Source organism: Xyrauchen texanus, chromosome 40 (genome assembly GCF_025860055.1).
Source record: "Xyrauchen texanus isolate HMW12.3.18 chromosome 40, RBS_HiC_50CHRs, whole genome shotgun sequence".
Classification (NCBI taxonomy): domain Eukaryota; kingdom Metazoa; phylum Chordata; class Actinopteri; order Cypriniformes; family Catostomidae; genus Xyrauchen; species Xyrauchen texanus.
Genome location: NC_068315.1, coordinates 26,320,316 through 26,464,494, shown reverse-complemented (window position 1 = coordinate 26,464,494; position 144,179 = coordinate 26,320,316). Strand labels below are relative to the sequence as shown.

General features: G+C 41.8%; 1 protein-coding gene and 1 pseudogene across 2 annotated transcripts; one reads left to right on the top strand and one right to left on the bottom strand.

Moving 5' to 3' along the window:
• Window positions 1-50,219: 50,219 nt before the first annotated feature.
• Window positions 50,220-97,529, bottom strand: LOC127633251 (integrin alpha-M-like). 2 transcript variants are annotated; one of them, XM_052112203.1, is made up of 31 exons: window positions 97,120-97,529; window positions 96,820-96,913; window positions 91,641-91,758; window positions 79,575-79,678; window positions 79,390-79,466; window positions 78,739-78,847; window positions 78,515-78,642; window positions 78,192-78,334; window positions 77,887-78,037; window positions 77,345-77,495; window positions 77,115-77,188; window positions 73,571-73,679; window positions 73,311-73,447; window positions 65,338-65,487; window positions 65,018-65,221; window positions 64,371-64,504; window positions 61,006-61,148; window positions 60,666-60,814; window positions 60,221-60,349; window positions 58,034-58,107; window positions 57,793-57,934; window positions 55,892-55,990; window positions 55,616-55,695; window positions 55,407-55,490; window positions 55,234-55,312; window positions 55,026-55,121; window positions 54,698-54,778; window positions 54,137-54,247; window positions 53,926-54,039; window positions 51,589-51,699; window positions 50,220-51,449 (listed from the first exon to the last, which is right to left on the bottom strand). In XM_052112203.1, the coding sequence occupies exons 3-31, from the start codon at window positions 91,742-91,744 to the stop codon at window positions 51,381-51,383; spliced, it is 3,336 nt and encodes a 1,111-aa protein (XP_051968163.1). In that variant the 5' UTR covers window positions 91,745-91,758; window positions 96,820-96,913; window positions 97,120-97,529; the 3' UTR covers window positions 50,220-51,380. The 2 variants fall into 2 exon arrangements, with proteins under 2 accessions (XP_051968163.1, XP_051968162.1); XM_052112202.1 differs by lacking the exons at window positions 96,820-96,913; window positions 97,120-97,529 and adding an exon at window positions 94,061-94,201.
• Window positions 97,530-131,734: 34,205 nt separating this feature from the next.
• Window positions 131,735-134,783, top strand: LOC127633252 (fructose-bisphosphate aldolase A-like; annotated as a pseudogene).
• Window positions 134,784-144,179: the final 9,396 nt, after the last annotated feature.

Sequence of the window (144,179 nt, the reverse complement as noted above, 5' to 3'; positions counted from 1 at the left end):
GCCCTGCTTCAGATGATCTGATTTTATGTGTTGATGAGTGTATTTCTTCCTTCAAATTTTACACAGACATTTTGTGGGGGAAATTTGCATGGGAAGTTGAATATTTACAAATGAATTTGTATTAACACATTTGCCCATGGCATGTATAATCTCCAACTATTCTCAAAAATAAAAATGGTGGTGATAGAGATGTTTGGTTTATTTTTAATGTTGAATAACTTTTAGACAATGTTCTAAGCAATCTTATTACTTGTCTGAAAAATACCACTAAAATACCATACTAAAAAAAAAAATTCACTTTATTTGAAGGATCAGAAATTAGACAGTAAAAAATGACTAATAACTGCATCTATAAGTGACTAGTTATGGACTTGTATGCCATTATAAGACATTTGTTTTTGTCCTAACAATGAACTTATCATGTAAAAACAAAAGATACCAATAGCTAGTTTTGTGCAAATTACACACTTTATAGGTTGCACTGTGTGAATGTGCAGCTTATAAGTGTGACATAAATATAGAATTGGTATTTCAACACAGGCATTTAAATGAATTGAAAATCACAGTGGTGTTACACAAAAGCAGTTTTCTAGTAGTTGTTCTATAATAACAAATTATTTATAACTGAAATGTTCCCTAGTTACGGGTAACAAACATATTTCTCACTAATAAATGCATTATAAGCCGATATTACCTCATTAGCATGTTCCCTGTTCTAAAGTAAACATTTGTTGTCTTTTTCAATAAGAAATGAAGACATTCAATTTAGCAGTTGAAGAAATTCAATGTTCATTATTTTCTGTAAAGCTGCTTTGAGGCAATGTACATTTTGAAATGCGCTACACAAAATAAAATGACTTGACGTCTTAAATCTTATTCTTATTCTATGGAATACTCTATGCATTCTGCAGTCTAATGTGTATGTAGATTGAATGATACACATGTGTGGTTTCTCATCTCTTATATCAGTCTACTGTCTTTCTACATGCATCATTTTAACTCAAATAAATATTTCAAGTATTTGATCATGTACAGTCAGATTAATTCACGTCTGGGTTCTAATCACCTGCTAATCTTGTGATGACTGGCTGACAGAATATTACCAAATACGTAGCAACTTTCTTAATAAAACTACAGGGCCAGAAATGTTTATGCCTATATATTTAAAATAAATATGTCTATTTATCTAAACAAGTGATTCCCCTTTTTTTTTTTGCACTCTGTTTTGGTATAAAGATTCGATCTTAGCAAGCTAGCGTTAGTTAATGACACGAATACTATCAATATAAAAGAAACAGTTGAAATTCAACCATGAAAAAAGTACACCATTTTGATTGTTTGGGCTGTGCTGAGAGTTTCTTGTTACGTCTGATCTTGATGAAATCCTCCTGAGCTTACAGATTGGTTGTCACGTTTGATTGGACAGGAAGTGCACGGTTGAAGATCACCTGTGAAATTTGAGTGCGCTTCAAATCGTATAACCGGTTTGCTTACTTCTGCGTCATGGCTTCAAATTGTGATTTTCTAGAATATTTTTTAGACCACCAGCAAATACGAACAAAAAATTGGTTGATGCAAGAAGGATTACTGAGGAAATACATGTACTGCCCATCATGCCATCACATAATGAAATTCAAATACTTCTACAATGAAAATTCTCTCTCTCTCTCTCTCTCTCTCTCTCTCTCTCTCTCTCTCTCTCTCTCTCTCTCTCTCACTCTCTTTCTCTCTCTCCCTCTCGCTCACTCTTTTTCTTTCTCACACACACTCAATTTACAATTTAAAAGTAATTTATTGGCTTGATTGTGTTTAATTTATTATATAATATGTATAAAAATCATTTTAAATACAATATTATATTACATTTTATGTGAATTTTCAGTGTAATTTGTTTTATTTAGTTCAGTTTAATGTCGCCAGTGCCACCCTATTTTTTTAATGCCACCCTAAATTAGATTGTCATTGTTTTAGGCCTAAATTCTGTAAGATCTATTAGATTAGAATTATAATTAGATCCTAATAGTTGGCCAAATAGTTGCTATTTGTTTTTTGTTTTGGTTTTTTAAACTCTCCTAGACATGACTTATAGTAATAATATCACCAACGCATGTTAATAAAGACATGCAGTTCAGAAATGTTCAATGACTGATTCTTTGAGTTTTCATTCAGATGTTAGAATATTTAAAACTCATTGATTCAAACATGTTGCTTCAGTCTCGTGAGTAATTCTGCAGGAAACACTGTTATTAAATGTTATTTGCCTACTTATTTCTTATAGCAAGAAAAGTCTTATAGCAAGAGCATCCGAAGTGGCTCAATCTTTTCCAAATCTCATGTCAGCCTCCAGACATGGATGCATTTCATTTACAGGTAAGAATAGAACTGTGTTTGTTACTTACTGAGGATTCAATTAGTCACTAAATTAGTGATTTGCTTAATATTATAATAACTAATTGAGATTCTGTAATAATAATTGTGTTTGTGTAATGAGAGGAAACATTTTTATTATTATTTATAAGATAGGGTATTATTTTTTAACTTGTGTATTACCCAAACAGATAATATCCTAACATCATTGTTAGTGAATTAAGTATTGAGAAAGATGTTATGATCCTGATACTCTGTTTGCTAAAGGAAGGCATGGAAGGTCTTCAACACTGATTAAACTTGCTTTTCATTTTCAGAGACCGCAACTCTGCACTTAAAAGAATGAGGAGAAGAAGAGACCTGAAAATTGGGGCAAAGACACAAAATTGTTTTGACTGATGAGAAAGGTAATATATTTTCAATTAAATCTGGTCACAGTTTATAGTAAAGATTAAATATCCAAAATATACTTGTCCTAACAGTTGGAATTCTGTTGTACTCATGTGGTCATTTTTAGTAAAACTGGGGGCAGACAGAGCAATAGGAGGTCATGGGTGTTTGGAATACTTGGTGTAAAAGAGGAGAGCAGAAGACCCATTCTGAGAGTCATCAGTCAAACATTTTAATATTATTATTATTAATGTTAAAAAAGCTAATTTGTTAATAAATCGTTTGAAAGTTGACTGTAATTATTCAAGATGTCTCTCACTTCTGCCCCCATTGAATTCCTTCAACTGCAAAATTGAATGTCTTCTTTTCTTATTGAAAAAGACAACAAATGTTTACTCTAGAACAGGGAACATACTAATGTTAGGTAATATTGGCTTATAATGCATTTATTAGTGAGAAATATGTTTGTTACCTTTAAGGAAACGTTTCAGTTATAAATCATTTGCTATTATAGAACAACTACTAGAAAACTGTCCCGTTGTTTACTTGTATAATTTTGGCATTGCATGGTCAATATAAAATGTGAGTTGTACTGGATCAATGGCATTAAATGTAAATATTTTCCACACTGTTTATTTCATAGAGTTTATTCACTGTTTTTCATATAGGTGAACAAACCGGTTCTTTCAACTGTTCCATGATGTCAACCTACAGTACATTTAGCATTTGCATATAATAAATAAGTGGTGTCACATAGTGTTTACCACATCTCTCAGCCCACTGGAGATTCAGGTGAGTTTGTATATTTCATTTAACTTCTTATGGTACAGAAGAAATAGCACTTTTTTTTAATCGGACCTGGCTTTCATTGTTTATTTATTACTTTGTATGAATAATTACTTTTTATGAATGAATATTAATATATTTACCTTTTATTTTCTCCTCAGCTGCTAAGCTTGCCTAAGAGAGGCAACTTTAACTGCCTTCACACACAGAAATGGAATACCTCAAATATCTGGCGCTAATATTTCTTATCGGTAAGTGATTGTTTGTTTTACAATTTCAAATCCTGAGTGAAAGTATATATCTAGGGTGCATACATTTCTTTCAATAAAAATAAAAGTGAAAATTTTCAATACAAAAAAAAGGAAAGAAAAAGACAATCAGAAACTGACTATGCCAATATCCACCAAATATTTTCCACTGGAAATGAGTATAAAAAGGTCTGCTTATAAATATTCAAAGAATTACTAGTTAGAATTCAACGCAAATTTAAATCAATGTATAAAATGGGTGTTAATACAGCGAGTTTAATAAGAACTTCAACTGCATAAAGAAACATTGAACAATTATAGGCAATAATAATAATAATAATAATAATACAAATTATTTTATATTAATATAATCATATAATATGTTTTATATAATTTTATATTTAATTTTTTTTATAGGATATTTATATTTATTATAATAATTTTGATCAAATGTCCTCAGAATCAAAAGCTGTAATGTCATTTTAACGTTTTCAATAATGCCAAAGCATTTAAAGCAACTTTAGTATCACAATTGGAAAAAAGGGAAGACAAATAAGTAGAAAGAAAAAAAGCTGAATACAAAGAAACCACAAATTATATATAAAATAGCAAGATACTGTATACATAACAAATTACTTATAAGAGTAATAAGTCTCCTTATTAAAGTCTAAATGACAGCTTCCTCCCCCAAGCAATCAGACTGTTGAACACTTGATCTATCAGGATCAATAATTAGCACTGCACTTTATTCATCTATAATCTCACACTGGACTGTCAACATATTCTCCTCAATACAACTACTTATATATAGATATTTAATATACTCTTACTTAACTGTATATTGAGTATTCTATATTGTGTGTATTGTTTACTGTACATTGTATATAATTATTGTGTTGTGTAAGTTTGTGTACATTTGATATGTAAATTGTGTTGTGTAAGTATGTTGTTTACTGTAATTATGACTGCTATGTTGCTCGGAACTGCACACAAGAATTTCACCTACTGTTGCACTTGTGTACATGGTAGTGTGACAATAAAGTGATTTTTATTATTTTTTTTATTTTGAATGTGCATCACTGGGGGTGCCTACTGACATGTTGGTGTTGCTAATCCCTCATTTTATGGATCTTTGATACATACATAGCTCCTAAGGAACTGTTGAGCAGTAGCGGCTCAGATTCTTATTCTCTGCGCTATTGATTATTTATAACAGTATGGAAGTTTAAAGCTACACTATGTAACATTTGGCATTCTAGTGGTTGAAGCATAGAACTGTAAGTTACTTGTGGAGGAAATTTGTTTGGGTAATTACATGAGCTGGGCATTGGCTCTACTCTTCTGCATGGATGAATCTGATGGTTTGAAGAGTATCATGTAACCATGTTTACAGGTAATCAATTTATCAGAGTGGATGTCACTAACAACAACAAGAATCACCCCCTCCCCTCAAAAAATGAAATTAAATAAATAACAAAAGGAAGTAAAAGACGTATATCCAAAAAATATCTAATTAGCAGGTGAGTAGCACATCTTCTGTTGTTTTGCCTTATTGAAAACAATTGTTTCAAAATAAATAATATTACAAAAGTTAGGCAACACTGACATTAGACATACGACATAGAATGATTGCTAGTCATTTCAGATAAAAGCAAAAGGTGGAAACTATTATAACTAAGCTAGTAGGCAAATATACTAAGGTAGTAACTGGTACAGAGATTGGCGTTGTTACCATAAAGTATTTTTTTTCCCATCATCCTTCCTCACATGAAATCAAGCACTGCAGTACCACAATCCATAATAAAATGCCCCACTACCGCGCTAAGAGAGCTACCTGGCTACCTATCGGTCAAATAACATATCGGTTTTACATCCTTTCAGATCTTTGAATTTTCATCACCTCTGAAAATCCAAGCTGATGTTGTTTCATGTTTTATTATTATGGGCTCTGTGGCTTTCCCTTTTTGCTTGCAGTCTCTTTCCGGTTTGAGGTTTCTTTATTTTGAAAACGGATGATTCCACAAAGAGGGATAAGTTGCCTTTTTGAATAATCCATTGACAGGGTTGGGGAGTAATGGAATACAAGTAATGGGATTGCATATTTAAAATACATAATATAAGTAACTTATTCCACTACAGTTACAATTTAAATAATTGGTAATTAGAATACAGTTACATTCAAAAAGTATTTTGATTACTGAAGAGATTACTTTGCATTCTATGGTCTTTTGTTTCATTCATTATTTAGTCCTTTCAGATGGAAAACATTTATAAATATAAATGATGTGATCCAAACAGCAGTGAAACACTTTTTCATGATGGGTTCCATTCATACGAGCGGACAATATATGATAGGGGCTAACGTAAGAAGCTAAAATGCTATTTCTAGCCATTTTACATGCATGTTACCATGCACCATCATATTGTTTTATCAAGAAAATTCACATTGGATAATATTTTCTTTTTTTCTAGTAAGTCCTTTGATATTAGGGTATAAATCGTATTCTTGATAATAATTTTTTTTATTGTTTTCCTGTAAAAAATATTTAAAAATCTTTAAAACAAGATCAATTTGATTGATCTTGTTATAGAAACAACACTGCATAAGATATTTATGTTTTTCAGAGAATGTATTTTTAACATATTTTGTCTTACTGTACTGGCAAGTGAAAAAATCTACCAGTTCTGAAGAAGTAATCCAAAGTATTTAGAATATGTTACTGACCTTGAGTAATCTAATGTAATAAGCTACATATTACATTTTACAGCATGTATTCTGTAATCTGTAGTGGAATACATTTCAAAAGTAACCTTCCCAACCCTGTCCATTATCAATGTTGCTCATCTGTTGTGGCTACAAGCTTTCAGCTTCAAACTACTACCACACCAATCAACACACATATACACATGCTGTAGTAGCTCCAGACCTTCTTTTCTTTATTTTTGGACATGACGTAAACACGCACGGATGACTGATGGAAGTATGCAATTTCCTACCAAATCCGTCTCGACATCTCTAAAATATAAATCATTATTATAGGCTTAATATATAGAATCAGAGTAAGGCAAATACATGGTTTGGAATGACGGATTGTTGGTGTATTTGCTCATTAATGAAATGTAGTAATTTTATAAAAAATAAAAATAAATCTTACATAGTGTATCTTTAACATTGTTCAACTCAATGAACACAAACACACTACCTAAAAAAAGTGTCCATTAAGAGTTCCAGGGACAGAAAACATTGCTTAATCCAAATAATAACCAGCAACTACCCATATGATCATGCATAATTATAATAGCAAAATAAGGCTTATTATCTTTTAAATGTAGAAGAAAATGACTCCTATAACTTTTGTTGTTGAAGTCAGTGTCTTCAATTAAACTCTCTTGTATTTTGGCACAAATTCTTCCGTCACAAAGACCCTGTCATACGATCGAGTGTGATGTCATTTTGAACAAAATCTGTCTAGACACAATATATACAGTATTTGTATTATATATTACATTTTCAGTTCCAAATGTTGCTGATTTACTTACTTTTAAGCAATCTCTCTCTCTCTCTTTAGGTGGCATGAAAAAAGAAATTAAAGGTAATGATGAATTTAGGAACCAAAATTGTCTCAAAATTGTTAATCCAGATTAAATTGTGGTCTGCTTATCATAATCAACTCTTTCAGTTCTTTGAAAACTTTTTTCTTCAACATTCTCTTCAGCACAACGCTGTGGGGGGGCCCTGTTAAACACTCGTATTGTGGGGGGTGAGAATGCACCTGTAGGGAACTGGCCTTGGCAGGTCAGTCTACGCATTTATGATTATCATATCTGTGGAGGATCCCTCATCAACAGTGAATGGGTGCTCACTGCAGCTCACTGTGTTTACCACATGTAAGACCACAAAATAGATTTATATATTAAATAATATATGATTTCATGTCAAAATTAACTTGGTGTTTCAGTTCCCACAAGATGTTCTGAACCATCTTACCGAGCAGATTTTATTTTCTTCTTCAGACCCTCAGTCAGTTTCTTGACTGTTTATCTGGGCCAACAGAACCAGAGCATTTCTGTCTCCAATCAATACGAGGAGAATCGAAGCGTCCAATTCATCATTCTCCATCCAGACTATAACTCCTCACAATTCACCAATGATGTTGCCTTGCTGAGACTGGGTGAACCAGTTACCTTTACCAATTACATCAGCCCAATCTGCCTAGCTGCTAATGACAGTGTCTTTCACAGTGGCATCACCTGCTGGTCGACTGGATGGGGTTACATTACTGCAGGTAATGTGTTGTCAAGTCAGGATATGTAGTTGACACGTTTGAGATTTTTAAAACTGCTCCAAGTAGTTTTTCCTCTTTTTTTAACATTTTTACTCTGAAATGAAAAGTACTTTTGAAAAATAAGTTTTGCTATGTGGAGGTGGGCTGCTACATTGTGTCCAACATAATGAGATCACATGACCAGCTAAATAATAAAGTTATTTCTTTCACATGATGCTGTGTACATAGGTGTCAGTATGAGTCATAAAAATGACTGCGAAATACTAAATATGAAATTAATTTAGGTGTGAATGGAAAGTTAAGAAACAGACTGAATTACATCATAAGAAACACAATGCATGGATCTCAGGGGAAATACCATTAATGCACTGTTAAACCGGTCAAGGGTTTCCAACAATGCCATTTTGGGCATTCAAGTGAAGATAACATCTATGATGGGGAAGAAACCCATTTTACCTTATTTAAAGGAATAGTTCACCCAAAAATGAAAATGTTCTCATCATTTGCTCACCCCTATCCCATTCCAGATGTGTATGACTTTCTTTCATCTGCTGAACTCAAATGAAGATTTTTAGAAACATTTCTCAGATCTTCTGGTCCATACAATGCAAGTGAATGGGTGACCAAATTTTGAAGCTCCAAAATCACATAAGGCAGCATAAAAGTAATCCATATGACTCCAGTGGTTTAATCAATATCTTGCAGAAACAGAGTCAAACAAAATAACAAAATGTAATATTTGTACATAATATTAGTACATTTTACATAATACAAGTAAAAGAATACATTTATTTTTACTTGTACTTTGTTTCATTTAATGTAACAGTACATTAATATCTTTTTTTATTAGTATTATTATTTTGAATCAACTATTCAAAATGGATCTCTTTTCCTCTGGTCACATTTGTTGCCCTTGACATGTTCACATGTTCTGTGAGGGATTTTTATGAGCCAGCAGGTTTCACTTGATTCCATTATAGAGCTTTGCCAACAAAGTTTTTGAAACAAACAGTAAATGGTCTTTCTAATGTGACTATTTATTCACTATAAATGTAACATTGTTACAATTTCATTAATTGATCACAAAGTGTAAAAGTACATCAATTTAGCTTTGAGAAATGACTGCAGTTTACAATTTTCTGATTTAGATTTTTGAAAGTTCAAAAGTGACCTGTAACTTAAGATCATCACAATGAAACATTTATTTCATCGGAATGTCTCAAAGATTACTTATCTTTATAAACACTTAGATTTTTGGGGACGTCCAGCTCTACAGGAGGTAGAGGTAACAGTGGTGGGGAACAAGGAGTGTGACTGCATGTTTCAAGACTTCCCATTTTGGGATATGCCAAGAGTGACTCCTACAATGATCTGTGCTGGAGGAAAGGCAGGCAAAGGGGTCTGTTATGTAAGTTACAGAAGTTTATACCACAATATTCTTGAATTCTGATTCTGGTTTACACACGTTCCAACATTGTCCTGGGCCCTGTGAAGGGGGAAGGTTGGGGTCCCCCTTATAACTCCCAAATTATTACATTTACATTTATGCATTTGGCAGATGCTTTTATCCAAAGCGTCTTACAGTGCACTTATTGCAGGGACAATCCCCCCCAGAACAACCTGGAGTTAAGTGCCTTGCTCAAGGACACAATAGTGGTGGCTGTGGGGATCGAACCAATGACCTTCTGATTAACAGTTGTGTGCATTAGCCCACTACACCACCACCACTTATTATAATGATGTATATTATAATATTATGATTTCTCGTTTTATTTATTCATTTCTCAATTTCTCTCTTTAGGGAGATTCTGGTGGCCCATTACAATGTAAGCAGGGCTCTGTATGGATCTTGGCTGGTGTCACCAATTTTGGGATTCCTTGTGGTACTGGAATTGCACCTGATGCCTATGCTAGAGTTTCTAAGTTCCAAAACTGGATCTTGGAGAATGTTAACGGAACAGACATTGGATTTGTGACATTTACATCTGATGGTGAAGATAAGGACAGCAGGTTTCTGTGTGATGGAGAAGAGATATTAGGTAAGAGTTAAAGCAGGACACTCACTCATGCTTGCTTGTTACAAAACGATTAATAAGAAATCCCAGAATTTCAAGAAATGTATATACTTACAGCCAAAACTTGCAACAAATACTGTATATTCTGGTGGACTCATTTATTTATTTGATTGTTTATTTATTGAATATTCTGCTTTATTCTTTCTTTTATTTGAAAGAAACTACATTAGTTGTTTAATCAACTAAAATAAAATGATATTATTTACTAATATCATATGTGAATTTGATTGCTATGAATTTTGTTCAATATTAAAGTATTTTCCAGCCTAAAAAAGCAGCACAAGGAGCAGCATTATTTCAGGGGGCAACATTTTCTGTCTTCACTTCACAATAATTTTGAAAAGCCTTGGACTAAAAGTGCTGCTTTGACTAGTTAACACAATTTATATGTCTTCTAAAAACAGAAAGCGACACAAGAGATCCATTACATTTACTACATCCATGAATACATTATAGATATTGTAGATCAGCTGTTTTCAACATATTATAGGTCCAGACCTTTTCTACCCATTTGGAAATGGAGGCATTGTGAATCCCTCTCAAGATGATGGAAGCTCTTCAATGGTATCATTGGAAAATTCATTTGTATATTTTGGACGTGTTTATCAACAGATTTATGTAAGAGCATTTTTTATACACTCATTCTTCTATTTTTGTTTCCGTTTAAAAGTTCTAAAAGCTGTAATATAGCATTGTATTTCTTCTGCTATAGATAAATAACAATGGACACTTGACATTTGATGGGCCTCTATCCCAACGCAATTCTTCTTCATTATCACAACTCAACAGAGACATCATTGCTCCCCTTTGGACAGACATGGACAACAGTGTTAATGGAACCATCTCTTATCGCCAGGTCACCCGTGGTGGACTCTTAATAGGAGCCTCAAGCAACATAAACCAGTATTTCCCCAATCTGAACTTTACTGCCTCATTTCTCCTCATTGCCACTTGGGATAAAGTCCCATACTTCAGAAACCCGTGGTCGGTAAGCTCTCTTCTTCCCCATGTCTGGTCTCCCCATGGTAGGCCTACATAGCTATTCCAAAACCAAAATGTTTTCAAAAATTATTATTAAAAAACATTTAATTTAATAATGCAAATAATTTGGGTAAAAGAAAAAGAAAAGTTTGATTTTATTCTTAAAGCATGTAGATTGTATACAATGGGAGTACGGGCACATTGTTTTTAGTTCAAGCTGTTTGACCACTGGATAAAATGTGTAATTTCTGTGCCAAAATGTTTATTTATTTTCTCATCTTTTCATTAAATTGGGATTGGATAAAATATTTAAATATATTTAAAAAATGCACACGTCAGCTTTAAGGCATTGTAGTTAATCATAAAATATTGATCTCTGTCTATTTTATCAATTAAGATAATTTTCTGTTTCTGTAACAGAGTTCATCTTTTCAAGTTGTTTTGGTGTCTGGTGGTTCTTTGTCTTTTGTCTTGATGAACTATGGAAATATTTCATCAACAGACCAACATTTTCAGGTTAGAAGGAATTAGAACCATATCACTGAACTTTGGGACTTAATATTATATATTTTATTTTACTGAACAGAGGAAAAATGCTCCAGAAGCTAATGGTTTTGTTTATTTTTGTTAACTCAGGCTGGCTATGGCACAATATACTCAACAAATACTTTTTCAATTCCTGTGCATGAGGAAAATATGCTCTTCAACTCCAGCAATGTCAATGTGCTGGGACGCTGGGCGTTCCGTGTTGATGGTGGACCTGAGGAGGGTAATTCTTTGACTGTTTAATACAGTGCAGTGACTCACAGTCTTGTTAGACCAAGTACCACTACTAATCCAAATAGACTCTCTAATTGTAAAAAGTCTCCACCTTACAAAAGCAATGAACAATGTACTGTATATAGTATGAACTTAAAGTGACTGTAATTTAATTTGGAGTACAACCCAAATGTCCCAAATGCATTTGAAGTATAAACTTCAGTTATCAACTATTATATCAATAAACTACTCATTACATATGACAATATATTTTATAAGGTTACATTTTATATTTACAGGATTATTCTACCCATATGGAGATGAGGATATAAAGAGCCCTCAGCAGTTTTATGGAAGATCTGTTATGATCCCCCTTCTGAAGCCATTTGTCTACTTCGGTCTTATTTATAATCAACTCTATGTAAACAGTATATTCACATTCATGACATTCAATGATTTGCATCTCCAGTGGTTTCCTAATTATTTTCCTGCATCGATCGGAGACATAATTTCTCCCCTGTGGACAACCATTGATATTACACGTAAGGGAACCATCTCTTACCGACAAGTAACAGATGGTCATCTCTTGAAACGGGTCTCAAAAGACATAAACCAATATTTCCCTAACTTGAACTTCTCTGCCTCATGGGTATTCATTGTTACATGGGATAAAGTACCGTACTATCGAGACAGACGATCAGTAAGTTAGAATGCACTTTATGAATTTGTTTTTGATTGCATATTATTGAAACTGAATATTTTTGATATTCATTGTATCTTCCAGGAGTCAACATTCCAAGTGGCTTTAGTGTCTGGAAACAACTTATCATTTTCACTTATGCATTATGGTCACATTGCCCCCTGTAATCTTTACCCTGCAAAGGTAAATTTGTGAGGAAAATATATTAATATATTATATTCTCTCACCTCAGCTTAAAAACTGTAGCAGTGTGATTTGTGTTTGGAATAATTGTCTTTCCCTTGTGCTTTTTTTTCCTTTGGCAGTCTGGATATTATGACACCACTGATTCTACTGATTACTTTTCTATCCCTGTCTCTCCCATCACAAACCTGCCATACACAAGCAACGTCAATGTTTTGGGTAGATGGGTATTTCGCATTGACAATGAATCAGAAAACAATGGTAATAGTTTAAATAAAGCGGCCTTTGCTTCAAATATTTAATTTAATATATTGTTATCTCTAAAACAAGTATAACAAAATGAGTGATGATCCATTTAAAAAAAGAGTATAATGCCTTTACAGTATAACATTACAAATCATTTACAGCTTATAAGTACACTGAAAATAATCATGTATTTTCTTAGGACTGTTCTATCCATTCAGAGGTGGAGGAATTTCAAATCGTCCATATGGTTATGAATTTTCTGCTGTATATTTGCAGAAGCCATTTCCTTACTTTGGGCGCACATACAGCTATATTTATGTGAGGACACTCATGGATGCAAACGTTATTTTTTGACTTCATAATAATCACTTATTAGACTCTTATTAGTATCTTACCAGTATCTGTTAACATTTTATCTGTTATTTTACACCCCCTTTAGGTTTACAAAAAGGGATTTCTTACTTTTAGGTGGCAATTGTTTCAGTTGAATCCCCAAAGTTTTCCTGCATATACAAATGCAGACATCATTGCTCCATTATGGGCAGATATTGAAAACAGTGACTGTTCATTCCAACAACACAATGGTCCACGAGTACTACAGAGAGCTACACGGGATATACAGCAGTATTTTCCTCATGTAAATTTCAGTGCAGACTCTGTCATTGTGGCTACCTGTGATAATGTGGTATTTTCCAATTCTTCAGGACAGGTAGGCTTTTGCTAGATTTTTTACATTATTTGTTTTCTATTGTCAAAGTGACTGTGAGATAATAAACAGCTACAGGTCTATTTATGAATTTGATTTGTTTTTCAGAATTCCTCTTTTCAATTAGTGCTGATATCAGGTGCTGGTTTGTCATTTATTTTATTTAACTATGGCAACATTGCACCAACTAAACATGCTGCACTGGTGAGAATGCTTTTAAAATTCCCAAATTTGTTTCATGATTGTTCATGTCTTTAATGTTTGTCTTATAGAAATATATTTACTATCATATACATCTATTTATCTCTTATTAATAAACCTGTAACAAACATGTTTGTTATTTTTATAGGCTGGATATGACACTATTGATTCAATCATTTATTTTACAATTCCCGTATCAAACATCACTAACCTCAGCCACTCCACAAATGTCAATGTTACGGGACGTTGGGTTTTTCGTGTTGACACTTTGCCAAAACAAAATGGTAATAAGTTTCCTTCCTTCCTTCCTTCCTTCCTTCCTTCCTTCCTTCCTTTTCTTTCTTTCCATTCTTCCTTTCTTTTATTCTTTCATTCATTCATTCTTCCTTCCTCTTTCATTCTTTCTCCCTTCCTTCCTCTTTCTTTCTTTTCTTTCTTTCTTTCTTTCTTTCTTTCTTTCTTTCTGTTAGAGTTTATACCCAATATCTAACATTTCTAATCCCAAGCCACAAACAATGAATTTTGTTTCTCAGGTTTATTCTATCCATCTGGTCAAAGTAGCAGAAGCTCACCAGCTCTACTTTTGGATTATCCATTCATATACTTTGGACGCAAATACCACAAAATATATGTGAGAGATTATATTATATAAATTACATTTGAAGAACACGTTGGATACAAGCCATAGCTAAATATGTTGCCTTATCTACCGTAAATGTTCATGCCTTTATTGTAGGTCAACAATGATGGATATTTGACTTTTGATGCACCATTGAATGAAGGTGTCCCCAAGGCTTTCCCTGCTTACTCTGCTAGAGATATTATAGCTCCATTTTGGACAGATCGTGACAATAGTGTCAATGGAACCATCTCCTACCATTCGGTATATCAAAGCCGTATTCTGGAGCGGGCGAGAGATGATATCAGACAGTATTTCCCTCAGCTTCATATCTCTGTATCTACAGTCCTTATTGCTACTTGGAATAAGGTGTCCAACCTTAACAGCTCCAGGATGGTATGTTGATCATGTATGGTTAATTTTCTGAATAAATGCTTCTAAACTTTAATGTAGTGTCATTGTAGCATTGTGATTGTTAACAGAAGATATAATAATAGAATGGAGTTTTAAATGATTGCATGATTGCATATTAAAAGTACTTGCCTTGCAATTGCATAGGCAAGTACTTTTAATATTTACAAAACATGCTTAAGTTCATGCTAGTTTACGTAAACACAAGGCTATATGGATTGCAAATTTAATCAGTGTTTTTTATATTCAAATAGAGCAGGTCGGCCACTAATTGCAGGGTTGGTGGTTCGATTCCCGGCACACATGACTCAACATGCCGAAGTGTCTTTGGTCAAGACACTGAACCCCATATTTCTCCCAATGACAGACTAGCGCTTTGCATGGCAGCTCTGCCGTCATTGGTGTATGAGTGTGTGTGTGAATGGGTGAATGGACCACAGTGTAAAGCACTTTGGTAACCGCTTAGGTTAAAAAAGGTGCTATATAAGTGCAGACTAGGCCAAAGTCATCATCTATACATTTTCATGTGTTTTAGGCAGTGGCAGAGCACAATGTGTGGGCCCATCCACACGGTGGAGGATTAGACCTACTTACAATCCTATATGTTGCATATAGAACAGATAAACAAAACAGGATTGTAAATATTCAAATATAGTTATTTTTGAGTTTAATGTATTTGACAGGGCTTATTCTAATTCTGTTCATCTTATATTCAGGTTCACATGTCAGCTTGAGTTGAAAGGTTTTCTGACATGATAGCAATCTATGCTTCTGTCTTATCATTGGATGTCTTGTTATTTTGTTACCTTTTGGTTTTTATTTATAGCCCTCATGTTTTCTAGTCCTGGGTCCAGTATTCTGTAATACTGAGGCAGGCTGAAGACAGGATGAGATGAAGATGTAGTGAGAACCCAAGTGCAGTTTTATTTACCAGACAAAGTATTACACAAACAATAGGGCGATAAAGACAAACCAAAAGGTAACAACATACAACATCCAATGACAAAACAGAACTAATAACAAGGTGACAAGTCTAAAATAAGCCAAGACAACACGTTCTTACTCCCAAGGTGTCAAAAACTGATGCGTGTGCAAGAGTCCAGCACGTTAATCTACAGATGCCAAAAACGTTTCAATGAAAAACCTTTCTTGAAAAACACCTTCCTGACTGAAGTGATGGGCATTACACTTTTAGCATCTTTTAAAGGGCACCTATTACGGCATTTAAAATGTTCCTAATATTGTTTTGGGAGTCCCCAACAACAGTTTTACATGCATGCAATGACAAAAAACACTTTTGTTGTCTTATAATATGCATTTATGTTTACCTGATTTGCTCACCAACTCCCAAATGATTCGTTCAACGACTCATTTTTCCAAACCCCTCATTTGCGTGACGCTAATCTGCGGTGATTGGTCAGATGACCCAGTCAGTTGTGATTGGTATACTCTGTGCAGAGATTGTCGGAAACGGAACGCCCATCACCGCTTTGTAGTAAAAAAATCTAAATCAGAGAAGGAATTTGAGTTGATTTATGTTAGCGATCATAGCCCAAAGTTCGGTGGTAAACACCCAATCAGTTATTGTTTGCGTTAGCCCAACGCATAAACATATTGGTAAAGCACTGCATTACTACAAGTTATTGCTCTATTCTTTATGACAACTCCAATAACATCGACAAACATTTCACATATTTCAAAAAAATTGACATTGGAGACCTAGAAGCTGCGCTGAGCGTAACTTACACAACACACACAAATACTTATTAAGCATGCTAAAAATCACATAAAAGCAACAATTATTAATAATACTTACAGGTTGTGATTCGGAGGAGGAAGCTGATCCAAATAAACTTGGTACTGAACCTTCCTTCAGTATCAACCGGCTCGAGAATCCACACTTGAAAGCATTCATGTTCTTAAAGCAATCGTCATTAAAATGACGCGAACACAGCACAAGGTTCGGGCTATACTTGTGTGGTAAAGTTGTAAATATAAACTCTAGCCACTGATTCTTCACATGCTCGTCCCTGGGCAGTGAAAAAAAGGTCGCTTTTGATATGCACTTCAGAACACAGCGTCTTGTTGTCGACATGATGTTTTCCGAGTTTTCCCAGGTGTCTGCGCGGACAATGAGTGGGTGCGGCCAATTTGATAATTTTTCGTCTTGACGTCACAACGAAAAGGAAAATGACTAGTTGGAAAAACGATTCATTACATTGACTCAGAGTCGACTCCTACTTTTGAGAGACAATAACTTTTTTTATGGTGAACTTTCATATATAAAACTTTGCAGGATGTTTTTGTTCACTTCAATCTATGTTACACACTACATGAAAGGTAATTTTCAAAATTCCATAATAGGTCCCTTTAATTATACATTGGGGTAAAAATGTTGTCGTCGTGGCATATGTTGGGGGTATGATTTTCTTTTAGTTTGAAATCAGCAACATATATTCACAGTGGTTAATATTTAATATGTTGTTTATCTGTCTGAAGTTACCCGTTTATTTCTGGGTGTACTTCGATAATTTTTTTACAATCTTACAATCATTTTATGTGAAGAACCAACCAAAATGTTAATTTTTTGTCACTGAACACAGTCACCTGGTGTCCACCGTAACACATCCTGCACAAGTTTTGTTATAACACATTCAAAAATTACCAGCTCAAGCAGCAATGTCACTGGTATGATGTCAGAGACCCAGCGATTATGCCATTGGCTCTCACGTGTCTTGTGACCGATTATGGTAAATGGTAAATGGTCTGCACTTATATAGCACTTTTTTCTAACCTCAGAGGTTACCAAAGCGCTTTACACTGTGTCCCAGTCACCCATTCACACACACATACACTCATACACCAATGGCGGCAGAGCTGCCATGCAAGGCGCTAGCCTACCATTGGGAGCAACTTGGGGTTCAGTGTCTTGCCCAAGGACACTTCGGCATGTGGAGTCATGTGGGCTGGGATTTGAACCACCAACCCTGTGATTAGCAGCCAACCCACTCTACCACCTGATCCACAGCCGCCCCAATTATAATTATAATTATTTTACATGCCAGTTTCATGATAAATTGAGTCTGCCCAGTAAATCGAGTCCCCATATAACATCACACTGATTCCATTGGTTAAAAGAGCTAGTACTCTATTCAGTGCCTGATTAAAATCTTACAAATTCACTTTATGGTACATATAAATACGATATTTAATGTCTTTTAAATCATATGTTACACATAATAATATATAACAGAAGTTATAGATTGTGAAATTAAAGATGTTGTTTGTGTTTTTCAGTTAGCCTAGACTTCAATGACATGCTATCACGATAACATGATAGGTTTTTGCTCAGGCATTACAAACAGTTAGCCCCATGGGGACTTGATATACCAGGCGGACTCAATTTATCATGACACCGGTAGAATAAGGATAACACAGGATCAGGATGCCTTCCCGGAGGGCATCTGCTTGTTACATTTTTCTTTAAGAACTAGGTTTATGCATAAATGTGCAGTTGGGTGCTTCAAAATATCAATGGTGCCAGGTGGCACCTTTGCAATCATCATGCAGACGTGGACGGCTTCTGCACAAGCTTCAAAATCGGATGTTTAGGGAATGAGAACTGGTTGACCAAGAACCAATGACAAATTTAACTGATAACAAGCTAACAAGACAATGAACCTAACCAATAAACACACAAACAAGAGGGTCACATGACATAAACAGGAAACGTGGCAATTAAATATCAAAATAAAAGACATGAAAATCAAAACATGACCAAAAACACACAAACACATGATATAAATAAAATACAAGGAACAAGAACAAAACCACAGAAACGCTTGACAATAATATGCATGTTTGGAGGTCTTTGGAGTTGAATGCTCATCCCCAACCCCCTCAGTTTGTGCCCTGCATGCCTTCTACCTATGCCGTTGGGTTTAGGGCACAAATACAGATTGAAGTACAAAGTTGCACTCTGTTCTTTTTTTTTTCTCAGGTCTTGTGGTTTTCTCATTGAAACCTAATGTTTTTCTGTACCTTTCCCAGGAATCCTCTGTCCAAGTGGTTCTAGTCTTTGGTAGAACTCTCTCCTTCGTCATTATGAACTATGGAAATATCTCCTCAACAGATCAAAGTTTTCAGGTCAGAAAGAATTAGAATCTTGTTACAGACTCAGGCAAGGTAAATGTCTTTCAGTAGAAAAAGTGAAGAAAAAAAATGGTCCAAAACTTATCAAATGAACTTATATTTAAGATTGATTGATTGATTGATTGATTGATTGATTGATTGATTGATTTTGTCTTTGTTTTGTTTACTTAGGCTGGCTATGACACAGTAAACTCAACAAATTATTTTTCAATCCCTGTGCATGACGAGAATATGCTCTCCAACTCCAGCAATGTCAATGTGCAGGGACGCTGGGCATTCCGTGTTGATGGTGGACCTGAGGAGGGTAAAGTCACTGTATAATATGGTGGATATCAGAACACATTTCTAACAAATAGACATGATGATGTAATGCGTAATACAATTGGGATTATTAGGAATATTCTACCCGTATGGAGATGAAGATGCAAAGAGCCCTCAGTCAGATGATGGAAGTTCTCCAACAATCCTCCTAAAGGAGCCATTTGTCTACTTTGGTCGTATTTACAACACAATATATGTAAGATGCTGTGTGATGTACATGACATTCATTTACTTATTGAAACAGCATAAGTTTACAGTATTTTCCACATAGGATGCATTATTTTAGGATGTTACTTGAAAATCCAGATGAAAAACAGAACCAAACAGATTTTCTTCCCCCACCTATTTGGTTCCCATATAATAATGTCTAATTTTGTCCTGTAGGTGAATAATAATGGAGATCTGACATTTGATAAGCCACTTTACCAGTGGTATCCTTATTATGATTCTACATTCTCGCCAGGAGACATCATTGCTCCACTGTGGACAGACATTGATAATAGATGGGGTGGAACCATCTCTTACAGAGAAGTAACAGATTCTCGTCTATTTGAGAGGGCCTCAAGAGACATAAACCAATATTTCCCAAACTTGAACTTCTCTGCCTCTTGGGTTTTCATTGCTACATGGGACAAAGTACCATACTATATGCAGAGAGAAGCAGTAAGTATTTATTTTAGTTTGATTGCACTTGAATTGCATTTTCTTTGAACTGAATTGTGCTAAATAAAAAGTTCAGTAAAAAGAGTTTTCATGATGAATTCTGTGTATCTTCCAGGAGTCAACCTTCCAAGTGGTTTTGGTGTCTGGCAAAAACCTATCATTTACACTGATGCATTATGATTATATTGCCAACAACTTGTATGTAGAGGTAAAGTAGTATGGGATATATAAGACGAATTATGTTGTCTCACCTACATTATCTGTAGAGGTGTGTATTTGGGTTTAATGAAACTTTTATTTCATTTTGTGCTTTTTCATTAACAGTCTGGCTATGACACAATTAATTCTACTGAATACTTTTCAATCCCTGTCTCTGACATCACAACCCTGGCATACACAAGCAATGTCAACATTTTGGGTAGATGGGTATTTCGCACTGACAAAGAATCAGAAAACAATGGTAACATACTATATAACATTTTCTTCAATTTATTTTAATTGTTTATTTAAATATTACTGTATATTTGTATGTGTACAGTTAAGAAATGTACATGTACTGTATACAGCATGTATCTAACAGCTCCCTCTGTTTTGTTTTCAGGATTTTGTGATACAACTGAACTCCAAGGTACATTTATAAGAGGTTGACAATGTGGTTTCTACTTTCTACTTAAGTCAAATATATTTGATGCCTCGATTTGTTTGTATTGGAGTATGATTGCAGTTCATTTAGCTCCCCTGGTCATTCATGTACACAATTGGCATTCAAATATAATATATTATAGCTGCACCACTTGAAAAGCCTTTGGGAAAACACACATTGTATGATATATTTCCTGGTAACACTTTATAACTTTACAGTTGCATGCTGTCACATGAGTCCACCACTGCTGCAGCAGCAGCAAGCACTCAAAACAATCAAACAGGACGTAAAAAGAATGTAAAGTAATTTAACCTTGAATTAAACGTTCATAATTTACACTGATGGACCAAAACATTATGACCACCGGCCTAATATACTGTTGGTCCTCTGCGTGCCGCCAAAACAGCACCAACCTGCCAAGGTATGGACTCTACAAGAGCCCTGAATGTGTCCTGTGGTATCTGGTACCAAGACATTAGCAGCAGATCCTTCAAGTCCTTGTAGTTACGAGGTGGCACCACTGTGGATTGAACTTGTTGGTCCAGGACATCCCAGAGATGATCAATCAGATTGAGATTTGGGGAATTTGGAGGCCAGGGCAACACCTTGATCTCTTCATCGTGTGCCTCAAACCATTGCCGAACAATGTGTGCAGTGTAGGTGGGTGCATTATCCTGCTGAGAGAGGCAACTGCCACCAGGGAATACCATTGTCATGAAGAAGTGTACCTGGTTTGCAATAATGTTTAGGTAGGTGGCAGGTGTCAAATTGACATCCACAAGAATGACCGGACCATGGTTTCCCAGCAGAACATTGCCCAGAGCATCACACTCCCTCCATGGGCTTGTCGTCTTCCCATAGTACATCCTGGTGCCATTTCTTCCCCAGCTAAACGGTGCACACGTACAAGGCTGTCCACGTTATGTAAAAGAAAATGTAGTGACACTAGGAGTCGCACTTGAGAGACCAGAACACCTCTCATCTTTTGAGAAATGGCCAATGAGAATTGGTGAGTGGAATTTTCATGTCACTCCCCTGGACATACGGGAATAAAAGGGAGCTGGAATGCGGGATTCATAAAAAAATTTCTTCGGAGCCTACTACTGCTGTTCCATTCACCTCATAGAAGCATATGCTGTTGGATATAAGGCGCATTCCAGCGGCTTTTCTCTCCTTCTGCACTCCAGTGCAGATTATGCCCCTAGGCGCTTCGACAGAACTAAAAGATGTGTATATTCCTACTAAAGAGTATATTTTCTCTATTAGAGCACACACATTGACGTTGAACGTCTTTTTAAAGACGCGTCTTTATAAAGATGCCTTTCCGTCTCTGTGTGATTCCTGGATGTGGTCATTATTTCTCCACTTCCTACGGCCACAGGTGCTGCTTCACGTGTCTGGGCAGCGATCACGCTGAGGCAGCGCTTGTGGATGGCGCATGTTCTCGTTGCGAGAACATGACCATGGCATGACATCCACGCGTCTTTCTTCAAACGGGGGAAAGCCACTCCAGCCGCCCCCAAACCAACCCCCCCCTCCCCCCCCACCATTGCCTTCTTCCCATGGGTATGAGGCCGGCCCAGCTGGCACAGGAGGCGATTTGGGGAGTTCAATGGGCACGATTCCCTGCGGAAGCATCAAGATTGGTTCGCGACGGTAAACCTGAAGGACACATTCTTTCACGTCTCAGTTCTACCTCGACACAAATCCTTCCTTCCTACGATTTGCTTTCAATGTCCAGGCATATCAGTACAAGGTCCTCCCCTTCGGCTTGTCCCTGTCCCCTCACATCTTCGCAAAGGTTGCAGAGGCAGCTCTTGAGCAATACTCAACTAGCTTGCGACTGGCTGATTCTAGCATACTCTCGAGAGTTGCTGTGCGTGCACAGGGATTTGGTGCTCAGGCACCTCAGCCGTCTAGGGCTTCGGATCAACTGGGAAAAGAGCAATTTCTCCCCGGTTCAGAGCATCTCTTTTTTTTGTGCACCTACTTGGATCTCACACAGAGCTTTAGATGCTCTGAGCAGCTCTTTGTCTGCTTTGGTGGACAGTGGAAAGGGGATGCCATCTCCAAACAGAGGCTTGCTCACTGGATCATGGACGCCATTGTATTGGCCTACCAGACCAAGGCCGTGCCCAACCCCTTGCTGGTTCGAGCACACTCTACAAGGAGTGTGGCATCCTCGTGGGCACCCTGTCGCTGTGTTTGTAGAGTTTTTGTGGCAGGACCTACCACCATGCCTCCTCCGCGGCTGCTGAGGCCATGTGTCATATTGCCCCGTGTTGACCTCCCCTTTTGGGCAGAATGTGGTCTCCACGAGGTCTTTTCCCCCTGAAAGAATAGGAAAGGAAAAAAACACCTTCCCCGATGCATATGATAGCGTTAGATGGTCCCAGCCGAATCTAATACTCTGAAGAGAGAAAACATAGAGAAATGGCCGCAGCTGGTGCGGCCTGCTCACATGCTATTTATGTCACTTCCCCCCTCAGGAATGTGAGGAACTACATGATGTTTTTTGGGGCATTGGGGGAGGTATTGTGCAGTCTGATCCACTTGCTATTATGCATGCAGCAGCTTTCTTGCACCTGCATCGGCAGTTCACGTAACACAGTTCAGCTGTTGTGCCGTTTTTCCATAGGGACCACTATTGTCACTACATTGACACACCGTCAAGTGAGTGACAGAAGGGGATCGTCTCTGTTACTGTCGTAATCGCCGTTCCCTGATGGAGGGAACGAGACATTGTGCCCTCTTGCCAAAACACTGTACTAGCTGCTGAAATGGCTGGGACCGTGTCTCAGCTCCTCAGCACAAAACCTGAATGAATCCCACATTCCAGCTCCCTTTTATACCCATATGTCAATGGCATGCACATTCCACTCACCAATTCTCATTGGTCTTTTCTCAAAAGATGAGAGGTGTCCGGGCTCTCAAGAGCGACTCCTAGTGTCATTACATCGACTCATTTCCTCCATCAGGGAACAGAGGTTACGACAGTAACCGAGACGTTCGCTTACGTCTACAAGCTGCTCAGACCTTGACAGGTGCCTTTGACAGAGGTGTGGTTCAATTTACTTAAGTACATTTTTGGAGAAAATGTACTTTTAAGAGTAGGTTTAATAGCAGTCTTAGTCACCATTCCCTTTTAAAATATGGAGGGAAAAACATTCAGTGAATCAGATACGACCATCGCTATTTTTATGTTATTTGTATTAATTATGCAGACCTGAAGGATCGTGAAATCATCTGACATCTCCTTAATTGTGTTGCATTGATGTAAAAAAATCATAAAGGGTTGGAACAGTTTAATATGTTTTGTGTAATGGAATATTGGGGAGTAAATTTCCATTATATTACTTATGAAAGAAACTAGTTACTCGCCACTTTAGTATTCTTTTAATTGGATACTTCTTTACTCTTAATCAAGTAATTATTAATATCATTACTTTTACTTCTACTTGAGTAATTATTTTTCAAGTAATTGTACTTTTACTTGAGTACAGTTTTTGGCTTCTCTACCCACCTCTGGCCCTTGTTAGGATATGATCAATTTTATTCACTTCACCTGTGACCGGTCATAATGTTTTGGCTCATCAGTGTATATATAATATAAATATGTATTATAATAATTGAATATGATCATAATTAAGAAATGTAATGACTTTTGCTGTCTTCCAATTACACAGGATCATTTTGCATAATTTACATGGATCGTCCTTATCAAACATTTAATCTCAACCTGTTTTGCGTGATTCTCCATCACTTTCTTTTTTTAATACTCACCCAACCACATCCAGACTCAGACCATGTCCACATCTCTTCTCTTTTAATTCACAACAAACCACCAAATGATGCTAAATGATATATGATTTAACTGGGATGATTATTAATTGTAGCACATGTGTAGTTGACAGTAAGTTTATAATGATGTGCTGCCACAAGTAAAGTCATGGCAAAATCTTGCATCATTAGTTGATGACAGTTTAAGAGTAGTTAACAACGAGTTAATAATGATGTGCCCCTCTAAGTAAAGTCACGACATGAAGCTACATTAACAAATAATTGAATACACACGCACTAAGCAGGTGATCTTAATCCTTGTGCACCAGTAAAAGAACCAATTATACAAGATTATTTTCAGGTCTGTTGATTTTAAAATACAAATCCACCAGCATTACATTCAAACAATACAAAATTCAAAGGGGAAAACACCTCTAATATGACAAAACAATAGTGAAAGACCTCTTCAATTAAGACCCTCTTTTTAAGAAAATATGAAATGCAAGTAAGCTGTATTGAAGGAAATCTCTTGCGACACGTATACAGACAAATTAAAACCCAAACATACATTTAAGTAGGCCTACATAGACACTTTAAATTATTTCTATGGTGCATTTAATATATTTGTATCACTCTTAATGTCTAATCGGAAATGCTAATAGGCTAATGTTAGCAAAAAATAAGTTCAAATAACAAAATAAATTTTAATAATGCAAATATCAATGCCAAAAAAATTATATTATGAACACTCTGACTTCTACCCTTGATTCCATCCAACAGAACAACCAATATTTTTAGATTAAAATGCCATCGTTACCACAGGAAAGAGTGGCAAGCAACCAACCAGGGATTAAAACCGAAATATTTTTCATTTCGGTTAATTTTCAGAAACAGTATTTTTTTTGTTCCGGTTTCAATGTTCCGCAACCTCCATTCCAAATGCTATCAACATAGAACTAAATAAAATAACTGTGAAAAGGGGTTTGTTGGGTGGAAAAGGAGGAAACAGGAAACTTGGGTCATTAACTCAAACGGTAGGTCTTTGTATTTTAGACAAACTCAAAAATAACTTTTCAGCCAACTTGTAATATTTTGCTTTTCAGCTGTCACTTTATACACACTCATCTACTTGAGTCTCTCTCTCTGCCTCTCGCTGGCATGGTTCCTCCTTATATCGCTCTCCTCAGCACTACTGTAACAGAAACAGAAGTTAGACATTATATCGCTCAGGTGTGTGCACCTTTACTGCTATCTCAACTCTCCGGACAAACACTAGACCAGGGGTTCTCAACCTTTTGCAAGCTGGGCCACCCCAAAGCTGGTTCATTGCAGTTGGGGCCCCAGTGCCCCCCGGCCCGCCCCGCCCCATGCTTTATTGTTGTTATTATTATTATTATTATAATTGGCAGTAGCACCAGACTTCTAATGTGAGCTTGCAGGCATTATTATTATTATTATGAGTAGTAGTAGGCCTATCATCATTACTAGGCTATTGCTATATTATTATATGAGGTTACATGCTTTATTGTTGTTATTATTATTATTATTATTATCATCATCATCAGTAGGCCTATTATCATTACTAGGCTATTGCTATAATTGGGAATTTGCACCAGACCTCTGATATTAATTCATGCTTTATTATTGTTATTATTACTAGGCCTAATAGTAGGCATCAACTGCATTATTTACAGAGGCTTGCTGGTAGGTGATGTTAATGTGAGACCTGAGCCTGCTTTGCCTTGCAAAGATCCCCAATTCTTGGCTCAATGTTTGATAAACATAGCCTCAAATCATCCTCGATTTGTGCACAATTGCGGTATTTCGTTTTGAGTGCAGTCATTTTTGAGAATCCTGCCTCACACAAATATGTCAACGCGAAAGGAAGGAGAATCTTCAAGGCAACGTCACAGAGTTCAGGGTATTCCTGCATCAATGCTGCCCAGAATGACGAAAGAGGGCAGGAGCTAAAGAGTTCCTTCAGTCTACTGTCACTCTTCAGCTCAATAAGCTGTTCCTGCATATCAATTGATAGCTCGTTTGCTGTGCACACAAACGGATCTCGAACCCACGCAAAAGAGCGATAATCCCCTTTAAAGTACGTCGCAAATTGTTTTCTCATTGCTGACAGGTGCTCAGACGCTGATTGAAATAGGGAGGAGAAATCGTGTGACGTGCTTGCATCAGTGATAAAGTCTGCAAGGCTGGGGAACATGGCGCAGTTCCCTCGACTGATTCGGCCATGCCAGAGGTCTAGTTTTTGTGTGAAGGCGTGCACTTTGTCTGCAAGGAGCAAAATATGAGTTTCACGGCCTTGCAATGACAGGTTGAGGCCATTTAAGCGGTCAAATATATCGACCAAGTAGGACAGAGACGCAAGCCACATAGTGTCATCCAGATGCTTCGCCAGATCTGATTTGATTTCTGTCAAAAACCACTTCACCTCCTCTCGCAGCTCATACAACCGCTGTAACACCCGTCCCCTGGAGAGCCAGCGAACTTCAGTGTTCGGAAGCAGCTGTTCGTGCCCTGACCCCATCTCCTGGCAGAGGACCCCAAACAAGCGAGAGTTTAGCGGCCGTGATTTGATGAGATTTATTATTTTCACGGATTGGTTCAGCACGGAGTCAAAGAGAACTGCCATTTTTTTAGCAGCTAGTGCTTCGCGATGGACCATGCAATGTGTCCATTTCACAAGTGGAGCTACTTGCTGAACGCGAGCAGCTAGGCCACGCTCACGCCCCGTCATTGCCTGCGCACCATCCGTGCATAGGCCAACGCATCGGTCCCAAGCCAAACCATTTTCATGGATAAAAATATCAAGGACATTGAAAATGGCTTCTCCTGTAGTGTGCGACTGAAGAGGCCGGCAAAACAGGACATCCTCCTCAATCGCCTTGTCCTGCAGATACCTGACATAGGTGAGGAGCTGTGCCTGCCCAGCAATATCAGTGGATTCGTCCAGCTGCAGCGCGTAGTAAGGACTCTTTTTTACGAACTCTATCAGTTGCTCTCTGATATCATTGGACATGTCTACAATTCTCCTAGCGACTGTGTCATTGGACAGTGGTACTGCACCGAGTTTGGCTGCTGCACTATTGCCTATCATTATTCTGCACATGTCTTGAGCTGCCAGAAAAATGAGAGTCTCGACGATCGTATGCGATTTACCCAGTTTACCGATCCTTTTGGCCACTACATACGATGCCTCCAAACACTGTTTAGACACAGTGCTGTGCACTGAAATGGTTGCCTGTTGCTGATGGAGGCCATCAAGCTTTCTTTTAAAATATTTAGCTGGTTTATTTTTAATGCCAGCATGCTTTGTTTCGAGGTGCCTTTTTAATTTGCAGGGCTTCATACTGTCGTTTGCCAGCACCTCTGCACACACGACACACTGAGGTCTCAGATCAGCCGTGACTGTAAACCCAAATTGCAGGTATGCTTCATCGTACCTTCGAAGCTTTTTTGCAGCTGGTGGTGCGTCGGTTGGCTTGTTGGTCCTCACAAGAAATTTCTCCATTTTGATGTGTTTTCAATAAAGCTTAGGCAATATGTAACTGTGTGTGTGGTGTATGTTGAGAGACGTATCAGGGGCTAATCAGTCGGTACTTAGGCACAATCTTTAATTAAACGAACAAAATAATTATTTTGCAGACAATTCAGATTTTATTTTAATATTTAACGATTGTAGTCCTTGTCAGTGTGTGTGTGTGTGTGTGTGTGTGTGTGTGTGTGAGCGTGTATTTATCACTTTGTGGGGACCAAATGTCCCCATAAGGATAGTAAAACCTGAAATTTTTGACCTTGTGGGGACATTTTGTCGGTCCCCATGAGGAAAACAGCTTATAAATCATACTAAATTATGTTTTTTGAAAATGTAAAAATGCAGAAAGTTTTCTGTGAGGGTTAGGTTTAGGGGTAGGGTTAGGATTAGGGGATAGAATATAAAGTTTGTACAGTATAAAAACCATTATGTCTATGGAAAGTCCCCATAAAACATGGAAACACAACATGTGTGTGTGTGTGTGTGTGTGTGTGTGTGTGTGTGTGTGTGTGTGTGTGTGTGTGTGTGTGTGTGTGTCTTAGTCGTGTGGGTAGTTTTAGCTAAGTGTAGCTACTGCCTAGCAGTTAAAAAAAAATACTGGCTAGGGCTGAGATTTGATATAATCTTAAAAAAGAACATTTGTGGGTTTAGTCTTTAAAAAGACTGTTGGGGTTTTGTAGTAAAGGCCTATTTAAATCGAGATTGATAAGACTAGCGAGAGCTGGCACAAGCGAACTTGGCAAGAGACTAGACTAGAGTGAATGGAAACCTATGTCGTGAGTCAATTTAAATGCAGTGATTTATTTTTGTGTGAGAGTGAGTGAACATTTACATACCCCGCTCTGTAAGCCAGGGCTGGAACGGCGGCGGCCATGCGCATGCGCGATTCATTTGCAGCCTGGACGAGGAGGGGTGTGTGTCTCCTCTCTGCTCTGAGTGCTGCGCGAGGCTACTGAGAGACTGACTGCCTGTGAGTGCTTTTGGATGGGAGAGGGGCTCACGGCAGCACCCGCTGTTCGTTGAGCACAGTAGGCCTAACTGCAGAGTGATTCATGCTTTGAGTCTCCAAACACCACAAAAGTCTCCAAAAACACCAGTAAAAGTCGCTGGATTTGTCGCTTTTGGCAAAAAGATATTGCTGTTACAACAATGTATTGTTATTTATTTATCTCACAGCAATACTCAATCGTGTTTTGAATGATTCAGTGTTGTGAACGAATCGGTTGAGTCAAAGATTCAATGACCCATTCACAAACATCTGTCTCATTCTTGATGAATCGGCCGTTTGAATGAATCGTTTGAATGAACGACTCAATGACTCGCTTAATGAAACCGCTTGTGCTTATCACCTGCATTTGCGCTCACTATCGACAAACCAATCAAATTTGTTCAAAACTTTTTTTTTAAATCAGTCCAAACACATTTAAATTTTTATTCAGGAGTTTGTAACGATCGTTGCTGTGTGTTCATGTTTGTCACATTATGGGGCAGTGTGCCCTTTAAGAGAGATGGTTACGTCACTCATGACGTGTACTATGCGGGATGACAGTTGGAGATGAGATGAGGACATTGTAGATGCTAGACGTGCTGTACCCTTTTTTTCTGTATATTTTATAAGTTTTGTGACGCTAAGGAAGAGTAGCTCTCATGTATGAGAGGATTGCATTGCCTGTGCACTTATCATTAAATGTGCGTGATACAGCCTTTCAGCCTTCAAGCTCTTTCTTCCCTCGATTTCTCTCGAGTTATCCGGTCCAAGCGTTACAAGTTATGTATATACAAAACTATAACTTTTTATGACAGTAGTTTAGTGATAAAAAAAATGTGCCCCAAAAATTTTTTTTTCCAGTTTTTTTTCCCTTCCATCGTAGCCTACTCGCGCCCCCGCCCCCGGGAGAGTGCTCCACCGGTTGAGAACCACTGCACTAGACCATGCCCCCGCCACCACAAACTGTTAATGCAATTTTCAAAATGACAGCACTCTATGCTAAGGGTGAATTATATACCATAGGTTTGTGCCATATACCATTACTAACGAAATAGTGCAATACCAAAATGTAAATGTAAAATGGTACGAAATAATCTTGTTGCTCATTTTGGTACCATACAGTATGACGCTATTAGCACGATTTTATGGGATGTGAAATTTTTCAGATGATATTAATGACAATTTGGCAATTAATCAAATTAAAATCTTTATATGGCCAAGTGTGATCATTAAACAGCAGAAGGATGTAATTTAATGAAATAATATGCAGTCTACAAGCGCTGCATGTACGAGACGTGCCGCTCTGCTCTCTGTCATAATTCACACACATACAAAAACAGATCGCACGTGATGCACATACAGCGGTGTGTCCAGTGTTTGAGCAGCTGTTAACAATCACAGGAACTCCACTAGTGCTGCTCTGAGATCTCAGCTCAAAATAAATGTTCCTCCAAAATAAAAGCTCTGTTTAACTGTTTTTTCGTGAAATTGAAGACATTACGACAGAAAAATAATACACTTGTGAAAAAAAATGTCATATTCAAAGTAATAGCAATACCACTAATAATAACTTAATAATAAATGGTTTTATTATTATCGTTACTATTTATAATAATAATAATTATTATTAGTATTACAATTATTATTACATGTAAGCAATATCAGCACACTGTGATTCAGTCGTACAGTAGCAGCCTTGTACAACAGTACAATTAAAAAAAAAAAAAACATTTAATTAAAGTTCTCATTTATGCTGTGAAGCTCTGTTGTGCAGCATTTTATTTGATAAAAATAAAATGCCTAAATAAAAATAAACTGTATGGATAAATTAATTTTAATTGCAGATCTTCTCAGTCAAAACCTAGCGGCATCAAATCTGTATTAATGCATCATATAATCTGTATTAATGCATCAAACAGAATATATATATACATCCACATCATTCAGTCAGGCAAAGAAATGTGTGGTGCAGAAGTTTCCTTAAGATCGAAACACATGCTCATGTTCTACTAAAAAGAGAGAAGCCTATTTTTTTCAGGCAACAGAAAGTGGTGTAAATTTGTTTTTTGGTTTCATGAAATAATTATCAAAATGAAGATTTACCGGCTATTAACCAGTTATAAGCATTTAAAAATAATGTTTTAGCTTCGGAACAATTGAAAGGGACTTTGTTCTGGCTTTTAGTAACGTTCTGCAAAAAATTAAAAGTGTGTTTAGAGGTGCAGTTGGGTTAATTTACAAAAAACTTCATGATGTATGGTTCAAAAATGGCAAAAATAAAATAACAGGACAATTTTTCCTATTTTGTCTGGATAACGAGTGCTGCAGCCTATATTGTGAAAGGGATGGAACATTTACCCTTAACTGATTAAGTTAAAATTAGTAGTGCTTCGACTGCAGCTGCAGACAGCGAAATTTATAAAATAATTAAATTATGATAATATTACATATACACATTTAATTCAAGGTTAATTTCTTTATTACAAAGCCTTAATTTAGATTATTCCCAAATGTTAATTAATGTATTAACTACCAAACATGTACTAACATGTAGTTAAAGGGGCTGTTATTCCACATTAAGTTAGCACTTCATTAGTTCTTGATTAGTCCAATTCATGTATTCATTCATGATTATGTACAGTGGGTACGGAAAGTATTCAGACCCCCTTACATTTTTCACTCTTTGTTATATTGCAGCCATTTGCTAAAATCATTTAAGTTCATTTTTTTTTCCTCATTATTGTACACACAGCACCCCATATTGACAGAAAAACACAGAATTGTTGACATTTTTGCACATTTATTAAAAAAGAAAAACTGAAATATCACATGGTCCTAAGTATTCAGACCCTTTGTTCAGTATTTAGTTGAAGCACCCTTTTGATCTAATACAGCCATGAGTCTTTTTGGGAAAGATGCAACAAGTTTTTCACATCTGGATTTGGGTATCCTCTGCCATTCCTCCTTGCAGATCCTCTCCAGTTCTGTCAGGTTGGATGGTAAACGTTGGTGGACAGCCATTTTCAGGTCTCTCCAGAGATGCTCAATTGGGTTTAAGTCAGGGCTCTGGCTGGGCCATTCAAGAACAGTCACGCAGTTGTTGTGAAGCCACTCCTTCGTTATTTTAGCGGTGTGCTTAGGGTCATTGTCTTGTTGGAAGGTGAACCTTCGGCCCAGTCTGAGGTCCAGAGCACTCTGGAGAAGGTTTTCGTCCAGGATATCCCTGTACTTGGCCGCATTCATCTTTCCCTCGATTGCAACCAGTCGTCCTGTCCCTGCGGCTGAAAAACACCCCCACAGCATGATGCTGCCACCACCATGCTTCACTGTTGAGACTGTATTGGACAGGTGATGAGCAGTGCCTGGTTTTCTCCACACATACCGCTTAGAATTAAGGCCAAAAGTTCTATCTTGGTCTCATCAGACCAGAGAATCTTATTTATCACCATCTTGGAGTCCTTCAGGTGTTTTTAGCAAACTCCATGCAGGCTTTCATGTGTCTTGCACTGAGGAGAGGCTTCTGTCGGGCCACTCTGCCATAAAGCCCCGACTGGTGGATGGCTGCAGTGATGGTTGACTTACTACAACTTTCTCCCATCTCCCGACTGCATCTCTGGAGCTCAGCCACAGTGATCTTTGGGTTCTTCTTTACCTCTCTCACCAAGGCTCTTCTCCCCCGATAGCTCAGTTTGGCCGGACGGCCAGCTCTAGGAAGGGTTCTGGTCATCCCAAACGTCTTCCATTTAAGGATTATGGAGGCCACTGTGCTCTTATGAACCTTAAGGGCAGCAGAAATTTTTTGTAACCTTGGCCAGATCTGTGCCTTGCCACAATTCTGTCTCTGAGCTCTTCAGGCAGTTCCTTTGACCTCATGATTCTCATTTGCTCTGACATGCACTGTGAGCTGCAAGGTCTTATATAGACAGGTGTGTGGCTTTCCTAATCAAGTCCAATCAGTATAATCAAACACAGCTGGACTCAATTGAAGGTGTAGAACCATCTCAAGGATGGTCAGAAGAAATGGACAGCACCTGAGTTAAATATATGAGTGTCACAGCAAAGGGTCTGAATACTTAGGACCATGTGATATTTCAGTTTTTCTTTTTAATAAATGTGCAAAAATGTCAACAATTCTGTGTTTTTCTGTCAATATGGGGTGCTGTTTGTACAATAATGAGGAAATAAAATGAACTTAAATGATTTTAGCAAATGGCTGCAATATAACAAAGAGTGAAAAATTTAAGGGGGTCTGAATACTTTCCGTACCCACTGTATGTACCCTTATTATAAAATGTTACCTATTTCCTTTTTAAAGAAAATGCTCCAAGTGCCGTAGTGTGTGGAAGAAGTCCAGTTGTCACTGGCATGAGAATAGTAGGAGGTCAAAATGCATCAGCTGGACGTTGGCCCTGGCAGGCTAGCCTTCATCAAAATGGCAGACATATCTGTGGAGCTTCACTAATCAACAAAGACTGGGTGCTGTGTGCTGCGCACTGTGTTGGGTAATTATTTTTCATTTCTCAAGGGATTTCTCAACATAATTACTTTTGTTGTTGCATGAGTATGCATAGATTAAATTATTGTGATTGTAACACCATCACGTTCAGAATGCCTGTGTGATTATGACGGACATACAGTATAATAGGTTGATGAATACACATCCTTACATGTTTAACACACTTCTAAAGCCTGACAAATGTGGCATATTAAAATATGATCTACATCTAGACATAGAATATGTGTCTGTAGTAGTGTTGCGCAGTATACATGTACTAACGAAATACTGCAATACCAAAATGATTTAATGGTACGATATTATCTTGTTAATTTCGGTACCGTATTTAAGTATGCTGCCATTAGCAAAATATAATGTAATGTGAGTTTTGAGATAAAATCAAAGATAATTTGAAAATATAAAAAATGGCCATGTGTGATCGTTAAACAGCAGAAAGATGCCATTTAATGAAATAATATACTGTCACATGCGCTGCACGCCACAGTATGAATAAGAGGCTTCGCTCTACCCTGTGATCTCCTACACACACACACACACACACACACACACACACACACACACACACACACACACACACACACACACACAGACAGGCACGCACACGAACACACACACAGGCACGGACACAACAATGCTTGATTTTCATGCAGTGTGTCCAATAGTATCCATCTGTTGAGCCACTGATCAGTGCGTATAGTGTATAATTGGCTGTGAACTCTCAAATTAACTGTTTCTCCATTGCTAAGAGATTTCAGCTCGCGAGTTGCAGGTAGCTTGATATTATGAACGCTTCACAAAAGGAAGAACTTCAAAGATCTTTCAGAATAAAAGGCCTGCTGAAATGAGAGCTCTATTCAACTGATTGTGTGAAATTGAAGACGTTATGATAGAAAAATATTACTACTGTATAAAATATTCAAAGCAATAATACTCATAGTAACAATAATATTAAATGGTTATCTTATTAGAATTATTATCTGTAAGAAATATCACATAAGCAATTGTACTCTAAATCAGCATGTTGTGATTCAGCCATGGCAGCCTTTTGCCTCAGGTAATCAGATTGTTTTCATTTAATGTTCTCATTAATATAGTAAAGCTGTTGTGTTTTCTTTTTTTCCCCAAAAATAATGAAATTGATTAAACACAATATGATCATAAATTTAAAATTTTAAGGGCCCTAAGTAGCTCAGTGAGTAAAGAAGCTGACTACCACCCCTGAAGTCGTGAGTTCGAATCCAGGGCATGCTGAGTGACTCCAGCCAGGTCTCTTAAGCAACAAAATTGGCCCAGTTGCTAGGGAGGCTAGAGTCACATATGGTAACCTCCTCATGGTCACAATAACGTGGTTTGCTCTCGGTAGGGCACGTGGTGAGTTGTGAGTGGATGCTGTGGAGAATAGCGTGAAGCATCCACATGCGCTATGTCTCCACAATAACACGCTCAACAAGTCATGTGATGAGATGCGCGGATTGACTGTCTCAGACATGGAGGCAACTGAGATTCGTCCTCCGCCACCCGGATTGAGGCGAGTCACTACGCCACCATGAGGACCACTATGCCACCTTAGAGCAAATTGAGGATTGGGCATTCCAAACTGGGGAGAAACATTTAACATAGAATCCAGAAAAATTTAAACAAAAAAGGCATAATTTGTATCTATAATACTTTATACAGTTCTTTTAGACAAGTAATTTTCTTGTCTAAAAGAAAAGGCTAATTGTCGAGTTCAATACTGTAATTATCAATACTGAGGTACTAGGGCTGGTATCGTACCAAAACCAAAATTTGGGTATCAGAGCAACCCTAGTATGTAGTACTTACATAAATGGTCTACATGTATATAATAATATTTTACTTTAATATCATCATACTGTATATTGAATATACAAACTTGATTACATCTGGTTTTAATTTAACAAGTTTCTTTCTGCATGCAGTCAGAATAGATGCACAGACATAATTTTAAAGTATTACATTATGTTCTTTTTAATCTTCCTCAGTTTTCCCAAAATTACATTGACTGTGGTTTTGGGGCAACAGACCCAGCAAGGCAGCAACCCCAATCAGGTGTCCAGAAGAGTGAAGCTGATAATCACACATCCCAGTTATGACCCTGATGTAAATGATAATGATATCGCTCTGCTCAAACTGAGCTCTTCTGTCCCCTTTACTGACTTCATCAGACCTGTGTGTTTGGCAGCTGATAACAGTGTGTTCCACAGTGGCACAGAGAGCTGGATCACTGGATGGGGAAGCACTGGTGAAGGAGGTGAGAAAATTAATTGCTATAAACAATTGTGTTTCACTTCTTATTTCTGAAACATTTTACAATAAGGTTCCATTTGTAAACATCACTTAACAACTTAGTCAGCTTAGTAAATATAAAACCAAAAGTTCCTCTTCTGTCACTCACTTGACATTGTGTCGATTGCAGTGACACAAGGGGTCTTTCTTGGGAGCCTCGCATACCTCTGAACTTGAGAAAAGGCCAATGAGAAATTGGCAGACAGAATTTGCATGTCCAGCCCCCGGAACTACAGGTATAAAGGGAAGCGGGTGTGCATCTGTCAGTCAGATATTTTCTTCGGAGCCGAGCGGTTGTGCAGCAGCAAGCTGAGTCTCACTACTGTTCCACTCACCTCTGTTGGCGAAGCACTGCTGTTGGATCTATGGCGCATTTCCAGCGGCGTTCTCTCTCTCTACACGCTGTGCAGTCCACGACCCTGGGAGCTTCGACAGAGCTTCTCTCTAAAAGAGTGTTTTCTTCCTAAAAGTGTTTGTTTTCTCTAAAAAAGTTTACACAAAAGAGCAATACATAGCAGGCATTGAACGTCCTTTTCAGGATGCATCTTTTTAAAGATGTCTTTCTTGCTCTCCCCAAGGGTTGCTGCCTTGCTGGGTAGTTCCTGTATTCGGCTGTTTTCTCTCTGCTCCTGACAGTCATAAGCGCTGCCTTGTGTGTCTGGGCTGCGATCACAGGGAGGCAGCATTTATGAATGGTTTATGTTCTCATTGCGAGAACATAGCCATGGCAACGCTGCAATCGTGGCTTTCTCCCTTCCGAGGGAAAGCCACTTCAGCCGCCCCCCCACGCCGTGCCTTCTTCCTACGGGATTAAGGCCAGCGATGAAAGTGATTTGGGGAGAGCAATGGGCTCGGTTTTGCCGGGTAAATCCCCACAAACCACCTGCCCCCCCAGCCCGCTTGGTTGCTTCCGTCCAGGTCCGATGCAAGACCGGCTCGCCTCACGGCCAGTCTGTTGTCTCATTCGGTCCCCGCCGGATGATGATTGCGCCGCTGCATTGGAGAGTGTCACAGCGGCGTCTGGTGTTAATGACTCTTCCACAGTTAATCGAGGATGTGGTCTCCGCAGGGTCATTTCCCGCTTTACACTCTATGTGAGAAACATAGAGAAAGAAAAGGCCATGGCTGTAGCGCCTGTTCCCCCCTTAGGGGTGCTGAAACCTAAGTTCTGTATATGACACCTTTTTCTGGGGGCGTTGGGGAGGGTTATGTGCGGCCGATACAGTTGCTTCTAGCATGCAGCAGCCTGCTTGCACCTGTGTCAGCATTTCACGTAACATGGTCTAGTGCATGGCACTTCGAAATGGGACCCCTTGTGTCACTACATTCGACACAACATCGAGTGAGTGACAGAGGGGGAACGTCATGGTTACTGTTGTAACCTTCCCTGACACTAGACCTACCACTGTGATTGGACATACCTTATTCTCGGCTCCTCATTGCAAAAACCTGACTGACAGACGCACACCCACTTCCCTTTATACCTGTATGTCTGGGGGCAGGACATGCAAATTCTGTCTGCCAATTTCTCATTGGCCATTTCTTAAGTTCAGAGGTACATGAGGCTCTCAAGAAAGACCCCTTGTGTCACTACATTCGACACAATGTCTCGTTCCCTCCATCAGGGAATGGAGGTTACAACAGTAACCATGACGGTGCATGTGTTAACTTTAGTTAATGCACTATGAACTAACATGAACTAACAATAAACAATTGTATTTTTATTTAGTATCATTAACAAAGATTTATAAATGCTTTAAAAAATATATTGTTTGTTGTTAGTTCATTACACCTAATGCATTTACTAATGTTAACAAATGTAAATTATTATAAAGTGTTACCCTTAGTCAGAGATGAAACAACATTCACAGCCCATGTTTCTTGTAATGTAAAATATGTCAAGTGAAACGGTATGCAACATGAAAATGGGGCTTTTTTTGGTTGTTTATTTTTGTCATCAGGCATTGACTGAATCAATTGAATTCTATGACAGGTTGTAGAAGGGGAGGATGTTATCTGAAAAGAAAAGTTGTTTCAGAGGCAGATTAAGTAATTAAATTAATAAAAGATTTTGCAAAAAACATTTTTATATATTATTTTGCAAAATGTGCACTGATAAATTGTTCACAATAAGACCAGAATGATGTATTACACATTTGTGTTTATATTTTCAGCAATGTTGTTTAATATATTCTGTGATAAAAAAAAATCTGAGAACATTATTAATCTTCTTCTGCTACGATTACTCATTTACAAGGTATTAATCCCACAAACCTTCAATATAAATGTATAACAACTCAATGTTAAATCTATGCATTTGTCATGTTTTTCCTACAGAGTTCTTATCCCCTAAAATTCTACAGGAAGTGGAGGTTCCAGTTATTGGTAACAGACAGTGTAACTGCCTCTATAAAGTTGGAACAATCACAGACAACATGATATGTGCTGGTCTACTGGAAGGAGGCAAGGACTCATGTCAGGTACAAAAGCTCTCTATTTATATACTAATATTCAGTGTAATAATAAAACATACATTTACCACACATTTTTCATTATTTTCTTTTCTTTTCCCAACCTCGATTTCATTAATTCAAATGATGTAACTTCAGAAAAAGTGGGGTTTTTTTCGCAGCTTGGATAATAATTCATTGTCTTTTTGAAATGGGGAGGAAGTTTTGAGTTCTGAAAGTTACCGTATACAGTACATTATAGTGTGTTTCAAATTGCTTCAAACTGTTTTTCTCAAAAGATAAATGAAAGTTTGAACCTTCATGATATGACCTTTTTTTTTTTAGAACCTCTGACATATTGGCAGATGTTTGGCAGTGACTTAAAATGTGAATATACTATGTTACAATATAGCGTAGCAATACACTATTTGTGATACTGTCTGTATTCCTAGGGAGATTCAGGGGGTCCAATGGTGAACAGACAGAACACTGTATGGGTCCAGTCAGGTATAGTTAGCTTTGGGAAAGGCTGTGCTAGACCTAATCTCCCTGGAGTCTACACCAGAGTATCACGCTATCAGGAATGGATCTCCTCCCATGTATGCAGCGATCCTCCAGGTTTTGTCCGTTTAATCTCCACTGGAGCTGATTCTGACAATACTTACTCTTGCTCTGGTCTACCTCCTCTTCCGACATCTACATCAAGAACAACCTCTGAAAAATCTTCCTCAAAACAAAATTCAATCTCATATTTTCTGTTACTTATAGCAATACTGTTCTCATTTAATATGTAAACACATTCATAAATGTAGCCAACAAAGATCTTATAACATATGTAGTCATCCAATTACATATACAGAATGTCAAAATTATTTTAGAATTTACCACAATTTCTTTTTGTATTGTCGATGTAAAGGGGGTTCAGGTTTATACCAGATATAAAGTAATTGTGTTCAAATCTGATGGATTATATTCAAAGCCTGTTTTTCCCTCAACAGCTTACATTTTTAAAATGTTTAATTTTCTTTCCAAATGATCTTTTAAGACATCTTCTATCTTCCCACTCCTTCAGTTTTTAAAATAACTTTTCAACTTTTACTAATTCTGTTGATGTTGTAAGTCTCTTACAGAGTATGTTTAGATCCTCATATGCTGTCATTTTAGCTTTTGTTTTAGTTTTTAGTTTTGTTTGAGTACTCATAGAGTAGTCATATGATCAATGTATAATTTTCTTATGCATTTTCAATTGTTTATCTGTTTCCTTTTTTTTATGTGCTTTTCTCACATTAGATGGGTAGGCACACAGGAATACCCTGAATTTGTGATGTTGATATGAGAAATATGACATATTCATCCTCCATCCAAATGCTTTTATTGGATGAAATATTAAACATTTGTTAGCCCAGTCAACAAATTTCCTTTGGCACAGCTGTGGCCAAAATAAACAGCTGAAATGCAGTCCAGGTCAGAAAGCGAATAATGGCCTATATCTGGTACATATCTTATTAGCTCTAACTGTGTTATTTCAAATCGAAGTAGACTCAAAGAAGGATAAATGTCCTTAATATATTGTCAACAGACTCCGTAGAGTTCATCTCCACTGTACTGATCAGTTATTTCACATTCTGTCACTTTTCACCAACCTGTCTCATGGATATATGTGTTAGATTAGATTTATGTTTAAAATAGTAATAAAGTTTGTCTGTGTTCAAAGAGTTTGTATACTGTGTGGTATATTTTGATAAATAATCTCATCCCTGTTTCTAAAAGATTTCACTTTAAAGCTGTACCTAAATACATGTAATATTATTTTCAATAAGCCATGATATCACTCCAATAATTGAATTAATCATAATTCACTTATTAAAGCTAATTCCTTACAGTAGAAATTGTGAGCTGATACAACGAGACGATGTATTGCGATTTCAATGGTGGAGAATCTATTAAGAAAATAATCTAGTTATTTGTTATTTATCTAATTTATAATGGTTGTAAACGTGACTAAGGACAGTTTAATTTAGTTCCGGGTGTGTAGAATCACGACCCGGCCCCGCCCTCCGCCCTGCCACATTCCTCCCTCGTTCTCTCAGGCAGGGGTGCCCCCGGCATGACGTACACCCCCCTTTCCCTGGTGAGGAGCGTGCCTTTTGCCCCGTCTGCCGGCAGGTCATCCCCATCTACCTGGACGAGGGAGGGGACAAGGGGAGGGAAACAGAAATAATAAAATAGGGGGGGTACTTCCTGTAAGAGAGAGAGGAGAGAGAGATAAAAAAAAAAACACTTACTCGCCAGTTCTCCGATACGCCGTAGCTTGTTCCTCGGCCACTCCTCCACCCTCTAACGGACGACAGCCGCACCTCTCCGGGAGGATCAGAGCCCCTGGCGGACGGAACGCCCCGCCGTGTTCTTGGGGAACAGAAGGGGTCTCCCCCGCCCCTGGCAGCGGTTCTCCCACTCCAGGCGGTCGGCAGCGAGCCCCTTCCCGCTCGCGGTCAGTGGTCTCAGAACCCGCTGCGTTTCAGCGGCTGGTAGGGGACTTCTCCGCCCCTGGCAGCGGCCCTGACCGCTCCAGGCGGTCGGTTAGGAGCCCCTTCTCCCCTCGAGGTCGGCGGCCATCATCTGCTTGCAGGCGGCCAAGCTCCTCGTCCCCCGGCAGATGGCTGCGGCTGCTCCGTAAATAACATTTTTATGAGAAACTTAAAAGACAAACACACACACATGACGGACATGTCCGTAAACTATCTCTCTCTCCCGCACCACCCTCCGCAGTCGGCCTTTATCCCTCTCGGAGGCTTGATGAGCCTGATAAGGGAGACACCCCTCGCTGCAGCCTGTAGCACGATGAAGTAGCTGGATGGTCCAATACGTACTGGATAGTTAATTTTACAACATTTTAAATCACATGATTTTAAACCTAAATTTATACCAGAAGTATATATTTTATTTCAGTGTCTGCAGGACATGTACGTACATTAAAAACAAAACAAAAAAACAACTGATTTTAAGTTTAATATACAAACTGATCATAGCAGTCAGATCAAGCACTTGTCACTAAAGTGACCATTTATATTTATAAATAGTTGTCCTTTGGGCTACAGTGATTGCCGTCACTGATGAAGCAGTCTGCTGAGCAGTAACCTTCAAAGTCTTTGGTCGAGTAAAAGGCACAAATGATTCCTTTCCTTCCATCTCCAACATAGCCTGACGGGAAGTCTTAAGATAAGTCCCCACAACAAAGCGTAACAGCATTTTTTAAATTTGTATTAAGATTCAAACAAACAAAGTCAATGTACAGTCAAAACTACAATAATACAGATATAAAGAGAAAAACAAAACAGCCAGGGGGGAAGGCTAAACATCATGTAAATATATTGAAGGACTCACATATAGAAACAGTTTTAATTTAACAAAGCGTAACAGCGTCCAGTACGTATTGGACCATCCAGCTACGTCATCGTGCTACAGGCTGCAGCGAGGACCTCTTGTGATAAGGGACCGGTGTGTATAATCACGACCCGGCCCTGCCCTCCGCCCTGCCACAGACCCATTCATTATTGTAACGTAACTTTGTTATACAGAAATATATACATTCTATTATTATAAAACAATAGCGCATCAATATATCAAAATGACTGTTGTGATGGAATAACTTCAATACTTAATTGTGTCAACATATTTATAATGTACTGTCTATTTTATAAACAGCTACTGTCATCATTCACCAAATTTTGCTAACAGCTATTGATAAAGCTGGCTAGTTAGCTAACGCCGATATTGGCATCGTATAAATGCAGTCAATGTGTCATGCAAAGAAAAGTGATTACTTCAAACTACAGTCTCGCATAGTCAGACCTATATCCACACTTTATTTTAGCCCTGTTCCAGCACTGGAGAATCAAATATAATATACAGTCTCAAAGTTTGTATTAAAACAATCATAACTGTGTAATTTTAACTATGCAACCTCATCTGTCAGCATGATACCAGTGTATCACGTTCAAACTCTTTGTGCATTACGTCATTGTTTTGGTCAACGCTCCTGTCCCTGTAGTTCTCTTAACGGCCACAAGTGTCATTAATTACATGGGTTTCTGAATTTTACATACAGCACCTTTAAAAGACGCGAGATTCCACGTTTTCCAGCTTCACATTCATGCTTGTCTTAAAGGGGCCGTGCCGTTTTTCCGTCCGTTTAAAATGAATAAACCCTTCTTTTTTATCGCATATATGATGCTGTGGTTTGACAGATAATGCAATGTCCTATAAAAATAAATAGAAACTTGAGATGCATTCTTTAATTTTGGACCATATGAAGCTGTGGTGTGATAGAAAAGGTAATGAAATATCACAATTAAAAGGCACATTTTTACATTCTTTACATGTGGAATTTATAGGCCTAAGCGTGTCAATCATGTCAAATTTGTTTACATTATTTGATAAATCAATAAAATATCAATTTGAATTTAATACAAAAGAATAATAAGAATAACACGTACATTGTACGAGATATCATAACACCATACATGTGCTCCTATAATTAATTTTAAATAATTGTCTGGTCCCTATGTTAGATTATACAGCTCTGCTCTCTACTGTTACAGCAGCCTGTAGTTACTGTTTCAATGTGTTGTTTTCTTCATGTTGACAGTTTAATTTTATTTTTGTATTTATTTAATTATTCCTTTATTTATTTAACACCATATTAGTTACACATTGAACAACACTTAATTCTAAGAAAGTTAATCCAAACATATGACCGCTAGAGGCCACTACAGTCTTGTCAATATAGAGATGAAAGGGCCAACATTAGGTTCTATTTGGAGTCGATGTTTCTCAGTCAACATTTAGGGTGAGTTAAAGCTGACACTGGGGGATGATAACCAGTCTCCTGGACTATCACCATGCAACGTTTCAAACATTTTTACTGTGGGGTTCCTACATTATTCACCCGTGAACATGGAATATTAACCCATAGACATGAGTGAGATTACGTAGGGTCCATTTTGGAGAGGCTCCCTCTCAGTTATCTTTAAGGGTGAGTTGGTGGTGACACTGTGGGATGATAACCAGTCCCCTGGACTAACACCACGCAAAGTTTCAAACATTTTTACTTTGACGTTCCTAAATTAGGCACCTGTGAACTTGACATATCAACCCAAAAATATAAAAAAGAATAAAAGTCTCATATAGAGGGGCTATTTCTCAGTCATCTTTAAGGTTGATTTAAAGCTGATACTGGGGGATGATAACCAGTCCTCTGGGCTATCACCTTGCAAAGTCTTAAACATTTTTACTGTGGCGTTCCCATGTTATTCACCAGTGAACATGGAGTATTAACCCATAGAGATGAATGAGATTACAAAGGGCCCATTTTGGAGAGGCTCCCTCTCAGTCACCTTTAAGGGTGAGTTGATGGTGACACTGGGGTGTGATAAACAGTCCCCTGGACTATCACCATGCATCTTTCTTCTATTATTTATTAACTTTACGTATACAGCAGATTTCAATCAGTTAATAATCACAGTAAAGTTTATTAATATGTTTTTATTTAAATATTCGGTAACGCTTTAATTACAGCCCGCAAATTTACAGCGTAAGTAAACAGAATTTACTGCGTACCTTTTTGTAATAATAGTGTACCTATAAATTACTTATGTGTAGGTATAAGGGAACAATATGCAAAGTTTGAGGAATAAAAGGGTAACAACATGTAAAATTACAAATTATATATACTATAAGTAATTTATAACTAAGGGGTAAATATTCTAATATTACGTGGTATTTATGACCTATAATGCTAAACAACATTGAAAAATAAAAATTATTTATACTATAAGTATTTAATAACTAAGGGGTAACTATTCTAATATTATATATTATATATATTACGTGGTATGTATGACCTACTATGCTAAACAATAATCTTACGTTTGCAAGCAATTTAGCAAGAACATACACTGCATAGCTTTTTGTAATAATATACATAGATATTACGGTATACACTCACCTAAAGGATTATTAGGAACACCATACTAATACTGTGTTTGACCCCCTTTCGCCTTCAGAACTGCCTTAATTCTACGTGGCATTGATTCAACAAGGTGCTGAAAGCATTCTTTAGAAATGTTGGCCCATATTGATTGGATAGCATCTTGCAGTTGATGGAGATTTGTGGGATGCACATCCAGGGCACGAAGCTCCCGTTCCACCACATCCCAAAGATGCTCTATTGGTTTGAGATCTGGTGACTGTGGGGAACATTTTAGTACAGTGAACTCATTGTCATGTTCAAGAAACCAATTTGAAATGATTCGAGCTTTGTGACATGGTGCATTATCCTGCTGGAAGTAGCCATCATAGGATGGGTACATGGTGGCCATAAAGGGATGGACATGGTCAGAAACAATGCTCAGGTAGGCCGTGGCATTTAAACGATGCCCAATTGGCACTAAGGGGCCTAAAGTGTGCCAAGAAAACATCCCCCACACCATTACACCACCACCACCAGCCTGCACAGTGGTAACAAGGCATGATGGATCCATGTTCTCATTCTGTTTACGCCAAATTCTGACTCTACCATCTGAATGTCTCAACAGAAATCGAGACTCATCAGACCAGGCAACATTTTTCCAGTCTTCAACTGTCCAAATTTGGTGAGCTCTTGCAAATTGTAGCCTTTTTCCTATTTGTAGTGGAGATGAGTGGTACCCGGTGGGGTCTTCTGCTGTTGTAGCCCATCCGCCTCAAGGTTGTGCGTGTTGTGGCTTCACAAATGCTTTGCTGCATACCTCGGTTGTAACGAGTGTTATTTCAGGCAAAGTTGCTCTTCTATCAGCTTGAATCAGTCGGCCCATTCTCCTCTGACCTCTAGCATCAACAAGGCATTTTCGCCCACAGGACTGCCGCACACTGGATGTTTTTCCCTTTTCACACCATTCTTTGTAAACCCTAGAAATGGTTGTGCGTGAAAATCCCAGTAACTGAGCAGATTGTGAAATACTCAGACCGGCCTGTCTGGCACCAACAACCATGCCACGCTCAAAATTGCTTAAATCACCTTTCTTTCCCATTAAGACATACAGTTTGGAGTTCAGGAGATTGTCTTGACCAGGACCACACCCCTAAATGCATTGAAGCAACTGCCATGTGATTGGTTGATTAGATAATTGCATTAATGAGAAATTGAACAGGTGTTCCTAATAATCCTTTAGGTGAGTGTATATATAGGCCTAGGTATTTTTTAACCACGGGGTACTTATTCTATTATTACAGGATACATGATGATTTAAACTTCAGTTTAAAAAAAAAAAGAAGAGGGGGAACGGCACTGGTCTGCATGCCACAATACATGTCCACAATAACATCTAGGTTAAGGTGCGTACACACTGCCAGCGACATCGCGCGCGACAGCGACTCCATACCATTCATTTTCAATGAGAGCACAGCGACTTCCGGCAACACGAGCTGTCGCGACCGTTGGCGCTAGATGTGGGTGTGTCCAGCGACGCGACAAAGTTGAGACAAGTTCAACTTTATTCAAATGAAGAGCGACTAACGGAAGCGACAGCCAATAGGAGAGAAGACGGGAGAGCTCACGTGATCCTTCTCTCTCTCAGCTCCTGCAGTAACGGAAAGATGGATGAAAGGCTAATTCTTGCTGTTAGAAATTTTCCAGTGCTCTATGATATGTCTCTTCCCACGTACAAGGACATTTTTAAGAAAAATACTGCGTGGAAAGGTGTATCTGAGATCGCGGGGATTTTATGGACCCAGACAGACCGGCATTTGCATTTTCGCCGCAGATAAACAGACGCTATGGCAAACAGCACGCCTTGTTTCTCATTCATCTTTGATATAAAGCATTTTATGTACTGATTCCATTTATATTTAGTCTTTTCCCCCCAAAATGTTTGTTTTTAGTGGCAAGAAAAGAGATTCGCTGTCAACAGCAATGGAATGACATCCGTGAATGTCATTTATAAACGTTACTAGGCAACCAATAGTTGGAACGCCCACTAACGACTTCACCGCCAGCCACTGGCGACCTGCAGCGACAAAGTCGCTGGCAGTGTGTACGCACCTTTACGGAACCTCCATTCCCTGATGGAGGGAATGAGACGTTGTGTCAAAGAAGCAACACTAGAGGTCTCTCTTGAGCGTCGAATATGCCTCTGATCTATGAAAAAAGGCCAATGAGAATTAGGCAGACAGTATTTGCATACCCCGCCCCTCAGCCTCAAGGAGGGGGGAGTTGCTACAGCACGGCGACCGGAGGGCAGCTGGAACTGCCTAAGGGAGATGCGGGTCCACTCGCAAAGGGTCCGTACCGCCGAAAATACACACAGAAGGAGTCCAAGCAGGAGTCCCGACCTGTGGAGCACCTATTCCAGTACAGGTTAGATTTGAGTACCCGCAGTGGATTGGGTCAGCAAATTCCTCCTCCGAATTGTGAACCCACAGGGCTAGGGAGGAATCATCCAGGGATCCGAATATACGGAATCTCCTGGGAGAGAAAGCTCACAGTTGTACCTCAACCGAGCGAAAGGGCGCTAGGTGCAAGCAATCCACCCGGCCAGTCCATCAGCATCCTGAGTCCAACTGATTCTAGTCGCTCAAAGGGGGGTCTCTGAAGGCCCGTGAGGACCACTGAGAGATCCCAGGAGGGGAACAGGCTTGGCCGGGAAGGATTTAGGAACCTGATGATTAAGTCGTGTGTGGAACACTCTCACTTCAAGAGAGGGAAAACACAGGAAACAGGGTTTTTATCACTCCCCAGGTAACAGGGTTTTTAATATTTTTAACACACTTGTACAGCAATTGTAAGTCTCTCTTGGGAACACTGGGTTCCCTTGTCATTCTCTCCCTCCTCTCTGGAGGTTCTGTCGCTGCTTTTATGCCGCTCTCCCAGTGCTCACTGGAATTAGAGACAGGTGTTAGACATGATTTAGGTCAGGTGCAAGTGCCCTTACCGCTTCCTCTCCCCGACGGGCGCTTGACCACGCCCCCGCTGCCACATCGTGCTTACCCAAAGACTTGCCATCTACTGCGTCATGGTTGGCCGCGATAGCAGCAACATACACCTTCAAGGTGGAAGGGGACAGCCTCCTCTCCAACCTCTCCTGCAGAAATAGGAGCACTGACCTAACTGCACACCTCTGTGGGTCTTCAGCCCGGGAAGAACACCAATTCGCGAACAAGCGCCACTTCAGGGCGTAAAGTTGCCTAGTAGAGGGGGCTCTGGCTTGGGTGATCGTGTCTACGATGGCAGGTGGTAGATCAGCTAGATCTTCCGCGTCCCGTCCAGGGGCCAGACGTGGAGGTTCCAGAGGTCTGGGTGCGGATGCCAGAGCGTGCCCCGTTCCTGAGAAAGAAGGTCTTTCCTCAGGGGAATTCGCTGGGAACGGGCTGTCGCGAAGAGTACGAGGTCCGAGAACCAGGACTGGGTGGGCCAGTAAGGAGCCACTAGGGTGACTTGTTCCTCGTCCTTCCTGACCTTGCACAGCACCTGTGCAAGAATTCTGACTGGGGGAAATGCGTACTTGCGCAGCCCCGAGGGCCAGCTGTGTGCCAGCGCGTCTGCCCCGAGGGGAGCCTCTGTTCGGGCATACCAGAGCGGGCAGTGGGAGGTCTCTCGGGAGGCAAACAGGTCTACTTGGGCCTTGCCGAATTGTTCCAAAATCAGCTGAACCGACTGGCGGTGAAGTCTCCACTCTCCACCGGGCCAGCGTTGTCGTGACAGCATGTCCGCTATCACATTGAGGTCGTCAGGGATGTGAGTGGCATGCAGCGACTTGAGTCATGGCTGGCTCCAAAGGAGGAGACGACGGGCGAGTCGTGACATGTGGCGGGAGCATACGCCTCCTTGGTGATTTATGTACGCTACCGCGGTGGTGCTGTCTGACCTGACTAGGACATGTTTGTCTCAAACTAACAGGAGAAACTTCCGCAAGGCAAAGAAAACAGTCAGCAACTGTAGGCAATTGATGTGCCAGCGCAGCGGGGCCCCTTTCCAACGACCCGCGGCTGCATGCCCGTTGCACACGGTGTCCCAACCCGATCTGGAGGCGTCGGTCGTGACCAGGACGCTTCGGGACAGCTGCTGCAGTAGAGGTCTGTCCAGGGTTTGAATGTTTGGCGGCAGGCGGGAGTGAGTGTTACCCGGTGCGTGCCGTGGCGCCATGCTCGTCTCGGGACTTGAGTCTGAAGCCAGTGCTGAAGCGGTCTCATATGCATCAACCCCTGTCCTCGGCGAGCAGACGGGGCATGGCCCATGGCGGCAGGCTTGCGGTGGGGCAGGATATGCGAGATGGCCTCCGTCTGTTTCTTCACCGTGGAGAACTGCTGGGCAATCGCAGTTCTCCACGCATCTCGAAGTTCAGCCACATTTTTCAGAACACATGGTTAAGGCTCTTTATAGTGGAGTTTCATGATAAATGTGTTATTTCAATAGTAGAGTTGTGCTGAATAGGTTTTGAATTCAATAGAGAACACATCTATAGTTCTGGTGTTAGTATTTGGTTTTAATAAATGCATTATTAGAAAAGAATATGGTCCTTCATTATGCTGTGAAATGTAGTTGTATTTCAAAATTAAGTATCTGTTTTGTTGGCTGTGTGAATTTTTTTGAGAGCATTAACTAAAGTTTGGAGAAATTTATAAAATCTATAAATGTATAAAAACTGATTCTCAAAGAATTTAGTGTGTAGTGAATTGAGAAAATGATGAAGAAAAATGTACAATTTGTAAAGGACAATTCATATTTAATTTAGTTGACTGTATTAACTGTTTTGAGAAAATTTACCATAGTTTGGTAAAATGTGTAAATCCATTACAATAAACTGTAAAGGGGCACTGCTTGGGGAAAAGGCTCTTTTGATTTAATTTTTCCCAAAACACTAAACAGCAATTAAAACGTTCAGAGTAATTTCCTTAACGCCTGTTTGTCACTATGCACTGCAAAATGTTCCTGATCCATGAGATCATTGCGTGCAATTTCTAAACTTTTATTTTGAGGTTATTTGATCTAATATTTAATCATTTAAAAAAATATTTGAAATTGTCACATTCGTTTTTTGACAAAAAATCGTATTATCATTTTCAGTTTTGTTTAAGTTGATTAAAAGAAAACGTTTTTAAATAAACTGATAGTATTTGGGGTAAAAATCCCATCTTTTGCATGGGCTAAAGGCCCCCACGACATACATTGCTTTTCTTAAGTGGTGTAAATAGAATGATGAAAAATTTTCAAAGTGGGCTCACATTGACTGATCCAATTGCAATAGAGATTAATATATGAAATGCTTAAGATGTTATGAAATGCCAAATGTGATTGAAATTAACAGGAAATGGATAACCCCTTTCGGACATGGTTGTTTTTATATAATCTTAATTGGTTACTCAGAAAAGAATGTCTCAAAAGTATTTGCTTAAGTTAAAAAGTGTTGCCCTTTAACTATTGTCTCTATATTTATATGATATAATTTGAACCCTTATGGGAGCCATTTACCCCAAGTGTGGGGAAAAAGGCTTCCATGAGGAAAGGTGGTGACACCTTTAAAAATATATTCAAAACAATATTCAGTTATTATTTATTTTCACACAAATCTTGTTGCTCCATCAATATTCAATAAAATTACATGCTTTTATTCAGCCTTGATACAATTTGCGACCAGAAAAAAAGCTGATTTTCTTTAAGGTGTGCCTTTAGACCCATTATAACTATTTTACTGATATTTTGTTTCATTTTGAGTTTTGTGTAGGATGGTAGTACAATCATTATTTTATAAACACTGACACAAGCTCTAACTTTTAACACATTTGTATTTATATTTAATTGTGTTTTATGTGAATTTCATATGCTTCTCTATTTAGAAAAAAACATTTATGATCAAACCTTTGATGTAATACTTTATTTATAAATCTTTGAATTTTGTATTACACTTTTTACACTTCACTCATAATAATATAAACATTGAAAAGAAGCAGTTTAGCATGTGAAGTATGAAGCCGGTACAATAACCTTTTTTTTCTCCCCAAAATACAACCAGAGCTCAAAATACCATTTATCTGGAAATCTACTTAGAAACAGAAAAAGAAATTTCCAAGCTGTAAAAAAAGAGAGAAACAACCCTGCATAAGCAGTCAAATATTTCTGTAATGGTTCACACGTTTTTAATCAGTTTTCTAACACAAAAGAAGCCAAATATTTTCTTGGTGGTAACTCGTTGACCTCACTGATCCACTCATGATGCAATGATTAGCAATAAGCTCAAGATTTGTTTAGTTTTCTTCCTAATAAAATGTTTTAAAGCAGGCCAAATAAATGTCTTACTTCCCGTGATTAAAGAGATCATATGTTACGAAACAACAAAACTAATCAATATTTAAATGGATAGTTCACCCAAAAATGAAAATTCTCTCATCATGTCATTTCTGATGTCATTTCTAAATACACCCTCATGCCATCCCAGATGTGTTTCTTTTCTTCTTCGGCAGAACAAAAATAAAGATTTTTTTAGATAATATTTCAGCTCTGTATCTCCATACAATGCAAGTGAATTGTGTCCAGAAATGTGAATTTCCAAAACCACAAAGGCAGCATAAAAGAAATCTCTGGTAGACTCTGGTGATTATATCCATATTTTCAGGACTAAAACAGATCAATGACTAAAACACTGAACCGTTTCTCATTCACTCCTATCATTTCACTTCTGAAGAAACGGATTTAACCACTGGAGTAGTATAGATTACTTTTATGATGGTTTTATGTGATTTTTGGAGATTCAAAGTTTTGATCACCATTCACTTACATTGTATGGACCTACAGAGTTTAGATATTCTTCTAAAAAATCTTTGATTGTTTTCAGAAGAAGAAAGAAATTCATATACGTGACTTGGCATGAGGGTGAATAAATGATGAGAGAATTTTCATTTTTGGGTGAACTATCCCTTTAAGCAAACTATCACCTAGTTTACAGAATACAATTTATACAGTATCTTAGAACTTCTCATAAAACTTATAACTAAAATTTTGACTACATTTGTAGATGTTGACATTATTGTGCTGGCTCCTCCCCCTGTGCATCTTGCAGCATCTGCTTGTATTGGCTTTTGAAGAACCCAGCCTTGTAACAGAAGAAAAATAAACAGTAGCTATTGCAGAGACACATGCATGCTGTAAGTACATTTTTGACTGTGTAGACAGTTTAAATTAAAGTTTGATTGATTAATTGAACTGATATTATGATGGTGATATATATGCACCTTATAAAGAGCTAATGTGATGAGAGCCATAAGCAGCAGTCCACCGATTACTCCACCAATGATCTCTTTTGTGAGGTCCACCTCCTCATACACCTCCACTTGGGTATTAATCTGCAGAAATGGAAAAAAGGATGAGTCCTTAAGCTTGGTAGTAAGATGTTTTTATTTGATTTATAGTAAGATATTTATAGTAAATGTAGGTTTGTATATTGATCTGTTTCTCACACCTATCATATCGCATATGAAGATATTGATTTACCCACTGGAGTCGTGTGGATAACTTTTATGCTGCCTTTTTGTGTTTTTGTAGCTTAAAAATGTTGGTACTCATTCACTTGCATTGTATGGACCTACAGAGCTGAGATACTCTTCTAAAAATCTTAATTTGTGTTCAACAGAAGAGAGAAAGTGTCTTACACATCTGGAATAGCATGACGTGAGTAAATGATGAAAGTGTTTTCATGTTTGGGTGAACTTTTCCTTTAACGTTGTGATGTGGCTTTTCTGTTGTTTTGTGGCTTATTTCCATGTAGTGTGGTTTATTTCCGTTAGTGATGTGCCAGAAGTTGAATAACTTATTCGGAAAGGCATTAATATCGAATTAATAAATAACAAATTCATCCGAATAATAGAAAAATTATTAATTAAAACGATTATGAAAGAAGCACAAGGATAAACCAATATTTTAAGTAAACATATCTAAAATGGCAACAAAATTAGTCTTTGAAGCCAATATTCCTCAAATGTAAATCTTATCAATGAAATTTCAAATCATATGGCCCCGCAACTTTGTTTGCATTTCACAGTGGAGCTCCTCTGTCCGTGTTTTAAAGTTGACCATATTTACATCCACATCACCAATTAAGATAATTATATGGTTAATCCTTTATTCTAAACGTTTTTTAAATGCTCCATAGAGGATTAAATGCTCCACAGAGTGTACCTCTATGCAGAATATTCCTAAACGTTATTACAGAAAATAGCTTACATATTCAGCTTCATCTAGTAAAAAAAAACAATAAAAGTTACATTTCTGTAAAATAGTTACATATATAACTCTATTTAATATGCAATAGTGTTAAATAAAAAATGTGTATTTTGTTTAATTTAGACGGACTTCCGGTCTAAGCCACAAACACATCCGGTTCTATACCAATACAGATACAGATCATTTTGCCGTAGCAACAGATACAGACAATTCTTTGTGCTGTAGTTTATTTCTGTTGTATTTTCAGCAATTCTTTGCTGGGCCACCGTAAGAAAGTAGGCCTACTAAGCAAAATACATTTTCCTCTATGACTGTCTATCACAATTTGCAGATCTGAAATGCAGATGGCGCTCTAACATAGATGAGCACTCGCCATGTGCTCCTCTATAGGCATCCAATCTATGTTGTGATCTCATGCACTCTATGGTCAAATATCTCGGCTTCAGAGTGAACTAGAAGCTTAATCTAGGTGCCTTTGCTGATATCGGTACTCGTGATGTATGTATAATATAATATTTCCTAATCGGTAGTCTAGTATATTTACCATCGTGATTTTGCTGCAGGACAGCATTTTGTTCTGGATTATTGGATTATTAACATTGGATTACCTAAGGAAGCTCACAGACAAGTAGAAAAGTGGCTCATTTTAAAGAAAACAGCATAAGATAAGAGCTGATATAGAGTTTTTGTGTACGTCATGCTTATAGAAGCAGTGATGGGATCAGACATGAGACGTTTGTCTGTTGTCTACCAGAAATGATATTTTTCTTTATGATTCTTTTTACAATTTGAACTGGGGTGTTTTGGTCACAAAATACTGCATAACTGCACAGTCACATCCTGAGAAAGAGAACGTGTCTAGTTTAGTGCTGTATGAAAAACATTTATGCCCATTGTGGAGTGGAGGGAGGCGGGGCTGGGGCGGAATATCGGGTGCCCGGTCCCCAATCGGCCTGAGGCGCGCGAGGGATAAAGGTGGCCAGTGACGATGGTTTGAGAGAGAGAGAATTACGGGCATGTCCGCCATGTGTGTGTTTATGTTTGTGAGTTTTGTTTTGAGTTTAATTAAATTATCATTTATATTGACAAGCTGGTTCTTGCCTCCTCCTTGCCCATCCTTAAATGTTTTACACCCATATTCATACATTCTACATTTCTACATCATTACCACAAGTTGGCACTCATTTTTGACACTAAGGTTTTCAGGCCTTATCTTTTTATTTCATGTAACATAAATGCAAATGTTTAGTTTTGTTCAGTTCATTTTATTAGCAATATTTGTCATGCAGAATAAAGTCTGTTTAAAGCAATGGTTCATTAAACTTGAACATGAACTTTCACAAAATTACCTGGACAGTTGGAGCAGTGTGTTGAGAATCAGTGGAGAAGAAAACGTATTTGCTCCTGTCATAATCCATAGATACTGTACTGATCAACTGAAAAACAGCAGCTCTGAGCCCAGTCTGAGATGTAGAAAAATTACCATGATATAGATTAATTAGGCAGAGATTTAAAAAACTGATAAATATACTGTTTTTTTATCCATTAAAATGTGTTTACCTGCTCAATCCATCCAGAGCTCACATTGTCAGATAGAAAATAGAGTTTCTTTTCATGTTTCAGGAGATTTACATCACAACTGAACACTTCACACGCTGCCACAGAGCAGTTCTGACAAAGAGGTCAAGAGAGATGTCTAAGATATTACAATTCTTTCATCTCATCACTCATCCTCACATATTGATCCAAACCAGTATGACTTTCTTCCTTCCATGGACCACGCAAGGCGATGCTAGGCAGGTGGTTAATTTAGGTAACCATTTGCTTTCATTGTATGAAAAATAAAATGCAATGAAAGTGAATTATGACTGAGACTAACAATATACCTAACATCTTCTCATACAGGCATACTTCTCATAAAGCCATACTGGTTAGGAACAACATGAGGGAGTGTAAATTATGACGTAATTTATATTTTTGGGGTGAACTATGCCTGTAACATGCTTAACACACAATATGAATAAATTGAGGAAAGTAAATTGAGAAAAAGGTAAACAGTATAGTACATGTAAAAAAAGAAACATTATGTGTGTGTGTGTGTGTGTGTGTGTGGGGGCTCACCACCACACGTTGCTTTTTGATAACTTCCATAAAATTGGTAACTACAGGTTGCTCTAGCTTCATCTTCTTACAGTCTGGAATCTGTAAAAAAAGACTACTTCAATTCTAGTTTTATTTAACACATTTTAAGCAAATATGGCATGACCTGATGCCATTGGGGAGAAGGTAAATTGTACCACAATGTAAAACCTTTGTGACATTATCCATCCTAAGTCCCTTAGCAATAAAGAGTGATGCAGCTATATAATGGGTGTACAGAGCAAGAAAACATTCAGTTCAAAGAACTGAAATATAGCCTCTAAGACAAGAAATAAGGAAAGTGATGTACTTGTAAATTAGAATTTTTCCAGATGTCAATATCTCCCAGTTTTACTGGAACTCTGATGAAAACTTTGAACATTAATTCTCTTAGTTCATTTTCAACCTGAAAGAAAGAAAGGATGTTAAGCAAGAAAGTGTGTTAGAGTGTAACAGGATATTTATCTGAAAATGGAGATGATAGATGATAGTTCATGATACTGCACTTGAACCAATACCTTTAATATTTGTTGCACTGGTCTCTGAAGTTGATTTTTCCCTGCTGTAAAATTAATGTGGATGCTGGTATTTTCATGCCTTGCAATATAAAACGAAGAAAGAGAATTGCACTAGTCAGGGTAAACAAAGGTACTGTAGGTACAGAAACATAATAAAGGAGCAGGTTACTGACCTTATCAAGGCAATGTAGATGGCATATTTTACACCAATGGTTTTCTCTTTGGACAATTGACTGTTGGCAGAGTGTATATTCCCACTGTAAGTGATGGAGGGTTTTGATTAGTTGTTACATTGATCAGTTTCTGATATGTGAGCAGTCTTCTAGTAATGAAGGTAAAAAAATTTTTTTCCAAACGAGCACAACAAAAAAAGGCGCCTTACCTTTTGATCAAAGCACTAAATGTCACATTTTGGCCAAACATACTTTCTTTATTAATAATGTATGTAATCTCAAACACAGCCTATAATTGGGAAAAATCCAGAATGAGGAGAAGATCAATCAAATCGAATGTCTTAAGTCTTAAATGTCTTAAATAAATGTCTTGAGTCTGTTGAAGATGACCGTCACAGCCATTAAATTAAAAATACTTTTGTCTTTTCAAAGTCTAACTACATTGCATTTAAGTACATATATGTTTGTGTCACGGGTGTGTTCACCTGAGCATTGGTTTTGAAGATGGGGCTACTGATGTGGCAGATGGTCTCTCCCAGTGAAACCCCTTGCTCACCATCATCCGATGTACACTCCACTCTGCCCTATGTATGTTTATATACAGTAATATATATATATATATATATATATATATATATATATATATATATATATATATATATACACATACAGTGGGTACGGAAAGTATTCATACCCCCTTACATTTTTCACTCTTCGTTATATTGCAGCCATTTGCTAAAATCATGTGTTCATTTTTTTTCCTCATTATTGTAAACACAGCACCCCATATTGACAGAAAAACACAGAATTGTTGACATTTTTGCACATTTATTAAAAAAGAAAAACTGAAATATCACATGGTCCTAAGTATTCAGACCCTTTGCTGTGACACTCATATATTTAACTCAGGTGCTGTCCATTTCTTCTGATCATCCTTGAGATGGTTCTACACCTTCAATTGAGTCCAGCTGTGTTTGATTATACTGATTGGACTTGATTAGGAAAGCCACACACCTGTCTATATAAGACCTTACAGCTCACAATGCATGTCAGAGCAAATGAGAATCATGAGGTCAAAGGAACTGCCTGAAGAGCTCAGAGACAGTTGTGGCAAGGGACAGATCTGGCCAAGGTTACAAAAAAATTTCTGCTGCCCTTAAGGTTCGTAAGAGCACAGTGGCCTCCATAATCCTTAAATGGAAGACGTTTGGGATGACCAGAACCCTTCCTAGAGCTGGCCGTCCGCCCAAACTGAGCTATCGGGGGAGAAGAGCCTTGGTGAGAGAGGTAAAGAAGAACCCAAAGATCACTGTGGCTGAGCTCCAGAGATGCAGTCGGGAGATGGGAGAAAGTTGTAGTAAGTCAACCATCACTACAGCCATCCACCAGTCGGGGCTTTATGGCAAAGTGGCCCGACGGAAGCCTCTCCTCAGTGCAAGACAGATGAAAGCCCACATGGAGTTTGCTAAAAAACACCTGAAGGACTCCAAGATGGTGATAAATAATATTCTCTGGTCTGATGAGACCAAGATAGAACTTTTTGGCCTTAATTCTAAGCGGTATGTGTGGAGAAAACCAGGCACTGCTCATCACCTGTCCAATACAGTCTCAACAGTGAAGCATGGTGGTGGCAGCATCATGCTGTGGGGGTGTTTTTCAGCTGCAGGGACAGGATGACTGGTTGCAATCGAGGGAAAGATGAATGCGGCCAAGTACAGGGATATCCTGGACGAAAACCTTCTCCAGAGTGCTCTGGACCTCAGACTGGGCCGAAGGTTCACCTTCCAACAAGACAATGACCCTAAGCACACCGCTCACAATATGTTGAGTGGCTTCACAACAACTCTGTGACTGTTCTTGAATGGCCCAGCCAGAGCCCTGACTTAAACCCAATTGAGCATCTCTGGAGAGACCTGAAAATGGCTGTCCACCAACGTTTACCATCCAACCTGACAGAACTGGAGAGGATCTGCAAGGAGGAATGGCAGAGGATACCCAAATCCAGATGTGAAAAACTTGTTGCATCTTTCCCAAAAAGACTCATGGCTGTATTAGATCAAAAGGGTGCTTCTACTAAATACTGAACAAAGGGTCTGAATTCTTAGGACCATGTGATATTTCAGTTTTTCTTTTTTAATAAATGTGCAAAAATGTCAGCAATTCTGTGTTATTCTGTCAATATGGGGTGCTGTGTGTACAATAATGAGGAAAAAAAAGGAACTTAAATGATTTTAGCAAATGGCTGCAATATAACAAAGAGTGAAACATTTAAGGGGGTCTGAATACTTTCCGTACCCACTGTATATATATATATATATATGTGTTATATAAAATCATCATTGTTGTATTAAGAATTGCTTTCAAAATTTTTCCAGTCTGGTTTTACCTGTTTCGAGGTGATTCTCCTGTAGGAAAGTCCAAAGGGGTATTTGAGGGTGAAGTCAGTGTTGTATGAGTTCTCTCCTCTGTTCTCCACAAACACGGTCACATTAATCTCCTGCATATTCCCAACCTCTATATTTGTAGATCTGTATCAGATAAACAAAAAAATAATGATTTAAATAAACAATGAGTAATCTTTTGTCATTGTTGCTTTCTCCACCATTAGTGTAGTTTAATGAACTCACCCAGAGAAATTGAAATCCATTCTGATTTCATCGACACAGACGTTATCAGTTCCACAGTTTATCTCAAAATCCAACTGCAGTCCAAAGGGAGAGCCCAACAATATTTAAAACAAAATTGTAAACTTTTAAACTGATTTATATATATATATATATATGCAAAGATACATTTAAAAAAAGTACTGTACATAAGTACATTTATCACATTTTTTATGTTACTTAAAGGTGGGGTATGTGATTTTCTTTTTTGACCATTTTTTCAAAATAACTTGAAATCCTATTCCTAACCCTCTTACTGGCTGTAAATTAGAAGCACTGAAATGAAAATTAAGCAATTTAATCATCTGTGGAACGGGCAGGACTCGAAAAACTCCAGCCGATCATTTTCAAGACCATCTAGAATCATTGGACAGAAAATGTGTCAATCAAACGGTCGTACCATGCCCCCCACCCCCCACCACCCTGGCGCGTGTCCCGTTCGTGCGCATACTCAAAGCTCGTGACCCAGTAACAGGAAGTGCAAGTCGCCCCGGTACAGAGAGAGAGAGAGAGAGAGAGAGAGAGAGAGAAGGAGAAGGTGTAGTTGCTTCCGTTTGTAGAATGGCAGACAAGACACCATCACAGAAAAGAAAATCTATTTTCGAGAGAGCAATTGCGAAGAAAACGGCGAAAGAGAAAGGTCAAAAACAAGGGTCGTTCTAGGCGATGCTTTTAAACGTTGGCGGCAACTGAAGGACTACCAACAGATGCGGCTGTGGCATTTTTTCTGCTTGACAGGTGAGAAGCCGATTAACTAGTAGTATTTAATCAGGGAACTGTCTTTACTGACGATATGCGCATGAGAATTGTAGCTGTTCTAACGTTATAGCCCAGCCATATGATGAACTAGCTAGCTAAACAACCTGTTTGGGGAGGAAGCTGATGTGAGCGATTGTATTTATGTATGGAGAATAGAGCTTTTATAGTGCTAGTGGGGTTGTTCCACATTTCTATGAATCCTGTTTTGAATAGAAGACCGCTGTACAGACGCCAGGGCTGGCTATGTTCTTTTTTTTTTTACAGTTATGAGAAAATCAGCTCCAACCTATGCTAGCCTGGCTCGCTCTCGCGCATCTGAGTTTTCGCTCGTGCATGATTGCGCGTCCATGTTTTTCGAATGGGTGGAGTCAGGGCCAGCGTTGGAGGAGAGAAGGCAGGACCTTAGAGTTGTGTATTTTCAAAATCTGCCGGCCGTTTTGCAAATCACATACCCCACCTTTAAACTTACTTAAAATTACTTAAAAATCTTAGGTGTTAATGTGAGTACTTTGTTTAATCATGTAGCGTAAGATAAATGAAAGGACAGCATGTACACTATACTGTATGACACAACATGAAATATATAGCATGTTTATATTGTATGATTGGAAAATCTGTTGGCCTCCCCAAATGGAGACATTAGAGTCTATGTTTTCTGCATTTGTTTGTGACATTCTTCAGTATTTAAAGCGTGCAGTGAATTTGCAATGGCTATGTTCACACTGCAGCTGAATGTGGACGAATCTGATTGTTTCACTCACATGTGGATCTGTGAATTAGATGAACAGCCACAAACATTTTGAATCTAACTTTTTCAAATCCAATCAGGGACACTTTCATTTGTGAAAATAAATGAGATTCCTATCAGATTTGCTCCGACGTGCCTTCAGTCTGAACAGACAGGTCGGATTTAATGTGAATTTTTACTCAATATTCGTCACTTGCATGCTTGATTTACCACATAATATGCCTGTTATGGTTTACAGTTTTTCTTGAACGATTTTTCATATTTTGCCAAGATATAATCAATGCTCTCAAAACAATTCACACAGCCGATGAAACACAATTATTTTTGCATTACAACTACATTTCACTGCAAAATGAAGCATTGTGATCTTTTGTGTTAATGCATTTTTTCTAAATAAATATTAAAATCAAAACAACAGATGTGTTTTCTGTTGAATTCATAGCTTTTTCACGTGTACACCCACAATTCTATTCCATACTATTGGAATTACACATTTTGCATTAAACCATTTAAACTGCAAAAAGTATGAATGTCATTACATGAAATAACAAAATATCAACCCATTTGGCATTTATTTTTAAGATAGATAGCACAAACATATACAGTTTATGATATGGCTCCCAATATGAAAAATGAATTCTTACATTGTAATCCGTAGTGTTCTTTATCTCTGGTAGGAGTATTGGCCTCAAGCGTTGCATGCTAGATGGAATGCCCTCAAATATGAAAGTTAACTGATTGGACAACGGGTTCAGTGCATCTTCTGAACAAACCTGATTAAGACAAGAACATTTTAATTATATACATTTTCCCAACAACCAGGATTATCATTTTATATTATCTTATATGGAAGACCCTCAAATATGAATGTAAATTGATGAACAACTGTTTTAGAGCATCTTCTGAATAAACAAAAATTAATTTGAGATAAGTAGTGTAAAAAGCAATATTAATAACATAACACCCTAGGATTTCATTATTATCATGCATGTTTACTCAGTAATGTTATTTCTTAGTCGCAGGTCTAAGCCTTCAATCCATATCATAGACAATCTTATCAGTTGCATTACAGTGGCATTTAAGGCTTACATCTATGAAGAAATGATGATCGTTGCAGATTTCCGTCTTCTTAATAGTCATCTTATCACCGAGGACGCGGTTTTGGGGCGAAAAGAATGCTCGAAATTTTTCTCGCTTGGCATCCAGCTTTATGGTGTAATTAATATTTGCAGCCAAATCTAGAGAATGTATTCATTATATTTTTTCAGTATTCCCTTAGACACTTTTATTCAAAGCTACTTGCAAATGAAGAAATGCACAAGTAAATGGTCATATGAAGCCAAAAATAAAAACATTCAGATATGTCATGTAAAATAGCTTTCAGGGCTCCAACACTTTATTGAAGTATATAATCAGCTTATACATTAACCTGTTATAGCATGATTGTATGCTCTCATGGTGAAGCACACTTTCAGAGTGCTTGCCAGTGTCTTTGGGCAGTCTGATTCACTGGTTGGGATTTTAGATGGGCTGTAAATTACCTTTGTTTCCAAGCGCATAATGGGTCTGGACCTGAAACACACACACACACACAATGGTTGAATCTGTATTTTTTGTATCTGTATTTGTATGTGGTATGTACAGTAAACATTGTGCTCCAAAAGTCTGAGACTACTAGTGAAAATGCTTCTAGCCTGACATGTATGCGAGCATGTAATTTAATTCCAATATTTTCTTCTATTATAAACATTACAGCACACTATTAGCAATATGAGTGCAAAAAAACTAATGAAAATTTTTAATTACTTTTAGCATTTCTTAGTATTTGATGCATACCTTTCAATGACATGAATTTAAACTGGCATGAACTCCACAAGTTTGTGCAAAAACCTGATGATCAATTGTTATTTAACATTTAAAAATGTTCTATACAGCATCTTGTCTGCATCAGTGAAAGCACAACGTTTTTGTACAAAACAGTTAACATGACTCAATGTCACAAATGTGCTTATTTGATAAGCGACCTAATTTGAAATGTTTTATATATTTATACATTTATTAAATATTTTCCACTTTTGACATTACATTCTGACAATTTATTCAGCTCTATGTGAGTTCCAAGGAGGAGGAGGGCGGGTCCAGGCCATGACTCCGCACACCTGGCCCCCAATCTTACATATTAAATTACATATGTTAGCCACCCAAACTGAAAAAGATCATTTTTGTGTGTAATATGAGCCAGTTGGTGACATAAAGTGAATCCGTTAGTCGTTTTTTACATAGAACAGCGCTCTGTGATTGCTCGTATTACCACTACATTACATAAGCTAGGACATTATTTTAAACGGCTTTAAATGAACAACTTAAGCATTAAGGCTCATCACAGCTGAGAAACACAACAGACTGTTTGATTACAGAACTCAAGGTGCTTACCGCTTACCGAGTTTCCATATTGTATACACACTGTTTGTTTAGTGTTTGAGGATGTTTTATTCAGATTATAGAGCTTTTTTGTTTACCATTACAAGTATCGGTCGACGAAATGGCAGGACTCAAATGCAGAATAGCATTTGCAAAAATAACAAAAACAAAAAAAACTACACCTAAGGGGAAAAAAAAACTCAGTCCAGGGCGACAACACAATGATGGGCTGGGCTGGAACAGAGAACCAACAGAAATTCGACTGGACAGGAACATGACCTACAGAGACCTAACAGGGACATAAACATAAACAACATCCCACAACGAACTGGCACCAGACAGAGCACAAAGGGAGATTATAAAGGGAGAGAAATCAGGAGGGAAATGAGGAAGGCAGGTGAAACTAATAAACTAATAATCAAACAGATAACAAAGCAAATGAGAGGATGGGGTTATCACTGAAGATAAGACAAACATGAATGTACAAGGAAATGAGAAAATACAAAACCAAGTGCATTCACATAACACGAGGCAAAACAAAAGTGTCTGGACTCAGTCACAGAGTATAGAAACCAAATCAACCGAAGTAGCTGAATCCAGACACAAGACATAAAACAGACATGGAACACGTAGACATGTCAGGGCTCTGTCACAAAGGGGAAAAATCTAATCTATTGGAAGAACCCTGACATTATCATTCACAAACCCTGTGAGAGTGAACGAGGAGGACTCCAGCTGGCACTCCAATTAGAAAATGTTTCCTTCCATTTAGAAATGAATATTGTACAAGGAGAAATGGACCTGGTAAATTGCAAGCAAACTCTGTATAAAGGCCTTAATGCATAAGAAAAGAGTAATAACCCTAAATTTAAAAGGAAATGAAAAGCAATTTAGAAGAGGTCATCATTGTTTATTACTACTATCCAATGCTTTGTAAATGAGCTGGATACAAAAAAGTTATACAAGAGGCAAGAGGTGATACGTCAGTGCAAGCTTCTGCAGCCAGCAAGAGATCAAACCGCTACCATACTGTGCAGAGTTAACCACGCAAAGCTGAACCCTTTATGTTTCCACATGACCCACTTAAAGTGTAGAGATGTGCTTGCCACCAAGTTGGAGCTCAGTGGGTTGCAGTGCTCAAAAAGTTTGTCCACTCTCTTACTATTGCCGTGTGACAACCCCTCTGCGTGGCAAAGTTGATCCCTGGGCAAGCTTTTTAAACTACTTCTCAACTTACATACAGTCCCTAACCCACACCATATTGCTAATGGTACAGCCCACAGCAAAAATTGTAAGACAAAAAAATTTAAAATACAAATTGGTGATAAGTAAATTATAAAAAAAATATTTCTTGAAGATTGAAGAAAAGGACAATTATCCACTCTTATTTGTGTTCAAGGAAACCCTGGCCCTAAAACACACTATCAAAAATGCCAGCAAAGAACAGATAGGGCGGTGGACAGGGCCATCGCCATGACACAAATGCACATCACTTAAGAGCATTTAACCTTATCATAGATGGGGCCCTATCATCTAGAATGGGGAAAGCATAATTTCTGGCGGGGTGTGACGCGTATGTAAACATGTTTAGCAATAGACATTGATAGAAACACTGAGACAGCGCAACAGCAAAACCCGTCCATGTAGCTCATGTCATAGAGTAACAACTACCGCCTCCCCTCGCCTTCTCCAATGAATCCTCCAATCCAGCATTTTTAATTGGCAGCAGCCTGTTAGGCAAATGTTTTTCACCTGCCAACTTCCCAGAGAAGAGTGAAGCACATCCGGTTAGCTTTCACAAGCATATTCGATGGCTAGTAGTGGCGCTTTCACTCAGGGGAGGGAGGAAGGCAAAAAGCAAGAAATACGGTGCCCGTTCGCTCTCCATATTCTTGGGTCCAGACTCAAGCTTGTGCGGCTCATCAGAGGCCATAGAACTGGAGTGTTGGGAAATATAGTGACTGTATGGCAAGAAAAGGCGAGCCTCTATGAAGTGCTGTTAACCTCCTCTAGGTACAATGTGAGAATCCAAAAGGAAATTTCTCTTTTAGGTTTACGCTGTTTCCTTTCAACATCCTAACGTGTTACCATACAAAAGGTAGAAATCAGAATTACAGAACAACAACAGATTCTGACTAAGAAGAGTAGAGATCTGAGGGAGATGGAGTGAAACTGATGCAAAACCTTTGTTGTCATTTAAATTATATTTTTTATTTAAAACATTTATTTCATTTAACTAAATCCTCCTGACAAATGGTTACATTAGCAAAGTAATTTTTAAGTGTTAGATCAAGAAGAAATTGATACTTGAGGTAGCGACTGCACATTACCACTTTTTTCAGTGCATCTTAAGATATTTGAAAGAAAACATACCTGAGAAGCAGAATTGCTCCCATTGATCCAACAGCAATGTCAGGTAGGTTGTCTCCACTTTGGTCTAGAGATAACTGACTTAATGAAATCCCAAAGTACTGCAAACCTTGTTCTACAGATGATCCCACAATCCTCTGTCATCACACACAGTGGAAGAAAGAGGAAATGGGACAGATTAAGAGAATTTGACTCCATGAAGTAAGCCAAGAGAGGTAACAAAAGATAGGAGTCATGGAAGAGGACCAAAAATAGACTAAAGGGATGATGATAGAAGACATGTCAACAGAAGACAATGCACCTTCTCGTGTGGCCAAGAGTCCTGGCCTCAGCCTGACTAAGATGCTTTGGTATGACCACAAGTAAACAATTCACACCAGGCATCCCAATTGTCAAACTGAAACAAAACTGTTCTGTGAACTGGTGCAAATGTCCACCTTACTGTGCAGGTCTGAACCGCAATTACTAGAAATGTTTCATTTATTTACATTTACAATCATAGTACTTTTAAGGTGCTTTTTGTCCTTTTTTGAGCTTGGTTGTAAGGAAAACAAAGTCTCAAACATTCTTAAAAATATCTCCTTACAGGTTAAGGATGACACGATGACAGAATTTTAATTTGTATGTGAACTAACCCATGTCTATTTCACCTGTGAGTATGTTGAACTGATCACTCCATTTCTACCATTGAATATGTAGATGCTGCCCTGCCTATCTTCTTCTAATGGAGCTCCAATCAGCACATCCCTGAAACCATCTCCATTCAGATCTGCTGGACTGGCCAGAGAAGAGCCAAATCTTCCCCATTGTCCTGCCATGCCTATCAGGACCGTACCCAAAAAACTAGCATAAGGCTTTAAAACAGAACAGAGAGAGTGGCACAAAATGTTATCAAGAATACTTAAAGATCTTGTATAATCAAATAACTGTATTTTAAATTTTTGTAACCATTTTTTTCTCCATCACTTACCCTGCGTGGACTGAGTGCATAGACAAACACTTTGCCCTCCCTGTCAGCCATTGTATATGTTGGTGCTGAAACCAGCAGGAGGTCTGTGTTGGAGTCAGAGTTCAAATCCACCACACACACCTCAGCTCCAAAATATGACCCAATCTGAGGCTGAAAAAAGAGGAGGGGAGATACTGTCTGCTGTTTGCAATGGTACACACCAGTTTCAGTGAAAATTATACAGTCTGCCTTTGTCTTTTAAGCTTCATACAGCTTCCCTGAATCTTTGAGTGAAAATTATTTAATAGCAAACCATCCAACACACTCTGTCATCTCTGTTACAAGGACAAATATGACTAGTCTTCATCCCATGTGAGTCTATATCATTTTAAACATTACTGTATATAAAAAATACATTACAAATAAAATTTTTGTATTACTATGTCTTCGTAAAGGGGGTCAAAATGGCTCCAAGGCATTCCCTATGAAATTCTGACTCACCATGGATATTTTGTGAAGATTGAAGTGACTAGAAAGCGGTCACAGGAGTAGAGAGAGCTTGAGGCCCATCAAAACGATAGCAGTGTTAGATTAGCCCAAAGGCAAATGGACAGAAAATGTGTAACTTTTTGTGTGAGATGTGCTGGCCCTAATTTGTAAAACGTTGCTAGCAGTGAAATATCTCACACAAATACAGCTCTAGATTTCTTCAGGAACATGTTAGCAGTAAGCAGTACAGTATATCAGCGGCCATCTTTGAAACGGTCCCGGGAGGCTATTTCCATTCATGACAGTGCAGCTCCTATCTACTTGAATGGGGTGAACACTGAAATCTCAAAAACTGCTTGTCAAGCTTACGTTTAAATGGCATCTTTCAAATCAGTAGTAAAGTCTGTCAACACTGGTTTCATAAATTGTGATTTTTTTTTACCTCAGATTAAGCTAAAAAACAACATTCTCTCAGCTTATATAGCTTATGCGCATGCACATTTTTGAGTTGATTGACAGGCGATGTCTGTATCTAAAAGGTGACTGGCTCTTTTAACTGTAAGGCGGGACTTCCTTTCTACATCTGATGACCGATGGGCACTCCTTGGTTGTGTGTTCCAATTCCTCCCATTCATTTTAATAGAAGTGGCCCATCTCTGCTAAATAGTCTTTGGTAATAATTAGGAATGATTGACTGTGAATTTGTCTTTATGCTGCTGCAAAATATATTCTGTAGCTTTTTGGCATTTAAATGAGTAGCAGATTAGGTTTAAAAATACCAATGGAGAAATCTGTCTAAACTAATAGATGTTTTAAATGTGTTTGTATTGAAGGCTCAGAAAGAGTTGGTTCAGGAAAAGTGGCAATACGTTTAAATAATGCTGAATTTTATCTTGTAATTGTAACTTTCTTTACTGTTTATCTACATTAAAAGTTAACAAATAAATATGAATTTAAACTGTTGTGTGTGATTTAACTGAAAAATACAAATTAAATACAATTACTGACGATGAAGATATAAACAGGATAACTTCTTACAAATTGAATCAAATCAAGGTAATTTTAGATCCTGTGCATTCTTTTTGTTTTTTCATGGCTTTCTATGGTAAAACTTGATTAAGAGTAAAATAAGACAAAGAGTTTTGTTTTGAAATACCACACACTGAAGGCACTGAAGTAGCACAACTGTTTTTCAGTTTTTCCCACATCTGCTATATGGTACTAGTAATTTTCCTGAAGAAATATAGTTCCTTGTAGACATTTTTAGGGACATTTTTAGCTCCTACTCTGAGACTGGTATAGTTGCAGATAGACGTCCAAAAAGGGGCGGGAGCTTCAAATCAACAGCAAAGATATAGGGAGCCCCTTACATAACCCATTCCCTAACCCTAACCTATTGTGAAGGTGTCACCCCCTTTTGGAGTAACCTCACCACCTTCTGGAGAACCCTGTGTGTCTGTGTGTGTGTGTGTGTGTGTGTGTGTGTGTGTGTGTGTGTGTGTGTGTGTGTGTGTCTTCAACGGGAGACGTGCTTCTGAGTTTTCATCTTATCTGTAGTTTGCATTGTGACTATGCAGAAAATAAAGTGATTTCTGGATTACTTCATTGAATTATTCCTGAGAAGATGGATATAACAAATGAGATATTAATAGAGAGTGGGTAATTGAACTCTGTTATAAACTAAACCGACATGAAATCTAGTTCCCCTTCTGTCGCTCTCTCCACATTGTGTCGGAGAAGCGACACTAGGGGTCTCTCTTGAGCCCCCGAATATACCTCTGATGGTATATATACCTTTATCTATGAAAAAAGCCAATGAGAAGTTGGCAGTCAGTATTTGCATACCCCAACCTCGGACATACGGGTATAAAAGGCGAGGCAAATACTAGAGTTCATTCAGAAATTTTCTTTGGAGCCGATGGTCGTGTATGCAGTCTGCTGCGAGTTACACACACCAAGTTTTCCGTGTATTCCTCTGATGATCTGCATGCTGTTGGATTTCTCCTATCCTGTGCACGGCTGTGCATTGTTGCCCTTGGGCGTTTCGACAGCGCAGATAAAAACTCGAAAGAGTTTCTTAAAAGAGTGATTTTATTTAAAAGAGTAATTTCCTCTAAAAGAGCAAACACAGCGAGCGTTGACCGTCCTTTTCAGGACGCGTCTTTCTAAAGATGCCGTTCCGCCACTGTGTAGTTCCTGGATGCGGTAGAGTGCTCTCCATTTCAGACGGCCACAGGCGTTGTCTCGTGTGTCTGGGTAGCGATCACATTGAGGCTGCGTTTGTGGATGGTTCATGTTCTCACTGCGAGAACATGACCATGACAACGTTGCGGTCGCGACTTGTTTTCAACCAAGAACAAGCCATTCCAGCAGCCACTCGCATTGCTCCTTCTTCCCACGGGATTGAGGATGGTGCGAGTGGCGCTGGAGGCGATTTGGGGGCGGCAGCGGGTGCGGCTCCGTCGGGTACCAGAGACCCGCGGACCACCCGTTCCCCAGCACGCTCATTGACTCCCGTCCGTGCTCGAGGCAACAGCGACTCGCCTAGACTCGCCAGCCTGCCTATCCTCTAGAGCTCAAAGCGGATGAGCTCCACCTCAACCTGGGCCCAGCTCTCAGTCCACGCGTCGAGCGCCCCGCAGGAAGCCGACGCCCCCCATCTCACGGACCCCCTCGAGGACCTGGAAGGCTCCCAGGCGCTCCTGAGACGGATGACCCAGAGCTCAAGACGTTAGCTCCGGAGATGGTAAGACCGCTCCGTCCCCCAGTGGAGGGCCGGGAGGAGAATTTTGTGTTGAATGCAATTCATTTGCCGTTCCCCTTAGACGAGGAAGCAGTACCCAAATTCTCAATAAAAGAGCTATTTCCTTTGCCTCTGGGTCATCTGGCACGCAAATGCCGTTCTCACGGCACTCTGCCCCCAGATCTCAACAGTCCCGGCATGCTGGATGCGGCCACAGGTCCGCCTTCAGCCCCACGACTGACCCCCAGCCGGCCGGTTCTGACGAGTCCAGAGGACGCCACCATAAGACCTCCTCCTCAGTCACTAACCCGCCCCCTGCCGGGTGCGTGGAGCAAGGTAAGTGCTTCGAGTCTTTTCTCAGCACCAAAGCCTCGGGACGCACCCTCGCCTCCCGAAAGCACATTACCTGCTCCGCCCCGCTGTGAAGCCCCGCCGGGTACATCGAAAATACTAGTCCCTTTGGTGCCCCTAGCACGGAGATTGGATGCGTGGCTTTCACTTCCCAACCCATCACGCTGGCTGGCCCGGATCATCCGACTCGGTTACGCAATTCAGTTTGCCAGGCCCCCGCCTCGCTCTAAAACTCTTCCAGAGGCTCCTGGGGCATATAGCATCCTCCGCCACAGTCACGCCGCTGGGGTTGATGCATATGAGACCGCTTCAGCACTGGCTTCAGACTCGAGTCCAGAGACGAGCATGGCACCACGGCACGCACCGGGTGATAATCACCCCCGCATGCCGCCAAACACTCAGACCCTGGACAGACCTCTGCTTTCTACGGGCAGGAGTGCCCCTGCAGCAGGTGTCCCGACACGTCCTGGTCACTACCTACGCCTCCAAATCGGGTTGGGGCACCGTTTGCAACGGGCCTTTGGAGAGGAGCCCCGCTGCGCTGGCATATCAATTGCCTAGAGCATTTTGAACGGTTTGAGCAGAGCCTGGATGAAAACTCGCAAGTCAAAGATCGGTCGTAAGCAGCCGCCTTTCTTGGGTACAACGAAGTAAGGGCTGTAGAGACCCTTCTTCATTTCGGTTGGAGGGACAGGCTTTATTGCGTCTTTGAGTAAAAGAGTAGGAAAATGGATGCCCGCGAAGGGGGGCGGGGCCTGGCAAACTGAATTGCGTAACCGAGTCGAATGGTCCGGCCCAGCTAGCAGTGAAAGCCACGCCTCTAAACTCCGTGCTAGGGGCACCAAGAGGACGAGTATTTTTGACGTACCTGGTGGGGTGGAGCAACGGGGCAGGGCACATAATGCGGCGTCGGGAGGCAAGGGTGCTGAAAAAAGACTCAAAGCACTTCAAGCTCGAGAGGATAGGCAGACTGGCGGTGAGGTGAGCCGCTATTACCTCGAGAACGGACGGGAGTCAATGAGCGTGCCGGGGGCGGGTGGACCGAGGGGGCGTTCCCGGTTGAAAGCAAGCCGCGACTGCAACGTTGCCATGGTCATGCCCTCGCAGTGAGAACATGAACCATCCACAAATGTAGCCTTGGTGTGATCGCTGCCCAGACACACGAGACAACGCCTGTGGCCGTCTGAAGCGGAGAGCACTCTACCGCATCCAGGAATAACACAGGGGTGGAAAGGCATCTTTACAAAGACGCGTCCTGAAAAGGACGTTCAACGCCGCTGTGTTTTGATCTTTTAGAGAAAATTACTCTTAAAGAAAATCACTCTTTTAAATAACTCTTTTGAGTTGTTTGCGCTGTCGAAGCGCCCAGGGGCAACAATGCACAGCCGTGCAAGAAGGAGAAAGCCGCTGTTATACGCCGTCAAAACAGCATGCAGTGCGTCAGAGGAAAAGGCAGGAACTGATGTGTGTGACTTGCAGCAGACTGCATACACTACCATCGGCTCCGAAGAAAATTTCTGAATGAACTCATAGTATTTCCTCGCCTTTATACCCGTATGTCCGGGGGCGGGGTATGCAAATACTATCTGCCAACTTCTCATTGCCCTTTTTTCATAGATCAGAGGCATATTCGGCGCTCAAGAGAGACCCCTAGTGTCGCTTCTCCGACACAACGTCAAAGTGAGCGACAGACGTGAAACTAATGATCTAAATTCTTTCTAAACTGAAAATACTGAACTAAGAATCCATACAGGACTTTTCAAAATGATGTTTGTAAACACAATATTTAGTTTAGTTTTGTTTTTCGGTGGGAACACAACTCAAGGTGATTGAAAGTGAATTTAAAATGACTTTATTCAAATCAGCAAGTCTGCTTTTTTTGGACTTAAGTTATTGCTGTACTGACTCTAGATCAGTTACAGCCTGCATTTAATACTGATTCAGGGTTTCATTGTGGGATCAACGCCTCCAACCATGAAAGATTTAGAAACATTTCAAAAGAGTCTGACGTAATGAAGCATCATTTGCTGAAATCACCTGACTTGGCCAGTTTGATATGTACTCTGAAGCATAAGTTTGAAGCAAATTATTCGGTTTCATGGTTTCAAAGCTTCATGAAGCATTGTTTCAAAAGCACCCAGCGAAAAAGTTTAGAAACTTCTTTGGTTTTATTATTTCATGTTTAAATAAATGATTTAAACTTTTAAATAAAAATTGACTGGTAGAAGTGAAGTGTGCGCAAATATCCCGTCTAACCAAGATGACCGATACAATCACAGTTAATGCTAGTCATGATTTGTGTGTCACTTGATCAGTGTAATTAATAATACTTACATTCTCTTTAATTTAACGGAGCCTACATCCAAATTCTGACATTAACCACATTTTCCATGTGTGTAATAGGAGTGCATCACTATAATCCTCCGCCTCCTGACGAACACCTGACCAATGACATACAGTATATTCAGTACCATGGCATTAACCTGGTAACATAGTGTACAGTGTGAAGGCGTGAAGAGAAAGTGCGAGTCCGAGGAGATCGACTGTGTTCCGCAAATTCTACAGTGTCCTTGAATAATGTATAACATGTGAATATGTGCAACTGGTGGAGTTTCTGGTGCAGCCCCCGGTGCCCTACAAAGACTGCAACACAATACATGGAGTGGACTTTTTATCTGACCTATTATGCCTCCTACACACTACACAACTTTCAAAGACATCGGATTGTGGTACCATTCATACTACACAACTGTCTGTCTTGTCATGAAAGTCGTAGGGTTTTCAAATTACAAATTGCAAATTAAGGAATCGGTGACAGGGGTGAACACATTACAAAACATTTCATTATTGATGAATCCCGACGACTCTGTCTGGACTCCAAATTATGTTTCACAACAGATTACCCACGAGAAGTGATACGAGAATTACACAAGATCACACAATTTTTTTACCACAAGAAGCTTGCGATAGATTTTGTTTGTATGCTGATTTACAGCGAAAAGTAAAAAAAACAACAAGAAAAGACTAGGGAGAAGGGAATGGTTGGGGAGACGCGGGCAGAAAGGATTGTCTCTTCTGCAGAGAGACTTGGAGGTATATAAGAAATGAAAGAACTGAAACTTTCCGAGCCCCATTTCTTGCTCTCTCATTGGCTGTAGGTCAATGTTGCAGTTGTATTCAGTCAAAACACATTTCACATTGCGTGATTTGGAATCACGGACAGGTCCAGATATATAACATGCTAGATATCTCGTGATGCGTAGGCATGTAGGCTGTGAGCCACCACTGGGGCAGTGAGCCACCACTGGGGCAGTGGTGGCTCAGTGGTTGAGGCTCAGGGTTACTGACCAGAAGGTTGGGGGTTCAAGCCCCAGCACCACCAAGATGCCACTGTTGGGTCCTTGAGCAAGGCACTTAACTCCAGGTTGCTCCGGGGGGATTGTCCCTGTAATAAGTGCACTGTAAGTCGCTTTGGATAAAAGCGTCTGCCAAATGCATAAATGTAAATGTAAAATGTAAATGTAGGCGCTTCTCTCAGATCACGTCTTTGATAATTCATACATTGCGTCTGTCGTTTACGAGAGTGAACTCTGATTTGCCTATGATTAAGGCTTTTATCGGCGATCGCTAAAAAACTGTCGGCGAGTGACAATTGGCCTAAAATCGTGTAGTGTAAACTCTGCATTACTTGGCTGATGTAACGGCATTCTGATGTTCTGGGGCGAATTAAAAACTGAATTTTTTGCTTCTTTGAAGGGCACTCCTGCGGAAATGGATGCCACTCGAAAGCTTGTTTAAAACGAAAGTGAGAAAATTTATATTTTTTCAGAAGGCCCTTCCACAAGACTGTTAGTGAAGAGTACATTCATACAGTAATGCCATGTTTCCTTCAGAGTACCCACTTCAAGGGCTCTGCAGTTCGGAGTGAGTACAGGGCATAGGGAGGATCACTTGTGATTGTGATTTTTAAACATTGTGTGCATGACATTCAACAAGGACGCAGTTAATGCACAAAAGAATGTAAGCCTGTATTTGTATTCTTCTAATTAACAGCTCATTTACACTATCAACTTCTTATGAATCTGATGTCTTGTTGATATCACTGGTGCTTGACAAAGAATGGATTATAAAATAGAATGGAGGTGGAGCAAGTACTGGTGAACAACCTAAGAATTAAATTGCACTTGACCCTGCCCATTAGCACTCCGCACATGCAATTTCACCAACCCCACTTGCACCTAGACTTAGTAAATGCTTGCATGAAAATACCAAAACTTCATGGCCATGCCCACTCGCACAGTGCTGTGCTTAGTGCTAGCGCTCTTAAAATAGGACCCATTGTGTTTTTATGTATGGTTTTGACACCATTATGTGACAAATATGAGTGAACATATTTGTGAGTGGAGAGAACCTGGGGGGAATCCAGCGTCGATGTTTGCATATTGCCATAGAGTTGTTTAACAATGACTTGTCCTTGATGCTTGTATCTTGGAGCTCCAAGATATGCGAAGTCAAAGCTTGACACTCTTGCAGTAGCCATTGAATAGCCTTAAGACAAAATGAACTAGTTTAATATGCTTGTTCTGAAATGTCTCATTGTGATTTAAAAGTCAGTTGCTTCTAAACACATCTTCTTTTTTGTATTATATTTTATTTAAAAAAAAGACTCACCTAAATAACTGTCATGCTCAGTGCCTGAATGAAAATGATTTGTTTGAACGTATTCCTCAAATCCACCTTTCCACTGATAAGCTCCCACAGTACTCAGTAACACACTTCCCTTAAAAAATACATAAATAAGAAACTGTAAATGGATGTGGTTCACATGCTCTTTGATACATATAAAACATCTGAAAATATCACATAACTTTGCTGTGCATTTCAAAAGCTGAATTACAAAAGGGTGTTTTAAAACAATGTCAGAGCAGTGGTATTGATGAGGTGCATTCAGAAATGTTCTTCATCTAAGTCGTCTTGGGCTTACAGGCACCCAGGGGCATGAATGCAATGCAGATTGCCATTGTAAAAATTCACTATTCACAGTCAGGCATGATTAATTTATTCCATGAGTGAAAGTGTCCAGTAAAAGTGTAGATTATTGTGATAAAGCGAGTAGTAATTTCCTGGTCATCTGATGCTAACATGGCAGCCCCAATGAGGTAACCCTTTCTATGTAGAATGAAACAGCTTTTTTAAAAGTTACATTAACTGATCTCATGTCAATATATTTAATGCTGTTAAGGCATTTATTTACCTGATTTGTCATAATATTTTTCCATGTTCTTGATGCATTTTAAGGAATAGAATAATTTTTATAATGAGAGAGATGAGTAGAGCATGGTTGCATAGCCTATGTCCTCTTTATATTTGCACATGTATTTTTCTATGAGAATAGCCTATTCCAAATGGACCTCAAAACCCAACTTCTCTTTTTTTAATGCCTGGATAATATTACACAAGGTACAGTGAAATAAATACATGTGGAATAATGTGCATTAAGGAAACCAGGTATAGCATGTATTATCAAAACAATATAAAAGAAAGCAGTTCGGTCGTCCCTGGTGGAGGGAACAAGACGTTGTGTCGATGTAGTGACACTATGGGTCAATCTTGAGAGCCCTGATCACCTTGGATCTTTGAGAAAAGGCCAATGAAAATTGGTGAGTGGATTTTGCATGCCACTCCCCAGAACATAAAAAGTATATTATAATACTCCCCAGTATAAAAGGAAGCTGGAATGCAGTATTCATTCAGGTTTTGTGCTGAGGAGCCGAGATACGATCCCTGCCATTTCAGCATTGTACAGCATAGTACAGCTTTGTGGCAAGAGGGTCACAACATCTCGTTCCCTCCATCAGGTTACGACAGTAACCAAGACGTTCCCCTTCTGTAACTCACTCGACATTGTGTGGATGTAGTGACACTAGGGGTCCCTATGGAAAAAAAGTACAACGGCTGTTAGGTGAATTGCTGATGCAGGTGCAAGCAAGCTGCTGTGTGCATAATAGCAGTTGCATCAGACTGCTTATAACCTCCCCCAATGCCCCAAAAGACATCATTTAGTTCCAGGGTCCATGACTTTGTGAACTTGACTGTGGATAAAAGTGCATGTTTTCACCTCAGGGGAGGGGAAAGGCACTATACACAAGTGATACACCCGGCCAGCTGTTCTGTGTTACTGAACTCTACCTGTTCGTACCTGAAAGAACACGGGACAAAACCGGCTCCACCCGGAGATTGTAAAATCTCACGATGGTATTGGGTGTTGCCCAGCCCGCTGCTCTGCAGATGTCTGCTAGAGAGGTGCCATTGGCCAGTGGCCATGAGGACACAACATACATTGTAGAGTGTGCTCGAACCCGCAAGGTGGGGGGCAAGGCCTGGGTCTGGTAGGCCAATGCAATGGCGTCCACGATCCAGTGGGCAAGTTTGGAGATGCCATTCCCTTTCCGCTGTCCACCAAAGCAGACAAAGAGCTGCTCAGAGCGTCTAAATCTGTGTGTGTGATACAAGTAGGTGTGCATAGCATGCACCAGACACAGCAACGACAGGCCTGGGTCTGCCTCCACCTGGGGCAGCACTTGCAGGTTCACCACCTGATCCCTGAAGTGGGTCATGGAAAACTTGGACACATAGCCCGGTCGGGGTCTCAGCGACATTCGACGAGAGCGTACACTGCCATGGCGATTTATATATGCTATTGTCACTGTGTTGTCGGACCAGACCAACACATGCTTGCCCTGGATCAATGGCAATAGCCTCCACAGGACGAGTAGTACAGCCAGCAACTCCAGGCAGTTGATGTGCCAACCCAGTCACTGTCCTGACCAGGAATCGGTGGCTGCATCCCCGTTGCACATGGTGCCCCAGCCCAGTTTGGAGGTGTCTGTGGTCACCACGACAGTCTGGACACATGCTGTAGGGGAACTCCAGCCCGTAGAAATGCATGGTCTGTCCAAGGGCTGAATAAGTGGTGGCAGAGCAATGTAATAGCTATACTACGTGTGCCGTGCTATGCCCATCTTGGGACTCGAGTCTGAAGCAGGCTCATATGCATCAACCCGAGCAGAGTGACTGACTGATTGGCCTTTTCTCAAAGATCCGAGGTGATCGGGGCTCTCAAGAACGACCCCTAGTGTCAACGTCAAGTGAGTGACAGAAGGGGAACAGGCCCACTGTCTTTTCTTTATTTAATTATTGCATTCTCGTATTGAATTCAGAGTTTCTTGTGCATGATGATAATACGAGCACCACTACAGCAATACTCTATGTGTTATATTAACCTAAAAGAAATAGCAGTGATTTTCTGCTATTAGTTTTTCTACACTTGTAATAAAATATTAAAGTGTCTTTTTATGCAATATTTTTCTTAATACAAAGAATTGCTGAACCTCACTGTTATTTTTAATGGCAGAATAATATAGGTGATATTAAATAATGTACATTAAGACAAAATGCCAGGTATATTATAAAATACAAGGTATCAGTATAATAAATAAATATTCTAAAAGAAAATATGTGTTTGCAGATTCTGTATTATTTATTTACTGCATATTTGGATTGGATTTAGTTTTATTGTGTGTCAGTCAAGTAAAAGAGCACCAGAATGCACTCTGATGTCTTTATGTATATGAACATTTATAATACATGCAAGAACATATTATAAACAGACTTTTAAAACTGGACTGGGTTTATGTTTGCAGTACAAAGGGTTCATGAACTGCAACTATTTAGTTAAAATTTTTCGAGGGTATGTATCAGCTGCACGTCCAATGACACCGGTGTTCTGTCAGTTTGTGCCTTCAGCACGCTGGACTGGGGAACAGCAGTAACTCTGGAAAAATTATAAAAAGCGAGTATCTCATGGCTCAGTCAAAAAAAAAAAGGAAAAAACTGCGCTCTGAGAAAAAACAATCGTTATCGGATTATCGGCAGAAGATGTATCGGACCCAATGTGAATAGTGGCATAGGAATTCATTGTTCCTATTCAAAAGCTTGATCGAAATGAGAATTTGCACCAAAAATGTGGGCTTGGTGTTAATAGGCCTAAAAAAAATAAAAACATTTTAATGAGGAAAACATTACTGAGTACACCTTTAAAACACATATGTAAAGGGCTTTTACTAAATCTATTTTTAAAATATATGCTCCCTTAATTAGTCTGAAGAGAAATCTAAAGTCAGGGGTTTGGTCAATTTAAAAACAGTTTAGTTACATATGATGAGAAAGCTGTGCTAAATCCATCCTGGGCAAATTCCATTTTGGAGGAGTCACCGGAAGTCTGGGTTCCTGTAGCAGAAGAACAGGACAGAACCTGTTACATATAACTGGGTGAGCCAATGTGTCAATTAAAAGCTAAAAATCAATCCTTTAAAGATTTCAGAAAAGAACTATTAAAACTTTTTATATTTTATTTTTGTATTGTCTTTTGAGGGACAAACATACCTTCTATGGCAATAATGTTCTCTTCCAGTTTTTGAAGAATATTATTCAATGCATCAAAATTTGTCACTTTAAACACATAGTCACTGTCTGGATCAGATGCAATTGTATTCAACTCCCATTTTGCTTGCGGATTATTAAAAGCATTGCCAACCTATTCAACACAACAATCCAGGTGAAAATATTTTATAAAGCATTTGTAGATTTAAAAAATGTCACTTATTGACAAAACTGTATTATATAATCTTTCTGTCGATGTAGCCAGTTCAAGGCCTGTTTAAGATGAAGCAAGCCCCAGACCTTTTGCAATTTTAGTCAAAGGTCTGGCTACGTAAGACTTGATCATTCCAACCTTGAAGTTTATACAGTAACTAAGTTGTATACATTTGGGAAATAATTTCTAATAATTTTTATTTAAACTAGAAATTAAATTTGTGTTTAAATATTAGTTTCATATTAGAATTTTAAACTAATTATTTATTCTCAGGTATATAGTTTTCCACTATCTACACAAAAATGAATAGTTTGCCAGAAGAAAAACTCACCCCAATAGCAAATCGAGTGATGCTCTTTGCCTGTGCATCTGATGCAGCTTTTTGAAGCCTGTCTCTGTCATTTGATTCTCCATCAGTAATGACAAGCAAGATTTGTTTTGCTGCTGCTCTTGCCCCTCCAGTGTTTGTAAATAGATCGTTCCTGTGCATTAAAGAAAAGACTATTATTATTAACAAAACAATTATTGTGGTTTTGTTTGTCTTTATCAACATGGTGTCTGTATATTTGATGTGCTTAACTTATACATTTACTTAAATAGCATTTACATGGGCTTATATTATCAAACAAGCCTTACAGAAGTTTGATTATGGCAGTTGCAGTGTAGGTTCCTCCTGTCAACTGCTGTATATCCATAATATTTCTATTCCACATGCCATCTTTGAGTTGATTGAAGTTGTAGTGAATAACAGTACTGTAAGAGTACTGTGCAATAGCAAACTGTAAGCCAAGGGGAGATTCATATTTAGTCTCATTTAAAGTCGCTCATTGTAAAAAAATTTTACACCATCTGTCAAAACCAAATAACATCACATCTATTATATGTGGAAAAAGACAATGAAAAGATGTCCAATATTAGTGTCAAAATGTAATTGAACTAGCAATACAGACATTTCATACCTGTGCATCACGTCCAGTGAAACGTTGAATCATGTTAATCACAAAATTCTTCATCTTTATAAAATCATAAGCGGTTACACTCCCAGAGCCATCCAACAAAAAACCAATATCAATCTGACCAGGGCACCCTGAAAATGGAGGAAAGTAGAAATGCATATAGTATATAGTAGATTAAATCCTTTGACTTAATAAATAAAACTTCCTTTGGCGATCATCATATTTACCTCTCAAAACCTGTGGTATAGTTGTGTCAAAATTGTTTTCACTAAAAAAGCACATGCCATTGTAGGTGGTAACTCCTGGACAACTTTTTGGTATGGTTGGACCACAAATCTGGGTGAGATGGAATTTAAACACAAAGTTTAATTTGATCAATGGAATACAAAATTTTATCCACAATTATTCAAAATAAATGTAATGCTGATAATTATCCCTAATATCAACCAAAACCATTTATAACTTATTATTATATACAGTAGTAGGAATCTGTCATGCTTAAATTTTGTGCTTTAGCCTACCTGCCATTGTTGGCAGGTGAAAACACAAAAAAACATGGCACAATGAAATAGACTTTCATTGAATTTGTGCTGATTTTGAGACCAATAAGAACTACATTTTACTGCACATTCAAAGAGAATTTCTTGTCAGTCCAGTCCCATAAAATGTGCAGTTTGTTTATTATTCAGAGTTTTCTTTTACAAAAATACCCATGACATTTCTAATCCCTTGAACTTCAAAGTGGTTTTATTTAATATATTTATTTTGGCCTTTTGTGTTCAAAAGCCACTTGCAAGTGTAAATGGTCATAAGATGTGATTCATTGGGTTTCAAAACATGAGCTTCAATCTGTATAGGTGTTCTGAGCCAAAACTTACAGCCAATTTTGAAGAGCCTTTAAAGAGATCCTGAGTCATGGAAAGTCCAAGAGACATGTTGAAGGCTTCAGAAGGCACTATGTTAACACATGGGCAGTTTGTACAGTTTAATTAAAAACAAACACACACAAAAATAATAATTATCTCTGAACAATCTGTCAGAAAACAATAAAAAACCTAAATACCTCTTATGTTTAGTTGTGAGCAGGTTCTTTGTGCAACAGAACAGCTATAAATTTGTCCTCTTAGATCTTGATTGATTTGAATTAAAGGATCACTTGCAATCACACTATGGAAAAGGAGAGAGAGGGATAATTCATTTAATTGTATGATGTGTGTTCATATATTTTCTGCCCAAGTATATGGAGATAAAACAGTATCAAAACATCTTACATATGCACAAGATAATACACAAATGCAACTAACAGATCATAAATGAAAAGACTAAGGCACCAAAAAGTCTCACATCTGGCCAATAAAACTAACAAAGAGACATGTCCAGATTGCACATGACTTGAGAACTTCTCTCTAAGAGGCCCTAAGTGCAAAGGTCACAAGCAATAAAAGACAGAGAACACACTCCCTGGAATTCCCAAAAAAGACTCAGAACACACTCTGTTTTGTCCTCCGATATAAACCAATTTGCTACACTTAGACTCATCAGATCACAAGACATTGTGATTATTAACCTGTGAACAGCAGCTAAAAAGGAGTCCATGGGTGTTGTACTTTGCTGGGTTGGCCCTCTTGAATGTACAGAATGTATTTCGGCCCATGATGTACACAATACCTAGCCTTGCTAGGTAATTCTGAAAATTACTCTATGACCTGTGATCAATGTTACAACTAACAAATTAATAATTATCGCCGATGTACCTTTTAAATGTGTATTGATTGGAAAACACTTATAAATGACAAATCGATGATTATAATATTGAATCTGGTATGATTCATCTCATTCTACTAATAATGGTAACTATTCAACTTGATATTAAACCCCGACAATCAGGTTTCTCATAATGTGTAATGTATTATCCATGGTGTAAAACCAATTAATTAACAAGTATGATTTTTAATCAGGGACATTCACATTTTGTTACACGTATAATGTTCATATTAGTATGGAAATGCTTGCTTGTTTACGTAGAGAATGTTGATGACAACAAATGTCATGTCATGTACTGTTGTCAAGATACAAAACTTCATGATTAAACATGCACTATATTTGAGTTGTAGTTTGTAAGAATCCTCCACAAAGGATAATAAATCAACTCTGAAAAGGGACAGACCAGTCGACCATGTGACTCTGGAAAGTCACTTTTGATTGGCTCAGGACACCTTTGGGGTGTGGAAAATTTCAGTTCCAAACTTTCCTACCCATGGAAGAACTTTCTCTCTTCTCTTCTGAACTCTTCTGCTCTTGCAACACTCTCTTGATACCTCCAGATACTCCATGCCATGTAGACTCGGGAAACCAAAAGTCCCAAGGAAGCCTCTCACTCTCTGCTCTACGGTTCACACACCCAATGGGGGTCACGAGTTCTCCTTGCAGAAGGCCTCGCTTCATCAAGACCATAACTATCTGCGAGCATAACAGAGTCCAAGACATTGACAGAACAAACTTTCTACAAATGCCAAAGAACTAAGCATGAGGAAACGCAACTCAAGAAATGGAATGACACGCAAGTACATCTCCAGGCTTTTGCTCAAAGTGCTGGTGTATTAGTATTCTACTGGTGTAATAGAATACTTTGGATAATCCGATTGCAAATCGATTTAGACTCAAAGAAGGATAAATGTTCTCAAGGCATTGTCAATAGACTAACCAACCTGTTTCATGTTTTATGTGTTAGACTAGTTATGTTTAGAATAGCAATAAAGTTTGTCTGTATTCAAAGATAATATGACTATGGTATATTTTGATAAATAATCTCATCCTTGTTTCTAAAAGATTTCGCTTCAAAGCTGTACATAAATATGTGTGATATTATTTTTTATAAGCCATGAGAATAATATTACTCCAATAAGTGAATTAATCATAATTCCCTTATTAAAGCTAATTCCTTAAAAATAGAAATTGTGAGCGGATACAACGAGATGTTGTATTACTATTGGAATGGTGGAGAATTTTATTCAGACAAATAATCTAGTTATTTGTCATTTATCTTGCTTATAATGGTTGTTGAACGTGACTAATTCCATTATAAATTTCCTTACACAAAAATGTAGAATAAGGACAGTTTAAATTAATTCCTAGCTCACACATACTACTTATTATGGTGGAGATTTGCTGCACTTTAATTTGTATCATGTACATTTATACTACCAAATTCCCTGCAATTGCAACCTCTAGTGGTCACCAGGGAAACCCTTACATAGCCTCCCTTTAAGGAGCGGCTCATGATGCTTCTAAATACATATACTCAAAAAAATCTTAAGGAGAACAGAAGACTATGTGGGGGCTGGCAGACCAGGAGAACACAGGAGGGGAACAAGAGGAGCTGAAGGCCATGTGTGAATCAGGAGAGACTGATGGAGGGCAAGATGGAGTGGGTGGAGTTTCAGGCGAACAACTTGAACCAGGAGAACAGGACGGAGCAGGTGTAGGTTCTGGAAGATAGCCATGGACCAAGAGACCAGGCAGAGCAGGCGGATTGCCCGGAGACCAGGGCGGACCAGGCAGAGGGTCCAGAGACCAGAACGGAGCTGGCGTAGGGCCCGGAGTCAGATGGCAAGGAGACCAGGGAGAACCAGTCGGATTGCAAGGAGGCCAGGGTGGACCAGGCAGATAGCAAGGAGACCAGGGTGGACCAGGCAGATGGCCACTGGGAACCAAGCAGATGGCTGTTAACAGCTGGCAGGGTCCAGGCAACAAGGAACTCAGAGCTCAGAAGTGAGAGCAGGTGGGGACTCAGAGGGCTCAGAGGTCAAAGCAGCTGTGGGCTCAGTAGGTTCAGAGGTCATGGCAGCTGGGGACTCAGAGGCCTCATAGGTCTCAGAGGTTATGGCATCTGGGAACTCAGCTGGGGACTCAGGGGGCTCAGAGGTTAAGGCAACATGGGTTAGGGCAGCAACTTTACTGACTAATCTACAACATAAAACTAAACAAACACAAATATACAAACATGAACACAGGTTAAATGGATGAGTTTTGACAGAAAATGAATTAAATGATCTGTAACAGGAAAAGGAACTTTATGGAGTATATAGACCTCGCCCTAAGAATCATCAATGCTTGATTTTTTATGCCAAGATTTGAAATCTAGTTAGTTAAGATTGTAAATGCTTAAATTGCAACAGACTTGATCTGAATTTTTGGTGTTTTTGCTCTCATAGCAATACTATAACCAGACATGGGGACTTGTGACTTGGTGACTTGGACTCGAGTCGACTCGAGTCGCTATTTTTATGACTTGTGACTTGACTTGACAAAAAATAAAATACTTGAGACTTGACTCGGACTTAGAAGTTAAAGACTCAGGACTTGACTTGACTTGAGACACGAAGACTTGAATGACTTGAGTGTTAATGACATCATGTTTTCAATTTGAATATAAAATATGTAAATTATTTTAAAAAATAAAGTTGATCCAGCTGGAGCGCAGGCTGAGAATACTCACGACACTATAGGCTATCATCAGCCATGCCCTCTCGTACCTTACGCACACCACGCCCACTTAGATCAGATAACACATCAACATGTCAGCCGAGGGGTAAGGTTACCGAGGGTCATCGCTTTCGGCTTCAAAAATTATTATCAAGATGGCAAAAGACGAACAGCGCTTTGCAAGACATGCAACGTTAAGATCGCGGACAGCCAGACGACAACCTCCAATTTCGTCCGCCATTTGAAGAGCCATTCTGCCCAGTAAGTGCTTGTCAATTTGTTAATTTTATCTGGTTAGTTGATAGTTAGCTAATGTAATAATAGCAGGGTTCCCACGGGTCCTTGAATTCCTTGAAAGTTTGTGAATCTGAAAAATAAAATTCAAGGCCCTGGAAAGTTCTTGAAAATAAACATACATCGATACAGGTCCTTGAAAGTGCTTGAATTTATTTTGTGCAAGAAGTTTTCTGGAAAAAAAAAATCTGTCCATTAATTTTTTATTTCGCCAACACTTCGTGGCTTATGCTGCATACTAGCCTGCTTGATTTACCTTAGTTACGCGCATTTACGTTAAGTGTTTCCCGCTGAGGTACTTTGTTTTGTACGTTGCCATGACGTTCACGCGCGCTGGTACCTCAAGGTGCAATACCTTTTAAAAGAGGTAATGACTAATGGATATACTCTGAGTGTGTGTGTGTGTGTGTGTGTGAGCGAGAGTGAGTGAGTGTGGGTGTGGGAGTGTGGGAGAGAGTGAGTGTGGGTGTGAGAGTGAGTGTGTGAGAGAGAGTGTGTGTGTGTGAGAGAGAGTGTGTGTGTGAGAGAGAGTGTGTGTGTGTGAGAGAGAGAGAGTGTGTGTGTGAGAGAGGGAGTGTGTGTGAGAGAAAGAGGAGAAATGTAACAAAGTTTAATGTAGGTAACTGTGTTTGAGAGAAAGAGAGAGAGAGAGAGAGAGAGAGAGAGGGAGGTGTTCTGAGAGGAGTCTGTTGGATGTTAAGCTGTTATTTGTTTTATGGACTCAATGTTGAAAATTTAAAACATTTCAAACACTGTTGGCAGAAGTGAAAAATAAATAATTTTATGAAGTTACAATTTTGTTTGATTCCATGATGTATTTTACTGAACATGAGTATTGTAATTTACTGACAGTTACTTATATCTTGTCTTTTCACTTTATTATGATCAGATTCTGCAGGTAAAATTACAATAATAAGGTGACTTGACTTGGACTTGACTTGACATAGCCTGTGACTTGACTTGGACTTGACTTGACATAGCCTGTGACTTGACTTGACTTGACTTGACATAGCCTGTGACTTGACTTGACTTGACTTGACATAGCCTGTGACTTGACTTGACTTGACTTGACTTGCCCAAGAAAAAAATACTTGGAACTTACTTGAGACTTGAAGGTTAAGACTTGAGACTTACTTGAGACTTGCACATGTGTGACTTGGTCCCATCTCTGACTATAACTGAGGGGATGTTACCACGTTCTGGGGGATTCATTAAGAATGAATTGTACCTTGTAAATACTCTATTTATTAGCATGCACTCTCTGCATGGGTTAGCTGTACAACTGTTTAGTGAATCTGCCCGACAATGTCTTGAAATGGACTTTATTATTTTTCACTTCACTTAAGAGTAAGCCTTTCTCTCATGCTAATAGACTAACTAATGCCTCTTCTAATGCACACTTCATTCATGAACAGAGAGATCACAAAAACTTCCCACAAATTAAGCTTGGCAAACTTGACAACTAAGTTAGAATCAGAATGAGCTTTATTGCATGCTCAAAGTAGTTAGTATGCTTACACGTACAAGGAATTTTGGAGACAGAAGCTTCAAGTGCACAAACAATACATCAACAAGACAATATACAATAAAAATTATAATATTAAAAAAAAAATATTATAAAATATACATACAGTATAATATAGTAAGTAGTACGTATGTAAATACAAATCTGTTATGTACAGTGCAATGGAATGTAGGCAATGTTAAATAAATCAAATTGACTATGTTGTGTATTGCACATAATTATTGCACAATGGGGCAGTTTTAACTGTTCATGTGATGGATAGCCTGTGGGAAAAAAAACTGTTCTTGTGCCTGACTGATGCTCAGTGCTCTGTAGCGCCGGACAGAAGTCAACAGTTCAAAAAGGTAATGGCAGGGTGAGTGGGGTCCAGAGTGATTTTTCCAGCCCTTTTCCTCACTCTGGAAGTGTACAGTTCTTGGAGGGCGAGCAGGGGGCAACCAATTATCTGCTCATCAGTCCGAACTGTCCTTTGTAGACTTCTGATTTCATAGCTGAACCAAAGCAGACAGTTATTGAAGTGCAGAGGACAGACTCAATGACTGCTGAGTAGAACTGTATCAGCAGCACCTGTGGCAGGTTGAACTTCCTCAGCTGGCGAAGGAAGTACAACCTCTGCTGGCCCTTTTTCAAAATTGAGTCTATGTGGGTCTCCTTCAGGTCCTGTGAGATGGTAGTGCCCAGGAACCTGAATGACTCTACTGCTGCCACAGTGCTGTTCAGAATGGTGAGCGGGGTCAATGTTGGGGTGTTCCTCCTGAAGTCCACAATCATCTCCACTGTTTTGAGCGTGTTGAGTTCCAGGTTGTTTTAAATTGCAATAGAAGGCCAGCAGTTAAACCTCCCTTCTGTATTCAGACTTATGACAGTAGTATCATCTGCAAACTTAAAGAGCTTCACAGAGGGGTCCTTGGTGGTGCAGTTGCTGGTATACTGGGAGAAGAGTAGTTGGGAGAGCACACATCCCTGGGGGATGCCAGTGCTGATCTTACATGTGCTGAGAGTCATTTTCCCCAGTCTCACTAGCTGCTGCCTGTCTGCACAGCCAATGTTATCTTAGTGGTGTTTATTGTAAGTAAAGACCCAGATTCTTCACTTTGCTGTTGTCCACATCACTTTAATGTTACTTTCCTTACAATTAAATTACTTTATTCTCATAATTTTGACTTTATTCTTAAAATATTATGACTTAATTCTCAAAAACGTAGATTTTTAAATTTTTTACGCTGCTCTAAAACACTGTTTTTTGTTACATTTCTGTAGTATGGACCTACAGAGCTGAAATATTCTTCTAAAAATCTTAATTTGTGTTCTGTAGAAGAAAGAAAGTAATACACATCTTGGAGGGTATGAGGGATAGTAAATGATAAGAGGCATATAATGACATTAAATTATTATTAATATTACTATGCATATCTATTAACTTTTAACAATGACATTTAAAAAAACAAGATTACCTTCTATAGATAAAGTTCTTTATTCAATTTATTCACAGTTCTGAGTATTTCTTCTGTTTCTTGCTCTCTCTTGTTTTACCAATCTTTTATTAATATATTTTACATTTACATTCGTGCCATCGTGTTATTACAATAATTGTCACGATTCCCTTGTTGTCTGCCCTGGGTTTCACTTGTCATTGTTAAATGTACTACACTTCCCAGAATCCACCTGCCATCACCACTGCCATTTTGTTCATTGTTCTCACCTGTGTCTATTTCAGTCATCACTCCCTGGTTATTTAAGCCCTGCTTTTTGTTCACTCCTTGTCGTTCGTTGAATGTTGTCAAGCCTGATCTGTGTTTCCCTGCCTGAGTTCTTAGTTTATGTTTGTTTCCCCGAGGGTTTTTCCTTTGTGTTATGTGTTTGTTTAATAAATAAAGAAGCCTGCATTTAGATCCTCTCTCCTCGCTGCCTCATTCGTAACAGAACGAACGACCAACCATGGATCTAGCGGTTTCAAAAGCCAACTGCAGTCTGCTCAGCTTGATGCAGGGAAGCCATCCGGTGGAGCACCACATCCGTGATTTCCTCAAGCTGGCGAGGGTCACGGACTTCCCAGACTCCCTCCTGGTGGGTTTTTTTCCGGGCCAACCTGAACGGTGCACTCAAGGAGCGGTTGCCACCAGCGACGCGCGGCTGGACGCTCCACAAATTCGTGGAGGAGACCCTGTTAGCCTGCGGTTCGTCGTTCACTGTGGATGTCGTTGAGGAGGACCCCGTAGCTCCCCCCACAGTGGTAACTCTCCATTCGCCTGTGGTTCGTCCCTTCATGCCTGCCTTAGTCAACGAACCAGCGCTGCTAACTTCATCCGCCCGGAGGAGGAGAAGAAAGGCCTCTGCTCTCCAGCCTCCGCCAACCACAGCCAACCAGCCAATGCCTGTAGCCTCCGATGTCAGTGAGCCAGCGCCAGTAGCCTCCGATGTCAGTGAGCCAGCGCCAGTAGCCTCCGATGTCAGTGAGCCAGCGCCAGTAGCCTCCGATGTCAGTGAGCCAGCGCCAGTAGCCTCCGATGTCAGTGAGCCAGCGCCTGTAGCCTCCGATGTCAGTGAGCCAGCGCCTGTAGCCTTGACCGTCCCTGAGCCAGCGCCTGTAGCCTCGACCGTCCAAGAGCCAGTACCCCCCGAGCTTTCCAGAGCTCCGCCTCCCGAGCTTTCCAGAGCTCCGCCTTCCAGAGCTCCGCCTCCCGAGCTTTCCAGAGCTCCGCCTCCCGAGCCTCCCAGGGCTCCGCCTCCCGAGCCTCCCAGGGCTCTGCCTCTCAAGCCTCTCGAGCCTCCCAGGGCTCCGCCTCTCAAGCCTCTCGAGCCTCCCAGGGCTCCGCCTCTCAAGCCTCTCGAGCCTTCCAGGGCTTCGCTTCTGGAGCGTCCTACGGCGCCACCTCCCTCGGCTCCACCTCCAGAACCTTCCAGAACTCCGCCTCTAGAGCCTCCTACGGCGCCACCTCCATCGGCTCCGCCTCCAGAGTCTTCCAGACCTCCGCCTCTAGAGCCTCCTATGGTGCCACCTCCATCGGCTCCGCCTCCAGAGCCTTCCAGACCTCCGCCTCTAGAGCCTCCTACGGTGCCACCTCCATCGGCTCCACCTCCAGAACCTTCCAGACCTCCGCCTCTAGAGCCTCCTACGGTTCCACCTCCATCGGCTCCGCCTCCAGAGCCTTCCAGACCTCCGCCTCTAGAGCCTCCTACGGTGCCACCTCCATCGGCTCCGCTTCCAGAGCCTTCCAGGTCTCCGCGTATAGAGACTCCTACGGCACCTACTTCCGCGCCTCCGCCTGCAACGGCTCCACCTCCCACGGTTCGGCCTTCTGAACCTGTCCTTGCCCTGTGGCCAGCTCCCAGGCCTTCTGACCCCGTTCCTGTCCTGTGGCCTCCTCCCAGGCCTCCTGACCCGGTCCCTGTCCTGTGGCCTCTTCCCAGGCCCCCTGACCCAGTCCCTGTTCAGTGGCCTCCTCCTAGGTTCCCCAAACCTGTCCTTGCCCTGTGCCTGCTTGGTCTGCCTGTCTGCTCCCTGTGCCTCCTTGGACTGCCTGTCTGCCCTTTGTGCCCCTTGGACTGCCTGTTTGCCCCTTGTACTCCCTTGGTCTGTCTGTTTGCCCCTTGTGCTCCTCTGGTCTGTCTGTTTGCTCCCCCACTCCTAGGACGATTTTTTTTTTTTTCATTTTTTTTTTTCTCTGAGGAGCATCTGGAAGCCGCTCCTTTGAGGGGGGGCTATGTCACGATTCCCTTGTTGTATGCCCTGGGTTTCACTTGTCATTGTTAAATGTACTACACTTCCCAGAATCCACCTGCCATCACCACTGCCATTTTGTTCATTGTTCTCACCTGTGTCTAATTCAGTCATCACTCCCTGGTTATTTAAGCCCTGTTTTTTGTTCACTCCTTGTCGTTCGTTGAATGTTGTCAAGTCTGATCTGTGTTTCCCTGCCTGAGTTCTTAGTTTATGTTTGTTTCCCCATCAAGGGTTTTTCCTTTGTGTTTTGTGTTTGTTTAATAAATAAAGAAGCCTGCATTTAGATCCTCTCTCCTCGCTGCCTCATTCGTAACAATAATAGACCGGTGCGCAACATAGTCATTTAAACTGTCCGCGTATCAGAGACGCCTCAGACGCGTTTAAGCTCATAATGTTGAAGTGCTCATTTGTTTCATTTTCCTTCTCTCTCCTAAACTGTTCCCTCTATCTTTTAACTGTCTTGTCTAATGTTAAAAAGGCAAATATCAATCGAACTATTATCATATACTGTCTGCAAATATGCGCATATCCAAAAAACAGACCTTACTCAACCTCAGGAGATCCAGCATAAAGTGGAACGCTCATAAATCTTCCTCTGAAGCATGTATTCTAACAGTCTCCTCAAAAGTTCCCTGTAACTTTTCTAATGATATAAGACAAATATCAATAAAACTTTTATTATATACCATCTGCAAATATGCGCATATCTCGTTTAAACACATGTCATTCACAAACCTAAAAAAAAATTAAAAAAATTCTTCAGTAGAAGACACTTCAATATCAGGATCAAAAGTTCCTGTCATTCACAAATCACGAAGTAGGCGATCCATGCTGTTTACACTGTCAGGAGATGGATCTGCACAAGCATGTCAGTGCAGCTTCAAGGCTGCATCCGAAACCAGGAATATGCTACCTCTGGAGACTGTCTACAAGGGTATGATGAAAATAAGGTGCTTTTCAAACTGTTCGGAGATCAGTTTCCTTAAGTGTTCAATTCATTCAAAACAGATGTCAGTTTAGCCATAAACTGATTAGGTAACAAGTCAGCTGCCTACATTTTCGTATGCAGCCCAAGGTAAAAGCATTTCACATGTGCTATAAGTAAACATCTTATTCAATATGCACTATAAGTACAATTGGTTTGATTCTGTATTTTTTTTAGTAAATGCGAGTGCTAATGTAGACATGCCATTCGTGGTTGCTGAACTACTGTGTGTACTGTTATTTTCTTTTTCATAATATATTAACAATTTCTTCATTTTCATCAATAAATTACAAAAATTACTAAAATGTGATGACTAAACAGAAATCTGATGAAACTGCTATCTACCAATAAAATACAACATAATTGTTTTTGTTTTGTGTGATATTGAATAAATATAGTGCTAAATAATAGTTTATTATTTTTAGCAATTTTATGTTTGTTACTACATTAAATTGTGTGATATATTGGCATTGTATCGGCCTATCGGCCACCCGGCACTCTGGATATCGGTATCGGCCATTAAAAACCCATATCGGTCGACCACTAATATAGTTTTTAGGTCGCTGTGTCAAGTTAAATGTAGTTTGAAACTTAGAAAAACTACTTGAGATTCCTGCATTTGGAATTGTGCTCCATCAATCAGTTTTAACACAAGAAAGTGTTCTCATTTTGTGCTTGCCCTGTTCCAAAAGGCATCCAAGTGTAACGATGTGCTGGCACTGGCAATGAAGAAGACGATGACGTGAAGATGAAGAACCCAAGTGCAGTTTATTTACAAAAGTGATTTCCAAACAACCATAAATCCACATGTGAAACAAGCATGAACATGAACTAGACTTAACTTGACTTTGACTTGGCTTGACTTGACTGATGCAGGCTTAGCCAAAGGTGCATTGAGGATGCAAAGGGAGCAGTCCCGAGAACCCTTCTGAGCACTAAAATGTCAAATGTGACACCCTACGGATTTGTGGACTTGCAAATGAAGGCCATGAGACCTCAAGTCCTCATGAAGTGTGTCATTTGGTACAGGGCCACTGTCTGCTGTCAGTAAGTGTGGTTTGCTCTCTGCTGCACGTTGCCTATCCACCTTTCTCCTGGGGGTCTCACTGGGGAAACAAATGTGGGTGGGACTTCTGCCTGAATTCGTTCTATAGCATTCTCTAGCTCTGGCTGCAGTCATTTTAGACCCTGTTTATAGCTGTTTACAGCTGGTTTCGGATGATCCAATCGCAAATGATCAGCGTTAAATATAGTTGTAAACGTGGTGCAAAATGTTTTGTGATTGGACCACAAAAAAACATACAGAAGCAGTCAAAAACCACATCACATTTGAGGTTTAAAACGGCATCGTGATTCGTCTCTGATGGCAGCAAAGCACCACCTCTCACCAGTCAATCACCCGCCGAACAAAAGTTTAAACTTGCACGTGGGTTTAAAAGGAAATAACCGTCCGAACGGACAACTTCAGAAATTGATATACATATCATATTTAGTGAATGACTTGTGCTCTAATGTGCTCTAACTGGTCTCAGAACAGTTCAAAATGCACCTTATTTTCCTCCTAACTCCAAATAAAGCCTCTGAAAGCAAAATTTTCCAGCTTTTGGATGAACCCATTGAATGTGATAATGCACAGTAAATATAAGATTTCAAAGGGAAAATAGCATTAAGTCTATAGTGTTCACTGTGTTAAGCAATGTGGTGTTACGCAAGAAATCACTCAAATAATAAAAATAAATCTTTTGACTCAAACAAGTTTCAATGTAAAAACATTCACATATGTATGTGGGTTCGCATGAGGATATAAGTCTCATCTTCAGATGGTACGTTCATAGACCAACCACAGTCAGTTCATTAACCATCTGATGCATATTGCAGAGAATGCTGAATAGCACTTGTGAAAATTGCAAGCTCCAGTTAGATTGCCAGACTGCTTTGTTATTTAAAACTATTAAGGTTTTTTCTCACCCAGCCTGAATTAAACCAATAAAGATATGTACTCTCTTACATGTGGTATTTGAACCTGTCTAGTGTGATAAGTACAGGTCATATTGTGTTTTTCTAGGTGCCACACCTAGAAAGCAGGTTTCATTATCAGTGGTTATGTTGCTCTCACCTTGATGATTCTCTCTGTATTATCTTATAGCCAAAGGCAACATTAGAGGTCTGTGGAGGTCCTCTGAAACTTCTCCAATTAGCAGGATCAATGTTGAAAGGCATCACTGATTGAGATACTAAAATGTTCAGAAATAAAAAAAGGACATCAGTATGCAAGACAAGTTGCTTCTTTGGTCTTAACCTACATCTAATTTACATATTTACATACATTTTCAAATTGGATTGTTCTAGTCCTGGATGCTGATTGGTCAATACAGCAGTCCAATTGTGCTAAAATACACAGTACAGTAACAGCTACAGTGTTGTGTGTAATGCATTACAAAATGTATCACATAATATTTGTTACAAAGTAACATGTTACTGTAATCTGACTACATTTTGAGGTAATGCAGTAATGTGACACATTCATTAACAAATTAAGTAATCTGATTACAGTTACAGAAATTAATTAACGTTACTTGGATTACATTTATTGCTAAAACAATAATATTAATTAAGTAGAATGCATTTTAAAATGTATTACGTTCCTATGTTGGTACTTTTATATGTGTTAGTGTGTCAGCTAATGAGCATGCGCTCCAGCAAACCACCATGGCATTGAGTGAGCTGTGTTACTATGGACGCAGCACAGTGTAGTTGTTTATTCAAATTGAAAATGAAAGTGAAGTGTTTCAGGTTTTCATGCGATCACAATCAATCTCAGTGTGCTCTGTGTCAGCCGTTCTCATGGCGATCAGACACCGAGCACTTGCAGTCAGGCCCCCATGAACACGGACCTTCCACCTTCACGTGCGCAACTGCACTACACTCGCACCTTAGGCTGGCAGGTGTTGACGAGTCTAGAGGTCGTCTCTACAGAACCTTCTCCTCAGTCACCTACCTGCCCCAAGCCGGGTAAGCGGAGCAAGGGAAGTGCTTTGAACTTCTCCTCAGCACAACCACCTCGGGACGAAGCAACGCTCCCCAACGTGATGTTGCCTACTCCCCCCGACGCGAGGCCTCACCTCCAGGTACATCACACATGATCTTCCCCTTAGTGCCCCACGCCCGGAGCTTGGACGCGTGGCTTATACTTTCCAATCCGTCGCAGCGGCTGGCAAGGACCATCCTACTCGACTACGCGATTTAGTTTGCCAGGTGCCTGCCCCGCTTCACCTCGGTGCAGGGCGAAAATGCCACCACTCTGCGTGCAGAGATCACAACCTTCTACGGCACATACCGCGTGACCCTCACCCCTTCCTGCCTTGTACATCTCTCTTATTTCAGCATAGTGAAGTCCTTTATTTGGAATGGTAAACGTACCAGATTACATTTCAACAAATTACATCGGCTGATTGACAAATGTGGGCTGGGCCTCCCCAAGATTTTGTTGTATTATTATGCATTCCGTCGCAGACATTTGGCTCATTGGTCGCAACCACCTGAGAGAGCCTCTCCATGTTTCTGTATTGAACAGGAAGATATTGCCACTATTTTGCCATTGCAAAGCCTTTCTATTAAACTAACCGGAGAAATGAAGTCACACCCTGTTATCTTGCATTTGTACGTGGTTTGGACAAAAGTGTCCAGAGTGTTTAATTCAGACATTTATTTAAATGTTGCCTCAAGCATAGGGCTGAATCCTAAATTACATATTTATAAGTCCCCTTTCTGTTGGTCAGAGTGGATTGGGAAGGGGGTTACTTCACTCGGTGACCTATATGAGAGTGGAGTACTGATATCTTTAGAAAATTTGGTTCAACATTTTAAGATTCTTAGATTCCAGTTCTTAAGGTAATTACAGCTGCGCCACCTGTTCTGTACTATTTTTGGGAGTGGTATTAAAACAATTTTTTTTAAATAGCTTGTACGATCATTTTAAAAGATTAGACAAAGCAATTCATTGCCCAAAAATGCATGTTTGAATGTGTGAAATAACATTTAACAAACCTCTGATTTCACACAGAGTTTAATAGCACAGAGTTTAATAGCATTTTGTTCTTGCCTTATAAGGAAACAAATTTTTATCCATAACAATGTCAATGGAAGGCACTAGTCATACTCTGCTTCTAATATAAGAACCACATTCTGTATAAATATCACTTTTGGTGATATTTATAAAAACATTTATATATTTAAATGCTATGTAAGTTGTGTCACAAATGTATACTTTTAAAAATGTTGTGATATTTTTAGTCATATAAAAGGTTGTCTAAAAGTTTAATGTGCCTGATTTTTCACATTATGACCAGTGTCTTTGAATCTATAATAACTGGATATCAAATTCATACATTCATACAATGCTATGACATAAAATAAAAATAAAATTTAAAATCATTAATGAATCTCTCCATGTATCGTGTGAATTGGGTAGTGGTGGTCTGTAGAAAATTAAATAAAAAATAGATGAGTGGAAAAAAATAAATAAATTGCTCTTACCACAAAAGATACACAAGCTGATACTCAAGAAATTCTGGTCCATCTTTACTTGTCAAACATAGATCTAAAGCATGCATGAGATGAGACATCGAGCTAATATGTGAAAGAATGTCCTGTTGTGCACAAATGCATAAGGGGAGGAAACATCTGACAAAAGAGCAACACACTTGCCAAAGAGGAAATTAGGTTTCAGATAAGCTCAAAATAAATGGAAAGTCATGAGTCAATTTTTTTATTATTATTTTTTTTATTTTAATCTAGCAGTTCATCAACTCTTTGAATATTTAAATGAAATAGAGAGACTGCCAAGAGAGACTTTTAAATAAAACCATTCTGGGAGAGATATCATGTGGTGTACAATTATTGTGTTTCAACATCTGTTTGTTAATGAAAATCACTTGGAAATGTAATGAGGAATTGGACAGTTTAAATCAACAGTATATAAAACCCCCATACTGATGTTCTTGTAACTATGGTGGAAAGAGTTTCTTTATCTAAGTATGGCAGATACAAACAGAACTGTGCATAATGCAATTACATTCATTAGTGCTAGACATGTATGAAATACGTCATGGTTACTGTTGTAACCTCCTTTCCCTGATGGAAGGAACGAGACGTTGTGTTGTTTGTAGTGACACAAGGGGTCTATTCTGAGAGCCTTGCATACCTCTGAACTTGAGAAAAGGCCAATGTCAAGTTGGCAGACAGAATTTGCATGCCCGCCCCAGACATACGGTTATAAAGGGGAGCGGGTGAGCGAATGTCAGATTTTTCACTGACGAGCCAAGAATAAGATTACGGCGCATTACAGTGGTAGGGATAGTGATGTGGCAAGTGGAACACAGCGTCTCATTCCTTCCATCGGGGAACGGAGGATACAACAGTAATCATGACGTTCCCCTTCTGTCACTCACTCGAAGTTGTGTCGATTGTTGTGACAAAAGGGGTCCCACTACAAAACACCATGCACTAACCCGTGTTACGTGGCTGCAGAGCCAGGTGCAAGCAGGCTGTTTGCATGCTAGAAGCAGCTGGGTCGGCTGCACATAACCCTCCCAAATGCCCCAAATAAAAGGTGTCATATACCGCTCTTAGGTTCCAGTACCCGTACAGGAACAGGCGACATGACATGTATGGGAGCCAGCCAGCCAGCCGCGGCCTTTTCTCTCTCTATTTTTCTCATCATAGAGTTACTAGCGGCTGGAGCTATCTTAACGCTACAGATGCGTTGGGGCAGGCGTCCTTTCCTGTTCCTATTCTTTCAGGGGGAAAAGGCCCTGCGGAGACCACGACCTGCCCAGACTGGGGGAGGCAACTTGTGGCTAATACACACGGGGGTTGTCAAGCCACCCATGGACATGGTGCGGTGGTAGATCCTGCCTGATAACGGAGGAGTTGCTACAGACACGGCGACCAGGGGTTAAAGAAGGACTGCCCAAGGGGACGTGGGTCCTGCCAGTGGGGAACCGTACCGCAGAAAATACATCACAGGGAACTATGCCTGTGGAGCCCAAGCCCAACATGGAGCACTGGACTTGTGATGGGTCTGGCGACTTTTTTATCCAAAGCGACTTACAGAGCCCTCCTTAAAGGGACAATCCCCCCAGAGCAACCTGGAGTTAAGTGCCTTGCTCAAGGACACAGTTATGCGGTTTAGACCACTACACCACCACCACTCCGAATCAAGTGGCTCAAAGGGGGGGTCTCTGAAGGCCTGAGAGGACCAATGAGAGATCCCAGGAGAGGAACAGGCTTGGCCGGGAAGGGTTCAACCACTGGGCGCCTCTTAAGGAACCTGATAATCAAGTTGGAGGTCCTTCCTCAGGGGAATTTTCCAGGGAGGTGCTGTCACGAGGAGCGTGAGATCCGAGAACCAGGTCGGAGTGGGCCAGTAAGGACCCACTAAGGTTACCTGTTCCTCGTCCTCCCTGACCTTGCACAGCACCAGTGCAAGAAGGCTCACTGGGGGAAATGCATACTTGTGCAGCCCCCGGGGCCAGCTGTGTGCCAGCATGTCTCGACGGCGGTGAAGCAATAGACAGAGGCCATACAGCACATCTTGCCCCGGCACGGCTCAAGCACTACCAGCTATGCCCCAGCTCGAGCCTACGGCGTAGAGCCCCCTGCAGGAGAACGACGTCCCCCGCTTCTCGGCCGGCCACCAAGACCCCTAAAAGGACTCCCAAGAGTCCCTGAGATGGGCCACCTGAGGAAGGAGCTGACTGCAGGAACCCAGAGCTGGCATACAGACCACTCCCTCCCGTGGAGGGCCGAGGTGAAACTTTTGTTCCATTCTTTTCTGTTCGCCCCACCCAGCATCGGTTGTGGAACCCACATTGTCAAGAAAAGAGGTAAGGAGCAGTGAATAAATCTGTGTCCATGCTAGATGTTAACTAGTCAGAGAGCGAATTGGACTCGATGTCAGACAGTGCTATAGAATGATGTTGCCGTGTTAGCATACTGAAACAGCAATTTGATAGATTGTGAGCAGAGTTATAAAGCAATGGCTGACATGTGATTGGCTAGGAGTTACCCGGCTAATGGTTCGATGATGTACAGCTGCTAGTCGTCCCACTAAAACTACGCTACGCTTACATTTCTAGAAGAGTGGAAGTTGTTATAGCAATAAAGTGTGGGATTAGTCCCTATGGTTTTGAAAATAATGGTTCAATAAGCACATGAATGTTGGTGTTCAGGTATCCACAAACCTTTGGAAATGTAGTATATTCAAGAATTATGAAAAGGCTGGTGTATTGTACCTTAACAAGGACAGCTGTAATGAGTCTTGCAATAACACCTCCAACGACCTCCTTGATGAGACTGGGTTACTCAGACCTCCACAGGAGTATTTACCTTTAAACCAAAAGGTAAAATCTAAACATTTAATCCTTTTTAAAGCATAGAATGAAGTATACCATTTAAAATATTATAAAACATCTGCACTTATCTCAGATTATACATGTAACAATTAGGAGGATGTATTCCCTATAACACACAGCATTTAAAGTTTCTTTTTTCACTGTGGTGTGGTGAAATTAAGGAAAATGTCCATAACAGACCTGTCTGTGGTGACAGCATGAGAGGTAAACATTGGAGCGAGTGTGCTATGAGGACGATCACATACTCCAGTTTTTAGTACTGCTTTTTTCTCAAGTCCCACATCGCAAAAAGAAAAGCAATGAGAAAAGATGAGGTTTACCATCCATTTCACAATTTAATTTGTCAATCAGTTTGAGATTTATTATGAGGGCTTGTTTAAGGACCCGTCAATGAACACCTGCGTCAGACAATTTTTTTTTTTTTAAATAAGCCAGTGGTATACATAGTACACAATACTACAGATATATTTTACAATAATGCCAAGACATTATATTCATTACATAGTTCAATGCTTTTCAATGCTTTGGAGTTGTTGGAGGTACAAAGAATATTTAAATCATATTTTAAGTCTTTACAAAAAAGTGCAAATAGGGGCTTTATAGACATAAATTTACACTTATGTATAAAAAACTAAGAAAAATAAACAGATTAATCAGAAAATATTAACTTAAGTTTTCAAAACTGTGAAAACCAAATAAAACATCTTTGTAAAGCAAAGAAAAACTAGATAAAATAGAGCTACGTACAAACAAACAAAAGTTTCTCCAAAATACTACAGCGTGAACACATTCCCAAAAAAGGTGAGGGGCAGATTAATCTACAGCATTACAGAAGGAGCAAAGTGGATCTATTTCAGGGAGCATGAATATGAGCTTAAATAAAGATTGACTGGGTAAAAATGGTGTAACAGTTTAAAGGACACCTCCTTAACCTTGTTGGTAATTAAATATTTGTGAGGTAAAGACCATACGACCTGCGTCAGACATGCTTGTGTCGCGTCTCGGGTGTGTTGCGTCATAAAAGTAAAATGTTTAGGTCACTGTGTCAAGTTAAATATAGTTTAATACTCAGTCTTTAAACACATCTTGACATCCCTCAGTTCGCATCCTTCAAGTGTTTTGAACGCAAGAACGTAAAGCACGTTTGTGTTGTGTGTCCGCTGAAGGGTTGTTAATGTTTTGTTCACTGTAATAAACTGTGTGTTGCTCACACAGCTGAAATTTCACTTACTGCCCTCTGGAGTAAACAGGTGGTACTACAAGCTTGAATTTCTCAGGAATATCTCAGGAAAGCATTGCGATTAATTGCGTAAATTTTTTTAACGCGTTATTTTTTGTAAAATTAATCGCACGTTATTAAAGCTTTAAATTGACAGCCCTAATTTTTATATAATACCGATTGTGTTTGGCTGAAAGAAGAAAGTCATATACACCTAGCATGGCTTGAGGGTGAGTACATTTTGGGATAATTTTTATTTTTGGGTGAACTAACCCTTTAAATACACATTAATTTCATGGTTACCAGTCCGCTTATTTCTCCTGGCATTGTTTTGTAAAAGGCAAAAATGCACAGTGGTTAACATCTATTTTTGTGTTCCATGGAAGAAAGTCATCTAGGTTTGGAACCATATCAGGGTGAGTAAATGATAAACATTTTTGGGTAAACTATCCCTTTAAATTTGCAGCAATTTCTATTCAATGTCCATTATGCACATTTAGTTATTCTGATCTTATGGAAACAAATGCAAATAGAAAGAGACTGTTGCCAAGTTTTTAACTGATAGAGAGAAAGGAGGAAGACTGCTAACAGAGTTAAGGAAGTTGCCAAACTATAATGGTGTAAAGTGTCAGTTTCGACTTTAGTGACTCTAATTTTACATGTTCCTTTTCCTCAACACTTATTTTTTCCTTAAAGTATTTTTAAGGGGCAACATGATGTATGAATTGTTTTTGTCCATACAATGCAAAGTAATGAGGTTAAAAAAAAAAAACATCTTCAAAAAGCACATCCACACGACTCCATACAACTCATGTGATTTAATCCATGTCTTCTGCAGTGATACGATCACTTTTGGTGAGAAACAGACTAAAATGTAACTCCTTATTCACTATAAATCTTGACATCAGCAGTCACCTTGGCTCGTTCATGAGACAAGCTCATTCAAACTTCCTCAAACTTGACACATGCACAGAGTGCTTTACACATCTACACAGAGTTAAACAGTTAAAATGGTTCAGATGTTTTTGTATACTTTTAAAATGATAAATCTACAATCTATATCCGAAATATTATATGAAATTAATGACTCTTAATTTATTCTTATGGGTGATATGAATTGGGACTGGCTTTCTGGGAACTCTGATTGTATTAAAGGCTTGTGTAATGACTTAAATTTAATGCAACTTATTAATGAACCGACAAGAATAAATCCCAAAGCAGAAATAAAATCTACTCTCTTAGATTTAATCATAACAAACTCAGTTCATAAATATACTTCAACTGCTGTATTTTGTAATGACGTCAGTGACCATTGTGCAGTCGCTTGTGTAAGAAATACAAAAATCCCCAAGGTTAAATCACGCATCATCCTAAAAAGACATCTTCAACATTTTGAACAACAGGCTTTTCTGCATGATTTGTATCATAGTGATCTCAGCAGGGTGTCTTTGTTTTCGGATGCTGAAATGGCATGGGATTTTTTTCATTCAAATTTCATTTCCATTGTAAATAAATATGCACAAATCAAAAAGTTTAGGATCAGTGGTAAGGACAACCACTGGTTCTCAGACAGCCTATCAGAGTTAATCTGTTTGAGAAATAAAATGTGGGCACAAGCTAGATTCTCCAACTCTTCTGCTGACTGGACTGCATTTAGAACTGTAAGAAACAAGTGTACTTTGATGATTAGAAAGTCCAAATCTGAGTTTTATTTGAAGTCAATCACAGAAAACTTAAACAACCCTTTAAAGTTTTGGAAATCAGTTAAATCTTTGTCGGGTGCATGTGTGACCTCAAACCTCCCTGAACAGATTCTCATTCGTTCAGATGAAATAAAAGACAAAGCAGTCATAGTCAACCAGTTTAATAAACACTTTATTCAGGCTGGATTCATATTTAACCAAACCGTAAATAAATCTGTCCCATGTCCTACCTGTTATGTTTACCTTGTCTTGTTTCACTGTTGCCCTTTTTGTTTACCATTTTTGTCACTTTTGCACTCAATAGGTTCACTTTTGTCCCTTGTTTAGCTCCACTGTCTCACTAGTCTGTTGTTAAAAGAACTACACTTCCCAGTATCCACCGGTCATCACTCCCTGTGTATTTAAGCCCTGCTTCTTGTTCTCTCCTTGTCTGTCGTTGAGTGTTGTTAGCCTGGTGTGTTTTCCCTGCCCGAGTTCTCTGTATTTTAGTTTCCTGTTTCCCCATTGTGGGTTTTTCTTTTGTGTTTATTTGTTTATTTGATCTTTCAATAAAGTCAACTGCGTTTGGATCCGCACCTCCTCGTCTGCCTCGCTGCTCATTCATAACAGAACGACAGACCACTATGGATCCAGCGGTTCAACGAGCGAATTACGACCTGCTCTGCTTGAAACAAGAAGACCGCCCTATAGAGGACCACATCCGCGACTTCCTTAAGCTGGCGAGTATTTCGGATTTCCCGGACTCCTGTCTGGTGGTCTTCTTCAGGGGCAATCTGCACCCCGCACTGAAGGAGCGGCTGCCACAGGCGACGCGTGGCTGGACCCTCCGCGACTTCCTGGTGGCGACCCTACTGGTGTGCAACTCACCGCTCGCGGTGGGCGTTGCTGAGAAGGACCCTGCCTCACCGTCCACAGTGGTGTCTCTTCAGCCACCCCGGCGCCCCCTGTAACACCAACTCCACCTGTCAACGAGGTCACTCTCACGTCTGTCGTCTTCCACGAGCCAGCGCGGCCCTCTTCGTCTGCCTGGAGGAGGGAGAGAAGACGGGCTTCCGCCTTCCGGCCCACGCCTGCCCCGGTCTTCGAGCCAGAGCCCACGCCTGCCCCGGTCTTCGAGCCAGAGCCCACGCCTTCCACGGTCAGCGAGCCTGTGCCCACGCCTTCCACGGTCAGCGAGCCAGCATCCACGCCTTCCACGGTGAGCGAGCCAGCACCCACGCCTGTCACGGTGAGCGAGCCAGCGCCTACGCATGTCACTGTGAGCGAGCCAGCGCCTACGCATGTCACTGTGAGCGAGCCTGTCGCCTCAGAAGTCAGTGAGCCAGTGCCTGTTGCTTCAGAGGTCAGTGAGCCAGCGCCTGTCGCCTCGACCGTCCTTGAGCCAGCGCCTGTAGCCTCGACCGTCCCTGAGCCAGCGCCTGTAGCCTCGACCGTCCCTGAGCCAGCGCCTGTAGCCTCTACCGTCCCTGAGCCAGCGCCTGTAGCCTCGACCGTCCCTGAGCCAGCCCTGTAGCCTCGACCGTCCAAGAGCCAGCACCAGTAGCCATGACCGTCCAAGAGCCAGCGTCAGTAGCCATCAGAGATGGGACCAAGTCACACATGTTCAAGTCTCAAGTAAGTCTCAAGTCTTAACCTTCAAGTCTCAAGTAAGTCCCAAGTATTTTTTTCTTGGGCAAGTCAAGTCAAGTCAAGTCACAGGCTATGTCAAGTCAAGTCCAAGTCAAGTCACAGGCTATGTCAAGTCAAGTCCAAGTCAAGTCACCTTATTATTGTAATTTTACCTGCAGAATCTGATCATAATAAAGTGAAAAGACAAGATATAAGTAACTGTCAGTAAATTACAATACTCATGTTCAGTAAAATACATCATGGAATCAAACAAAATTGTAACTTCATAAAATTATTTATTTTTCACTTCTGCCAACAGTGTTTGAAATGTTTTAAATTTTCAACATTGAGTCCATAAAACAAATAACAGCTTAACATCCAACAGACTCCTCTCTGAACACCTCCCTCTCTCTCAAACACATTAAACTTTGTTACATTTCTCCTCTCTCACACACTCTCTCTCACACACACTCTCTCACACACACACTCTCTCTCACACACACCCACACTCCCACACACTCTCTCTCCCACACTCCCACACCCACACTCACTCATTCACTCTCGCGCTCACACACACACACACACACACACACACTCACTCTCGCGCTCACACACACACACACTCACTCTCGCACTCACACACACACACACACACACACTCACTCACTCTCGCGCTGTCACACTCCCACACCCACACTCACTCACTCACTCACTCACACAGAGTATATCCATAAGCCTATTTTTGCAATGTCTGTGAGTGGGAAACGTTGAGGTACCAGCGCGCGTGAACGTCATGGCAACGTACAAAACAAAGTACCTCGCACGGGAAACACTTAACGTAAATGCGCGTAACTAACGTAAATCAAGCAGGCTAGTATGCAGCATAAGCCACGAAGTGTTGGCGAAATAAAAAATTAATGGACAGATTTTTTTCCCAGAAAACTTCTTGCACAAAATAAATTCAAGCACTTTCAAGGACCTGTATCTATGTATGTTTATTTTAAAGAACTTTCCAGGGCCTTGAATTTTATTTTTCAGATTCACAATCTTTCAAAGATTTCAAGGACCCGTGGGAACCCTGCTATTATTACATTAGCTAACTACCAACTAACCAGATATAATTAACAAATTGACAAGCACTTACTGGGCAGAATGGCTCTTCAAATGGCGGATCGAAATTGGAGGTTGTCATCTGGCTGTCCGCGATCTTAACGTTGCATGTCTTGCAAAGCGCTGTTCGTCTTTTGCCATCTTGATAATAATTTTTGAAGCCGAAGCGATGACCCTCGGTAACGTTACCCCTCCGGCTGACATGTTGATGTGTTATCTGATCTAAGTGGGCGTGGTGTGCGTAAGGTACGAGAGGGCATGGCTGATGATAGCCTATAGTGTCGTGATCCAGTCATGACAAAACTATTCTCAGCCTGCGCTCCAGCTGGATCAACTTTATTTTTTAAATAATTTATATATTTTATATTCAAACTGAAACATGATGTGATTAACACTCAAGTCATTCAAGTCTTCGTGTCTCAAGTCAAGTCAAGTCCCGAGTCTTTAACTTCCAAGTCCGAGTCAAGTCTCAAGTATTTTATTTTTTGTCAAGTCAAGTCACAAGTCATAAAAATAGTGACTCGAGTCGACTCGAGTCCAAGTCACCAAGTCACAAGTCCCCATGTCTGGTAGCCATGACCGTCCAAAGGCCAGCACCAGTGGTCGCGCCCGTCCAAGAGTCAGCTCCGCCTTCCGAGCTTCCCAGTGCTCCGCCTTCCGAGCTTCCCAGAGCTCCGCCTTCCGAGCTTCCTAGTACTCTGCCTTCCGAGCTTTCCAGAGCTCCGCCTTCCGAGCTTCCTAGTACTCTGCCTTCCGAGCCTTACGAGCTTTCCAGAGCTCCGCCTTCCGAGCTTCCTAGTACTCTGCCTTCCGAGCCTTCCGAGCTTTCCAGAGCTCCGCCTTCCGAGCTTCCTAGTACTCTGCCTTCCGAGCTTCCTAGAGCTCTGTCCTCCGAGCTTCCCGAGTTTTCCAGAGCTCCGCCCCCCAAGCCTCCCAGGGCTCCGTCTCTCAAGTCTCTCGAGTCTTCCAGGGCTCCTCCTCCCAAGCCTCCCAGGGCTCCGCCTCTCATGTCTCTCGAGCCTCTCGAGCCTTCCAGGGCTCTGCCTCTCAAACCTCTCGAGCCTTCCAGGGCTCCTCCTCCCGAGCCTCCTAGGGCTCCGCCTCTCAAGTCTCTCGAGTCTTCCAGGGCTCCTCCTCCCGAGCCTCCCAGGGCTCCGCCTCTCAAGCCTCTCGAGCCTTCCAGGGCTCCGCCTCTCAAACCTCTCGAGCCTTCCAGGGCTCCTCCTCCCGAGCCTCCTAGGGCTCCGCCTCTCAAGTCTCTCGAGTCTTCCAGGGCTCCGTCTCTCAAGTCTCCCGAGCTTTCCAGAGCTCCTCCTCCCGAGCATCCTGGGGCTCCGCCTCTCAAGCCCCTTGAGCTTTCCAGGGCTCCGCCTCTCAAGTCTCTCGAGCCTCTCGAGCCTTCTAGTGCTCCGCCTCTCAAGCCCCTCGAGCCTTCCAGGGCTCCTCCTCTCAAGTCTCTCGAGCCTCTCGAGCCTTCCAGTGCTCCGCCTCAAGTCTCTCGAGCCTTCCAGGGCTCCGCCTCTCAAGCCTCTCGAGCCTTCCAGGGCTCCGCCTCCCAAGTCTCTTGAGTCTTCCAGGGCTCCGTCTCTCAAGTCTCCCGAGCTTTCCAGAGCTCCTCCTCCCGAGCCTCCTGGGGTTCCGCCTCTCAAGCCCCTTGAGCCTTCCAGGGCTCCGCCTCTCAAGTCTCTCGAGCCTTCCAGTGCTCCGCCTCTCAATTCTCTCGAGCCTCTCGAGCCTTCCAGGGCTCCGCCTCTCAAGCCTCTCGGGCCTTCCAGGGCTCCGCCTCCCAAGTCTCTCGAGTCTTCTAGGGCTCCGCCCCTCAAGCTTCTCGAGCCTACCAGGGCTCCGCCCCTCAAGCCTCTCGAGCCTACCAGGGCTCCGCCCCTCAAGCCTCTCGAGCCTTCTAGGGCTCCGCCTCCTATGGCCCAGCCTCCTACGGCTCCGCCACCCGAGCCTCCTACGGCTCCGCCTCCCACGGCTCTGCCTCTCGAGCCACCTACAGCTCAACCTTCCTCGGCTCCACCTCCGAAGCCTTCCAGCTCACCGCCTGAAGAACCTCCTACGGCGCCACCTCCCTCGGCCCCGCCGCAAGAGCCACCCTCGGCTCCGCCTCCGGAGCCTCCCTCAGCCTCGCCTCCGGCGCCCCTCCCGGCTCTGCCTCCAAAGCCTCCCTCAGCCTCGCCTCCGGCGCCTCCTAGTTCCTTCCCGGCTCCGCCTCTCCCGGCTCCGCCTCTCCCGGCTCGGCCTCCTGGGCCTCCCTCGGCTCCGCCTCCTGGGCCTCCCTCGGCTCCGCCTCCTGGGCCTCCCTCGGCTCTGCCTCCTAAGCCCCCCACGGTCCTGCCTACGCCTCCTTCGGCGCCGCCTCCTACGGCGCCGGTCCTCCTTGGCTCCGCCTCACGCGGCTCCGCTGGTCCCTATCCGGCGGCCACCACCCAGGTCCCCCAAGCCTACCCTACATAAGGGAAGCCAAGTCAAACCAAGTGAAAAATCCAAAAATTTCATAAAATAGGTGGTTAATAGCCCATTGTGATATGGGAACGTGTCCGAGGGTCCCTGTACCCTGCGCGCCAGCCTCAGAAAATTTTTCGGGGCCCCGGGGCGGGCGCCCGTTCGTTCGGGGGGTCCGACGGGGAAGGTCTGTGACGTGGAGGACCACCTCGGGCGCAGCGGACCCCCGCCACGGGCATTTAAAGGAAGACCCCCGAATATAGCCTCTCCAGTGCAGTTCAGCCTTTACCCACGTGAGGGCGGCCTCACGTCCCACCTCTGACTCGGTTGAATGGGCGCCTTCTCCATTCATATCGATGGCAATCGGGCGCCTCTCGGGGCAGGGCTCTCCCTTGTTCCATTTGTTGAAATGTGTTCTCTTAATGGGGGAGTGGGACGCAATGCCCCCTGAAGACCCCCACGGACCCCTGTGCCACCCTGGGGGGGGCGGGGCTGTCCACGGACCCATTATCATCCCCCTGACCCACTATTTTACCCAAACTGACCAGTGAGACCCCCTGACCACCCTGGGGGGGGCGGGGCTGTCCATGGACCCATTATCCTCCCCCTGACCCACTATTTTACCCAAACTGACCAGTGAGACCCCCTGACCACCCTGGGGGGGGTGGGGCTGTCCACGGACCCATTATCATCCCCCTGACCCACTATTTTTCCAAAAGTGACCAATGAGACCCCTTGACCACCCTGAGAGGGCGGGGCTGTCCACGGACCCACTATATGCCCACTAACCATCTATTTTGCACACAAACTGAGTCAACCAACAGACTAACTATCCATTAGCAATTAATTGTATAGCTGTATGTCCACCAACACACTAACTGTCCATTCATTTGACTGTAAGTGGGACCACCCACGTACAATTTATTCAACAGGCTATCTGCACATTAGCAATTGATTGTATGTCCACCAACAGACTAACTGCCCATTCATTTGACTATAGAAACATACATACATAGACATATATTGGACATATTGAGAACTGCACTGTGCAAAAGTGCTAAAAAGTGGAATTCTTAGCAAAGAATCACAGACAGGGATTGCTGAGATCCCACATACAATTTGTCCCATTAAACTGATTGTAATTGGGACCCACATTAAATTTTTGGGATGTGTATCTCAGCTCTAGACAGACTTGGGAAGCTGAAACTTGTATTTCTGTTGTTCTCCAAGCCTCCTCTATCTATGGTATCAATTTCATTAAGATCGGAGGATGTCGAAAAATTCGTACATACACCTTTAAAGATTTGGAAGTGCAAATTTCGACTTCCTCAGATTTTCTTGAAACTCACAAGATAGAAAGAGGAGGCTTGGAGAAGCACAGAAAAAGAGGTTTGAGCACAAAAAGTCTGTCCAGAGCTGAGATCTGGACATCCAACATGCAATTTATTTGCATTGTCTGAAATCATCACTTTTTGGACATGTTTTTTTTAACTCCTGGATCACATTTTTGACTTAAAAATCACATTTAGGTGACTCTAGGACTCCCCCTGAACATCATAAGCCCTTCAAAACATAAAAATTCCACTGACAACGGAACCTTCATTTCTGTGAATGGGTCAAATTGGTGTTTGGATATGCATATCTCAGCTCTGGAGAGACTTGGGAAGCTGAAACTTGTATTTCTGTTCTTCTCCAAGCCTCCTCTATCTATGGTATAAATTTCATTAAGATCGGAGGATGTCGAAAATTTAGTGTGTACCCCTTTAAGGATTTGAGAGTTCAAATTTCGACGTCCTCAGATTTTCTTGAAACTCACAAGATAGAAAGAGGAGGCTGAGATTAGGACAGAAACACAAGTTTCAGCTTCCTAAGTCTGTCCAGAGCTGAGATCTGGACATCCCACATGCAATTTATTTGCATTGTCTGAAATCATCACTTTTTGGACATGGTTTTTTTAACTCCTGGATCAAATTTTTGACTTAAAATCACATTTAGGTGACTGTAGGACTCCCCCTGAACATCATAAGCCCTTCAAAACATCAAAATTCCACTGACCATGAAACCTTCATTTCTGTGAATGGGTCAAATTGGAGTTGGGATATGCATATCTCAGCTCTGGAGAGACTTTGGAAGCTGAAACTTGTATTTCTGTTGTTCTCCAAGCCTCCTCTATCTATGGTATCAATTTCATTAAGATCGGAGGATGTCGAAAAATTCGTGCATACACCTTTAAGGATTTGGAAGTTCAAATTTCGACGTCCTCAGATTTTCTTGAAACTCACAAGATAGAAAGAGGAGGCTGAGATTAGGACAGAAACACAAGTTTCAGCTTCCTAAGTCTGTCCAGAGCTGAGATCTGGACATCCCACATGCAATTTATTTGCATTGTCTGAAATCATCACTTTTTGGGCATGGTTTTTTTAACTCCTGGATCAAATTTTTGACTTAAAATCACATTTAGGTGACTGTAGGACTCCCCCTGAACATCATAAGCCCTTCAAAACATAAAAATTCCACTGACAACGGAACCTTCATTTCTGTGAATGGGTCAAATTGGTGTTTGGATATGCATATCTCAGCTCTGGAGAGACTTGGGAAGCTGAAACTTGTATTTCTGTTCTTCTCCAAGCCTCCTCTATCTATGGTATAAATTTCATTAAGATCGGAGGATGTCGAAAATTTAGTGTGTACCCCTTTAAGGATTTGAGAGTTCAAATTTCGACGTCCTCAGATTTTCTTGAAACTCACAAGATAGAAAGAGGAGGCTGAGATTAGGACAGAAACACAAGTTTCAGCTTCCTAAGTCTGTCCAGAGCTGAGATCTGGACATCCCACATGCAATTTATTTGCATTGTCTGAAATCATCACTTTTTGGACATGGTTTTTTTAACTCCTGGATCAAATTTTTGACTTAAAATCACATTTAGGTGACTGTAGGACTCCCCCTGAACATCATAAGCCCTTCAAAACATCAAAATTCCACTGACCATGAAACCTTCATTTCTGTGAATGGGTCAAATTGGAGTTGGGATATGCATATCTCAGCTCTGGAGAGACTTGGGAAGCTGAAACTTTTATTTCTGTTGTTCTCCAAGCCTCCTCTTTCTATAGTATCAATTTCATTAAGATCGGAGGATGTCGAAAAATTCGTGCATACACCTTTAAGGATTTGGAAGTGCAAATTTCGACTTCCTCGGATTTTCTTGAAACTTACAAGACAGAAAGAGGAGGCTGAGATTAGGACAGAAACACAAGTTTCAGCTTCCTAAGTCAATCCAGAGCTGAGATCTGGACATCCCACATGCAATTTGTCCCATTCGGAGAAATAAAGGTTTCGTGGTCAGTGACAGTTTTTTGTTTTGAAGGGCTCAGGTTGATCAGGGGGCTTCACTGAGTCACCTAAATGTGATTTTAAGTCATAAATTTGATCCAGGAGTTAAAACAAACCATGTCCAAAAAGTGATGATTTCAGCCAATGCAAATAAATGGCAAGTGGGTACACCCACTTCCAATCAACTAAATGGGTCAAAAATCATCACTTGGTGGACTTCATTTTTATAACTCCAGGATCACATTTTTGACTTAAAATCACATTTAGGTGACTCTGTGAAGCCCCCTGAAACACATAAGCCCTTCGAATTTGTGTATTCTGTACAGAATACGCAAATACAACATGTTTATGCAACTTACAACTCATAAACATGCATCATTTGCCTAAAAAATGAAAGTGTCCATAAGCATTTTGTCCTATGGAGACTCAACAGCAGGTTTATGGGCTATTCATTTGAAACACTTAACATTTACATGCAGTTTTATTGACAAAATCCCTTTGGCAGCACTCAGAATACACAATACAACAAGTTGATGCAACTATCAACTCGTAAACATGCACAATTAGCTTCAGAGTGAGACTCAAAGGTCAATGATTAATCATTACCATTGTAATTGTCTTATAGTTGGAGAACCATTGAATCTGGCTTGAAAATGGAGATGGGGGAGGGATCCAAATACAAGCCAAAACATGCAATTGAGGTTGGAGTGGGGAAACAGTATGCTTTATTATGTTCCTTTATGAAATAGGACTCAACTCAGCCTAATATAACAAGCTGATGCAACTATCAACTCATAAACATGCACAATGAGCATAAAAATGAATTCCCACGAGCCATGCATTTGGTCCCATTCAAACAAATTGGAAGTGGGCACTTCCTGTATGATTCGGTGAAAAAAGCCTTGAATCATATGCCAGCAACTTCAGCCGTCGAGTACTCCTTCCTGAGGCCTTCAGATACAACATGTAACGAATTCAAGTCCCTCGGTGTTAAGCAAGTACTTTAAAAAAAATCAAGAAAAATATTCCTGAAAACTGATTGTCACGTTACACACATTAGTCAGCCAATGAAGCACTTAACAAAGTCATTCAGACTTGAACCTTTTCACAGTGACTAAGGGCCCCTGAGAAGCTACAGATTTCCATTTGGAGCCATTTGGACCTTTCCAAGTCATGTCCACGGTCCCGCTGTGAAAATGAATGGTACAAATGGTAATTGGGATTGCTCTTCCCGATGTCCCAAAGACCCCAGATTCCGCACGGTGACACGTCAAGGGCCCCTTATCGACATACTAAGAGGACTAAGGCCTAGGGTGCAAAAAAGTATTTTTCATTAATTTCAACAGATCTCTCTGCCTGTCACAGGAATCAATGAGACAGGCTGCATTTTGGGCCTGTGTGCGACAGTCCGTTCATCGGAGCCTTTAATACTCAGCAATCCCCCAGGGCTTCCAAACTCTAGGACCTGACTCGGGGGCCCCTGGCGATCGAATATCTGAAATTTCGAGGTCCTGCGACATCGGTAACCCCCTTTTCTAGACGTCCCACTATCCCTTTGAATCCATGCATTTTTCACAACGTGTTTGTGGACAACGTCCCTAAATGGCCCAAATGAATGGAAAATAAGGTCGAAAGGTCACGAGACTCTCCACGCTGTCTAAGGGCACCCCGACGATGCGCATATGTCGTTTTTGAGTCGTTTGGACCTTTCGGTGCCCCGTCCATCGACCCCTCGTTGAAAACGAATGAAACGAATGGCACGTGGGCTTTTTCTAGAAAGCTCCCCCAGCCCCCAAATTCCACACGGCGGTAGCCTGACGTCCCCCGAAACACATACCGAGAGCACGTGGCTCTAGAAAAAAGGAAAGGTTTTTTGGGGGAGTTTGTGCAAGATTCCCTCAAAATCCTTTTGCACTTAAAGCTTGAAAGAGCCTCTTGAAGGATGAGAGGCCACTAGGGTTAGGCTTTGAATATAAGCTCAGGAAGGTTCTAGAGACCCCAAACTTTGGTTCCTGATTCGTGGGGACCGGACGCCATGGATCGGGAGTTTCGAGAGCCTGCAACCTTTTGACCCCTCTTTTCCAGACGTCCCACTATCCCTTTGAATCCATGCATTTTTCACAACGTGTTTGTGGACAACGTCCCTAAATGGCCCAAATGAATGGAAAATAAGGTCGAAAGGTCACGAGACTCTCCACGCTGTCTAAGGGCACCCCGACGATGCGCATATGTCGATTTCGAGTCGTTCGGACCTTTCGGAGCCCCGTCCGCCAACCCCTCGTTGAAAACGAATGAAACGAATGGCACGTGGGCTTTTTCTAGAAAGCTCCCCCAGCCCCCAAATTTCACACGGCGGTAGCCTGACGCCCCCCGAAACACATACCGAGAGCACGTGGCTCTAGAAAAAGGAAAGGTTTTTGGGGGGAGTTTGTGCAAGATTCCCTCAAAATCCTTTTGCACTTAAAGCTTGAAAGAGCCTCTTGAAGGATGAGAGGCCACTAGGGTTAGGGTTTGAATATAAGCTCAGGAAGGTTCTAGAGACCCCAAACTTTGGTTCCTGATTCGTGGGGACCGGACGCTTGCGGATCGGGAGTTTCGAGAGCCTGCAACCTTTTGACCCCTCTTTTCCAGACGTCCCACTATCCCTTTGAATCCATGCATTTTTCACGTGTTTGTGGACAACGTCCCTAAATGGCCCAAATGAATGGAAAATAAGGTCGAAAGGTCACGAGACTCTCCACGCTGTCTAAGGGCACCCCGACGATGCGCATATGTCGATTTCGAGTCGTTCAGACCTTTCGGAGCCCCGTCCGCCAACCCCTCGTTGACAACGAATGAAACGAATGGCACGTGGGCTTTTTCTAGAAAGCTCCCCCAGCCCCCAAATTTCACACGGCGGTAGCCTGACGCCCCCCGAAACACATACCAAGAGCACGTGGCTCTAGAAAAAAGGAAAGGTTTTTTGGGGGCGTTTGTGCAAGATTCCCTCAAAATCCATATGCACTTAAAGCTTGAAAGAGCCTCTTGAAGGATGAGAGGCCACTAGGGTTAGGGTTTGAATATAAGCTCAGGAAGGTTCTAGAGACCCCAAACTTTGGTTCCTGATTCGTGGGGACCGGACGCTCTCGGTTCGGGAGTTTCAAGAGCCTGCGACCTTTTGACCCCTCTTTTCCAGACGTCCCACTATCCCTTTGAATCCATGCATTTTTCACAACGTGTTTGTGGACAACGTCCCTAAATGGGCCAAATGAATGGAAAATAAGGTCGAAAGGTCACGAAACTCACCACGCTGTCTAAGGACGCCCTGACGACGCGCATATGTCGTTTTTGAGTCGTTTGGACCTTTCGGTGCCCCGTCCATCGACCCGTTGTAGAAAATGAATGAAATTAATGGCAGATGGACTTTTTCTAGAAAGCTCCTCTGGGCCCCAAACTTCACGTGCTGGTAGTCCGGGGCCCCAAGCTGTCAGTATTAAAAGCGCAATTCTCTAGAAAGAATTTTTTTCCCATTTTTTTTTGGCTTGAATGCGAGAATCAACCTCACAGGCTTTTTGCTCTCAAAGCCAGAAAGAGCCTCTTGCATGTGCAAAGTCATTTGGGTGTTCATTTAAGGTCTAGAGCTGAAAGAGTGCATTCGGAAAATGTCTAGAGCTTCCAAATTTTAGGCACTGATTTGGGGGCCCCTGGGGATCCAGAATCCCAAATTTCGAGGTCCTGCGACCTTTTGACCTCTTTTTACAAGAAATCCCACTTGCCCATTGAACCAATGCAATTCTACAGCAGTTTCGTGTACAGGGTTAAAATTGATGTTCAGACCCAGGGGCTTCGAATGCTTCATTGTTGGGCCCTCAGAAACAACCTATTAAAAAGGTGTGTCCCTCAGAGTTAAGGAAGTACTTTAAAAAAAATCAAGAAAAATATTAGAGGAAAATGTTTGTCACATTACACACATTAGTCATCCAGTTAAGCACTTAACGAAGCCATTGGGACTTGAAACTTTGTCCACTGACTAGGGGGCTCCCTGTGAAGCTACTGATATCAATTTGGAGTCGTTTGGAGCTTTCGGAGTCGTGTACACGGTCCCGCTGTGAAAATGAATGGTACAAATGGTCAGTGGGACGTGTTCTAACGTTGCACCCTGAGCTCCAACGGACCCCAAATTTCACACGGTGACACGTCAAAAGCCCCTTATCGACATACTAAGAGGACTAAGGTCTAGGATGTAAAAAGTATTTTTCATTATTTTCAACAGATCTCTCTGCCTGTCACAGGAATCAATGAGACAGGCTGCATTTTAGGCCTGTGTGCAACAGTACATTCATCAGAGGTTTTAATACTTAGCAAGCCCCCAGGGCCTCCAAAATGTAGGACCTGAATCGGGGCCCCTGACGATCGAATATCTGAAATTTCCAGGTTCTGCGCCCTTCGGAACCTCCTTTTCTAGACGTCCCGCTTGCCCATTGAACCAATGCAATTCTACAGCGGTTTCGTGTACGGGGTTAAAATTGATGCTCAGACCCGGGGGCTTCGAATGCTTCATTGTTGGGCCCTCAGAAACAACCTATTAAAAAGGTGTGTCCCTCAGAGTTAAGGAAGTACTTTAAAAAAATCAAGAAAAATATTAGAGGAAAATGTTTGTCACATTACACACATTAGTCATCCAATTAAGCACTTAACGAAGCCATTGGGACTTGAAACTTTGCCCACTGACTAGGGGGGTCCCTGTGAAGCTACTGATATCAATTTGGAGTCATTTGGAGCTTTCGGAGTCGTGTACACGGTCCCGCTGTGAAAATGAATGGTACAAATGGTCAGTGGGACGTGTTCTAACGTTGCACCCTGAGCTCCAACGGACCCCAAATTTCACACTGTGACACGTCAAAAGCCCCTTATCGACATACTAAGAGGACTAAGGTCTAGGATGTAAACAAGCATTTTTCATTATTTTCAACAGATCTCTCTGCCTGTCACAGGAATCAATGAGACAGGCTGCATTTTAGGCCTGTGTGCAACGCTACATTCATCAGAGGTTTTAATACTTAGCAAGCCCCAAGGGCCTCCAAAATTTAGGACCTGGCTCAGGGGCCCCTGAGAAGCTACTGTTGTCAATTTGGAGCCGTTCGGACCTTTCGGGATCGTGTACACGGACCCGCTGTGTAAATACAATGTACAAATTGTACGTGGGATGTGCTCTAACTTTGCTCCCCGAGCTCCGACGGAGCCGAAATTTCACTCGGTTGCACACCTGGTGCCCCTCTATCACATACTAAGAGGGCAGACACCTCCTGCCATTCTTTTTTTTTCACCTTCAAAATATGCCATTTCGAGGGTGTGGGCGGGCACCCCGGCCACCAAACGCGTGGCCCGTGAAATCCCAGAGCGTAAAAACCTATTTGGGAAAAACAGTTGGTCAGGGGGATGATAATGGGTCCGTGGACAGCCCCGCCCCCCCTGGGTGGTCTGGGGGTCTCACTGGTCACTTTTGGAAAAATAGTGGGTCAGGGGGATGATAATGGGTCCGTGGACAGCCCTGCCCCGGGTGGTCAGGGGGTCTCATTGGTCACTTTTGGAAAAATAGTGGGTCAGGGGGATGATAATGGTTCCGTGGACAGCCCCGCCCCCCCCAGGGTGGTCAGGGGGTCTCATTGGTCACTTTTGGAAAAATAGTGGGTCAGGGGGATGATAATGGGTCCATGGACAGCCCCGCCCCCCCAGGGTGGTCAGGGGGTCTCACTGGTCAGTTTGGGTAAAACAGTGGGTCAGGGGGATGATAATGGGTCCGTGGACAGCCCCGCCCCCCCAGGGTGGCACAGGGGGTCTCACTGGTCACTTTTGGAAAAATAGTGGGTCAGGGGGATGATAATGGGTCCGTGGACAGCCCGCCCCCCGGGTGGTCAGGGGGTCTCATTGGTCACTTTTGGAAAAATAGTGGGTCAGGGGGATGATAATGGTTCCGTGGACAGCCCCGCCCCCCCAGGGTGGTCAGGGGTCTCATTGGTCACTTTTGGAAAAATAGTGGGTCAGGGGGATGATAATGGGTCCATGGACAGCCCCGCCCCCCCAGGGTGGTCAGGGGGTCTCACTGGTCAGTTTGGGTAAAATAGTGGGTCAGGGGGATGATAATGGGTCCGTGGACAGCCCCGCCCCCCCCCCCAGGGTGGCACAGGGGGTCTCACTGGTCAGTTTGTTTAAAATAGTGAGTCAGGGGGATGATAATGGGTCTGTGGACAGCCCCACCCCCCCCCCCCAGGGTGGTCACTGGTCATCGTGAGTGGTCAGCGGGCAGACAGTGGGACCGTGGGACGCCGGGGGTCTCACAGCAGCTTACAGCACCCCCTATGTGTGTCCATTCGGTCATGTATTCCGGACCGCAGACTCCATGGAAATTTGACCGTCCACAGACCCATAAGCTCCATCTGTCCATTGAGATCGTTTACAGGAGGGCGGTACATGGAGCTGGTATCGTCCCTCGCATCCATCAAACGTACAATGGCCGTTGATCTCAATGGGACTTTATCCACCAACCCTCTAAGTTCCCTTACCACATCCCGTGGTCAACCCCCAGGCCTCCTGAATCTATCCTTGCCCTGTGGCCAGCTCCCAGACCTCCTGAACCGGTCCTTGCCCCATGGCCATCTCCTAGGCCACCAAAACCGGCCTCTGTCCTGTGGCCTCCTCCTAGGCCCCCTAAGCCGGCCCTTGCCTTATGGCCAGCCCCCGGGCCATCTAAACCTGTCCCTGCCCGGTCGATACCTCCCTGGCCCTCTCAACCTGTCCCTTTGTGCCCCCAGGGACTGCCTAATTGGCCCCGCGGACTGTCTCATTTCCCTTTGTGCCCTCGTGGACCATCTCATTGCCCCTCGTTGCCCCCTTGGACTGCCTGTCTACCCCTCATTGCCCCTTTGGACTTCCTGCCTGCCCTCTGTGCCCCTTGGACTGCCTTCTTCTTCTTGTACCCTTAAATACTCCCTGTGTATTTAAGCCCTGCTTCTTGTTCTCTCCTTGTCTGTCGTTGAGTGTTGTTAGCCTGGTGTGTTTTCCCTGCCCGAGTTCTCTGTATTTTAGTTTCCTGTTTCCCCATTGTGGGTTTTTCTTTGTGTTTATTTGTTTATTTGATCTTTCAATAAAGTCAACTGCGTTTGGATCCGCACCTCCTCGTCTGCCTCGCTGCTCATTCATAACACTACCATGTCAGCATCTGAAAATGTAAATCGGGAATTCTTTAATTTTAAACCGATTTCAGTGTCAGAAGTTTATAAAGCCCTCAGAGACATTGATCACAAAAAGTCAGCAGGTACAGATAATCTGGATCCCTTTCTGTTAAAAGTGGCAGTTGATATTATTGCTGAGCCCATAGCGCATATTTTTAATTTGAGTCTTCTTTCCAACTCTATTCCCAAAAGTTGGAAAGCAGCCTATGTCCTCCCTTTACATAAAGGTGGAGACCCATCAGAATTGAATAATTACCGTCCAATATCAAAACTTTCTGTTCTGTCAAAGATCTTGGAATCATTTGTGAATGTACAGTTAAAACAGTATTCAGCTGACAAAAACATTTTAAATAATTTTCAGTCAGGGTTCAGAAGTGGCCATAGCACTATCACTGCTGCTACATTAGTGACAAATGATATTATTGGGGCCTTAGATAAGAAGCAACACTCTGCTGCATTATTTATTGATCTTTCTAAGGCATTTGATTCAGTTGATCATGGTTTGTTATTGACCAAACTACGTTCAGTTGGTTTAAGTGAGAAGGCAGTTGCATGGTTCCAAAATTATTTTGTAGATCGTACTCAATGTGTTTATATGCTGAAGGTTATAAATCTGATTTTCTTGAGATAACTAAAGGTGTCCCTCAAGGATCAATCTTAGGACCCATTTTGTTTTCAATTTTTATAAATGATTTGGATAGAGATGTTCAAGCCAAATTACATTTATACGCTGATGATACAGTGGTTTACACCCAGGCTTCCACCATTTCAGTAGCAGTGCAGGAACTTCAGACTGCATTTCAGGCATTGCAAAACACATTACTGAGTCTAAAACTGTTTTTAAATACACAGAAAACAAAGTTTATGGTCTTCTCAAAAGCTTGAGCACAGCTACTAGACAACTGTGGTCTCTTGTCCTTGGATGGGAAATCCATTGAGAGAGTGTCTTCAAACAAGTATTTGGGGATATGTAGATGATAAGCTCTCCTTCAACGAACATATTACTGCTTTAGTCAAGAAACTTAAAGTCAAGCTTGGCTTCTATTTTAGAAACAAATCTTGTTTTAATTTTAGTGCTAAGAAGAAACTTGTGGAAGCTACTTTTCTGCCTGTAATTGATTATGGAGATATATTGTACATGCATGCTGCATCTTCCATCTTGCGTCAAGTTGATTCAGTTTACCATGCATCACTACGATTCATAACAAATTCAAAGTTCCTTACCCATCACTGCATTCTTTATGATTTAGTTGGTTGGACATCACTTAAAATTCATAGACAACAGCACTGGTATATCTTTATTTATAAAGCTATACTTGGCAAACTTCCACTGCACCTTTGTAACCTCCTCTCTGTCTGCTCTGGTACCTATCAGCTACGCTCCTCAAAGTGGTTGCTTTTTAACGTGCCACGAGTTGCAACCGAACTGGGAAGAACTGCTTTCTCTTATTTAGCACCTTGGGGATGGAATAATCTACAAAAAGAGCTAAAGTTAGAAACCCATATGTCCATAAATGAATTTAAAAGTACTGTAAAGAGTGTTGTGATGGAGACATGTTTTTGTTTTTCTTAAGAGTCTCATTGTGTTTATTTTTATTTATTTATTTTTTTTAATTTATTTTATGTTATGTACTTCTTTTATCATGAAAATGTAATTTGGTGTTTGTTATGTATGCATTTGTTGTGATTTGGCTGCTACCCTGGCCAGGTCTCTCTTGTAAAATAGATTCTGAATCTCAATGGGACCTCCTGGTTAAATAAAGGTATAATAATAAAAATGTATGCTAGAAAGTTGATGATAAACACTAGGAAAAGAAAATGTAATGTCTTATTAATGTATAATAATACCTGGATTGAGTACCTGGCAACCGTATGTGGCATCAAACAATTACTGTCTTGAAACCTGCACTATGTTCCAATCAAGCCAGAAGTAAAGATTTATAGGGTCTGTGAAGGCTGTTCCAAAAGGTATGTATCTTAATTATGCTGCATCTTAAGATATCTCATTTTGGCAAATTCTAAGGTATCATTGTATGTGTTACGTTCTCGTGTTGTCTGCCCTGTGTTCTCTGTTTTCACTAGTCACGTTTATGTCACCTTTCAGTGTGGCCCGCCCCGTGTTTTCCGTTGCACCCTCGCCAGTCACGTCCCATGTCACTCTTCCTTGTTGTCCGTCTCGTGTTTTCCGGTTCACCGAACACGCTCCCTGTCATGTCTTCCTTGTTGTCCGCCTGTGTTTCACTCTCTCTGTTAGGACTACACTTCCCTTCTTCCTCACTCCTCATCACCGCTGTCACAGCGTTATTGTCCGCACCTGTCGCCTATTTTGTTATCACCGTGTCGATCTATTTAAACCCTGTCGTTTCCTCTCTCCGTTGTCGATCGTTGAAGTTTCATGTCCGTGCTCCTCGTGCCTATGTTCCTGTACGCTCCTTGTTCTTGTTCCCTAGAGCAACGGTCCCCAACCCCCGGGCCGCGGACCGGTACCGGTCTGTGGGTCATTTGGTACCGGGCCGCACAGAAAGAATAAATAACTCACATTATTTCCCAAAAAAAAAATATATATTATTTTTAATTAATTTTATTTATTATAAAAAAATATGGATTTAAATATGGAAATATGGATTTATCGCAACAGGTGATTTACACGCACCAAGCCCGCTCTGCATAATATGTGGCAACCAGCTCTCTAATGAGGCAATGAAGCCTTCAAAACTGCTTCGCCACTTGGAGACCAAGCACCCCGCATTAAAAGACAAGCCTTTTGAGTATTTTGAAAGAAAAAAGTTTGAACAAGAAGGCCAGAAGCAATTGCTGAGGGCCACCACATCAATAAATGCGAGTGCACTGAGAGCATCATACAGGTGAAACTCGAAAAATTAGAATATCGTGCAAAAGTTCATTAATTTCAGTAATTCAACATAAAAGGTGAAACTAATATATTATATAGACTCATTACAAGCAAAGTAAGATATTTCAAGCCTTTATTTGATATAATTTTGATGATTATGGCTTACAGCTTATGAAAACCCCAAATTCAGAATCTCAGAAAATTAGAATATTGTGAAAAGGTTCAGTATTGTAGGCTCAAAGTGTCACACTCTAATCAGCTAAACACCTGCAAAGGGTTCCTGAGCCTTTAAATGGTCTCTCAGTCTGGTTCAGTTGAATTCACAATCATGAGGAAGACTGCTGACCTGACAGTTGTGCAGAAAACCATCATTGACACCCTCCACAAGGAGGGAAAGCCTCAAAGGGTAATTGCAAAAGAAGTTGGATGTTCTCAAAGTGCTGTATCAAAGCACATTAATAGAAAGTTAAGTGGAAGGGAAAAGTGTGGAAGAAAAAGGTGCACAAGCAGCAGGGATGACCGTAGCCTGGAGAGGATTGTCAGGAAAAGGCCATTCAAATGTGTGGGGAGCTTCACAAGGAGTGGACTGAGGCTGGAGTTACTGCATCAAGAGCCACCACACACAGACGGGTCCTGGACATGGGCTTCAAATGTCAAACGTCTTACCTGGGCTAAAGAAAAAAAGAACTGGTCTGTTGCTCAGTGGTCCAAATTCCTCTTTTCTGATGAGAGCAAATTTTGCATCTCATTTGGAAACCAAGGTCCCAGAGTCTGGAGGAAGAATGGAGAGGCACACAATCCAAGATGCTTGAAGTCCAGTGTGAAGTTTCCACAGTCTGTGTTGGTTTGGGGAGCCATGTCATCGGCTGGTGTTGGTCCACTGTGCTTTATTAAGTCCAGAGTCAACGCAGCCGTCTACCGGGACATTTTAGAGCACTTCATGCTTCCTTCAGCAGACAAGCTTTATGGAGATGCTGACTTCATTTTCCAGCAGGACTTGGCACCTGCACACACTGCCAAAAGTACCAAAACCTGATTCAATGACCATGGTATTACTGTGCTTGATTGGCCAGCAAACTCGCCTGACCTGAACCCCATAGAGAATCTATGGGGCATTGCTAAGAGAAAGATGAGAGACATGAGACCAAACAATGCAGAAGAGCTGAAGGCCGCTATTGAAGCATCTTGGTCTTCCATAACACCTCAGCAGTGCCACAGGCTGATAGCATCCATGCCACGCCGCATTGAGGCAGTAATTAATGCAAAGGGGCCCAAACCAAGTACTGAGTACATATGCATGATTATACTTTTCAGAGGGCCGACATTTCTGTATTTAAAATCCTTTTTTTATTGATTTCATGTAATTTTCTAATTTTCTGAGATTCTGAATTTGGGGTTTTCATAAGCTGTAAACCATAATCATCAAAATTATATCAAATAAAGGCTTGAAATATCTTACTTTGCTTGTAATGAGTCTATATAATATATTAGTTTCACCTTTTAAGTTGAATTACTGAAATTAATGAACTTTTGCACGATATTCTAATTTTTCGAGTTTCACCTGTACTTGGTGGGTTACCGTATTGCTAAGGCTAAGAAACCATTCACTATTGGTGAAGAATTGATCCTTCCCGCCACAAAAGACATTTGCCGTGAACTTCTAGGAGTAGACTGGACATAAGCAACACACTTCGGGTGTCCTTGTCTCCCATTAGCCCTAGATGGGACCGTCTCGTTACAGAGAAACAGGCTCAGGGCTCCCACTGATTGAGCGTTATGGTGAGTTGTATTTTTCATGCCCTTTATATTTGTTTTTGTGGTGTATCTTATTTTGAAGGCATGTTTAAATGTTACCATAGCGACCAGAGTGCGTTAGGCGGGGGCAGAGAGGATGTTATTCATGTTATGTTGTTGGCGCGATGTTACGAAGACGCTGCTAATAAAGTTGCGAGTATCTACACATTGAATTCACGTTTATTATTATATTTAAATAATACCCCAGTTTTTATGCCGATCGTATCATTTTATTTTGTTGTATTTATCCACCACACCTTAAAGGCCGGTCCGTGAAAAAATTGTCTGATATTAAACCGGTCCGCGGCGCAAAAAAGGTTGGGGACCGCTGCCCTAGAGTACCCAGTTCGTCCGAGGTTAATCCTGCCGTTCTTCAGCCCTCCGTGGATGTTTGCTGTCTGTTCACTCCTGCACCCCTTCTGTCTATTATCCAGTGTTCCAGTTTAGTTTTTCCCACCGTGGACCTTTTATTTCATCCTGTGTTTGTTTATTTCATCAAGACACTAATAAAGCCGCATTTGGATCCACACCCCCGTCTACCTTCTCCTCCTTCCACACAAGCGTTACAGAACGATCGACCAAAAACAATGGATCCAGCGGTTCTACGAGCCAACTACGAACTGCTCTGTTTAAAACAAGAGGACCGACTGGTGGAAGACCACATTAGCGACTTCCTCGAGCTGGCGAACATCTCTGATTTCCCAGACTCCTTCCTTGTGGTCTTCTTCAGGGACAACCTGAGTGGCTGGCTGAAGGAGCAGTTGCCACCGGCAACGCGCGACTGGACTCTCCACGACTTCATGGAGGTGACCTTGCTGGTCTGCGGCTCGCCGTTAACCGTGGGTGTTGCTGAGGAGGACCCTACCCCTCCTCCCTCAGTGGTGACTCTCCAATCGTCCATGGCGCCTCCTTTCATGCCAGTTCCACCTGTCAGCGAGCTCACCCCCACGCCAGTCACTTTCCATGAGCCAGCACGGTCAACTTCCTCTGCCAGGAGGAGGAAGAGAAGACGGGCTTCCGCCTCCCGGCCCACGCCTGCCCCGGTCTGCGAGCCAGAGCCCACGCCAGCCACCGTGAGCAAGCCTGAGCCCACGCCAGCCACTGTGAGCGAGCCTGAGCCCTCGTCAGCCACGGTCAGCGAGCCTGAGTCCTCGTCAGCCACGGTCAGCGAGCCTGAGCCTGTCGCCTCAGAAGTCAGTGAGCCAGTGCCTGTCGCCTCAGAGGTCAGTGAGCCAGTGCCTGTAGCCTCGACCGCCCCTGAGCCAGCGCCTGTAGCCTCGACTGTCCCTGAGCCAGCGCCTGTAGCCTCGACCGTCCCTGATCCAGCGCCTGTAGCCTCGACTGTCCCTGAGCCAGCGCCTGTAGCCTCGACCGTCCAAGAGCCAGCGCCAGTAGCCGTGACCGTCCAAGAGCCAGTGCCAGTAGCCGTGACCGTCCAAGAGCCAGCGCCAGTAGCCAGGACCGTCCAAGAGCCAGCGCCAGTGGTCGTGCCCGTCCTAGAGCCAGCGCCTCTCGAGCCTCCTAGGGCTCCGCCTCTCAAGTCTTCCAGGGCCCCGCCTCTCGAGCCTTCCAGGGCTCCTCCTCCCGAGCCTTCCAGGGCTCAGCCTCTCGAGCCTTCCAGGGCCCCGCCTCTCGAGCCTTCCAGGGCTCCTCCTCCCGAGCCTCCTAGGGCTCCGCCTCTCCAGTCTCTCGAGTCTTCCAGGGCTCCTCCTCCCGAGCCTCCCAGGGCTCCGCCCCTCGAGTCTTCCAGGGCTCCTCCTCTCGAGCCTCCCAGGGCTCCGCCTCTCAAGCCTCTCGAGCCTCCCAGGGCTCTGCCTCTCAAGCCTCTCAAGCCTCCCAGGGCTCCGCCTCTCAAGCCTCTCGAGCCTTCCAGGGGTCCGCCTCTCAAGCCTCTCAAGTCTTCCAGGGCTCCGCCTCTCAGGCCTACCAGGGCTCCGCCTCTCGAGCCTCCCGAGCCTCCCAGGGCTCCGCCTCTCTAGTCCCTCGAGCCTCCTAGGGCTCCGCCTCTCGAGCCTTCCAGGGCTCCGCCTCTCAAGCCTCTCGGACCACCCAGTGCTCCGCCCCTCAAGTCTCTCGAGCCACCCAGGGCTCCGCCTTCCGAGCCTCCTTCGGCTCTGCTCCCAGAGACTCCCGAGCCTCCTACGGCTCCACCTCCCGAGCCTCCTACGGCTCTGCTCCCGGAGACTCCAGAGCCTTCTAGGGCTCCGCCTCTGAAACCTCCTACAGCGCCCCCTCCCTTGGCTCTGCCTTCAGAGACTTCCAGGTCTCCACCTCTGAAACCTCCTACGGCGCCACCTCCCTCGGCTCCGCCTCCAGAGCCTTCCTGGTCTCCGCCTCTGAAACCTCCTATGGCACCACCTTCCTCGGCCCCGCCTCCTGAGCCTTCCTCGGCTCAGCCTCCAGAGCCATCCTCGGCTCCGCCCTCCTCAACCCCGTCTTCTAGGCCTTCCTCGGCTCCGCCTCCAGAGGTACTCTTGGCTGCGCCTCCTGAACTTCCCCTGGATCCTCCTTTAGAGCCTTCTTCGCCCTCGCCTCCTTCGGCTCCGCCTCCCGAACCTCCTTCAATTCCACCTCCTGAGCCTCCCTCGGCTCCGCCTCCGGAGTCTCCCGAGCCCCTCCCGGCTCCGCCTCCGAAGCCTCCATTGGCTCCGTCTTCAGAGCCTTCTTCACCCTCGCCACCTTCGGCTCCGCCTCCAGTGGCTTCCCCGCTCCGCCTTCGGAGCCTTCTACGCCATCGCCTCCCTCGGCTCCGCCCAACCCTGTTCCGCCTCCGGACCTTCCCAAGGCCTCACCGCCTGAGTCTACCACGGCTCTGCCTGTCTCTGCTCTGCCCCCAGGGTCTCCGGCGTCCTTGCCTGTGCCCCCTTCAGCGCCGCCACCCAAGGCCACTCCTCCTCCCAGGCCCCCGAACCAGGCCACCCGGACCAGCCTCTGTCCTGTGGCCGCCTCCCAGGCCCCGAGAACCGACCCTTGCCTTGTGGCCACCTCCCAGGCCTCCAGAACCGGCCCTTGCCTTGTGGCCAGCTCCCGGGCCATATAAACCGGTTCCCCTATTGTGGCCGTCCCCCAAACCACCTAAGCCCATACTTGCCCGGTTGATACCCCCCTGGCCACCTAAACCTGTCCTTACCCGGTGGACGCCCCCCAGGCCACCTGACCCAGTTCCCCTCACACACCCCCAGAGACTGCTTGCCTGCCCTCTCGGGCTCCCTGGTCTGCCAGTCTGCCCTCTCGGGCTCCCTGGTCTGCCCTTTGTGCCCCCGTGGACTGCCTAATTGTCCCTTGTGCCCCCTGGGACTATCTCTGTGTCCCCTGTGCCCCCTTTTGTCTGTCTGTGTTCCCCCGGGTCTACCCCCTCACTCCTTGTATCTTTTGTTTTTGTTATTTTTGTGGGTTTTTCTTTGTGTAGGACCGTCTGGAATCCGGTCCTTTTGAGGGGGGATTATGTTACATTCTCGTGTTGTCTGCCCTGTGTTCTCTGTTTTCACTAGTCACGTTTATGTCACCTTTCAGTGTGGCCCGCCCCGTGTTTTCCGTTTCACCCTCGCCAGTCACGTCCCATGTCACTCTTCCTTGTTGTCCATCTCGTGTTTTCCGGTTCACCGAACACGCTCCCTGTCATGTCTTCCTTGTTGTCCGCCTGTGTTTCACTCTCTCTGTTAGGACTACACTTCCCTTCTTCCTCACTCCTCATCACCGCTGTCACAGCGTTATTGTCCGCACCTGTCGCCTATTTTGTTATCACCGTGTCGATCTATTTAAACCCTGTCGTTTCCTCTCTCCATTGTCGATCGTTGACGTTTCATGTTCGTGCTCCTCATGCCTATGTTCCTGTACGCTCCTTGTTCTTGTTCCCTAGAGTACCCAGTTCGTCCGAGGTTAATCCTGCCGTTCTTCAGCCCTCCGTGGATGTTTGCTGTCTGTTCACTCCTGCACCCCTTCTGTCTATTATCCAGTGTTCCAGTTTAGGTTTCCCCACCGTGGACCTTTTATTTCATACTGTGTTTGTTTATTTCATCAAGACACTAATAAAGCCGCATTTGGATCCACACCCCCGTCTACACAAGCGTTACAGTATGGCCTTCCCCGTGTAGGCAATCCCAGAATGCACTGTGATGAGCTTGACGGAAAAATAAATCCAAGATGGCAGATGAAGCAAGAGAAATTTAGATTGTAAATATACTTAGAATTCATTCACTACTGAAAAGTATCGATAAATAACAGTTTAATATGACACAAAACTGACTGTTTTACCCAAAATAATGCTGAGTATTTCTGCTCATTAGAGAATCGCGTAATTTCCTTGCTTCACCTTTATTGAAATCAGTTTGTAAGTCGAGTCTGCTGTGCGTTGCACGTGAGGAGCGGAATTTGAATGTATGGAAAGCGGTCCAAATCACTCTCTTATGAGACATCATTTACAAGACAGCTACCTATGTAGGCAGGAGACTGCGAGGCAGCTCACTAAGTTTTGGAAAAAACCCTTAGTGAATAAAAGGACTTGAATTTTCTCACCCCAAACTGACCGTATCGCTTCAGAATACATGGGTTAATCTGCTTGAGCCATATGGATTACTTATAAGCTGCCTTTATGTCCCTGGAGATTGACATTTTTAGATGACATTCACTTGCATTGTATCTTCTTCTTCTTTCGGCTGCTCCCGTTACTGTTCGCCACAGCGGACCATCCATGATTCGCGTATTTGACTTGGCACAGGTTTTACGCAGGATGTCCTTCCTGGCGCGACCCCCACTTGCACTGTATGGAAAATCCACATCATACAGCCATACAAAATATAATTGTTTGTGTTCTGCAGAGGAAAGAATGTCATACACATCTGGGATGGCATGAGGGTGACTCAATGATGAGCGATTTTTCATTTTTGGGTGAACTATCCCTTTAAGTTAACAGTATTGTACCTTTGTTTTTTTCTGATTTTCAAATACTTATTTTGGATACTGTATATAATCTCTGCGGGGGAAAATATGGGGAAAATACTTCTGGAACCAAGTTGTCCGAAAAAGTAGGTTGCACTCTATTAATGTTGTTGTAAAGGGAACAATGGAAAGGAGGAGGCCAAGAACCGGCTTGTCAGTATAAATAATAGTTTAATGGTAAACTGAACCATAAAACACAAACATAAACACAAGACGGTCAGCTGCCCGTAAACATTCTCTCTCTCTATCGCACCACCATCCGCAGTCGGCCTTTATCCCTCTCGGATGCTTAATTAGCCTGATAAGGGACCGAGTGTGTAAAATCACGACCCGGCCCCACCCTCCGCCCTGTCACAGTTGCACTTTCACCTCCTGCACTTTTATCCAGACAATTGATTGGATTGCAGAAGTGGCATGATGCTGTATAGTCCCAGGTAAATGTGTCAGATTGAGATTGTCTGATTAATCCTCCACAACCAAGCTCTTAGAGTCAGAACCAACCTGCAAGCTGGGGTATTACATTTTTTTCAAATTCTGTTCAGCATAGATATTTCCTACTTTGCTAAACTAACGCAGATAGCATGTGTACTATACACAGCAATCAACATTATCAGTTGGCGTAATTTATTTTACTTTGTCTTCATTCACGTTTTTGCCTCTCAAACTCAAATAACCTTAAAACAGTTTAAGGTTATTAAGCACAATAGCAATAAAAAACACAACAAAAACAAGACTTCAACATGTTTGTAGAAGATTATCAGGATTTTAACAACATACTATACATTTTGATTACTGATATCTGTCTCCTGGTCAACAGGTGCTAATGAACAATTGTATAACAATTGGCAATTTAAAAACCTTTAAACATGTTAGGTGGAAGAGTATCTACATGGGATTACTGTTGTACTGTTTGGTCTTACCACAAAACAGGTACAACCAGATGTAAATATTCCAGTCCTTGGTCATATCAAGGTCACAAGCCAGGGGTGTTGGATGCATGAAAGGTGGCTATGCCAAACTGGTGTATGAACAACAATACTAGAATGAGTCTATTTATTTAGACAGATGGAAAGCAAAGTAGAACGTGGTCAAACAGTGACAAGAGGAAGTGGACATGCAAGATGTGAATGTATCTGAACAACTGAGCAAGAGTGATTCCCCAAAAGATAAACTCTGCAATGAGCTAGGAAATGAGAATGAACAAACATGTACAGCATTTAAAGAGTCATTCAATTGAATAACTCTTTAAATGCTGCACATGTTTGTCAGAATAAAGCCTCCCTTTGGCTAAATCGCCAAAAACAAATCGTGTTTTGGCATTACCTAGAAAATCAAAAAGCCATTCGGTCAGTTTAGTGAGAACTGGTCTGATGATGAGGTGGATGATTGGACAAAATGTGTGCAAGGAGTGGCGAAAACAGTTTCAAAGATTGTGACCGTTCTAGCAGGCCAGTGGCTTCAGTAATGTGTAACTTTTTCTAATACTGAAAAAGGTATGGAGGTATATTAATGACAAATGTTTTTGAAACGAAAAGCACACTATATTGGGCAAAGTGAAAAGCAGTGCATTAACTGTTCATTAATAGTATGGAAAGAAGTAGAGTGCTGATGCACAATTTTTACTTTCTGCTACTCAGCTAGTTTTGATAAATAAATCGAACTACCTTGATAATAAAGACATTTTAAACAGTTTCTTCAGTTTAACACAATCCTTATTTTGTGTCATCTTTCGACACTCTACTGCTATTCCCGCAATGCCTGGATGTACAAAGCTGAATTTCAGTGGTTGAAATTCTAGAGAGGAATTAAAATTGTATCCCCACTGTTCATGCAATGTGTTTATTTTTCAAATAGTGCAATTCAGTGTGCTTTTTTTTTTCAAAGACATTTGTCGTTAATATGCTTCCATGATAATTGTTGATTGTTATGCTGTCTGTCTATCTATCTGTCAGCAGAGACATTAAGAATCCACACAATTTGCTTTGCTTGATGAGCAGCTGGTTCTATACATTCAACGTCCTGTAGGTTTGTTATTGCATCAGTTTAGCTTAAAAACATTTTTAAATGAGTAAACTTCAACATAGACAGGTGGGCAGCAGTGTCGAGGACTCCACGAAGGGCATTCCTCCTCCTTCCCGGATTTCGGCACCAGTGTAAAGTGATTTAGATGGGCAAGGAGGAGGCGAGAACCGGCTTGGCAATATAAATCATATTTTAATGAGCAACTAAACAAAAGACAACACACAAACATGACGGACATGTCCGTAAACGATCTCTCTCTCCCGCACCATCCTCCGCAGTCGGCCTTTATCCCTCTCGGAGGCTTGATTAGCCTGATAAGGGACCGGGTGTGTAGAATCATGACCCGGCCCCGCCCTCCGCCCTGCCACATTGCCCTTGACACAAGAGGTGTAAAAGGTGACTATTAAAAGACACAGAACCACTAGAAAATGGAAAGGCTTTGGTTGTTCACAGAAAAATCTTCTATGCAAGCAACTATTTTTTGGCATGGTAAGACCATCTGCAAACACGAGATACCATATTATGAAAATGCTTCTGCTTTATAGTAGACATTTTGTTTCTTAGTGAAAAATTTGACTATAATGTTTAATAAGTTTAATAAGCTTAATAAGTATACTGTACAGTGTGAACATAAGGTACTATTTTATAATGAAAGGACATTGATAAGAACAGTTGCACCATTTATGTCATACCATGTGTGTGCAAACAAATCAGAAGAACTGTTGCAGTTGTTAAGCTTGCAATGAAGGAGAGGGGTGAATTTCACACCCTTTCTTTCTTTTTATTTCTCTTTTGTCTCTTCCTGTATAGCTCTAGCCATCATTCTTTTCAGTTTTTTTTCCTGCCCACTGGCTCACAGTCTCTGCCACTAATGCACACTTTATATCCCCACACTTTATAAATACAACCTTACAAGTTAAAGGGGTAATGACATACTCTTTTTATTTAATTTTATTATCTTCCCTGAAGTCAACTTATAATGTCAGTTAAGTTTAATTATTTTTGATTGTTTTGCACCAAAACTGTCATAATTTAATAATATATGATAATTTCTCACCCTGTCGCTCGCTTGAGAGACAGTCTAAAACAGGGGTTCGCAACCTATGGCACATGGAGAGGTAATAATTGGCATGCAAGAAATGGCGAGAGCTGTTTATGTATGCATTTCTCACACAGGAAACAGAAATTATTACTTCGCCTCTCGAGTCTTCTGGTATGAGTCGTTCTCTAAAAGAGCAATACACAGAAGCGTTGAAATTATTTTTGAAGAGGCGTCTTTATAAAAATGCCCTTCCGCCCCTGTGTAGTTCATGGATTCGGTTGAGTTCTTTCCACTCCTGACGGTCACAGACGCTGCCTCGTGTGTCTGGGCAGCGATCACACCGAGGCAGCTTTTGTGGATGGTTCGTGTTCTCAATGCGAGAACCTTACCATGGCAACATTGCGGTCGCTGCTTTCCTTCTTAAAGAGGAACGCCACTCCAGCCACCCCCCGCATCGCTCCTTCTTCCCACAGGATAGAGGACGACCCGGCTGGCGATGGAGGCGATTCGGGGATGGCAGTGGGCTCGGTTTCGCCGGGTTGATCACCACGAACCACCCGCCCCCCAAAAGCTCATTGAATTCCGTCCGGCCTCGTGGTCACAGCGGCTCGCCTCACAGCCATTCTGCTTATCCCCTTGAGCCCACCGAGCTGGATGACCACTGCATCGGAGAGCGTTCCGGCATCTGACGTGGAAGACTCGATTGGACTGCCACCCTCGGGTTGGCACGCCCTTTCTGAGGCTGAAGCCCAGATGGCCGCCATGCTTGCCCAGGCCACCGTCAGCATGGGGTTGAACTGGAACCCTCCATCCTCAACACAGTCTTCACGGCTTGATGACTGGTTGAATGGCCACAGCCATTTCTCTCGTCATGCCCCGCCACCAGCACTGGCAGTGCTCCATCTGCTCGCCGAGGGCGCAAACCTGCAGCTTCCAGATAACGCGCAGCTCCGCCCCAACCTGGTCCCAACTCTCAGCCCCAGCATCGAGTGCCCCACAGGAAGCACACGCCCCCAGTTTCCCGAAAGACCTTGAGGATCCAGAAGGCTCCCAAGCGTTCCTTAGACGGATGACCCAGGGAAAGAGATGTTTGACCCATACCATCCCCCGGTGGAGAGCCGGAAGGAGAATCTTCAGTTCAGTTTGTTTTCTTTGCCACACCCCCTTCGGGCTGCAGTACCCACATTCTCAATTAAAGAGCAATTTCCTCTTTCTCTGGGTCAAATTCGCCTGAGGAAGTACCTTCTTTCTCAGGGATGGGGCACGCTCTGGCATCCACACCCAGAACTCTGGAACCTCCACATCTGGCCCCTGGATGGGATGCAGAAGATCTAAGTGGCCTACCACCTGCCGTCGTAGACACGATCAACCAAGCCTTGTTTGCAAATTGGTGTTCTTCCCAGCAGAAGTGCGCAGTCGGGTCAGTGCACTCATTTCTGCAGGAGAGGTTGGAGGGGAGGCTGTCCACCTCTCTTTAGTTCACACATTTGTCACATGACAGCCGTATACATTGCATTGTTCACACAGGAAACAAATATTATTAGTTCACATCTCAAGTCTTTTTGTCCATGTCATTCATTCTTTTGTCATGTGACAGCCGTTTACACTATGCATTACTCACACAGGAAAAATACACTTTGCACTGCATGCACTTTGTATTAAGTAAATATGCCTGAATCCAGATGATTTAACAATTTATACAATAGCTACACTTTACGGTTTGGGCTGATGTAAGATCTAACTGTGCAGAAACAATCCAATGCTTTATTGCACCAAGGTGGTGTAACATCAGGTAGTTGCTTATTGGTAGATGGCATGCAATGATAATTTTTTTTAGGTAATCAGATTTTACATTTCCATTCAGTCTAAAATAGGACAAAAATAGGCAAAGTCAAACCGATGCATCTGGTAGTAGCCAGTTGATACATTGTATGAACTAGGCGAGGGGTGGGGGTACAGGAAAATAGCTTGGCCTGCATACTTCAGATAAAGGTCAACTATAAATTATTATGGGGAGATGAAAGAGAGAGAAAGATGCAAAGGAGGGAGTGTATAGTTCCCTTTACAGCAACACAGCAACCAGAGGTTCTCTAAAAAATAAGGATGTGAGTGTGTCTGATGATAGTAAACATTTTGAAATAGAGGCTTATGGTTGACAAAATTCCACTCTGTATTTAGAGCAATGTTCACTGAAATCACTTCCTCATTACAACATCCCTTGTGTCACTGACACTTACTAAACATTATGCTGATGCTTTTACTCCAGAAATAAACTCAATATCTCCTGTAACAACCAAGAGTAAAATGTCTCATTTAAGATCACAACGCTGAAATAGCAGGATTATAATTTCAACCACATAGTATAAATTCATAAATATATATTTTACATTTCGAGATTAAATTCCAAGCCCAGATACTTACAAAAAAAATACACTTGTGATATCATGAAATGCCGTTGGGCACAGCATGGTGGTGATATGTTTTTTTAGTACCACCAAAAGAATATAATAATCATCCTACAATATGGTATATTTAAAAATACCATGATATAGATATCTGATGCCATCACTGTACCATTAGTACTGCCTCATTGACAGCTGAATATATACATTTGCATCCCCCTTTAAATAGCATTTTGCTTTTTTATTATTATTATTGTGTATTGCTCTGCTGAAGCTATTTGACACATTATTATTATTCCAGACTTATACATTTGTTGCAAATAATACAAAAAAAATATTTTGGTCAAATCTAATCCATTTCCTGTCATACCACCCACCCTTAGTAGTAGGCTACTTTTAATTTGTCCACTGTAACAAGGTAAATGGGAAAGGAGGAGGCAAGAAACAGCTTGGCAACATAAAGTTTAATGATAAACTTAAACACAAACACACAAACATAAAACACATACAGGGCAGCTGCCTGTGATTCTTTCAGGCCGGGGCATGATGTACATCCCTTCTGCCGGCAGGTCATCCCCACCTTTCTGGATCTGGCAGGGGACTAGGGGAGGGAAACAAAACAATAATATTTAAAAAGAAAGGGAAAGGCCAACACGGAGCAACAGTGGGAGAGGGGGAGAGAGAGAGAGGACAGAAAAAAAAATGTACTCGCCGGTTCTCTGATAAGCCGTAGCTTGCTCCTCGGCCACTTCTCCACCCACTAATGGACGACACCCGTGCCTCCCCAGGCGGATCAGAGGAGGTCCTCCAGACTGAATACCCTGCCGTGTTTTCGGTGGAAGGAAGGGGTCTTCCCCCACACCTGGAGGTCGGCCAGGAGCCCGTCCTCCCCTCGCAGTCAGCAGTCGCTCCTCCGTCCCCTGGCGGATGGCCGTAGCTGCTCCGATTTCGGTGGACGGAAGTGGCGAGGACTCAACTACTGTGCATCCCTCCTCCTTCCAGGGCTTCGGCACCAGTGTAACAAGGTAAAAGGGAAAGGAGGAGGTGAGAACCAGCTTGACAACATAAATAAAATGTAATGATAAACTTAAACAAAAACACACAAACACATACAGGGCAGTGGCTTGTAATTCTCTTTCGAGATGCCGCCTCCGGTCAACTTTATCAGCCTGATTAGGGGCCAGGTGTCGAGCATCACGGCCCGGCCCCGCCCTGCCACAGCCACCTTCTCCTTTGTACCTGATTTTTTCTCTGTCCCTCTTTCAGTCAAGATGTCTCATGCTTATCCATTCCTGAACCCTGAGCACAAGAAAGAGCGAATGATATTGCTCAGAGGATTGTTTCTCCCGGCAAGGGAATTCTTGCAGCTGATGATTCCACAGGTACAAGCACTTAAAAACTAAAATAAACTAGAGTGTGAGCACTTTAGAGCTTAATATGCTTACAGAGTTTATCCCAAAAACGCTAATTATGTCATTATTTACTCACCCTTATGTCATTTCAAACTCAAATGATTTTATACTCTTTCCCATACAATGACAGTTCATGACCAAGTTTCCAAAAAATTTAAATAATAATCTGTTCTCTTTGACTTTCGGATTGCCTTTCTATATGTAATTTTTCCCCCTCTTTTCTACCCCTGCCAATTCCCATGGTTGTTCTAGGTAGTGTGGCAAAGCGCTTCCAAAGCATCAATGCTGAAAACACAGAAGAGAACAAAAGGCTGTACAGCCAGTTACTTTTCACAGCTGATGACCACATCAAGCCCTGCATTGGTTGAGTCATCCTTTTCCATGAAACCCTGCATCAAAAGACAGATGATGGCTTCTCTGGCTTCTCTCAGCTGATTAACGAGAGAGGGATGGTGTTAGGAATCAAGGTGGACATGGGTGTGGTACCACTGGCTGGCACCAACGGAGAGACAACCACACAGGGTATGTGCTGCTGGTCTTTGGCAGGTTTGAGCTTTCTCTCATTTTAGTTATAGTGCTTGCAAGACTGTATGGATATATGTATATATAAAATAAATTTAAATCCCCTAACACTAAATATTCAGTTTCTGCAGTTTACCATGCAATATGTCTACCGCCTATAGTACAACATGCTAATAACAGTATTGGTGCTAAAAAAAAAATCTAAATAAATCATTTTTAATTGCTGTTTTCTCCATCAGCATGGTATTGTGCTTATTGTGGAGCCAGATATCCTACCTGATGGTGACCATGATCTGAAAAGATGCCAGTATGTGACTGAAAAGGTTCTGGCAGCTGTGTACAAGGCTCTTTCAGACCACCACGTCTACCTGGAGGGAACCCTGCTAAAACCTAACATGGTGACTGCAGGTCACTCTTGCTCCCACAAATACTCCCCTCAGAAATTGCCATGGCAACAGTCACCACCCTGCGCCGCACTGTTCTCCCTGCCGTCCCTGGTGAGTGGAATACACAAAAAAAAAAAACACATTGACATCCTTAAAGCACCAATGAAATGGTTTGATAAGCTACATTTTCTTATTTTTGTTGACTAATTTCCTGTTGAAGCATTAAATTTGGCATGAGACATATGGAAGAGCTCGCCCCCTTTTTTTAAATACCCAATTGTAACCCGCGCACACACACACACACAAGATGAGACAGTCACAATGTATATCAAAACTGCGTTTATTTGCAGGCAAACAAAAGTACAGCACGGAAAATCCAGAGGGAGAATGGTCAGGGTAGCGTAGGGTCAAAAGCCGGGGAATCAAAGAGAGTAAAGGGGGCAAATCCGGGAGAGTAGTCGAGGGGAGCGAGGGTCAAAGCCGGGGTAAACAGGATCGAGAGGTGGGTAAACTTACAAAGGGAGTAGTCAGGGGTACTAGGGGAACGAGGAGCTGGCAAGCTAAGGGGGTAATCAAGAGGAGTTCAAGAGGGAAGCAAAACTAGACGAGACTAGCGGGGGCAAAGACACGGGAAACTAAATACAATAACCAACACCCGTGCAGCGAAAGGGTGGTGATATATATAGGGGCGAGTGCAGGTGTAAACCATGACAGGTGATGAGACGAGTGCAGGTGAAACTAATGTGCAGGAGTGCAGATGACGCGAGTGCAGGTGGTCATAATGTTCTGGGGGATTAGAAACGCGTGAGAAACTCGAGGAAGGGAGATTGCCTACGAGCATGTGAGCGAGTGGGAGCAAAGTGGGCGTGAAAAGCTCGAGGGGGCGGAGTGAGGGAGTGTGCGTGTGTGTGCTAGATGATGCGGGGAGAAGCAGAGGAGTGGGGTTCGTGACACCAATTGTCTATAGTTTACTTTACAGCCATGAACCATGATTTGCTTCTTGCTATTGCTAGTTAGAGGCAAGTGGAATTAGAAGCAGGAATATTCTCATTCCACAAAACATTTTATTGGACAAAATGTTTTATATGCCCCTGAGAGCAAGAGGAGTCATCACAGTCATCCAACAATATGAATATCAAGCCTAATTCATGACCACATGACAAGAATTCATTCTGTTTGTAAAACCATTTGCAGGTAAAATGTCACATAATGCAATTCACATTAAGAAACATCTCATTTATAAATGCATCACATTTTATGTAACAATAGAAAGATTTTTCAACTCTACCATCTTCTCCCCAAAAGGCATTACATTCCTGTCCGGTGACCAGAGTGAGGAGGAGGCCACAATCAACCTTAACGCCATTAACCAATGTCCCCTACACAAACCCTGGGCCCTCAGCTTTTCTTATGGCTGTGCCCTGCAGGCCTCTGCTCTAAAAGCCTGGGGAGGCAAAAAGGAGAATGGCAAGGCCTGCCAGGAGAAATTTGTCAAGAGCCGTGGTACGTTAACAACCTTCAAAGCAGAGCCAATGCAAAGTTTAATTAGATTACAGGTTGCCAAATACAAAACAGCTATTGTGGCCAACTCTGTAAAGTACATTGGTCCATGTGTGAATAAAGGTGTCTTCTGTAGTGAGATGTACTGATATCCTGACAGTAAATGCAAACATTATTAACATCCGGCCCATTGCTCACCTTTTTAGTGATTTTATGTCTTGATTTCTTCTACAGAACAACAGTGCAGCAGCCATTGGTAAATATGTGTCCTCTGGAGAGACAGGAGCTGCGGGAGGAGAGACTCTGTTTATGGCCAACCATGCTTATTAAATAAACCTATGCACACCTAGATTCACCACATAAAATTAACACACTTTCCCTAGCTCTCACAAAGCACTTACCTAATCTGTCTGTGCCCTAATGTACACCAAGGCACTATTTGTGTCATGAGAGAAAAAGTGTAATGCTCAAAACTCTTAGTAGTTAGGATTTGTTATTTTCTATTTCACACAATATTATATTTTCTTTGTCTAACAGAAGAATAAAGAACTCAACCAACACATGAAATAGTGTTTTATTTCCTTCAAAACATTTTTTACAAATAACTATTAATGAAAGAAATATATAGGCCAATAAAAAGTTTATTTATTAACATAATTTAATAGAATCTTTTGGGGTCACACCATGAGTTTCAGATCACAAACTCATTAATTTATTGATTAAAAAACTACTGCAAGCATCAATAAGGTCTGTAATACATAGATGGAATTAGCATTCCCTGTTAGCATTCTCATTCATCTCAATGGTAGTTGCTCAGTTGCCAATTTTTGCTTCATGGGCACTCATGTGACTGACCACTCTATTCCTAGGAAGCACCATTTGGAAGTTGAAATTATGATGTGATGGACGTATCTGAATTCTTGCATGCAAAAATATAGATATATTTTAAGACTGATAGACTTGAGTGTCTACTGTATTTGCACCCCTGTGTAAATATCATCTGCCCCAGAGTGCAGCTATTTGCTTCCCAATGGTCTGGTGGAACCACAGAAATATAAAGCAAACTACATAAAGTGTTGCTGCAGTGGAGTGGGGTGTTAAGATGGTGTGTAAATGTGTACTGTTGTCCTAGCAACACACACTCCCTCCACCAATACCAAGTTTAAATCTATCTCCCATAATCTCTTGATTGAAGTTAGAGCTCCATCCCCCAGACTCTGAATTAACAGGGAGTAATACACTGATGCCTCGTGATCTTTTCCAAAAGCCATACCACCGCTTTAGGGGGGTGCATGCTATTCCCAAAAACAATACAGAGCAGATGTAACCTTGCTCTGTATTAAATAGTATATACAGTTTTTTTTTGCATTGGGGTGCAAATAGCATCTGCCAAATGTTTTTCTGCAGCATAATGGTATAGTTAAAGCATGTAACAGCAGGTGTTAACTGGCAAAACAATCCAGCTTAAAAGCCTCGATATATATCCTACGAATTTAGAACAAAATCTGGCCAAAAAGATGGTGTTTTTGCATTTGCTTCAGTGGTTTGTAACAGCTCGCTGGGATGAACTTTTAGAAAAAGTTCTCTTTGGCAGCAAAATACCTTCTTACTGCTATTGGTCCATGTCATCGGTATGTGTTACCTAGAGCTCCACCTACATTGATGTGCAGAGTTATTAGCAACCTGGTGCAACTTACCTACATCTGTATGATTGTTCGTTTAGAGACATTTTCCAAGACCATGTCAATATTTTTGTTTAATTAGTCTGCTTAAGGAATCAAATCTTCTCAAATACTCTCAGTGCCCATTCACTCATGTGCTATCTGCAGCGAAAGCCATTCACACATCTGTCTAAAGTAAGATATGCCCATGATTATTCCTTTGTCTTATTTTGAACATGATTACTTTCATACACTTATCTTTGTAAAAGTATCAATGTCATTATAAATCACAATAACAGTGTGTAACTGCCGTGTATAATGGCAGCATGATAGCGCATTAGTGTCATGAATTCAGAATATAACCAAGATACATTTAAAATGTTCTACTGCATATATATACTGTATATACTGTATATTACTTTAATCATCATCGAGTGATTAAAAGTTTCTTTTTACTGACCACATGTGAAGTCTACTTATAGAATGAGGCATAAAGTCATTGATGACACATTTTAGTTTAACACTGTGGCAGCGGGGGCGTGGTCAAGCGCCCGTCTGGGAGAGAATAGCGGTAAGGGCGCTCACACCTGGGCTAAATTATGTCTAACACCTGTCTCTAATTGCAGTAGAGCGAGGAGAGCGGTTAAAAAGCCAGCAGCCACAGAGCAGAGGGAGACAGAGACGGACAACGAACTCAGCGTTCGAGTACAAAGAAATTGTGAATACTAAAGAAATTGTGAATACTGTTGGCACAAAAAGGGGAATTAAAAGGCTTACCGTGTCTTGAAGTCTTGCTTCCAGTCGTCCTTGCTTAGACAGCGTTACACTGGTGCCGAAACCCGGGAGATTATTAGGAACACCTGTCTTCCAAAGGATGGAACAGAATCGCCCCGTAGAGTCCTCCCAGCTGGCGGAAGTCCTCCAGTCCCTCGCTACACTCCATCAGAGCCACCAACAATCCCTGCTTGAGCTCCGGCAAGACCAGGATCGTCGCTTCTTCGAGATCATGCGGGCTCAAGCAGAGGACCGGCACGCCATCCGGAGCCTCCTCAGCCAGGAGGCCGCTCCAACCGCAGCCGCGACCCCGGACACCCGCGCCACATTGCCCCCACCCGCGTTACAGAAGATGGGGCCGGCAGATGACCCAGAAGCATTCATCGATCTGTTTGAACGAACGGCGGAAATTTGGGGGTGGCCCCAAGACCAGTGGGCAGCCCGTCTAGTCCCTCTCCTGTCCGGGGAAGCACAACTCGCGGCGCAACAGCTGCCGGCAACAAGCCTCCTGGCTTACCCCGATCTGAGGAAAGCCATCTTGCAACGGGTTGGTCGGAGCCCGGAAGAAAGTCGCCAGCTCTTCCGGTCCTTGAAGCTCGAAAAATCCGACCGCCCGTTTGCGTTCGCCCAGCGGCTCCGTGATGCCTGTCGGAGGTGGCTGCTCGCGCGGGACCGCGACGTCGAGGAGCTAGTCGACCAGGTGGTACTGGAGCAGTTTGTCCAGCGTTTGCCCCGGAAGACGGCCGAGTGGGTCCAGTGCCACCGCCCGGCGTCGCTGGAGGAAGCCGTCCGACTCGCGGAGGACCACATGGCGGCGATTCCCAGGGCGGATGAGCCCTCTCTCTCTGTCTCCCCTTCCCCTGTGTCTTCCCCTGTTTTTTTCCCTCCCCTCTTCCCTCTCGCTCTGCTCTCTCCCCAGGGTCCGTTCCTGCCCCCGCAGGCGCTGAGCGTTTGTGAGACCAGCTTCCCGGCCTTGGGAACACCCGCCTAGCCCTTCCCCGTCCTTCAGCCGCTCTCCTCCTCAGGTGGGGGCACCCGCCAGCACGGGTGCGGCCGCAGCGCCTGGGCCGGTCTGCTGGAGGTGCGGAGACCGGACCACTTCCGGGATCAGTGTCCGCTGATGGAAATAGGGACAGTGGTGCGGGTCTCCGATGTCCCGCAGGCTGCCCCGATCGAGCTGGAGCGTATCGGATTCGGTAAGGATCCAGGGGGGTACATACCAAGCTTTGTTGGATACCGGCTGCAACCAGACCACCATCCACCAACGCTTGGTTCAACCCGGGGCTCTGGGCTCAGCTAAACTGGTGAGGGTAAGGTGTGTGCACGGGGATATTCACAAGTATCCCGTGGTGACTCTGGCGATCAAATTCCGGGGAGAAAGACATAGTGTGGAGGCAGCGGTTAGTTCCCGCCTCACCCATCCGCTAATCTTGGGTACTGATTGGCCGAATTTTAGAAAATTATTGGAGGGGGTTTGTGCGGATGGGTCCTGCATGGAAGTAAAGGGATGTGTGATGTGCGATGCTTTGGCGGGGGAGGCGGAGCCGGGGCCATCCTCTGCTGCTCCGAGTGACGTGGGAAGGGGCGAGGTGGACCCTCCTCCTCTCCGGGAATTCCCGGAGGGGGACTTCCCCTTGGAGCAGTCGCGGGATGAAACCCTTAAGCACGCTTTTGACCAAGTGAGAGTAATCGATGGTCAACAACTCCGCCCGGGTGTCGCCGTTTCATATCCGTATTTTTCGCTTATTAAAGACCGGTTATACAGAGTGACGCAGGACGCTCAAACAAAGGAGGAAGTAACACAATTATTGATTCCACGGAGCCGCCGGGAAATGGTTTTCCAGGCGGCTCACTATAATCCCATGGCCGGTCACCTAGGGGAACGGAAAACACTTCTCCGTCTAATAGCCCGTTTCTATTGGCCGGGCATTGGCGGTGACGTCCGCAGGTGGTGTGCGGCGTGCCGTGAATGTCAGCTGGTTAACCCACCGGCCACCCCAAAAGCGCCATTGCGCCCTCTACCATTAATCGAGGTCCCCTTCGAAAGAATTGGAATGGACCTCGTCGGGCCATTAGAACGGTCAGCACGCGGACATCGCTTCGTGCTAGTCCTAGTGGATTACGCGACGCGATATCCGGAAGCAGTGCCTCTGAGCAACATCTCCGCACGTAGTGTTGCAGGGGCACTCTTCAAGATAATCTCCGGGTGGGGATTCCGAAAGAAATCCTCACCGATCAAGGCACGACTTTTATGTCACGAACACTTCGCGAACTTTACGAGCTCTTGGGCATCAAATCGATTACGCACTAGCGTTTACCATCCTCAGACAGATGGCCTAGTGGAACGATTTAATAAAACGCTCAAGAACATGATTCAGTAAATTGCGTACACGATGACGCTAGGAATTGGGATAAGTGGCTAGACCCCTGTTATTTGCAGTACGAGAGGTCCCGCAAGCCTCCACCGGGTTCTCCCCGTTTGAGCTACTGTACGGGCGACGCCCGCGGTGTCCTTGACGTCATCCGCGAAGCGTGGGAGGAGGACCTTCTAACAGTAAAAATGAAATTCAGTTCGTTCTCGATCTTAGAGCAAAACTCCACACACTGGGGCTGACTAACACAGGAGAATTTGCTCCAAGCTCAAGAACGCCAACGCCGGCTGTATAACAGGGGTGCTCGGCTCACGGAGTTTGCACCGGGAGACAAGGTACTCGTATTACTCCCAACATCGAGCTCTAAATTACTCGCCAAGTGGCAAGGACCCTTTGAGGTCACACGACGAGTGGGGGATCTCGATTATGAGGTTAAACGTACCGATAGAGGGGGCACGCGTCAAATTTATCACCTCAACCTCCTGAAATTATGGAGGGAGGAGGCGGCCTCTGTGACGTTGGCCACGGTATTTCCGGAGAGGGCGGAGCTCGGACCGGAGATAAACAAAAACTACGATCCCAACACTCCGGTTACTTGTGGGGACCAACTCTCACCGCGGCAGCTCACAGAGGTTTCTGAGTTACAAAAGGAATTTGCGGACGTGTTTTCCCCTCTACCGGGCCGTACAAACCTCATACAGCACCACATCGAGACCGAGCCGGGTGCGGTGGTGCGTTGCCGCCCCTATCGCTTACCCGAACATAAAAAGAAAATCGTACGGGAAGAATTAGATGCAATGCTTGATATGGGCGTAATAGAGGAATCCCACAGTGATTGGTCCAGCCCGGTTGTTCTTGTTCCCAAGAGTGATGGGTCTGTTCGATTCTGTGTGGATTACAGAAAAGTCAACGCGGTATCTAAATTTGACGCGTACCCAATGCCCCGTGTTGATGAACTGCTCGATCGGTTAGGTACTGCTCGATTTTATTCGACCTTGGATTTAACAAAGGGTTATTGGCAGATCCCCTTGACACCAATGTCCCGTGAGAAAACAGCCTTCACCACGCCGTTTGGATTACACCAATTTGTGACGCTTCCTTTCGATTTGTTTGGGGCACCAGCCACGTTTCAGCGACTCATGGATCGGATCCTCAGACCGCACACCGCGTACGCCGCTGCCTATTTAGATGACATTATCATTTATAGCAATGATTGGCAGCGGCACATGCAACATCTGAGGGCCGTCTTGAGATCGCTGCGGCGGGCGGGGCTCACAGCAAACCCCAAGAAGTGCGCGGTTGGGCGTGTGGAGGTACGGTATCTGGGGTTCCACTTGGGTCATGGCCAGGTGCGTCCCCAAATTGATAAGACCGCGGCGATTGCGACTTGCCCTAGACCTAAAACCAAAAAGGGGGTGAGGCAGTTCCTGGGGCTGGCTGGCTATTACAGAAGATTTGTGCCTAATTATTCGGACGTCACCAGCCCGCTGACTGACCTCACTAAAAAAGGGGCTCCAGATCCGGTCCAATGGTCAGAGCAGTGCCAACAGGCGTTTACACAGGTTAAAGCTGCACTTTGTGGGGGGCCGCTTTTGCATGCACCTGACTTCTCTCTCCCTTTTGTATTGCAGACGGACGCTTCAGACAGAGGGCTGGGGGCCCGTACTCTCGCAGCTGGTGGAGGGAGAGGAACGCCCGGTGCTGTACATTAGCCGGAAGCTCTCCTTAAGGGAGACTAAGTACAGCACCGTGGAGAAGGAGTGTCTGGCCATCAAGTGGGCGGTCCTCACCCTCCGGTACTACCTGCTGGGGCGGGCCTTCACCCTCTGTTCGGATCATGCCCCACTGCAGTGGCTCCACCGCATGAAAGATACTAACGCCCGGATCACCCGTTGGTATCTGGCCCTCCAGCCTTTTAAGTTCAAGGTGGTCCACAGACCGGGGTGCAGATGGCTGCCACCGACTTCCTCTCCAGAAATGGGGGAGTGGTAGGCAGGCCGGATGACGCCCCGGCCTGAGTCGGGCGGTGGGGGTATGTGGCAGCGGGGGCGTGGTCAAGCGCCCGTCCGGGAGAGAATAGCGGTAAGGGCGCTCACACCTGGGCTAAATTATGTCTAACACCTGTCTCTAATTGCAGTAGAGCGAGGAGAGCGGTTAAAAAGCCAGCAGCCACAGAGCAGAGGGAGACAGAGACGGACAACGAACTCAGCGTTCGAGTACAAAGAAATTGTGAATACTAAAGAAATTGTGAATACTGTTGGCACAAAAAGGGGAATTAAAAGGCTTACCGTGTCTTGAAGTCTTGCTTCCAGTCGTCCTTGCTTAGACAGGGTTACAAACACATTGGTTAAGGTTTTACATGCTTCCTCATCTTTAAATGCACTTCTAAATGCCTCCCACATCGATGTGGTGGGTGTCTGAATGTTCAGAAACAGTACCAGTGCTTGGCAGTACCAGAACTTTTTACCCCTGAACGAAGAACAAAAAGGAATTATCTGGAATTATACAGAGGCCTTAAACCTGACCCCTTTAAGAGGATACTCTTAATTGTTTTTCATTATTAAATCCTTTTAGTTACTGCTTCCTGTTAGTCAGAATTTCAATGTGAATTTTCACTGTCACACATCACTGTTCTCATTATCCTGTTTGCTCACAGCTGCATGTGTGTGTGAGTCTGTTTAATGTGAGTATGCTTGTGAGGAGGTATGGAAGTTTGAGATGAGTGTTGTGAAGAGAATGATTAAATTAGAGTACTGTGAGAACTTGAGCATGGCTGCTTTTGAGCTAGCTCCGGTGCATGTAAAGGTACTGTCTGTGCCACTGGTCTAAAAGGTCAGAAAGCCAATGCTAGCTCCCTCCACATTCACAATCTCAAGTGCAGACACGTGAGTAGACCTCTGGGAAACCTTCTGTTGTGTACGGTATCTCAAAACTCATGATCCCAGCCTGGATCCACACAGAACCCTGTTTGCTCTGTAATGGACCTACAGAATCTCTCTGGAGTGGGCAGCAGAGAGCAAACACAAAAGAGAAAGTGTGCAAGAGAATTAAACTCCTGTAAGAGAAGACAGGGAGGATGTGGAACACAAAAGAAGAATTTCTGAACATGTAAATCTTTTGATACAATGACAGTTCATGGACTCTGATCACATCTGTCAAGCTTAAAAAAGCTTGGGGGACAAAAACATAAAAGTAATGTAATTGTAGTCCATTGATTGTTTGCTATATGCCAAGTCTTTTGTATCTGTATGATAACTAAAGTTATGTCAAGTCTGTGTTTGGGTCTAGAATCCAAAAATGGTGTGCCACGCTCGGTTATTACACATCTAAGCTTTGTTAAGACAATTTTTTAATCAGAATGTGAATGCAAACTAGATGCAAGCTTTGGTGGAGGTGAAGCTATCAACTTTGACCCCGTTTCCACCTGGTATGTAGGTTAGTTTTTGGTGATCAGATCACATTTGGTCAGTGCTAAATAAAGTTCTAGACAGGGTTTAAACCACAACACACCTGAACGCATCACATTTGATGTGTAAACACTAATCCTTCCTGTATGCGCCCCCGCAGCAGCAAAGCACCATCCATCGCCTGTCAATCAAACGCAGTGCTTATACAAGAGTTTAAACTTTGCCGGTTATGAGCTGTATTAAAAGTAAATAACCATCCGATTGGAAAATTGAAAAAGCGGATATATACTCAAGCATGAGAACTTCACCGATCTTCTTCAGTATGTCTGATATCAACATGCACGGACACTTATGAGAGGCACGAACATCTGCAGCTAAGGTTAATACAGGCAATTCACTAAAACAATGGACAATTCTGCTCGAAATGTTGATTTTGTGCTTACATAAAATTTCAGCTGCATCTGGGACTATACTTTTCTGACTGTGTTGCAGTTTATTATCATGCAGCAACACACTGACATAGTGATTGATGTATGTCGTCAAGAAAGAGAGTCCCTCCCCTCCAAATCTGATCACAAGAGGTTACAGAAGATGCATTTAAATGACCAGGTGTAAACAGCAATGTGTATCACCTGACCACATGTGATCGGATCACCCGAGACACATCTTAATACCAGGTGGAAATGGGTCTTTAATCAATCTGTTCCTTACACAAATCAATTCTATGACTTCAGATCTGTAATTTAAGGTACCAGCTTTTTTTTTTTTTCACAAACAGTATCCCTATGAATTGTCATTGTGTGGAAAGTGCTGATTTCAGAAAGATTCTTCAAAAATGTCTCCTTTTTATGTTGCATTGGAAGAAAAACAGCATAAAGGTTTGTAATGACCCAAGTATGAGTAAATAATGACAGAATTTCCATCGTATGGGTGTACTAGTCATCATTTTTCTGGATTTTCTCTCTCCATTACACTTACATGACAGATACCTTTGCCAGCTCTGCCTGCACATATCGTCCATGGCATAATAATATTATTATCTACTGGCTTGTACTGGCAGGCACCTTGTCTGCTGCTCACAACTGGGACTTCCACTTCCTGTGGTGTCTGTGGGGTCACCAAATCCTCTGTCACAGAGAGAGACAGTGTGTTTAGCCATATTAGGACAAATAACACCACAAGTATAAGACTCATTCCACCCTCACATATAGTAATTATACAAGTAAAAATGAATCTCTTGGCTTACGTAACCATATCAGCACGTGAAGTCTTTTCTTAGCAATGTTCATGTGAAATGTGAACACAAAGAGGAAATAAGTTGAGTATCAAAATTTGTTTCTTCAAGTACAGTCATAGACAAAACAAATGTTCCAGTCCAGTCACTGAAAGGATCTTGCAAAATCACATTTCACTATATTTTTAACTCAAATCAAATTTAAGGCAGTCCAACAAACACTGTAACAAATAAATTGTTATTTGTCTTATGGTCATAAGAATTGGGGAAGTATACAATATTGTCATGAAAAA

Coding starts and splice junctions, on each gene's coding strand:
- LOC127633251 (XM_052112202.1), bottom strand. CDS start 94,103: ATGGACCAGAATTTCTTGAGTATCAGCTTGTGTATCTTTTGTG. Junction 61,149..64,370: donor GGAGCAATTCTGCTTCTCAG/GTATGTTTTCTT, acceptor TGTGTGTTTCAG/GTCCAGACCCATTATGCGCT. Junction 55,122..55,233: donor CAGTGCAACAAATATTAAAG/GTATTGGTTCAA, acceptor TCTTTCTTTCAG/GTTGAAAATGAACTAAGAGA.